At 34.5% G+C, this 140843-nt stretch overlaps 16 protein-coding genes and 1 non-coding gene across 30 annotated transcripts; 5 read left to right on the top strand and 12 right to left on the bottom strand.

Annotated features, from left to right (window-relative positions):
* The first annotated feature begins 34492 nt into the window (after positions 1-34492).
* On the top strand, positions 34493-40560 carry LOC129890675 (probable magnesium transporter NIPA2). The gene is made up of 9 exons (XM_055966178.1): positions 34493-34564; positions 34642-34811; positions 37105-37161; positions 37819-37909; positions 37991-38151; positions 38365-38492; positions 38596-38733; positions 39296-39388; positions 40065-40560. Exons 2-9 carry the CDS (start codon positions 34682-34684, stop codon positions 40260-40262), a joined length of 996 nt encoding a protein of 331 aa, XP_055822153.1. The 5' UTR covers positions 34493-34564; positions 34642-34681; the 3' UTR covers positions 40263-40560.
* A 787-nt stretch (positions 40561-41347) lies between these two features.
* Positions 41348-47946, bottom strand: LOC129883031 (RPM1-interacting protein 4-like). Of its 2 annotated transcripts, none has more exons than XM_055957577.1 (4): positions 47691-47946; positions 42562-43272; positions 41879-42070; positions 41348-41604 (listed from the first exon to the last, which is right to left on the bottom strand). In XM_055957577.1, exons 1-4 carry the CDS (start codon positions 47694-47696, stop codon positions 41572-41574), a joined length of 942 nt encoding a protein of 313 aa, XP_055813552.1. In that variant the 5' UTR covers positions 47697-47946; the 3' UTR covers positions 41348-41571. The 2 variants fall into 2 exon arrangements, with proteins under 2 accessions (XP_055813552.1, XP_055813560.1); XM_055957585.1 differs by lacking the exon at positions 47691-47946 and adding an exon at positions 46498-46584.
* A 1287-nt stretch (positions 47947-49233) lies between these two features.
* LOC129883023 (actin-related protein 2/3 complex subunit 4) lies at positions 49234-55508 on the bottom strand. The gene is made up of 8 exons (XM_055957564.1): positions 55388-55508; positions 54446-54511; positions 53512-53564; positions 52439-52466; positions 51468-51542; positions 50798-50902; positions 50018-50107; positions 49234-49507 (listed from the first exon to the last, which is right to left on the bottom strand). Exons 1-8 carry the CDS (start codon positions 55388-55390, stop codon positions 49418-49420), a joined length of 510 nt encoding a protein of 169 aa, XP_055813539.1. The 5' UTR covers positions 55391-55508; the 3' UTR covers positions 49234-49417.
* Positions 55509-55560: 52 nt separating this feature from the next.
* On the bottom strand, positions 55561-55658 carry TRNAY-GUA (transfer RNA tyrosine (anticodon GUA)). Its single transcript has 2 exons — positions 55622-55658; positions 55561-55596 (listed from the first exon to the last, which is right to left on the bottom strand). It is a non-coding gene; the product is annotated as a tRNA-Tyr (tRNA).
* A 1788-nt stretch (positions 55659-57446) lies between these two features.
* LOC129883013 (uncharacterized) lies at positions 57447-64206 on the bottom strand. The gene is made up of 12 exons (XM_055957553.1): positions 63851-64206; positions 62284-62443; positions 61500-61595; positions 60999-61075; positions 60764-60846; positions 60491-60551; positions 60236-60303; positions 60066-60147; positions 59234-59317; positions 59062-59142; positions 58476-58595; positions 57447-57827 (listed from the first exon to the last, which is right to left on the bottom strand). Exons 1-12 carry the CDS (start codon positions 64016-64018, stop codon positions 57651-57653), a joined length of 1257 nt encoding a protein of 418 aa, XP_055813528.1. The 5' UTR covers positions 64019-64206; the 3' UTR covers positions 57447-57650.
* A 596-nt stretch (positions 64207-64802) lies between these two features.
* Positions 64803-68846, bottom strand: LOC129882999 (histidine biosynthesis bifunctional protein hisIE, chloroplastic). 2 transcript variants are annotated; one of them, XM_055957542.1, is made up of 6 exons: positions 68547-68846; positions 67078-67323; positions 66889-66984; positions 66572-66723; positions 66209-66420; positions 64803-65106 (listed from the first exon to the last, which is right to left on the bottom strand). In XM_055957542.1, the coding sequence occupies exons 1-5, from the start codon at positions 68829-68831 to the stop codon at positions 66222-66224; spliced, it is 978 nt and encodes a 325-aa protein (XP_055813517.1). In that variant the 5' UTR covers positions 68832-68846; the 3' UTR covers positions 64803-65106; positions 66209-66221. The 2 variants fall into 2 exon arrangements, with proteins under 2 accessions (XP_055813517.1, XP_055813510.1); XM_055957535.1 differs by having other exon boundaries at positions 66214-66420.
* A 710-nt stretch (positions 68847-69556) lies between these two features.
* LOC129890670 (PLASMODESMATA CALLOSE-BINDING PROTEIN 3-like) lies at positions 69557-71957 on the bottom strand. The gene is made up of 3 exons (XM_055966173.1): positions 71413-71957; positions 70785-70818; positions 69557-69939 (listed from the first exon to the last, which is right to left on the bottom strand). The coding sequence occupies exons 1-3, from the start codon at positions 71708-71710 to the stop codon at positions 69678-69680; spliced, it is 594 nt and encodes a 197-aa protein (XP_055822148.1). The 5' UTR covers positions 71711-71957; the 3' UTR covers positions 69557-69677.
* Positions 71958-73419: 1462 nt separating this feature from the next.
* LOC129890665 (O-fucosyltransferase 6-like) lies at positions 73420-78902 on the bottom strand. The gene is made up of 10 exons (XM_055966170.1): positions 78717-78902; positions 78376-78420; positions 78191-78281; positions 77993-78069; positions 76914-77002; positions 76636-76819; positions 76269-76450; positions 75288-75390; positions 74376-74707; positions 73420-74053 (listed from the first exon to the last, which is right to left on the bottom strand). The coding sequence occupies exons 1-10, from the start codon at positions 78870-78872 to the stop codon at positions 73720-73722; spliced, it is 1593 nt and encodes a 530-aa protein (XP_055822145.1). The 5' UTR covers positions 78873-78902; the 3' UTR covers positions 73420-73719.
* A 1604-nt stretch (positions 78903-80506) lies between these two features.
* On the bottom strand, positions 80507-94524 carry LOC129882971 (uncharacterized). Of its 9 annotated transcripts, none has more exons than XR_008765851.1 (7): positions 93353-94524; positions 90390-91936; positions 89292-89352; positions 88864-89199; positions 84637-84736; positions 80952-81020; positions 80507-80768 (listed from the first exon to the last, which is right to left on the bottom strand). XR_008765851.1 is itself a non-coding variant. In XM_055957497.1 (4 exons), exons 1-3 carry the CDS (start codon positions 93978-93980, stop codon positions 89293-89295), a joined length of 2235 nt encoding a protein of 744 aa, XP_055813472.1. In that variant the 5' UTR covers positions 93981-94524; the 3' UTR covers positions 88728-89199; position 89292. The 9 variants fall into 9 exon arrangements, 1 of the variants encoding a protein (XP_055813472.1); XR_008765859.1 differs by having other exon boundaries at positions 88915-89199; XR_008765850.1 differs by lacking the exon at positions 84637-84736 and having other exon boundaries at positions 80952-81027.
* On the top strand, positions 81867-87651 carry LOC129895429 (uncharacterized). Its single transcript, XM_055971150.1, has 11 exons — positions 81867-82500; positions 82623-82772; positions 82918-83067; positions 83323-83370; positions 83550-83594; positions 83739-83786; positions 84078-84122; positions 85160-85261; positions 85990-86274; positions 86505-86830; positions 86922-87651. The coding sequence occupies exons 1-11, from the start codon at positions 81867-81869 to the stop codon at positions 87585-87587; spliced, it is 2499 nt and encodes an 832-aa protein (XP_055827125.1). The 3' UTR covers positions 87588-87651.
* Positions 94525-95008: 484 nt separating the features above from the next.
* Positions 95009-100884, bottom strand: LOC129882956 (protein PHR1-LIKE 3-like). 2 transcript variants are annotated; one of them, XM_055957485.1, is made up of 6 exons: positions 100434-100884; positions 98968-99044; positions 97946-97997; positions 96003-96066; positions 95847-95919; positions 95009-95568 (listed from the first exon to the last, which is right to left on the bottom strand). In XM_055957485.1, exons 1-6 carry the CDS (start codon positions 100651-100653, stop codon positions 95200-95202), a joined length of 855 nt encoding a protein of 284 aa, XP_055813460.1. In that variant the 5' UTR covers positions 100654-100884; the 3' UTR covers positions 95009-95199. The 2 variants fall into 2 exon arrangements, with proteins under 2 accessions (XP_055813460.1, XP_055813452.1); XM_055957477.1 differs by having other exon boundaries at positions 96003-96081; positions 100434-100883.
* A 1920-nt stretch (positions 100885-102804) lies between these two features.
* LOC129882942 (uncharacterized) lies at positions 102805-114424 on the top strand. Of its 2 annotated transcripts, none has more exons than XM_055957465.1 (14): positions 102805-103046; positions 103122-103198; positions 103729-103840; positions 104548-104630; positions 108559-108624; positions 108795-108895; positions 110226-110344; positions 110581-110621; positions 111398-111483; positions 112128-112305; positions 112409-112525; positions 113193-113237; positions 113640-113723; positions 113814-114424. In XM_055957465.1, the coding sequence occupies exons 1-14, from the start codon at positions 102989-102991 to the stop codon at positions 113946-113948; spliced, it is 1302 nt and encodes a 433-aa protein (XP_055813440.1). In that variant the 5' UTR covers positions 102805-102988; the 3' UTR covers positions 113949-114424. The 2 variants fall into 2 exon arrangements, with proteins under 2 accessions (XP_055813440.1, XP_055813431.1); XM_055957456.1 differs by having other exon boundaries at positions 102809-103046; positions 113592-113723.
* A 964-nt stretch (positions 114425-115388) lies between these two features.
* On the top strand, positions 115389-118237 carry LOC129882933 (translation initiation factor IF-1, chloroplastic). Its single transcript, XM_055957444.1, has 2 exons — positions 115389-115632; positions 117460-118237. The coding sequence occupies exon 2, from the start codon at positions 117512-117514 to the stop codon at positions 117977-117979; it is 468 nt and encodes a 155-aa protein (XP_055813419.1). The 5' UTR covers positions 115389-115632; positions 117460-117511; the 3' UTR covers positions 117980-118237.
* Positions 118238-118562: 325 nt separating this feature from the next.
* On the bottom strand, positions 118563-122221 carry LOC129890659 (probable pectinesterase 29). The gene is made up of 5 exons (XM_055966164.1): positions 121986-122221; positions 120769-120928; positions 119990-120202; positions 118945-119189; positions 118563-118761 (listed from the first exon to the last, which is right to left on the bottom strand). The coding sequence occupies exons 1-5, from the start codon at positions 122219-122221 to the stop codon at positions 118590-118592; spliced, it is 1026 nt and encodes a 341-aa protein (XP_055822139.1). The 3' UTR covers positions 118563-118589.
* Positions 122222-123125: 904 nt separating this feature from the next.
* On the bottom strand, positions 123126-125559 carry LOC129882925 (60S ribosomal protein L13a-4). The gene is made up of 4 exons (XM_055957432.1): positions 125192-125559; positions 123855-123971; positions 123686-123773; positions 123126-123442 (listed from the first exon to the last, which is right to left on the bottom strand). Exons 1-4 carry the CDS (start codon positions 125461-125463, stop codon positions 123299-123301), a joined length of 621 nt encoding a protein of 206 aa, XP_055813407.1. The 5' UTR covers positions 125464-125559; the 3' UTR covers positions 123126-123298.
* Positions 125560-126748: 1189 nt separating this feature from the next.
* On the top strand, positions 126749-128100 carry LOC129890648 (cytochrome b5-like). 2 transcript variants are annotated; one of them, XM_055966159.1, is made up of 3 exons: positions 126749-126882; positions 127370-127436; positions 127755-128100. In XM_055966159.1, the coding sequence occupies exons 1-3, from the start codon at positions 126793-126795 to the stop codon at positions 128021-128023; spliced, it is 426 nt and encodes a 141-aa protein (XP_055822134.1). In that variant the 5' UTR covers positions 126749-126792; the 3' UTR covers positions 128024-128100. The 2 variants fall into 2 exon arrangements, 1 of the variants encoding a protein (XP_055822134.1); XR_008767032.1 differs by having other exon boundaries at positions 126851-126882; positions 127370-127490; positions 127755-127841.
* Positions 128101-132022: 3922 nt separating this feature from the next.
* Positions 132023-135052, bottom strand: LOC129882917 (cyclin-dependent kinase inhibitor 4-like). The gene is made up of 3 exons (XM_055957420.1): positions 134470-135052; positions 132656-132856; positions 132023-132550 (listed from the first exon to the last, which is right to left on the bottom strand). Exons 1-3 carry the CDS (start codon positions 134904-134906, stop codon positions 132481-132483), a joined length of 708 nt encoding a protein of 235 aa, XP_055813395.1. The 5' UTR covers positions 134907-135052; the 3' UTR covers positions 132023-132480.
* Positions 135053-140843: the final 5791 nt, after the last annotated feature.

Below are 140843 nucleotides of genomic sequence, written 5' to 3'. Positions count from 1 at the left end.
GCAACATGAATCAGGAGATTTTGTCAGTTTTTCGTGTGTGTTAGCCCACAAATTTTTTGGTGCCAAGGGTTCGGGTCGAATTTTCTTGGATTCTACTTTATTGGCATTCGTAACGACTTGAGAAATGACCCAGTAGCCCTAATTGGGCTTATACAACGTTTAGGAGCATTTTAGGGGCGACGCAACATGAATTAAGCGATTTTTTTAGTTTTTCGTGTGTGTTAGCCCACAGATTTTTTAGATGTCAGGGGTTTGGGTTGAATTTTCTTGAATTATTCTTTAGTAGCATCCGTAACGACCTATGAAACGACTCCAGTATCCTCGGCGGGGCTTCTACGGCGTTTAGGAGCATTTTAGGGGCGGCACAACAGGAAATATGAGATTTTGCTAATTTTTTTATGTGTTATAGCCCACTGAATTTTTGGGTGCCGGGGGTCTGGTTGAATTTTCTTGGATTCTTCTTTGGTACCGTCCATAATGACGTAGGTAACGACTCCAGTATCCCCGAAGGGGCTTCTATGGCATTTAGAAGTATTTTAGGAGTAACACAATAAGATTTAGGCTATTTTGCCAATTTTTCGTGTGTTAGCACACAGATTGTTTTGGTGTTGTGGTAGAATTTTCTTGGACTTTTCTTCAATACCATGCGTAATGACCTATGAAATGACTTTAGTAGCCACGATGGGGCTTCTATGATTATGATTTTTAGGAGCATTTTAGGGGAGACGCAACAGGAATTAAGTGATTTTACCAGTTTTTTATCTATGTTAGCCATCAGATTTTTTAGGTGCCGGGGGTGCGGATCGAATTTTCATAGATTTTTCTTTAGTAGAGTCCGTAACGACCTGTGGAACGTCTCTAGTAGCCCCGATGGGGCTTCTATGGCGTTTAGGTGCATTTAGGGGTGACGCAACAAGAATTAGGCAATTTTGTCAATTTTTTGTGTGTGTTAGCCCACAGATTTTTTTGGTGTTGGAAGTTCGGGCCAATTTTTTTTGAATTCTTCTTTAGTAGCTTCCATAATGATATTGGAATGACTCAGTAGCCCATGTGGGCCTTCTACAACGTTTAGGAGCATTTTAGGGGCGATGCAACAGAAATTAGGTTATTTTGCCAATTTTTCATTTGTGTTAGCCTACAAATTTTTTAAGTACCGGGGATCTGAGTTGAATTTCTTGGATTCTATTTTAGTAGCGTTCGTAACGACTAGGAAAATGACTCCAGTAGCCCTAGTTGGGCTTCTACAATATTTGTGAGAATTTTAGGGGCGACGAAGTAGAAATTAGGTGATTTTGCCATTTTTTTGTGTGTTAGCCCACAAATCTTTTTAGGTAGCGAAGGTACAGGTCAATTTTTGTTGGATTCTTCTTTTGTAGTATCCGTAACGATTAGGGGAATGACTCCAGTAACCTCGGTGAGGCTTCTACGGTGTTTAGGAGCATTTTAGGGGCGACGCAATAAGAATCAGATGATTTTGCTAAATTTTCGTGTGTTAACTAGATCATGGATTTTTTAGGTGCCGGAAGTTCGGGTCAAATTTTCTCTAATTCTTCTTTAGTACCATCCGTAACAAATTGTGGAACGACTCCAGTAGCCCTGACGGGTCTTCTACGACATTTAGGAGCATTTTAAGAGTGACACAACAGGAATTAAGTTATTTTTCCAGTTTTTGTGTGTGTGTTAACCCACAGATTTTTTTAGATACTGGGATCCGAGTTGAATCTTTTTGGATTCTTCTTTAAAAGCATCCATAATGACCTGGTGAAGCAAAAGAAAACAGGAGATTTTGCTAGTTTTTCGTATGTGTTAACCCATAGATTTTTTAGGTGCCAGAGTTCCGGGTTGATTTTTCCCATATTATTCTTTAGTAGCGTCTGTAACGACTAGGGGAACGACTCCAGTAGCTCCGGCGGGGCTTCTACAATGTTTAGAAGAATTTTAGGGGCGACGCAACAGGAATTAAGCGATTTTACTAGTTTTTTTTTTGTGTTAGCCCATAGATTTTTTAGGTGGCAGGTGCTCGAGTCGAATTTTCTTGGATTCTACTTTATTGGCATTCGTAACGACTTGAGAAATGACCCAGTAGCCCCAATGGGGTTTCTACGGACTTTAGGAGCATGTTAGGGGCGACACAATAGGAATTAAGCGATTTTATCAATTTTTCATATGCGTTAGTTTATGAATTTTTTAGGTGCCAGGGGTCCGAGTCGAATTTTTTTGAATTCTTCTTTAGTAGAGTCCGTAACGACTACTAGAAAGACTTCAGTAGCTCGATGGGGCTTCAATGGTGTTTAGGAGAATTTTAGGAGCGACGCAATAGAAATCAGACGATTTTTGCTAGTTTTTTCGTGTGTGTTAGCCCACAGATTTTTTAGGTGCAGGGGGTCTTGGTCGATTTCCTTGGATTCTTCTTTGACAGCATCCGTAAAGACTTGGATAACGACTCCATTAGCTCCGGCGGGGCTTCTACGACTTTTAAGAGCATTTTAGGGGCAATGCAACAGGAATGAGGCGATTTTGCTAGTTTTTGTGTGTGTTACCCCACAGTTGTTTTAGGTGACGGGGTCCGGGTCTATGTTTCCTGGATTCTCCTTTAGTAGCATCCTAACGACCTGGGAACGACTTCAGTAGTAACGGTGAGGCTTTTATGGAGTTTAGGAGCATTTTAGGGCCAACACAATTGAAATTAGGTAATTTTGTCAGTTTTTCGTATTTGTTAGTCGACAGATTTTTTAGGGGCCGGAGGTCCGAGTTGAATTTTCTTGGATTCCTCTTTAGTAGTGTCCGTAATGACCAAGAGAATGACTTCACTAGCCTCGGCGGGGCTTCTATAGCGTTTAGGAATATTTTAGGGGCGACACAACAGGAATCAAATGATTTTGTCAGTTTTTCGTGTGTGTTAGTGCACAATTTTTTTAGGTGTCAAGGGTCTAGATTGAATTTTTTTGGATTATTCTTTAGTAGGGTCTGTAACTACCACGAAAATGACTATGATAGTCCAGCAGGGCTTCTAGGAGTTTAGGAGCATTTTAGGAGCGATCCAACGTGAATCAGGCGATTTTGCCAGTTTTTCGTATTTTTTAGCCCACAGATTTTTTAGATGCCGGGGGTTTGGATCAATTTTTTTATGATTATTCTTTAGTAACGTTCGTTACAACCTGGATAACGACTTCAGTAGCTCCGACGGGGCTTCTACGACTTTTAGGAACATTTTAGGAGCGACGCAATAGAAATTAAACGATTTTGCTATTTTTTCGTATGTGTTAGCCTACGGATTTGTTGGTGTCCGGGGTTCAGATCAAATTTTGGTAGATTCTTCTTTAGTAACATCTGCAATGATCTAGGGAATGACTCCAGTAGCTCTGGTGGTGTATTCTACAACTTTTCGAAGCATTTTAGGGGCGATGCAATAGGAATTATGCGATTTTGCCAATTTTTCATGTGTGTTAGCCCATAGATATTTTAGATACCGAGGGTCCAATTCAAATTTTCTTGGATTCTTCATTAATTGTGTTTGTAACGATTTGGAGAACGACTCCAGTAGCCTTGACGGGGCTTCTACGGCATTTAAGAGCATTTTTGGGGCGATGCAACATGAATCAAAATATTTTGTCAATTTTTCGTGTGTGTTAGGCTACGAATTTTTAGGTATCGGGATCTGGATTGAAATTTCATGGATTTTTCTTTAGCAGTGTCCGTAACAACCTGGAGAACAACTCCAGTAATTCCAGCGGGGTTTCTACGGCGTTTAGGAGCAATTAAGGGGTTACGTAAAAGGAATTAGGCGATTTTGCCAATTTTTCGAATGTGTAAGCCTACAGATTTTTTAGATGCCGGGAGTTCGGATTGAATTTTTTTGGATTCTTTTTTTGTAGCATTCATAACAACCTGTAGAACGACTGTAGTAACTCCAATGGGGTTGTACGACCTTTAGGAGCATTTTAGAGGTAACACAACAAGAATTAAGCGATTTTATTAGTTTTTCGTGTATATTGCCAACATATATTTAGGTTGCGGCGGTACGAATTGAATTTTGTTGGATTATTATTTAGTAACATCCGTAATGACCTAGGGAAGGACTCTAATATCCCCAATAGGGGCTTTTATGGCATTTAGAAGCATTTTAGGGGCGACGCAAAAGAAATTAGGCAATTTTGTCAGTATTTTGAGTATGTTATCACATATTTTTTAGATGACGGGGTTCGGGACAAAGTTTCTTGGATTTTTATTTTGTACCATCCGTTATGACCTGGGAACGTCTCTAGTAGCCTTAGCAGGGCTTCTACAACATTTAGGAGCATTTTAGGGGCGACGCAACCGAAATCAGACAATTTTGTCATTTTTTCGTGTGTGTTAGCCTACAGATTTTATACATACTAGGGGTCCAAGTCAAATTTTCTTAGTTTCATCTTTAGTAGCATCTGTAACGACTCTAGTGGCTCCGATGGGGCTTCTACGGCGTTTAGGATCATTTTAGGGTAGACGCAAAAGAAATTAGGTGATTTTGCCACTTTTTTATGTGTTAGCCACATATTTTTTAGGTGCCAGGAGTCCCGGTCAAATTTTCCTAGATTCTTATTTTGTAGCGTCCGTTACGATCTGGTGAACGACTCTAGTAGCCCCGACATGGATTCTCTAATGATTAGGTGCATTTTAGGGGAGACACAACATGAAATAGGCTATTTTGTCATTTCTTCATGTGTTTTAGCCCTCAAATTTGTTAGGTGGTGAGGGTACGGGTTGAGTTTTTTCTTGAATTCTTCTTTAGTAGTGTCTATAATAACTGGGGAACAACTCCAGTATCCCCGGTGGGGGCTTCTACGGCATTTAAAAGCATTTTAGGGGCGACGCAAAAGGAATCAAAAGATTTTGTCAGTTTTTCGTGTGTGTTAGCCCGCAAAGGTTTTAAGTGTCCGAGGTCCGAGTTGAATTTTTCTTGGATTCTTCTTTGGTAGCATTCATAACGATCTAGAAAACTACTCCAGTAGCTCCGATGGGGCTTCTACATCTTTTAGCAGCAATTTAGGGGAGATGTAAGAAGAATTAGGCGATTTTCCTAGTTTTTTGTGTGTTAGCCCACAAATATTTTAGGTGTCGGGGTTTGGGTCAAATTTTCTTGGATTTTTCTTAAGTAGAGTCCCTAACGACCTGGGCAATGACTCCTATATCCCCATTGGGGCTTCTACGGCATTTAGGAGCATTTTAGGGCGATGCAACAGGAATTAAGCAATTTTGCGGGTTTTTCGTATGACTTAGACCCCGAATTTTTTAGGTGCCGGAGGTTTGTGTTGAATTTTCTTGAATTTTTCTTTAGTAGTGTCTGTTACGACCTAGGGAACGATTTCAGTAGCTCTGACGGAGCTTCTATGGCGTTTAGGAGCATTTTCGGGGCGACGCAACAGGAATCAAATGAATTTGCCAGTTTTTCGAGTGTGTGAGCCCACAAATTTTTTAGGTGCCAGGGATTTGGGTTAAATTTTCTTAGATTCGTTTTTAGTAGCGTGTGTAAGGACTTAAGGAACGACTCCTGTAGCCATACGAGGCCTCTATGGTGTTAAGAAGCATTTTAGGAGCGACATAATAGAAATCATGCAATTTTGCCAGTATTTCGTGTGTGTTGGCCCATGTTAGCCCACAAATTTTTTAGGTGCCAGGGATTTGGGTTAAATTTTCTTAGATTCTTTTTTAATAGCGTGTGTAAGGACTTAAGGAACGACTTCTGTAGCCATACGAGGCCTCTATGGTGTTAAGAAGCATTTTAGGAGCGATATAATAGAAATCATGCAATTTTGCCAGTATTTCGTGTGTGTTGGCCCATGTTAGCCCACAAATTTTTTAGGTGCCAGGGATTTGGGTTAAATTTTCTTAGATTCTTTTTTAGTAGCGTGTGTAAGGACTTAAGGAACGACTCCTGTAGCCATACGAGGCCTCTATGGTGTTAAGAAGCATTTTAGGAGCGACATAATAGAAATCATGCAATTTTGCCAGTATTTCGTGTGTGTTGGCCCATGGATTTTTTAGATGTGGGGGTGTAGGTCGATTTTCTTGGATTCTTCTTTGGTAGTATTTGTAACGAATTGGGGAATGACTCCAATAGCTCCGACGGGTCTTTTCCAGTTTTTCGCATATGTTAGCCCACAAATTTTTTAGGTGCCGGGGGTTTTGGTCAAAGTTTCTTGGATTTTTTGTAGCATCCGTAACTATCTGGAGAACGACTCTATTAGCCCTGGTGGGTCTTCTTCAATCCTTATGAGCATTTTTAAGGCGATGCAATAGGAATTAGATGATTTTGCCAGTTTTTTTATGTGTTTTAGCCTCCAGATTGTTTTAGGTGGTGGGGATCCGGGTCAAGTTTTCTTGAATTCTTCTTTGGTAGCGTCTATAACGATGTGGTGAATGACTCTAGTTGCCTCAACGGGGCTTCTTCATGTTTAGAAGCATTTTAAGTGCAACGCAACAGGAATTAGGCAATTTACCAGTTTTTCGTGTGTTTTAGCCCACTGATTGTTTAGGTGGTTGGGGTCCGATCGTGTTTTCTTGGATTCTTCTTTATTAGCGTCTATAACGACCTGGGGAACAACTCCAGTATCCCAGTGGGGGCTTCTACGACGTTTAGGAGTATTTTTTGGGAGACACAACAGGAATCAGACGATTTTCCAGTTTTTTGTGTGTTAGCCAACAGATTTTTGGGTGTCCGGGGTTCGGGTTAAATTTTCTTGGATTTTTCTTTGGGAGAATCCGTAACGACCTAGAGAATGACTCCAGTAGCCCTAACGTAGCTTCTACTGCTTTTAGGAATAATTTAAGGGAGATGTAACATTAATTAAGCGATTTTGCCAGTTTTTCGCGTGTTAACCTGTGGATTTTTTAGGTGCCGGGGGTCTAGGTCGAGGTTTCTTGTATTTTTCTTTAGTAGCGTCCCTAACGACCTAGGGAACCACTAATGTAGCCCTGGTGGGGATTCTATGGTGTTTAAGAGCATTTTTGGGGTGATGCAACAGGAATTAAGTAATTTTGCCGATTTTTCGTATGAGTTAGCCCCCGAATCTTTTCAGGTGCCGGAGGTCTGGATCAAATTTTCTTAGATTCTTCTTTAATAGTGTCTGCAATGACCTGAGGAATGACTACAGTATCCCTACGGGGCCTCTACGGTGTTCAGGAGCATTTTATGGGCGACGCAACAAAAATCAAGCGATTTTGCTAATATTTCGTGTGTGTTGGCCCACTGGTTTTTTAGGTGTAGGGATCTAGGTCTATATTCTTGGATTATTGTTTGGTAGTTTCCATAATGACTTGTAGAACAAGTCTAGTAGCTGCGACAGGGCTTCTACAACATTTAAGAGCATTTTAGGGGCAGCGCAATAGGAATCAGGCAATTTTGCTAGTGTTTCGTGTGTGGTTAGCCTTTTTTTGATGCCGAGGGTTCGGATCGAATTTTATTGGATTCTTGTTACTAGCATTCTAAACGATCTAAGAAACGACTCCAGTAGCCCCCATGGGGCTTCTACGACGATTAGGAGCATTTTTGGGCGACTCAGCAAGAATTAAGCGATTTTGCTAATTTTTTTATGTGTGTTAGTCTACAGATTTTTTTAGATGTCGGGGGTCCGAATCGAATTTTATTAGATTATTCCTTTGTAGCATCCGTAACGACTCTAGTAATCCCGGCGGGACTTCTACGGCATTTAGAAGCATGTTAGGAGTGACGCAATAAGAATTAGGCGATTTTGCTATTTTTTTGTATTTTTGGTGTCGGGGGTCCGGGTCAAATTTTCGTGGATTATTCTTGAATAGCATCCGTAATGACCTAGTGGAAGAACTCCAGTAACCCAGTGGGGGCTTCTACAATGATTAAGAGAATTTTAGGGGTGATGCAGTAGAAATTAAGAGATTTTTCCATAGAATTTTTGTGTGCGAGAGGTTTTGGTCATATTTCTTTAAGTAATATCCTAACGACCTGGGGAACGATTACAGTAGCCCCGACGGGGCTTATACGACATTTAAGAGCTTTTTTGGGGCTATGCAACAAGAATCAAGCAATTTTGCTAATTTTTCGTGTGTGTTAACTCACCAATTTTTTAGGTGCCGGGAGTTCGGGTCAAATTTTCTTGGATTCCACTTTAGTGGCGTTCGTAACGATCTGGGGAACGACTCCAATAGACCTAGTTGGGCTTCTACAACATTTAGAAGTATTTTAGGGGCGACGCAATAGGAATTAGGTCATTTTGTCAGTTTTTTGGGTGTGTTATCATGGATTTTTTAGGTGCTGGGGTTTGGGTCAAAGTTTTTTAGATTCTTCTTTAGTACCATCCGTAACCACCAGGAAATGACTCTAGTTGCCTCGGTGTGCGGGTCGAATTTTCTTGTATTATTTTTTATTATCATCCGTAACGACCTAAGGAACGACTCAAGTAGCTCGAGTGGGGTTTCTATGGTGTTTAGGAGCATTTTAGAGGCGACACAAATGGAATTAGGCAATTTTGTTAGTTTTTCGTGTGTGTTAGCCCATGAAGTTTTGAGGTGCCAGATGTCGAGGTCAAATTTTCTTTGAGTCTTCTTTAGTGGTGTCTGTAATGACCAGGAGAAATGACTCTAGAAGCCCCAGTGAGGCTTTTACACCATTTAGGAGTATTTTAGGGGCGGTGAAACTGGAATTAGGCAATTTTTCTAATTTTTCATGTGTATTAGAACATGAATATTTAGGTGCCGGGGGTGTAGGTCGAATTTTATTGGATTCTTGTTTAGTAGCATTCATAAAGACATCTGGAATGACTACAGTAGCCCCAACGGGGCTTCTACGTTGTTTAAGAGCATTTTAGGGCAACGCAAAAGGAATTAGGCGATTTTGCTAGTATTTTTTGTGTGTTAGCATATGGATATTTTAGGTGCTAGAGGTCTAGGTCAATTTACTGAATTCATCTTTAGTTGCGTCCGTAACAATCTGGGTAACGATTCTAGTAGCTCCGACGGGGCTTATACAACTTTTAGGAGCATTTTAGGGATGATGCAATACGAATTTAGTGATTTTGCCAATTTTTCGTGTGTGTTAGCCCCAAAGTTTTTTAGGTGTCGGGGTTCAGGGTTTAATTTTCTTGGATTCTTTATTTTTAGCAACCTAAACGATATGGGGGATGACTCTAGTAGCCTCGGTAGGGGCTTTTATTTCATTTAGGAGTATTTTAGCAGCGTTGAATAGAATTAGATGATTTTGCCAATTTTTCATGTGTTAACCCACAAATTTTTTAGGTGCCAGGGGTCCGACTCTAATTGTCTTGGAATCTTTTTTAGTAGAGTCAATAACGATTTGGAGAACGACTTCAGTAGCCTCGACGGGGCTTCTATGACATTTGGGAGCATTTTAGAAGCGACATAAATAGAATTAGACGATTTTGATAGTTTTTCGTGTGTATTAGCCCATAGATTTTGTAGGTGAGAGGGGTATGGGTCTAATTGTCTTGGATTATTCTTTAATAACACCTATAAGGATCTGGTAAACGAATCCAGTAGCCTCGGCGGGCATTCTCTGGCATTTAAGAGCATTTTAGGGGCGGCATAAAAGGAATTAGGTAATTTTGCCAGTTTTTTGTGTGTATTAGCGCATAGATTTTTAGGTGTCGGGGTTCTGGTTGTATTTTTCTAGATTTTTTCTTTAGTAGCATTTGTAACAACCTGGAGAACAACTCTAGTAGACCCACTGCATTTAGTATCATTTTAGGGGCGACGCAACATGAATTATTTGATTTTGCTAGTTTTCCGTGTGTGTTAGCCCATGAATTTTTTAGGTGCTAGCAGTACAAGTCAAATTTTAATGGATTCTTCTTTAGTAGCATCCGTAAAGACTTGGGGAATGACTCTAGTTGCCCAGGTGGAAATTCTACATCGTTTAGGAGAATTTTAGGGTCGACACAAAAGAAATTAGGCGATTTTGCAGTTTTTCGTCTATGTTATTCCCTGAATTTATTTCGTGCCAGAGGTTCGGGTCAAATTTTTCTAAGATTCTTATTTAGTAGCATTCATAACGACATGGGGAACGAGTCTAGTAGCCCTAGCGGGGATTGAACGGCGTTTAGGAGCATTTTAAGGGCAATGCAACAGGAATTAGACGATTTTGCTACTTTTTTATGTATATTAGCCCATTAATTTTGTAGGTATGAGGGGTCTGGGTTCAATTTTTATAGATTCTTGTTTATTAGCATCTGTAATGACTTTGGGAATTATTGAAGTAGCACCAGCGGAGCTTCTATATCGTTTATGAGCATTTTAGGAGCGACGTAAAAGGAATTAGGCGATTTGGCTAGTTTTTTCATGTGTGTTAGCCCACAAATTTTTTAGGTGCCGGGGGTTTGGGTCGGATTATCCTGGATTCTTCTTTAATAGTGTTTATAACGACCTGGGGAACGACTTCAGTAGGAGCGACGGGGTTTTTACAACATTTAGGAGCACTTTAAGGGCGACGCAATAGGAGTCAAGCGATTTTGCCAGTTTTTCGTGTATGTTAGCCCATGGATTATTTAGGTGCCAGGGGTCTGGGTCGAATTTTTATAGATTATTCTTTAGTAGCATCCATAATGACCTAGGGTATGAGTCTAGTAGCCCCAACAAAACTTTTACATCATTTATGAGCATTTTAGGGGCGATTATTTAGGTGATTTTTCAGTTTTTCATGTGTGTTAGCCCACAAATTTTTTAGGTGCCGGGGGTACGGGTGGAATTATCTTGGATTCTTCTTTAGTAGCCTCTATAACGACCTGGAGAACGACTTCGGTAGGCACGATTGGGCTTTTACAACATTTAGGAGCACTTTAGAGGCGACTCAACAAGAATCAGGCGATTTTGCCACTTTTTTCGTATGTGTTAGCCTACTGATTTTTTAGGTGCCGGTGTTTCGTATAAATTTTTTTTGGATTTTTCTTTATTGAGTCCATAACGATATGGGGAATGAATATAGTAGCCTCAACGAGATTTCTACGGCATTCACAAGCTCTTTAGGGGCGATGCAACAAGAATTAAGCGATTTTATCAGTTTTTCGTGTATGTTAGCCTACGAATTTTTTAGGTGTCGGGGGTCTGGATTGAATTTTATTGCGTTATTATTTAGTAGCATCCGTAATGATCTGGGGACGACTCCAGTAGTTCCAGCGGAGGCTTCTACGATGTTTAAGAGCATTTTAGGGGGGACGCTATAGGAATTAAGTGATTTTACAAGGTTTTCGTGTGTGTTAACCCATAAATATTTTAGGTGCCAGAGGTCCAAGTCGAATTTTCTTGGATTATTATTTAGTAGCGTTAGTAATAACCTGGAGAAAGACTCTAAAAGCCCTCGGGTATAGGTCAAATTTTCTTGGATTCTTCTTTAGTAGCATCCGTAATGACCTAGGAAACGATTCCAGTTTCCCTAACTAGGCTTCTACAACATTTAGGAGTATTATAGGGGCAACACAATATGAATTAGGTGATTTTTCTAGTTTTTCGTATGTGTTAGCCTACATATTTTTAAGGTGTCGTGCGTTTGGGTAAATTATTTCTTGTATTATTCTTTAGTAGCATACGTAACGACTTAGGAAGTGACTTTAGTAACCCGATGGAGCTTCTACAATGTTTACGGGCATTTTAGGGATGACACAATATGATTAGATGATTTTGCAGTTTTTCGTGTGTGTTAGCCTACGAAATTTTCATGGACTGTTCTTCATTAGTATCCGTAAGTACCTGAATAATGACTCCAGCAATCCCGATGGGGGCTTCTACGGTGTCTTGGAGCATTTTAAGGGTGATGCAATACGAATTAGGCGATTTTGCTAATTTTTCGTGTGTATTTTAGGTACCGGGGTCTGGGTCAAAGTTTATTAGATTTTTCTTTAGTAATCTCCATAACGACCTGTGGAACAACTCTAGTAGCCTCGACGGGGCTTCTACGACGTTTAGAAGTATTTTAGGTGCGACACAACAGGAATTAAGCGATTTTGCCAGTTTTTCATCTGTGTTAGCCCAAAGATCTTTTAGTTGTTGGGGGTTCGGGTCAAACTTGCTTGGATTATTATTTAGTAGTGTCTATAATGACCTGGGGAACGACTCCAATAGCTCAGGCGGGCGCTTCAACGACATTTAGGATCATTATAGAGGTGACGTTATAAAAATTAGGCAATTTTGTAAGTTTTTCATGTGTGTTAGCCCATAAATTTTTTAGGCGCTGTAACGACCTGGGGAACGACTCTAGTTTCCCCGGTCGGGCTTCTATGGTGTCTAGGATCATTTTAGAGGCGACACAACAGGACTTTGGCGATTTTATCTTTTTATGTGTTAGCGCATAGATTTTTTAGGTGCCGGGGGTCTAGATCGAAATTTCTCAAAATCATCTTTTATAGAGTCCGTAAAGACTTGAAAAATGACTCTAGTAGCCTCGACGGGGCTTCTACAATGTTTAAGAGCATTTTAGGGGCGACGCTATAGAAATTAGGCGATTTTGCTAGTTTTTCGTGTGTGTTAGCCCACGATATTTTAGGTGCTGGGTGTTCGGATAGAATTTTCCACAATTCTTCTTTAGTAGCGTCCGCAAAGATCAGGGGAATGACTCCAGTAGCTTCGATGAGACTTCGATGGCGTTTAGGAGCATTTTAGGTGCGACGCAACATGAATTAGACAATTTTATTAGTTTTTTGTGTGTTAGCCCATGGATTTTTTAGGTGCCAGGGGTTCGGATAGAATTTTCTTGGATTATTCTTAAACAACATCCGTAAATACTTGAGAAATGACTGCAGTAGCCCCGACGGGGCTTCTACGACTTTTGGAAGCATTTTAGGAGTGATGCAACAACAATTATGTGATTTTGCCAGTTTTTCGTACGTGTTAGCCCATAATTTTTTTAGGTGTCGGAGGTTTGGGTTGAATTACATTATATTCTTCTTTAGTAGCTTCCATAATGACCTCGTAAACACAACAGAAATTAGATGATTTTGCTAGTTTTTCGTGTGTTAGCCCACAAATTTTTTAGGGGCCGAAGGTTCAGGTCGAATATTCTTAGATTCTTCTTTAGTAGCATCCGTAACGATCTAGAAAATGACTCAAGTTGCCCTAATAGGGCTTCTACAATTTTTAGGAGCATTTTAGGGGCAACGCAACAGTAATTAAGCGATTTTGCTAGTTTTTCGTGTGTGTTAGCCAAATAATTTTTTAGGAGCCGCGGGTCAGGATCGAAATTTCTTGGATTATTCTTTAGTAGAGACAGTAATGACATGGGAAAGACTCCAGCAGTTCCGTCGGAGGCTTCTATGGCATTTAGGAGAATTTTAGGAGCGACGCTATAGTAATTAGGTGATTTTGCAAGTTTTTCGTGTGTGTTAGTCCACAGATTTTTTAGGTGCTGGGGTTTTGGATTGAATTTTCTTGGATTATTCTTTAGTATTATCCTTAACGACCTAGGGAACGAATCTAGTAGCCCCGGTGGGGCTTCTACGATATTTTGGAATATTTTAGGGGTGACACAACAAGAATTGAACGATTTTGCTAGTTTTTCGTATGTGTTAGCCTACGTATTTTTTAGGTGTTGGGGTTCGAGTCAAATTTTCTTGGATTCTTCTTTAGTAGTGTCGGTAACGACTGAAAATGACTCTAGTAGCCTGGGTGGACCTTCTATGGCGTTTAGTAGCATTTTAGGGGCGACGCAATAGATTTTAGCCAATTTTGCCAGTTTTTAATGTATGTTATTCACGGATTATTTGGGTGTCGAGGGTTTGAGTCGATTGTTTGTTGGATTCTTCTTTAGTTGCGTTCGTAACGACTTGGGAAACACCTCCACTAGCCCGACGAGGCTTCTACGATGTTAAGGAGCACTTTAACGGCGACACAACAGGAATTTGGCTATTTTGCAAGTTTTTTCGTGTGTGTTAGCCCATAATTTTTTTAGGTGATGGTGGTTGGGGTCGAAATTTATGGGATTCGTTTTTGGTAGAATCCATACCGACCTAGGGAATGACTTCAGCAGCCCTGGTGGGGCTTTTATAGTATTTAGGAATATTTTAAGGGCGATGCAACAGGAATTAGGTAACATTTTAAGGGCGACACAACTCTAGTATCCGTAACGACTTGCCAATTTTCATGTATGTTAGCATAGACTTTTTAGGTGTCGAGGGTCCAGGTCGAGTTTTATTGGATTTTTTTAGTAGCATCCGTAACGATCTGGGAAAGACTCCAATAGCCTCAGCGGGGCTTCTACAATATTTAGGAGTATTTTAGAGGTGAGCAATAGACATTAGGTGATTTTGCCAATTTTTCGTATTTGATAGCCACAGATTTTTCAGGTGTCTCTAATGTTCCTTGATTATTTTTTATTAGGATCCATAACGACCTAGGGAAAGACTCCAATTGGCCCATGGGGTTTCTATGGCATTTAAAAGAATTTTAGGGGGGACGCAACAGGAATTAGGCCATTTTGCCAATTTTTCGTGATTGTTAGCCCATAGATTTTTTAGGTGCCAGGGGTTCAAGTCGAATTTTCTTGAATTCTTCTTTATTAGCGTCAGTAAGAACATGGGTAACGACTGCAATATCCACGACGGGGATTCTATGATATTTAGGAGCATTTTAGGGGCGATGCAACATGAATTAGACAATTTTTCCTGTTTTTTGTTTGTGTCTTTTCCCACGGTTTTTTAGGTGCTAGGGGTATGGATCGAATTTTCTTAGAGTCTTCTTTAGAAGCATCCGTAACGACCTAGGGAATGACTTTAGTAGCTCCGGCGACGCTTCTACGATATTTAGGAGCCTTTTAGAAGCAATACAATAGGAATTAGGTGATTTTGCAAGTTTTTTGTGTGTTAGCCCACTAATTTTTAAGATGCCAGGGGTCTAGATCAAAATTTCTTGGTTACTTCTTTAGTAGCATTTGTAATTATCTGAAAAACGAATGCAGTAGCCCCGGTGGGACTTCTACGGTGCTTAGGAGTATTTCAGGGACGACTTAACAAGAATTAGGAAATTTTGCTAATTTTTTGTGTGTGTTAGCCTATAAATTGTTTATGTGCCTAGGGTACGGGTCGAATATTTCTCGAATTCTTCTTTAGTAGAGTCTGTGACCACTTGGAGAATGATACAGTAGCCCCAACGGGGCCTCTACAACGTTTAGGAGTATTTTAGAGGCGACAAAATAGGAATTAGGCAATTTTATCAATTTTTCGTGTGTTAGCTCGCATATTTTTTAGATACCGGGGGTCTGGGTAGAATTTTCTTGGATTCATTTTTAGTAGCGTCTATAATGACCTGAGAAAAGACTCCAATAGCTCTGATGGGATTTCAATGGTGTTTAGGAGTATTTTGACGGACACACAACAGAATTAGACAATGTTTTTCATTTTTTGTGTGTATTAGCCCAAAATTTTTTAGGTATCGAGGGTCCTGGTAGAATTTTCTTGGATTCTTATTTAATAGCGTCCATAATGTTCTGAGGAATGACTCCAGTAGCCCCAGCGGCATTTTATAGGGGTTTAGAAGTATTTTAGGGCGACGCTACAGGAATTTGGTGATTTTGCAAGTTTTTCGTGTGTGTTTGCCCACGAATTTTTTAGGTCCGGGAGAAGGGTTGAATTTTCTTGTATTCTTCCTTAGTAGCATCCATATCGGCCTGAGAATGACTCCAGGGCCTCGACAGGGCTTCTACAGTGTTTAGGAGCATTTTATAAATGACACAACAGAGATTAGATGATTTTGCCAATTTATCGTATGTATTAGCTCACAAATTTTTTAGGTATTGGGAGTCCGGGTAGAATTTTCATGGATTTTTCTTTATAGATTCTGTACCAAATTGCAAAATGACTCAAGTAGCCCCAACGGGTTTCTACGACATATAGGAGCATTTTAGAGGTGATGAAACAGAAATTACGTGATTTTTCAGTTTTTTGTGTTTGTTAACCCACTAATTTTTTAGGTGCTGGGGTTTCAGGTCAAATTTTCCTGGATTCTTCTTTAAAGCATCTGTAACGACCTCAAAAAATGAGTCTAGTTGCCCCGGTGGGGCTTCTACATCATTTTGTAGCATTTTAGGAGCGACACGATAGGAATTAAGCAATTTTGCCAATTTTTTGTGTGTGTTAGGCAACAAATTTTTTAGGTGTCGGGGCTACGGCTCGATGTTTCCTGGATTCTTCTTTAGTAGCATCCCTAATGATCTTGGTAACGACTCAAGTAACCCCGATAGGGCTTATACGGTGTTTAGAAGCATTTTAGGGGCGACACAACAAGAATTTGACAATTTTTCTAGTTTTTTTTGTATGTTAGACCACAAAATTTTTAGGTGCCGACGATTGGGGTTGAACATTTCTGGATTCTTCTTTATTATTGTCCGTAATGATCTACGCTACGACTCCAGTATCCCAAGTGGGGCTTCAACAGTGCTTAGGAGTATTTTAAGGGCGACGCAAAAGAAATTAGGCGATTTTGCCAATTTTTCGTGTGTGTTAGCCCACATATTTTTTAGGTGCCGGGGGTTCGGGTTAAATTTTTGTGGATTCTTCTTTAATAGCATCCGTAAAGACCTGGAGAACGACTTCAGTAGCCTCGGCGGGGCTTCTATGGCGTTGAAGAACATTTTAAGAGCGACACAACTAAAATTACACTATTTTACTAGTTTTTCGTGTGTGTATAACACAGATTTTTTAGGTGCTGGGGGTTCGGGTCATATTTTTATTGATTCTTATTTTGTAGCGCTCATAAAACTGGGTGAATGACTCCTATCAGCAGGGCTTCTACGGCGTTTAGGAGCATTTTAGATGCATACAATAGGAATTAGGCGATTTTGCTAGTTTTTCGTGTGTGTTAGCCCATAGATTTTTTCGGTGGCAAGGGTCTGAGTTAAATTTTCTTGAATTCTTCTTTTGTAGTATCCGTAACGAGTGGAGAAATAACTCAAGTAGCCCTGACGGAGCTTCTACGATATTTAGGAGCATTTTAGTGGCAACACAACATAAATTAGGCGATTTTGCCAGTTTTTTGTGTATGTTAGCCCACATATATTTTATGTGTCGGAGGTCTGATTCAAACTTTTCTTGGAATACTCTTTAATAGCATTCGTAACGACCTAGGAACGACTCCAATAGCCTCGACAGGGCTTCTACAAAATTTAGGAGCATTTTAGAAGCGACGCAACAGGAATTGGATGATTTTGCCAATTTTTTGTGTGTGTTAGCCCCCTGACTGTTTTGTTGCCAGAGTCGGGGTCGAATTTTCTTAGTTTTTTCTTTAGCAACATCCGTAATGACCTGGAGAACGATTCCAGTAGCCCCAATGGGAATTTTATGATATTTAGGACTATTTTAGGGGCGACACAACAGAATTAAGCGATTTTGCTAGTTTTTTATGTGTGTTAGCACACAGATTTTTTAAGTGCTGGGGTCTGGGTCAAATTTTTAGATGCCAGGAGTACGAGTCAAATTTTCTTGGATTCTTCTTTAATAGCGTCCATAACGACCTAGGGACGACTCTAGTAGCCCTGGCGTGGCATCTACGACGTTTAGGAACATTTTAGAGGCGATGCAATAGAAATTAAGTAATTTTATCAGTTTTTCATGTATGTTAGCCACGTTTTATTAGGTGCCGAGGTTTCGGGTCGAATATTTTTGGATTATTCTTTAATAGCATCCGTAAGGACCTGGAGAATAACTCCAGTAGCCCCGATGGGGCTTCTACAGCGTTTAAGAGCATTTTAGAGGCTACATTACAGAAATTTTGTGATTTTTCCAGTTTTTCATTGTGTTTGCCAACGTATTATTTAAGTGTCGGGGGTCCTGGTTTAATTTTCTTGGATTCTTCTTTAGTAGCGTTCATAACGATCTGGGAAACGACTCTAGTTGCCTCAATGGGGCTTCTACGATAATTAGGAGCATTTTAGGAGCGACACAACAAGAATTAGATGATTTTGCTAGTTTTTCATGTGTGTTCGCCCACAGATTTTTTAGGTACCGGGGGTCTGAGTCGAATTTTCTTAGATTATTCTATAGTAGCGTCAGTAATGACCTGTGAACGACTACAGTAGCCCCTATGAGGCCTCTATGATGTTTAGGAGCATTTTAGGGGCGATGTATCAGGAATTAAACGAATTTTGCCAGTTTTTCGTGTGTTAGCCCACAAACTTTTTAGATGCTGGGTGTCTGGGTCGAGTTTTCTTGTATTCTTATTTAGTAGCATCCGTAATGACCTAGGGAACGACTCTAGTATCCCCAGCGGGGCTTCTATGGCTCTTACAAGCATTTTAAGGGCAATGCAACATAAATTAGGTGATTTTGCCTGTTTTTCGTTTGTGTTAGCCTACAGATTTTTAGGTGCTAGGGGTTCGGGTTAAATGTTCTTGGATTCTTCTTTAGTAGCATCTATAAATACCTAGGAACGACTCCAGTAAACCCAATAGGGCTTCAACGACATTTAGTAGCATTTTAAGGGTGACGCAACAGGAATTAGACGATTTTGCCATCTTTTCGTGTATGTTAGCCTATGAATTTTTAGGTTCAGGGATCCAGGTCAAATTTTCTTGGATTCTTATTTAGTAGCATCCATAATGACCTGGGGAACAACTCCAGTTTTTCTTGGATTCTTATGCGATTTTACCAGTTTTTTTGTGTGTAAAGCCCATGGAGTTTTCTGGTGCCTGGTGTTCAGGTCAAATTTTCTTGGATTCTTCTTTAATAGCGTCCGTAACGACCTAGAGAACGACTCCAATAGCTTCGACATGGCTTATAATGCATTTTGGAGCATTTTAAGGGCGACACAACATGGTTTAGGCGATTTCGTCAATTTTTCATGTGTGTTAGCCTTTGAATTTTTTGGAGATATGATTTTTGATCAATTTTTTTGTAAAATCTTTACAGGACCCTAGGTAACAATCTGGGGGGATAATATGTGTAGTTTCGGCATGATTTTCTTTCCAAGCATTTTGGGCCACTCAATAAGAATTAAGTGATAGTCTTAGTCTTTCATGCGTGCTAGCTCATAATTTTTTTTAGTGATATGAATTTCAATTAATTTATTTGCCAAGTCTTTACAGGATCCTCTGTAGTAACCTGAAAGAACTGTACGTTGAGCCTCGGCATGATACATGACATGTTCTTAGCATTTAAGGTTAATACAAAAGGAATTTGATGATTTTCTCAGTTTCCGTGTGTGTTAGCCTATCAATTTTTTATATGACATTCGGTCAATTTTTTTGTAAAACCTTTACGTGACCCTCCGTAACAATTTGGGGGAATAATATGTGTAGGATTTAAGCCATTAACCAATGAATTTTTTGGTGATATGACTTTCGATTATTTTTTTAAGATAAACCTACACAAGACCATTTGAAATGACCTAGGGGAGTAGTACTTGTAGCCTCGGTACTTGTTTTTTCCAGTTATTTTTGAAAATCCTTTATAGGACCCTCCATAACGACCTGGTGGAATAATACATGTAGCCTCGACATTATCCATGATATTTTCTTAGCATTTAGTGGCCACTCAACAGGAATTAGGCAATTTTCTCAATATTTCGTACATGGTAGCCCATAGTTTTTTTTGATGATATGACTTTCAATAAAAAAAAATCAAAACTTTTATTGGACCCTCCATAACGATATGAGGGAACTCTAACTGTAGAATCAACATAATCCCCGATATTTTCTTAGCATTTAGGGGGTACTCAACAGTGATTAGATAATTTTCTCAAATATTTATTATTGTTAGCCTATGAATTTTTTGGTAATATGATTTTTGGTCAATTTTTTACAAAATCTTTATAAGACTCTCGGTAATGACCTGGGTGGAATAATACGTATAGCGTTGGCATAATCCACTACATTTTTTAGTGTTAAGAGTCCACTCAACAGGAATTAGGTAATTTTTTAATTTTTTCGTGTATTAGTCCACGAATATTTTGGTGCTATGACTTTGGGACTATTTTTTTCCAAAAACTTTTTAGGTCCCTCTGTAAAAACGTAGGGGAGAAGTATGCGTAGCATCGATATAATCCATGACATATTCATAGCATTTGCGGTCTGCATAAGTAAAATTAGACGATTTTCTCATTTTTCGTGTGTTAGCCCATGACTATTTTGTTATATGACTTTTGGTCAATTTTTTCCGAAACCGTTATGAGACCCTTTGTAAGTATTTGAGAGAGTAGTATGTGTAGACTCAACATGATCCATTGTGTATTCATAACATTTAGGAGCCGCATACGCGAAATTAAATGATTTTTTAATTTTTCATGTGTATTAACCCATGAATATTTTTGTGATATGACTTTCGGTCAATTATTTTAAAAAATCTTTATGGTACCCTCTGTAAGTACCTAAGAAAACATTATGTGTATCATCGATACGATCTATGGCATATTCATAACATTTGGGGGGCTGCACAAGCGAAATTAAGAGATTTTCTCATTTTTCATTTATAAAGCCTATGAATATTTTGGTGATATGGATTTCAGTTAATTATTTTTAAAACCTTTATGCGACCCTTCGTTAGTACCCGAGTGAGCAGTACGTGTATCCTTGGCACAATTCATTGCATATTTATAGTATTTAGATGCTGCACAAGTGAAATTAGGCAATGTTATAATTTTTCGTATGTGTTAGCCTATTAATATTTTGGGTGATATGGCTTTCGATCAACTTTTTTCTGAAACCTTTATGGAACCCTCCTTAAGGACCCTGGGAAGCAGTAAGTGTAGCTTCGGCATGATCTACGATGTATTCATAACATTTATGGATCGCTCAAGCGAAATTAAGCAATTTTCTCACTTTTTGTGTGTTAGCTCATGAATATTTTGAGGATATGACTTTCGGTTAATTTTTGCTGAAACTTTTATGGGACCCTTAGTAAGTAATCGGGGGGAATTCCATGTAGCATCATCATGATTCACGATGTATTCACAGCATTTAGGAATCACACAAGCGTAATTTGACGATTTTCTAATTTTTCGTATGTGTTAGCCCATGAATATTTTAGCGAGATGACTTTCGGTCAATTTTTCAAAATCTTTATGGGACCCTGCGTAAGTACTCTGGAGTAGTACATATAGCCTCAGCACGATCTACATCATATTCATAGCATTTAGGGGTCACACAAACATAATTAGGTGATTTTCTCATTTTTCATGTGTTTTAGCCAATGAATAGTTTGGTGATATGACTTTCGGTTAATTTTTTTCTGAAACCTTAAGAGAACCCTACGTTAGTATCCGAGAAAGCAATAGGTGTAGCCTTGACACGATATACGGCACATCCATAGCATTTAGGAGTCGTACAAGTGAAATTAGATAATTTTTTCATTTTTATGTGTTAAGCCCACAAATTTTTTAATGATATGGGTTTCAGTCAATTTTTTCCTAAAACCTTTATGGAACCTTATGTAAGTATCTTGGGAAGCAGAACGTGTAGCATTGTTATGATCAACGTCGTAGTCATAGCATTTAGGAGTCGCACAAGTGGAATTAAGTGATTTTCTTATTTTTCGTGTATGTTAGCCCATTAATATTTTGATCTTATGACTTTTTGTTAATTTTTTTCTGAAACCTTTATGAGATATTCCGTAAGTATCTGGGGGATTAGTACGTATAGCCTCGACATGATTAATGACATATTCATAGCATTTAGGGGTCGCACAAGCAAAATTAGACAATTTTCTTATTTTTTGTGTATGTTAGCCCATGAATATTTGGTGATATGACTTTCGTTTAATTTTTTCCAAAAACCTTTATGAAAACCTTTGTATGTACCAGGGGAGAATTACTTATAGTTTATCCACAATCCTAACATATTCAAAATATTTAGGGGCCGCAAAAGCAGAATTAGATAATTTTATCATTTTTGTATGTGTTAGCCCATGAATATTTTGGTGATATGCCTTTTGGACAATTATTTGAACCTTTATGGGACCCTCTGTAAGTTTTCAGGTGAGCAGTATGTGTAGCCTAGGCACAATCCACAGCTTATTCATCGCATTTAGGAGTCGCACGAGCAGAATTAGACATTTTTCTCATTTTCGTGTGTGTTGGCCCATGAATAGTATAGTGATATGACTTTTGGTTATTTTTTTGAAATGTTTATGCGACCCTGTATAAGTACCTGAGAAAAAATTACGTGTATCATTGGCATGATCCATGCACACTCATAGAATTTTGGAGCCACACAAGCGGAATTTGGCGATTTTCTCATTTTTCATGTGTGTTAGCTCATAAATTTTTCAGTGATATGACTTTCAGTCAAGTTTTTCTGGATTTTTTGTGGGATTTTTTGTAAGTATCCAGGGGAGAAGTACGTGCGTCCTCAACCCGATCCACTACATATTCATAGCATTTAAGGGCCGCACGAGCTTAATTAGGCAATTTTCTCATTTTTCGTATGTTAGCCCATGAATATTTTAGTGATATGACTCTGGGTTAATTTTTTTAAAAACCTTTATAGTACCCTCCATAAGTACCGGCGGGAGAGGTACTAGTAATCTCAGCACAATCCACGACAATATTAATAGCATTTAAGGGCCGCACAAGAGAAATTAGGTAATTTTTTCATTTCTCATTTTTTCATGTGTGTTAGCCAATTAATATTTTAGTGAACTGGCTTCCGATCAATTAATTTCAAAATCCTTATGGTATCCTCTATAAGTAACCTAGGGATTATTGTGTGTTGCCTCGACACGATCCACGGTGCATTCATAAAATTAAGGGTTGCACAAAAAAAATTAGACATTTTTCTTATTTTTCGTGTATGTCAGCCTATTAATATTTTGGTGAATTGACTTCTGATAATTTTTTTTTGAAACCCTTGTGGGATCCTCCGTAAGTATCTGAGGGACCAGTATGTGTAGCCTACGTATGATCCATGACGTATTCATAGCATTAAGGAGCTGAACAAGTGGAATTAGGGAATTTTCTAATTTTTTATGTGTGTTAGAGCATGAATATTTTGGTAAACTAACTTTCAGTCAATTTTTTTGAAACCCCTATGGGACCCTCTGTAAGTACCTGGGGGATCATTATGTGTAGCCTCGACATAATTCATGGTGCATTCATAGCATTCTACGAGTCATAGAAGCGAAATTAGACGATTTTCTCATTTTTTATATGTGTTAGCCTATGAATATTTTGGTGAATTGACTTTCGATCAATTTTTTCCTGAAAACCCTATGGTACCCTCTGGATGTATCTAGTAGATTAGTATGTGCAGCCTCGGCTTGATCCACGGTACATTCATAGCATTATGAGTTGCAAAAACGGAATTAAGGGATTTTCTCATTTTTCGTGTATGTTAGTCCATTAATATTTTTATGAACTAACTTTTGGTCAATTTTTTTGAAACCCTTATGGGACCATATGAAATTACCCGAATGATCAGTACGTGTAGCCTCGGCATGGTCAACAACGTATTCAATGCATTTAGGGAATGCATAAGTGGAATTAGATGATTTTCTCATTTTTTGTGTATGTTAGCAAATGAATATTTTGGTTAACTGACTTCCGATAATTTTTTCCTGAAACCCCTATGAGACCCTCCGCAAGTACCTAGGGGATCTTTACATGTAGCATCGACATGATCCACGGTGCATTCATAGCATTGAGGGACAAACGGAATTAGGCGATTTTTTTTATTTTTCTTGTGTGTTAGCCCATGATTATTTTGGTGATATGACTTTATTTCTATTATTTTTGAAACCTTTATGGGATACTTATTAAGTACCTAGGGGAGTAGTACGTGTATCCTTGACATGATCCATGACATATTCATAGCAGAATTAAGCGATTTTCTCATATTTCGTGTGTGTTAGCATTAATATTTTGGTGATATGGTTTTCGGTCAATATTTTTCTGGCACCTTTACGGTACCTCCATAAGTACCCGGGAAGCAGTACGTATAGCCTTAACAAGTCCTTGGTGTATTCATAGCATTTAGGAGCCGCACAAACGAAATTGAGTGATTTTCTCATTTTTCGTGTGTGAGCCCATGAATATTTTGGTAAAATGACTTTCGGTTCATTTTTTCTAAAACCTTTTTGGGACCCTTTTTAAGCATTGGATGGAGCAGTATGTGTATCCTAGACACGATTCACGGCGTATTCATAATATTTTGGGGCCGCACAAGTGAAACTAGGTAATTTTCTCATTTTTTCGTTTGTGTTATCCCATGAATATTTTGGTGATATGTGTTTCAGTCAATTTTTCTCAAAACTTCTATGGGACACTACATAAGTACCCGAGGGAGAAGTAGGTATAACCTCAGCACGATCCACGATGTATTCATAGCATTTAGGAGCCACACAAGCGGAATTAAGTAATTTTTTATTTTTCGTGTGTGTTTGCCCATGCATATTTTGGTGATATTACTTTTGATTAATTTTTTCCAAAACCTCTTTTACCCCAATTATTGTGGGATCATCCTTAATAACCTTGTGAATGATTTTCATATTCGGAGGATACCACTTATGTCATTCTTGCTTTGAGTTTAGTCTTTTTATTTTGAATTGAGGTAGTCATGAACCTGTCATTGACACCATTTAGATAGTAGTGATAGAGGCTTCATAGACTAAATAGAGATGAGTTGATTGAGTATTTCTATTCCTTGAATTGTTCTTGTCAAACTATTCTCATGACATAGATTGGAGTTTGATTTGTTGGCCTATGACTTTTCTTCATTGTTGATTAGATTTGCCCACCTATTTTTCTCTTTATTTTAAGTCTTCCGCTGATTGAATGAATGAAAGGACGTGTGACAAGGCCAAGTGGTTCGCTTGGAAGACAGTAATGGTTTTTGAGTGCCGGTCACGTCTAGAGTACCCTCTCGGGGCGTAACTCTCTCTCTCTCTCTATATATATATATATCCTTAACTTCTACGCCATTTAGCTTCTTTTTATTTTGACACTCCTTAGTCGAAATTCTGGTTCTGCCAGTACTTATACAATCTAAAAGCACATGCATGAGGTTATATCGAAAGGAGAAATATGTTATTTGTCTTGCATAACAAGTAAACGAAACCTATTTTCACAAAAAATTTAAACAACAACAACAACAATAAATTTCCATAGGTGGGGAAACAAAATATATTAAAAATTATTGAGAACATTGTTTAAATACCAACTACAGGTAAATATTTATCTGCACCGACTATTTATACTAAACTAATGGATACATGACATGCATTTGAATATATATAACTATCACATAATTAAAGTTAATTAATGTTTATAGTTACTTCATTAAATCACTTAATTATAATAAGTTGCATTGATTTGATATAAACACCAGATTCGAATAAGTATTTACCCTATAAAAATTGGATAGGTTCGATCATTATATAGTCACTAGACTTCCTAAAATGATGTACTTAATTCACCGAGTTGTTCCAAAGCATCAAAGGATCTTTACATAATAGTCGAACATATTTACTTTTTCTAGTCGGTATACATAGATTATATATTGATTATATACGATCTTACACATTTTGTATATGGATTGCTCATATATTATACAGTCATTGACTGTTTTAGGTTTAATCAGTGTGTGAACGACTACTTAGGTTAATTCTTTAAGGATTTCAAAGAGACAAATTATTACTGGAATTCCTTTTCGATTTTCAGTAAAATACTCATTTGGTCGAGGACTTCCAATCACATCATAAGCTAAATCGATGCAACCAACCCAGAATAAATAGAGAAGGTGTAGGTTGTATGGTTCGTGAAAAACTTCAAGGATCGTAAAGTCAGTCATGAAAATGCGACTGCCACCCCCATCCCCCACACACCCCAAAAAAGAACATTAAAGTTCTAATAGTTGAATTGTTAAAGAGTTTAACTTATATACATCGATAATATTAAATAAATTTCTCACTATGAGATTAATTTTTATCATCTAGCGATAATGGCCTCCATAAAAGAGTGAGATTTGTAATATTAAAACTAAAAAAGGTACATAATACAATAAGAAAACAATAATTGATAATATAAAAGTTCTTTACGCTATCAATGGATATTAATTAACCTTCATTTGCCTTTTTTGTCTCGGACCAACCTATTTGCCTTCCAAAAAGCAAAATTGGTGTCAAAGTAGCAGCAGCAACAGCATGATCAATTGGTTGTGCCCTCGTGATTTCTTTTGGCTCCTCTTCATGGTCATCAACCATTTCTTCTTGTTGCTGCTGATTAAGTGCTAACTCCATTGGTAAAACTTCAATATTCTTCACCACATCAATCACAAAGGTGTTGCTATTCTCTTTTGTTCCATTCTTGGATTCACACAAATTGAAAACAATTGTATCTTTTGCTCTTAAACCGTTATCTTTCACAAATTTACGCCAACCCTTTGTGAAGGAATATTTTTGACTACTTTTGCAATAAAAATACCTAAACTTCCATAATCTCCCTGATGTATCATAAAAGCTCATCTCCTCATTATTCTTGATTTGAGGGAAATGCTTTGTTGCATATTTCATAGGGATCACAAGCCTATTAACATCACTTGGAGTTAGCTCTTTTTGAAAAAGTTGTTGGTATGAGAATTCAGCGTTATCCTGTAAGTAACATTGAAATCATGAATTTTAACAAGAGGATTAAAAAAACTAAATCATGAGTTTTAACAAGAGGATTTAAAAAACTAACATAAAATGCTATAGGGTTTTGATACCTAAGTAATGCCAGAATCTCATATTTTAATAAGGCTTACATGTAGTCTGTAGATACCCTTATAGGTGACCTGATAGCATACAAAAGTCTTTACATTGATGGTGTATATAATTTAAATTCTTATGAATTTGAACTTCTTGTGGACCGTTATCTAAAAATATTTGTAGTGTGACATGCAACAACAACAAGACCACAAGTGGGGTCCGATGAGAGGAGTGCGTACACATACCTTAACACAATGACCATTATGTTCGCCCACAACACCTTTGAACCTTGAATCAGAAATACAATCTTTTTCCTCATGTGCATGAATCTTGTGTTTTTTGGGTCTGCTTGAGCTTGAATCACAATCATCAGCCGTTAGGTATGTGGTCGTGCTTGATTTTATATTCCTTTTGTCTTCCATGTTGAATTCTACGAAAATTCGAAAAAAATATTTTAAGAAAATATAAAAGATTTATAAGTACAAGATCAAATGTTTAAATTTATTGTTCGGACACAAAGACCCAAAAATGAAAGTACTTATATTAACCAAGAACAACAACAACATAGTTGGTCTAACTCAATCAACATTTATTATCTCAGAAAATCACTCTTCTTGTTGATTTCAATTTTTTTTTTCAACAAAAAAAGTTACTTTATTAGACAGTAATTATTAGTTGAGTGACACTATCTGAGAGATCAATTCAACTTTTTTCTAAATCCTACTTTTTTTCTTTTCAGATTTCTTAAATTTTATGTCCAAACTCCCACAAAAATAAAAGGCTTTTTCATCAGATCTTCTAAGGCTCTCATTCTTTTACAAGCCCCCCAAAAAAGAGCTTTCATATAAAGATATAAACAAGAATAATTTTTCTAGGGGGCGGGTGTTATTCATCTACATCTATTCGGAAGAGATTTTTTTAATCAATATTTATTATCTCAGATTGTCACTCTTCTTGTTGATTTTATTTTTTTTCAATAAAGAAAATAACTTTTATGAGACAGTAACTATTAGTTGAGTGAGACCACCTGAGAGATCAATTCAACTTTTTCTAATGCTTCTTTTTTTTATTTTTCAGATTTCATAAATTTTATGTCCAAACGCTCACAGAAACAAAAGCTTTTTTCATTATATCTTCTAAGGCTCTCATTCTTTTACAAATCAAAATAAATAAATAAGAGTTTTCATATAAAGATATAAACAAGAATATTTTTTCCAGATGTTCGATCCTGGAGAGAATTTTTTTCAAAAAAAACAACAACAAAAATTCATGTGAAAAATTATCAAGAGAATGAACAAAAAAACATACCTGATTATCTCAAGTATTAACGACAGAAGCTAAAAAATTATCATTACTATGATAGACCAAAAATACTAGCACATATAAGTCCTTTTATATACTTGTACCATCGTAGATTGTATTTAATTATAGATGATTATAATTAATACAAAAGATTAGTTCTAATTAATACAAAAGATTAGTTCAAATTAATGGAACTTTCAAACTTGTTGATAAATAGTTTGACTTGACACATCTTTTATGGAACAATAATTAATAAAATGACAATTTTACTATATCATCATTTGAATATAATAAATTAAATATTTTGAAAATGCATTATGAAATGACAATAATTGATAATAAAGACAAATTAAAAACTAAATGATAAATTATTTCTTGATTTATTAAATTAGCCAAGTAAAAGTAGACGAAGGAAGTACAGAGTTCAAGAAGTAAAACTCAACAAAAGACAAGAAAAGCCAATATATGTGTTTATATATTATCAAAATCCAATTTGAAATAGTTCTAAGTAAACAAAAAAATTCAAATTTTAAGGCTTAACATTTTGTTTTTTTATTTTGCAAAAACTAAAATAAAAATTGAGAGGCAAAATAATGTAGACAATTGTATTCTCGAAATTGCACGGGGTGGTCACATTAAATCAATATGGTATGATAATTGGTTGTTCACACATAAAATTCATAATGAATAAATAGGAGCCAATATCATTTCAATTAAAAATTAATAAAAGAAGTTTATTTTTAAGGATATTTTATCAAGTTCTTTCCTTTTGTATTTGTTGAAAAATTCAATTAAATTCAAAGTTTTAAATATATTTAATGATTATTATAATTTTATCTAATAAGACTCCTATTTTTAAAAGGTAAAAATTGATATTTCACTTTGGAATATTTGTATTTTGCAGAATCATAGTACTTTTACCAATCATATATTCATATATATATATATATATATATCTGCTATTTTTGAATGTATAGTTTTTAGTCATTTGTTCTAATTATTGAGTGTAGTTATAAACACTAAACAAAAAACTCGATGAATAGAAAATTATGGTTTAAGTAGAAAATTAGTTTAAATAAAATTTTGAAAATATTATGTATATATATATATATATTGAAAAGTAATATAGAAAGCACTATAGTTTTGTTACATTTTTTTGAGATAAAAAATTATTTATATAACATAATTAAAATTATAAATGATTTTAAAGTCCTGAATATTAACACATCCTACATAGTTTAAGAATAGATATTTAATAACAAAATTTTTCGTTGATTTCAAGACATTAAGTTCCTATTTGGCCAAAAAATTTGAATTTTAAAACTTGTAGTATTGTTTGGACATACATTTTAATTGAAAAAAAAATTGTGCGTGGAAGTGAATTTCTCCTAAAAACTAATCTAGACCGTTTTTGAAGTGAATTTTTCCTAAAAACTAATCTAGACCATTTTTTGGAACTTGAAAATTTTTTGAAGACAAATTTTCAAAATCTGACCCATGATCAATCAAATATTTAATGATATATTTACAAAATTTGATTTAAAAGATATGGTCAAACAGATATTTAATGGTATATTTTCAAAATTTAATCCAAAATATGTGGCCAAAGCAAGCTAAATATTTAGAAAAATTAGCATGGAAGGTATATAGTTATATCACGTAGTTCCGATAAGAAAAATAAATTATATAATAAAAAATCTTAATCGATTTTTAAACTGTTGATAAAATGACTTTCTCCATAATTCAAATTACAAAAAATTACAAACCAAAGTCATAGTTAATTTGAAAATTTTATATATTAAAAAAATAATTAAATTATAATCTCGTTTAATTTTTTTTTTTAAAAAAACATAAAAAATCGATCAACATATTTTATGTTGAAAAACGCATTCTTTTTAATCATAGGAGGGAGTACATGTCTCTAAATTGGGAAATCTTTCAAGGTTATGACCTAATTAGGTTTTAATCAATCATTAGTCAAATATATACACAACACCTAATTAGGTTTTAATCAATCATTAGTCAAATATATACACAACTAAGGGTGTTCACGATTTGGATAAAAATTGATTCAAATAAAAAAATTGAACTAAACTGATTTTTATTTGGTTTTGTTTTTACATTTGTAATTAAAACTAATAATATTTTATTAGGTTTTGATTTTGTTAAAAAAATCCTGAAGAAATAATCAAATCGAGCCAACCCGATAAATTATATACATATTTTTTTATAATTATATATATATATAATATAATATTTTTTATGCGAAAAATGTCTCACTCTAATGAAAAAACAAAGGTATATATATGATGCATCTTCTATTTGTCAAGCGATATCAAAACCTTATGCTTTGTTTAGTATGTTTATGTTATTTAGTACATTGAATTAGCTAATAATATAAGTAAGAAGTTAAATATAATTTGAGTTCTTATATAAGAATTATAAGATCCAAAATGGCACAATGACAATTCATTTTCTTTTGAATGAATTGTTGTTGTTTTTTAATTTTCTTTTGAATGAATCATTTTTTTAATTTTCGTGTATGATTAATAACCAAACAACTGAATCAAATCGAACCAAAATAAGAAGCTTCATTCATCAACAAGTTCCTTATGATAAGCTTCTATGTCATCAGATTACATGAAGATAGAGAACTTTGTAACACGTTATCATGAATAGCACATAGACATGAACTTATATTGGAAGAACAAATATGTCATTTACCTTGCATAATAAACAAACGAGGCCTATTTTTGCAACAAATTTAAAAACGAGGACATTATTTAAAGATCAACTACACATATATAGTTTTACGTAGCAGATGTTTAAGCTAAATCAATAAATGTATGACATGTGTTTGAAATTATATAATTATCATTGAACCATGATTGATTAATGTATGTAATTATTTTATTAAATCACTTAATTATGATAAGTAGCTGTGATTTAGTGTAAATACCCGATTCAAGTAAGTATTTACCTTGTTACAATTGGATAGGTTTGATCTATAATCACTGAGACTCCTAAATTATTCTACTAAATTCATTGAATTGTTTCAAAAGAAGGATCTTACACATATTGTACATAGATTATACATGTATTATACATACGGTAACTATTTTTAGTTTAAGCATTGGATGGAGAGTTATTTAGGTTTATTCTTTAAGGATTCTCAAAGCATTCAATATTAATGAAATTCCTTGTTGGCTCCCTGTAAAATACTCGTTTGGTCTAGGTCTTCCAAACACATCATAAGTTGGTGATGATAAATAACCAACCTGCAATGAATACAGAAAATATAATAATAAAAACCGCATCCCTTTCTTTTCTTTTTTTTGCGCTACATTGCCACACCAAGTAAGATAGGGACGTTAAAAAAAAGGTTAAGGTTGGGGTGGGGGCGAGGGGGAAGTCCTATCAACTTGTTTCGACCTAGAATAATAAAAATGATTTAATATTGAAAATTAGAATTAATATAAAATAATATATTTCTTTTAATGACAAAAGACAAATAATTGAGTCCTTGAATTAATTAATAGAAAAAAATAACATTCCATTCTTTTCCAAATTCATCACATAACTTCATTTGTTGAAAATTTTAAATTTTCTTATACTTTCCCAATAATTTTTTTCTTTAATTGTTATACCCAATGTTTTGTTATCATATTCATGCAATCCATGTGATTATAATTTTACCTTTTAAAACAAGTATATACATCCCTCCATTTCTTCTCTTACCTATATATGTTAGCAAAATATATATCCACCCTTTTTTCTCACTTTTCTTGATGTTCCAAATTGATTAACAGTTTGATTTTATTTTTTTTGTGTGTTTTTATGTCATTTTGGAGAGGCAAAATTAAATTTTATGTAGGTGAAGCTGTTTCAGATTTGTGCTAAGGTATGCTTTCTGCTTTATGTTTATCCTTTTTCATGTTCATTATTTTTTCTTTTTCAATAAACAAATTCCATTAGATCTAAGAGCTTTGACCTTTGAAATGTGTATTGCTGCTGCCACCACCAAGCAAAAAAAAAACAGGAAGAGAGAAGGGATTAGAGTTCAATTTTGTCATCATAAAAGAAAAATATATGATTTTTTAATAGATTCAAGTTATAACACCATCAATTTATGGATTTGTTTGCACTATATAATTACGATTTTGTATTGTATTTGGTTAGAAAGATAAGTTCTATTGAGTGGTGGTGGTTAGACCGATTTTATTATATGGGATGGAGTGTTGTCTAGTCGAGAATTTTCATGTGCAGAAGGTGTAAGTTGTGGAAATAAGCATGTCGAGGTGGATGTATGTGAATACTAGAAGTGATAAGATTAGGAATGAAGATATCTGTGATAATATGGGAGAGGCATCCACGGTGGACAAGATGAGGGAAGTGAAATTGAGATAGGTTGGACATGTGAAGAGCAGATGCACAAATCCCCTAGTGAGGAGGTGCGAGAGGTTGGATATAGTGGATACAAGGAGAGGGAGAAAGTATTGGGAAGAGTAAGTAGACGGGACATGGCACAACTTTAATTTACTAAGGACATGATCTTAGATAGGAAGGTGTGGAGATCGCGGATTACGATAGAAAGTTAGTAGGTAGTGGGATGTTTTCTTGCCTTTCGACGGATTTAGGTTTGGTGGTGCATGTTTGTCATAGTATTAACCTTATTCTTGTAGTTTCTTCTATCTATCACCAGTTATTTATTGTCTTTTAGTTATCGTATTATTGTGTTGTTGCTATTGTTTCCTTATTAGTTGTTATGTTTTATTTATTATTTTTTTCTTTTTCATACCTATTTTAATTTATTATACTTGAACTGAGGATACTTCGAAAATAACTTTTTCGGTTCTACCTCCCTGAGGTAATGATAAGATCTACGTACATTTACCATCTCCAGACATCACACTTACAAAATTTCACCAAATGTGTTAATTTGTTGTTGTTGTTGTTGTTGTTATTGTAATTGGTTAGAACTTATGTTATTGAATTGTTGAGTATCCACGGGGGAGTAAGTGTAATAGAATGATGGAGAACTATTCACCTTTAAATTAGAGGTTTCAGGTTCGAATTTTTGAAATAAAGAATTTTAAAAAAAAAGAACGCAAAAATGTTTCTGTCATAAACTAGCCATGTATATAACTCAATCATGTTTGTAATCAACTACCAACTTAAATTACTAATGCTTATATTTTTATTAATCTGTAAAGATCAAAAAGTTTTTTAAGCTCAAATTCAAAATATTTGATTAAGAATAAAAGGCTTCGAGAGAGAGAAAAAAAACTTTCATTGAAAAGGTGGCAAAAGGGTAAAAGAGAAAAATAGAGGGACCACCAACCAAACAAAATAAAACCTTAATAATTACAAAAAATTAAACAATAAATTAAGTACGGTAACAAGTTCGATTGAATCCGACTCGACTTAATGGTGTAACAGACTCAATTAAGTTTTGTTCGCTAAGCTCAACCCCAGACCTTGCTAGCTAAGGATATGGAGTAAAGTGTTATATATCAAGAAGTTCTCTGAGCTCAAATCCAAATATCTAGCTAAAGATAGAAGGTATCGAAATTAAAAAGATGGCAAAAAGGTATTAGAAAGAAGTAAAGGGACAACAAACAAAACAAAACGTTAATAACTACAAAAGATTATAACAACGTGGAATTCAGAAAATAAACAATAAATTAAGTATTGTAACAAGCTCAGTTGAGCCCGACCCGACTTAATGGTATAACAGACTCAATTGAGTTTTGTTTACTCAGCTCGACCCTAGACTTGCTAGCTAAAGATATTTAGTAAAGTGTTATCTACCAAAAAGTTTTCTGAGATCAAATCCAAATATCTAGCTAAAAATAGAAGATATCAAAATTGAAAAGATGGCAAAAAGGTATAAGAGAAAAGTAGAGGGACCATCAACTAAACAAAACAAAACCTTAATAATTACAAAAGATTATAACAACGTGGAATTCAGAAAATAAACAATAAATTAAGTACTGTAACAAGCTCAGTTGAGCCCGACTCGACTTAATGGTGTAACAGACTCAATTGATTTTTGTTTACTCAGCTCGACCCTAGACTTGCTAGCTAAAGATATTTAGTAAAGTGTTATCTACCAAAAAGTTTTCTGAGATCAAATCCAAATATCTAACTAAAAATAGAAAATATCAAAATTAAAAAGGTGGCAAAAAGGTATAAGAGAAAAGTAGAGGGACCATCAACTAAACAAAACAAAACCTTAATAATTACAAAAGATTATAACAACGTGGTATTCGGAAAACAAACAATAAATTAAGTGGTTTTTGTGTATCTTTGTTTATCAATCGTAAGTGTAACGGACTTCTCGTGAGATGAATTAGAATTATGCAAATTCAACAAAACACAAAGAAAGAGAGAGTAAAAAAAATTGAAGAAAGAAAGAAAGAAAAAAAGAGTATTTCTTTTTCTGCAGATTAAAAAAAAATTATGCTCTATATAGAAGTTGGCTGAAGAAATTTTGACAAAATATTGAAAAAAATCAAACAATATTTCTCATAATTTTTTATTAATTTCATCGACCCTTTATCTAAAAACTCCACAATTGTTTTTGATAAAGGGCGATGTTATATATATCTTTAGCCATTTTATCAAATTCAAGAAAAAACAAAAAGGTTTGATTTTTATCTTTTTTGGGGTAAAGATATGATTTTTAATTTGCTGTGACAATAATTTTTTTTTGTGATTGCAGGGTTGAATTTCTGAAATTTAATTTGTTATCCTAAAAAAAAATGAGAGGAATATCTGATAATGTTCATGGAGTTATATTAGCTATATCATCGAGTATTTTTATTGGAGCAAGTTTTATTATTAAGAAAAAAGGCCTTAAAAAAGCAGGTGCTACTGGAGGAACGAGGGCAGGTAAACTTTTTTTTCTCCTCATTAATTATTTGCTTAAATTACCTTTTTTTTAAAAGTAAACCCTATCCACTTTTTTTTTAATTGTATAAGTTGATGTATAAATGTTGACTTTATTTTTTGCTTATGTTGATACCGGGTCGGGTTACCGGTAGTCTATGTGTATCAAGTTTAGATAGTGGTGTATGAAACATTTTGTGCTAGTAGTGTTGGCTTATTATCACAAGTCTTAACTTGTATGTAGGTTTAGTTGTGGACTCGTACGTAGAAGTTTTAAGGTTTTAATGATGTTTATTTTGCATTATTTCAAGCAATTTCGATCTATTAGACGTATGTGCGTGTGAATTAATTGCAAAGTGTCATATGACACCCCTTGTTTACAAGATAAAGTGGTGTTATATGACACCTCTTGTATAAATGGTTCAAAAAAGATATGACCGCCAGAATAGCTGATGTTGACTTTATTTTTTGTTGATATCGGATTGTGTAGTTTATGTGTATCAAGTTTAGATAGTGGTGTATGCAACATTTTGTGCTAGTAGTGTTGGCTTATTATCACAAGTCTTAACTTGTATGTAGGTTTAGTTGTGGACTCGTACGTAGAAGTTTTAAGGTTTTAATTATGTTTATTTTGCATTATTTCAAGCAATTTCGGTCTATTAGACGTATGTGCGTGTGAATTAATTGCAAAGTGTCATATGACACCCCTTGTTTACAAGATAAAGTGGTGTTATATGACACCTCTTGTATAAATGGTTCAAAAAAGATATGACCGCCAAAACAGCTGATGTTAACTTTATTTTATGTTGATATCGGATCGTGTAGTCTATGTGTATCAAGTTTAGATAGTGATGTATGCAACATTTTGTGCAAGTAATGTCGGCTTATAATCACAATTCTTAACTTGTATGTAGGTTTAGTCGTGGGCCCATACTTAGATGTTCTAAGGTTTTTAATGATGTTTACTATGCATTATTTCAAGCAATTTTGGTCTATTAGGCGAGCATGGGTATTAATGGCAAAGTGGTGTCATATGACACCCCTTGTTTATAAGGTGTTTATAAGGTGAAGTGGTGTTACATGACACCCCTTGTATAAGGTGAAGTAGCGTTATGTGACACTTCTTGTATAAATATTGACTTTGGTGTTACATGACACCCCTTGTATAAGGTGAAGTAGTGTTATGTGACACCCCTTGTATAAATATTGACTTTATTTTGCTTATGTAGTTTTTTTGATATCGGATCGTGTAATCTATGTATGCAAGCAGTGTCGGCTTATTGTCACAACCCAAGTTGTATGTAGGTTTAGTTGTGGTCCCGTATGGAGAAGTTCTAAGGTTTTAATGAAGTTTATTTTGCATTATTTCAAGCAATTTCAGTCTGTTAGACGTGGATGCATGTGTGAATTAATGGCAAAGTGGCGTTATATGACACCCCTTGTATAAGGTGTGGTGTTATATGATACCCCTTGTATAAATGTTGACTTTATTTTGCTTATGTTGATACCAGATCGTGTTGTCTATGTATATCAAGTTTAGATAGTGGTGTATGCAACATTTTGTGCAAGCAGAGTCGGCTTATTATCACAACTCGACTTGTATGTAGGTTTCGCAGTGGGCCCATAGAAGTTCTAAGGTTTTTAATGATGTCTACGTTGCATTATTTTAAGCAATTTTGGTCTATTAGATGTGTGTGCGTGTGTGTAAATTAATGACGAAGTGGTGTCATATGACACCCCTTGTATAAGTTGAAGTGGTGTTACATGACACCCCTTCAAGGACATGTCATTTTTCCTTGGAGGCTCGGAACTGGTTCTTTTTCTTTTGTTCTTCACTTGTACATGCAACATGTTAACATGTCTTTTTTTCCTATTGCTTTATAACCGTCTAAATACTTATATGTAGAGTTCGTTCTATGTACGTAGAATACACACAAAAACCAAGGGGATTCAACATATAAAGTAGTATATATACATAAAGAAACAAATATAACCTATCTACACTGTGTAATTTTCGGGTGTAAGGGGTGTCAATTGACTCCCCTTGGACAAGGGTAGCTCCATCCCTGGTTGAATATATTCTACTTGAAGACCTCTAAAGTCTTTTGGTATTCAAATGTCTGAATTGGGAAGAAATGACTTCAGTTTCTGTTTATATAGGAAGTTTGAACACATGTCAATATGGTTGTATAGGATTCAACATATTGCTTGTTATGTTTTTCTATTGTTTCTGATCGATGCTAGGATAAACAAGTTCTGTTATAAAGATTTATAAGTGTGGTTAATTTTTGAACAGGTTCAGGAGGGCACTCGTATCTGCTGGAACCAATGTGGTGGGCTGGGATGCTAACTAGTAAGAGTCATAACTCAAACTTAAACGTATGTTATTGTTATGTGATTCTCTTTCACTTTAAGAAGACATCCCTATCCGTAACAATGATCAAATGATGTGTATGTAAAAGACATTAGTATCTTTTTTAGCTATGCTCCTGGAAAGTATGCATATTCTTGAACATAGATTGATGGAGGTGCTAGAATTCTTATGATGCTTGTCACTTGACAGATTAACTAATATCTTTACCTCTGTTATAACGACGACGTGCTTTAAGATTTGAATGATGGAAAAGCTGCTACTGAGAAAATTTGAGAAATTTATAGTGATGAAAATTAACAAAACTTAGTTGAGGGAAGAGCATTCTTCATAACTTGCACAGCCAACGGTAGGTTATCCGTATTAAGGTAATTCAAAATTATCAAGTTAAACTTGAATGGATAGCCTATTGTCCATGGTTTGCTTTCCGATGCATAGTTAGGTCGCTTGCTTTCCCATCATAGGTCGTATTAACCGTATGAATAAGTCTAAGCCAGTTCAAGTCCCCAGGTAACGCCTAGTTTAGTGTAGCACCTTGGTTCTGCCTTCTCATTGCCGAATCTTGCTTCTGATCTCTCTGAGTCTCTAGTTCATTAGTGTTACAGTTTTATGTAATCCTAAACTAACGTATGCTTGCAGTGATTGTTGGAGAGGGAGCTAACTTTGCTGCTTATGCATATGCCCCGGCAATTCTTGTGACTCCTCTAGGGGCTTTAAGTATAATTGTGAGGTATGTAATCATGTAGCATTATTAGGGTAAAATATGACTCGGTTTTTCGTTTCAAAGAACTCATATAATTTTCCTTTGCAGCGCAGTGTTAGCCCATTTTATTTTAAAGGAGAGATTGCATATGTTTGGTATTGTTGGTTGTGTCCTCTGCTTGGTTGGCTCTATTAGTATTGTCTTACATGCTCCTCTGGAAAGGAAAATTGAATCTGTCATGGACGTTTGGCACCTAGCATCAGAAGCAGGTATTTCCATAACGCAATCTCAGTTACATTCTTTCATTTTCAGTGAAAGTTCATATTACCGACCCCAACTTGCTTAGGATAGAAGTACATTTGTTGTTGTTGTAGAGAAGTAGGGGCGGTAAATGTTGCCTTTACAAGCGTTGGCGTTTCTCTTTATGGTGAAATCCTTCAAGTTGGAACATTGCTTAACACATGTGTTTTTGAGAAGAACAGGATTCATTATATACACTTGTGTAGTCGTGGTGACTGTGCTTGTCCTTATTTTCCGGTTTGTGCCTAAATACGGGCAGAGGTATATGGTCATTTACATCGGAATCTGTTCTCTCACGGGGTCTCTCACGGTCAGTATGTTCTCCCTTTTTATGTATTTGCACCTGCAGTAGTTCATGCTTCTTTACGTACATTTCATATGCTTATCTCGTGTTTTCTGTTATGATTATTCAGGTCATGGGCGTGAAAGCAGTCGGAATCGCTCTTAAGCTCACATTTGAAGGAAAGAATCAATTCAAACATTACCAGACATGGTTATTTACAGTGTTTGTTATTATCTTTTGCCTTTTGCAACTGAACTATTTGAACAAGGTAATTTGCTCAATTCTCTAAGAGAGCTCCATGTTAGCATCTATGTTGCTCAAACTCTTGAAAAATATCGATGGTTGTGTGTCTGATCCTTCAATGGGGCACGACAACAATTTTGGAGAGTCCAAGCAACATAGGTTAGTATTGTCTAAGTTGGTCTCTTGTTATGTATAAAAATGAGAAATTAAATTAAAAAAAAGTCTAGTGGAGTTTAAGCGCGATTTTAGAAGCTTGAATCTTAAGCCATTATCTACTACTGAACTTCATTTTTCGTTTGAATGAGCAATAAATTATCCAGTCCAATTAACTCCTGAAGCGTTCCATCTGAGATGTATACGAGCTACCCATTCATAGGGAAACAGAGTTAATAGTTTGTAGTTTCAAGCTATGTTGCTATGGCTCTCCAAAGATGCTGTCACCCATGTCAGATCCTCCAAAAAAACTATAGTTTTGGAGGATATGACACTCACCAGACGATATTTTTGAAGAGTCTAGGAAACATAGGTTTCAAGTGTGTTATCTTCAAGATTATTAACTACTACTACTCAACTATTGTGTTTTGTAGGCACTTGACACATTTAACACTGCAGTGGTTTCTCCAGTATACTATGTCATGTTTACAACACTCACCATACTTGCCAGCATGATAATGTTTAAGGTGATTCAACAGTTTCTTGATTCTCTTTTCAGCATTCTTTACTTTTATCAACTCCCACATCTTACAAATGCGCGACATGAATCATTTGTTACTACAATCATGTCCATTTTCTGTAAAATTGGAAGCAAAAATACTCTATAGCGTTTGAACGTGAATCATTTGTTACTATAATCATGTCCATTGTCTGTAATATCGAATGCCTTCTCCTTCGTTATAATTGCATAGATAATGATAATCATTTGTTATTACAATCATGTCTTGTTTATGTAAAATTGGACGCTGTCTCATTCGTTATAGTTGCAATGATATTGAAAATAATGTGTTATTACAATCATGTCCATTATATACACTGTTAACGTGTTGTAGCAGGTAACTTGCATTTTTCTTCAAGTTACTAATCCCACCTTCTATGGATAGTTACTTGTATTTATCTTTTATGTAATCTGGTAATGTAGAAGTTCGATTACACTGTTAACGTATAGAAGGTTCTGCTTTTCTTGGTTGTGATTATTTCATCTTCAAAAAGCTATGTTTCTCAGACTCTTGCATGTCGGATCCTCCAAAAGTAGTACATTTTTGAAGGATCTGACACGGGAGCAACAATATTTTCAGAGAGTCCGAGCATGATAGACAAAAAGTTCCAAACTTAACAATTGTTTTTTTTTTGGGAATGCAGGACTGGGATCATCAAACTGCAACACAGATAATTACAGAACTATGTGGCTTTGTAACTATCCTCTCTGGTACTTTTCTCCTTCACAAAACCAAGGACATGGGAAATAGTCAATCAACAAATGCCATTCTCCTTCCAAAAAACAAGGACATAGAAAGTAGACAAACGAACGAAAACTCGAAAGAACTTGTTGAGGTTTGAAGAAACTTCACAAGGGTTGTGTGATATGTACTTTGCATTTTGGAAGATAGAAGCATTTCTTGTTGGAGAAAAACAATAGAATTCTATTTGAAGCTGTGGCCAAAAAGGGCAATGATTTTTGACAGTTTATTGGATGCTTCCTCCTTTATGTTATTTTGACTTCAGTAAATCATTTAAAGTTTGGATCATAATTTGACGTGCTTCTTTTGAATGATGTATACTGATGTTGTGAGAAGAAAAATGGATGTGAAAATCTTATAGGACATGAGTACAATATGTATTGAAATATTATTAGTTATATTGTCTAGTAGTTGTTATTTTCTTTGGTTTTGGGGGGGGTGGGGTTAAAGTCTTGGTATATAGGTGTATGGATTATAAACACATACTATTTTATGTTGGAAATTTTAGTACGAGTTCATAAGCACATCTTAGATTCGAGTGTTGAGAATAGAGAACCTTTCAGTAGGAAGAACATTATCCCTCTCTCCCATTAATTGGCTTATACAACACATATCCTTACTAGTCGGATTAATGGGCTTCAGATACCGGATGGTTGAACAAAAAATTCTTATTGTTTTTGTTATGGCTAGATATATTTCCTAGGATTTAGATAGTGTAATTTTTTTTTGTTTCACTCTATTTAACATGTTATAGTAGGTAAATTCACCATTCCCCCCCCCCCCCCCAAGTAAACCAATCAATATAGTTATAGAGGATTACTCATAAAAACATTTCAAGTAATCTAATTGTGTAAAAAATCTTTTGCATCATCACTCAACTAAATTTCCACCACAATTTCATTTAATGCTGATGCCTAGATTACAAAATCATGTGAAGCTTAAACTTATTCATATGGAAGTAAATGAAACTACATTCACAAATATGCTCAACAGATAGAAATGCTGCAAAATATAAAGGACTAGAGGTTGCTCAGATGATAAGCACCCTCCACCTTCAACCTTAAGGTTGTTGGTTCGAGTCACCAAGGGAGAAATGAAATGGGAGCTCGGGATTTTTAAAAAATTGCAAAATATAAAGATAACTTAGATAAGTCTCCATGAAAAAGGAAACCAACAACAAATGGATGGCAGAAAAAGAAGAATGTCATTTAGTCCACATATCATTTCCTCTTTTTTCTTTCCCCGTTCTCAAATCTTTTTCTGGTTTGTAAATGAAAGAATTCCAGTCTAAAGCACACAATGAACAACATATATACTTAAGACCTAAATCTATACATAACCAATGTTCCATGTTTTGAAAATAGGGTACATGCCCATTTGCATTTTCGTTAATCCCATTCTCAGCACTGTCAACTCCGACCCCATGGAAAGCACAAACATCCCTGCGAAGAACAGCAAAGGGGAGATGTTAGAAAACGTTTATGAACGAACGTTTACTAGAATGATCAGAAAGAGATCATTCATTATCTTCTTGTTGCAACAATTTCCCTATGACAAATCTTTTGGGATTTCAAAAATAATTATACTGCTGCCTACATCACACCCCCTTGGGATGCAGCCCTTCCCAAGACCCTGCATGAACATGGCCACTGGAGTGGGGGGGGGGGGGGGGGAGGGAGGGGGTTACTATATCAAAAATCCAAATGAGTTGCGTACCTTTCCACTGTCATTTCCATATCGCTTTTGACCGTTGGAGTAAGATGTATCAGTTGACGTGGAAGGTACTTTTGCTGAACCAGTCTGCTTCTCCTCTCGCACTTTATTAAATATTTGTGTGTAACCTTCTGCTGATGCAGGATCATTCTCATCCCAGTCACCAAATTTAGGAACAGCAGGGCTGTCATCAGGCTGAAAATGCACTTCTATTATATAACTAAGGAAAACAGTCTGTAACTATTTATTGTTGCCATATATATTGAAAATCAAAGAAGATAATAAGATAGAAACGTTGGCTAGTACGATAGTCTAATATGTCCCAGTAGCAACCCTTTTCACCATGATTACTTAACTTTTTTTCCTTTTTGTTTCCTTTCTTTTTATTTTGAAGTAAACTTACACATTCTTGCTACAGTCGACGGAAAAGTAAACAGGAAAGTAGTAGAAAATTCTCAATCATGAAGGTTCGAAAACAATCTACCATCAGAAGGTTTGGGAAGGAAATCATTTTATTTGTTCTCACTACAAGTTCTCTCAGACTAATTTAGAAAAGAGAAAAGGAAGTTACTTCATCTTTTTTAAATTCTTGCATGTTTGGTAAGGCTCCTACTTATATTGCTGCACAAGTGTAAAATCGTACTTGTTCTGGAAGTAGACGGAAAGAAAATGACAAAAAGACATACCGTGTCATCACCTTTTGCAACTGATCTCAAACGGGATCTTCCAGGTGTAGAGGGAGCCAGACCATGACTACCTTCAGATGAAGCCTTTCTTTCCCATGAGGGAGAGGAGACAACACCACCTTTGCCTCCAGGCCTTCCATGGGAGTGTGGATGCAGCGGGGAATGCTCAATGCTGCGATCAGGTCCCACACTTTGCTGAGAGGCCCTCTTAGGTGTAGCACCACCACTTAAGCCACCATACCGATGATGAGGTGATTCCATAGGAGTTCTTCTCCCTATGTTCTCATTGCGCAATGGGGAATCAGTAGGTTTCCTCAGGTAACCCTCTTCTCGGCTTGGCCGACGTTCATGCCTTAGTGTTGGGATTTCAGGGCCCTTCATTGTTTCTGATTCTGACTTGTTGCCTCCATATTTCTCACCATGTCGTTGTGGAGATGGATAAGTTGGACCTTTGTGACCCATGGTCTCTGGATGCATTGGGGAGTCAGTTGATTTCCTCAATTCTACATCATCTCTGCTGGCAAAACGTTCCGGCTTCTGTTGTACAGTGTCTGTTCCATTTTGAACTTTCACTTTTGCCTTGAGATTTTGAGGATCATTTGGATTCATTTTACTTCCCTTCTTACCCTTAGCAGCATTCTCAAAAAAGGTAGTATATTGAACATCTTCATCGCTCTCCCAGTCGCCAAATTTTGGTACTTGAGAGTGCTTCTGCAAGAATATGCACCCACATTCATGTCACAAACATTGCTTAGACACTGCTCACTCCTTTCAATTAGATATACAAGTAAAAAAGAATGAAAACCTGAGAAAGTGTAACGCAAAACAAATCTCTACGACCTGGTAAAATAAGCTCAAGTAAATACTATTTTCCTTCATAAAAAAGACTGCATCTCTTGGCTTCTGTGCATTCCATTATGTGTGAACCTGATCTGATCTTATTCTAGAATTCACATGGACCAATTTCCTAATTTATTGTTTATAATAAGCTCCCTAAGGAAACCTCCAATGTTGAAAATAAAAAAACACTATCACCATCGACAAACTCACTACAACAAAGATGTTATAGATCATATACATGCCAAGTGGAGCACTTGTTATCTTGGACAATGAAGTGCTTATTAGACTATCTATTGCATCATCCATCAGTAATCAGACATATTTATTTATTTAACATCTTTTTCCAACTGAACAAGAAGGCATAGGTACATCGATCATTTGTGGCCATCTCCAGCCAAAATTATACAACAGGCCCTATAGAGCACCGTATACTAATAACTCAACATAGTTTTAGGATTCTCTGTGTCAGGTTGAAGATTCATCACTTGACACTGGGATTCTGTTAGCATTGAGCTGAACCCATTCAAGACTGCAATAGCATCTTGGTCATTTAACACTACAAGAGAGTTGTGAAAAGATATTGCACGGAGAAGTAGGAAATTAATTGTAAACATCACTCCTAGAGAAAAGCAGACAATTGTTAAGAAAATGGATCTCGACCCAAAATCAACCCTAAAAATTAGCTCATATAGTGAGAACTGTCTGAGATCTTGTAGGAGAAAACAGTACATATTTTCAACCAATATGACACTCTAACAATCTTGCACATCCAAAACTGGACCTCTGGAGCGTAAATACCATAACATAGGGGTCCAACATTTGGTAACATAACAATAGTCCATTGTACCCCTTTTATGCCTATAAAAGGAATTGTAACTTGGATGGAAAACACACACAAGGAATTGTAACTTGGATGGAAAACACACACACGTTATCAGCACAATTTTTAGACCCAGTAGGTCGATTCTCGTAATTTTTCATTAACAAATCATTATTTTGTTCAGCCACGAGAAGATGAGAAATCAGTTCAGAATACTTCTTGAAACCTTTCTCTCAATCTCGCTATTGAAGGAGCACTTCGAGGCATGAAATGTGAAAAATGTTTTTTCCAACATATTAGCATCAATAATTGTATCTCCACTGTTTCTTGAGAAGTAATTCTGAACATGGCAGAATTGTACTCATGAGTAGACTTAAAGTCTTGCAGTCTTAAATGCATCCAATCATATTGTACCTTTGAATGTATGACCATTTGAATGGTCATATCTTTCTTTCAAATGATTCCACCGAACGAGTGGATCCTTGACTGCGAGATATTTAATTTTCAAAATTTCGTCAATATGATGACGCAAGAATATCATTGTTTTAGCACAGTCTTGTTTTGATGCTTTATTTTCAATTTTAATGGTGTCTCCGAGACCCATTGCATCTAAATGAATTTCAGCATCTAGTACTCATGAAATATAGTTCTTTCCCGAACTATGTAGGGCAACGAACCCAAATTTAGTAAGATTAGCCATAATAAATAGAAGGAAAATAATAATACCTTAGCCTTCAAACTTTGAGATGATAGAGTCTCGTGCTACAACAACAACAACAACCCAGTGAAATCCCACAACGTGGGGTCTGGGGAGGATAGAGTGTACGCAGACCTTACTCCTACCAAGGTAGGACGGCTGTAGTCTCGTGCTAATAACGTATTATAAAATAAAGACCAAATACTAAAAACAAATTAGTATCACAAAAGGAAAGCCAAGAAAGAGGGAAAATGGTAGAGAGAAATGAAAATATGAAACTTTGTCTTCCTTATTTGTGTGTGTTTTCCATCCAAGTTAAAATTCCTTTTATAGGTATAAAAGGGGTACAATGGACATTCATTAATTATTTACGTAAGGGAAGAGAATGCATGCATGGCACTGCATAGTAGGAACGTAAAGTTGAATGGTTAGTTGGAGAGACCAAGCAGAAGCAATCAAATAAAACGGACTGATTCAAAAGCATCAAACCTCTCTTGTTCGAAAGAATTGAAACACATCGAAATGGTACCAGGTCGTTGTGGTCGGACTCTATTATGGATTTATGACCACATTCTCCATAGGGACCTCTTATCTCTTCCTTCTCCGAGCGGAAGTGATGTGTGGATTCAGCGATATGAAAGACTGCTAATTTTAACACCCTACCGCCTCTCAACTTTCAGTATCACTTTTACTATCAATCATCCAGCACTATATATAACAATAGCTCAGTGGTATCACCTAGTGCCAATCTTCTTAAAAGATAGCAGTACTTCAGAGACTTGAAGAAAGTGCATAAATTGCACTTAATTCTACAACTTGTAAATTTCAAATAATTGCAGCCCAGTAAAAAATCTAATGATATATCATTCCTCTATCCATTATTATTAGATTCGGTCTTTTCCTCTACCTTCACAAGGTAGGGGTACGGCTGTGTACACACCACCCTCCCCAGACCCCACTTGTGGGATTACATCGGGTATGATTTTGTTGAGTTTATCATTTCCTCCATCCATGTATATTATCTTCTAAATGATTAACAGATCTTTCCTAGTCCCAACTATCTAGCTTCAGAAGTACTAATCCGCAAAATCCCAAAACTGAAATGCCCTTCTATAGTCACATTTCCTTAGGAAAGATCCAGCGATTTTGCACTTCCAATTATCCAACAAACATTAACCACAGACCAACACTGACAGTTTCCTGATTGCAGCTGGAAATATGTATAGTTCAGCTTTAACTTTCAGCTAAGCCAAAGTTTTAAAACTAGTATATACTTGGGATTTCACTAGAATTCAGTGAAATATACGTAAGCACTTAATTGTACACACTCATTTACAAAATCAAGTTACACCCTCAGTCCCAAACTAATTATTATCAGGCTATATAAATCCCCAATATCCATTCTTCCCTGTTCATAAACAGAAACTCATAAAGTTATTAAATCAAGATTATCCTTCAACCCTCAAAACTTCCACAAAATTTACAAGAAACCATTCAATCATAGCAAACATTCCACAGATTACAGAACCCCTTTCAGCTCAAAAAATTATCAACAAGATAAATTAGATCAAGAACTCACTGCCATTTCAAAAGGGTCTGCAGTTAACACCAGCTTAGAGAAAATTCAGCTGAGATGTAAGATGGTGGAAAGAACCTCAGAACCTGACATTATTTCGTTGGATTTCACTAGAAATCCACAAAATGCACATAACCATTCAAAAACACCCCACCCCCACCACCCCATTTGACAAAATCAAGTTAATTTCAACACCAAGAATCAAATCAAGTTAAGTTCCAATATGAATAAGCTCAATCAATCAACTAAACCTCATTATGCTATTAAATCAAGATTATCCTTCAACTCCAAAAAATTTCACAAACTTTACAAAGGACCCATTCAATCATAATAAACATTCCACAGAATACAGAACCCAAATTCAGCTAAAAAAATCATTAAAACACAAGGGAATAGATCAAGAATTCACTGCCATAAGGGTCTGCAGTTAACACCAGCTTAGAGAAAATTCAGCTGAGATGTAAGATGGGGGAAAGAACCTCAGACCCTATTATTATTTAGTTGGATTTCACTAGAATTCCACAAAATGCACATAACCATTCAGTTTCACCCCCACCCCACCACCCCATTTGACAAAATCAAGTTAATTTCAACACCATGAATCAACAAATCAAATCAAGTTCAGTTCCACCATAAATAAGTTCAATCAATCAACTAAACCTCATTAAGCTATTAAATCAAGATTATCCTTCCAACTCCCAAAACTTCCACAAACTTTACAAAGAACCCATTCAATCATAACCAACATTCCACAGCATACAGAATTCAGAACCCAGTTCAGCTCAAAAATTTATCAAAACACAATAAAAATAGATCAAGAACTCACTGCCATTTCAAAAAGGTCTGCAAGTTAATAGCAGCTTAAAGAAAAGACCCTGCTATTATTTAGTTGGATTTCACTAGAATTCCACAAAATGCACATAACCATTCAATTACACCCCATCCCCACCACCCCATTTGACAAAATCAAGTTAATTTCAACACCATGAATCAAATCAAGTTCAGTTCCACCATAAATAAGCTCAATCAATCAATAGCTATTAAATCAAGACCATCCTTCAACTCCCAAAACTTCCACAAACTTTACAAAGAACCCCATTTAATCATAACCAACATTCCACAGAATACAGAATACGGAACCAATTTCAGCTCAAAATTTTATCAAAACACAAGATAAAATTAGATCAAGAACTCACTGCCATTTCAAAGGGGTCTGCAAGTTAACACCAGCTTAGATAAATTTCAACAGAGAGATGAAAAGAGGGAGCTTTCCAAGATATTTTTTTTCCTCCTCCTTCTTCTTCTTGTTGTGCACAGTGTGTGGAGCCAACTCAGAAAGAGAGAGAAGAGAGAGAAGATTGGGGGTAGGATGACCGGATGACTAGCGCCACCAGTGACGTTTCATATCCAACATACTATTCTCCATTACAAAGATTTCTTTTTCTTTAGCTAAGTAAAAATTAGATAATAATCTCTAGATAAAATATATTCTCTCTTACTATCTTGTAATAGTCATGATTAGTTTGGAGATTATTTATTTATATTGAAATGATGGAATTGGTTATTCAATATCATGCATACTTTAATTATTATTTCAATACACATTCTTCTATTATACACTTCTCTATTTTAACTGTTTCGATTTTAATTTTATAAATAATGTAATTTTATTTAATTTCATCTCAACTTTATTATTTGCATTTTGACTAAACTTACTTGGTAATTTAACTTTATCTTCTCCAAAATTTAAGCTTATAGTTGGCATTCTGAATTATGTCACCACCATTAAACTATTAATTTGAGACAGTGGGAGTAATTTTTGCTAAAAGGGACATCTTCTGTGAAGCACATGTAGTTGTCCGGTTTTGAATTATTTGTCGGCATTCGACAGTGTAATATGTAACCAACATGCTACTCTACACAACTGTCACATCTTCATCTGTTTTTATTTATTTTAAAAGCATTGTTGCACCACTAATAAATTATGATTTAATTTTTTAAAAAAAATATTTTATTAGCATACACTAAACAAAAAAAAAATAGGAATAAAAGAAAATCTAGAAGCATAAGAATAGAATTGTTAATGTCAGAAGGGTAGTATCAGTTAAATCTAGTTATTTTATAATCATTAAATACTATTAATGCCTGTAAGCAGCAGTTATCTTTGCCTTTTCTGTCAGAACCTAATGTTTTTCTTAATAATTTCCCACATCTAAATTAATTCAGGACTTGCTATCTACCATCCATACAGATATTAAATAATTGTCTATCAAAATTTGAACAAATGAAAAAAAATCATTTTAAGTGCGAACCTGATTTTGAAATAACAGATATCAGTCTTTAGTAACTTTGATTTCATACAAGAAATCGATAAATTCATGAGTTAAAAGGTCAAAAACACACCCAAAGTATTCTTATTTTTCGAGTTTCCTAGTTGAACTATCAACAAATATTTATCGAAACACACTTCAACTATTAATTGTTCACTTTTCATACCTGAACAATGGTAATATTTCAGATAGGAAAAGTGAAGAATGGATAGTTTAAGTGTATTTCGATAAACATTTGGTGATAGAACGGGTAGAAAACTCACAAACCTCGTAGTTAAAGTATGAAAACTCAAAAAAAAAAAGAATATTCTAGGTCTATTTTTGACCGTCAACTCAAAGTATTTAGACCATCATAAGCAAAAGCAACTTATGACTACAATGGATAATAAAACTCATTCGCAAAGTATAATAAACTGAGAATTCACTCTGCCATAGCCAGCTCCTCACTTAAGTGAAGAAAAAGAGAGATCTCATTGATACAATACAATAGAGAATTTCAGTAATATGTAGCTTCAAGCAGAGGACCAAAAAAATGAATATATATTCTAGTTGCCACAAGAATAGAACAGAGAATAAACAACATAAACGAAGCATCAGATGAATTGCTTTAGAAACTCAGTAGCAACAAGCCTCCCTCGCGTATTCACTGACAGTTTCAGTTCACTGATCTCCTTATCAATATCCTGCAATTTCACAAAAGAAGCAGATGGTTCACAGTTCTATATTGCTTCTCTTTAAAAATAAAAAGGGCAGCAAACCGTGCCCTCATTTCCATCGGGAACTATACATATTTTTTTCTAGGAGAGTATCTTTTGTGCTAGATTTTTTCCTCCCTTTTAGATTGGAAGATTGAAGTATATGAAGCATATCAATCCATCTCACTGGATTTTGTGCAAAGGGGTGTAATATAGGCATCCTCTCCTAACGCAAGTGTTAGTGGCTGATTCCACAGCTTGAACTCGTGAACTATAGGGGACAGAGACACCCTTGTATCTGATAATAGAGGCAAATACCCTTTGGCAAAGCATTTTTACTAACTTCGACAATCTTTTTCATCTAGAAGAAAAGGTTTGGTCCAATTACATTAACTTCTGTTCAGACAACTCTTGCTCATTCACGGAATCCAGAGACTCATAAAGTTTCAAAGAGTTCATAAGTGACTGAGGGTGGGAGTGGGAGGTTTATAAGTGTACCTCCATGAATTGCACTATGAAATCAATAAGCTTCTGCTTTTGCATGTCTTCACAATGATAATTTGTAATGAGAAAACTAATGTCGTAGCCCTGAAATATAACGCCCACAAAATTCAGATGATTAAAAGTAGGTTAAGAAACAAACAAGTTATTCAACAAGTAATTTATGTTTAGAAACAAGTCATTTACCTAAGACCTGACGGCAATCAACCATTTGTGAAGCATGTTGAATATTCTCAAGTTATGTCTAACACACACACATATGTGATTCAGTGTCAGCTAATAAACTCGCAGGCTTTAGGCTTAGGTTGCTACTTTATTTTATCAAGGAAAAACTTGAGTACAATCCAAAGGTGATTCTTCCCCAAACAATTGCTACTCTCCATCTAGGGCTAATACCTAAATACACATCAAAACTAAAAAAAAAAAAATATATGTTCTCAACCAAGCCTGGGAGGCAATCACATGGAGGTTGCAAACAAATCCGATTATGAACAAATGGTAGGGGAAATGTTTGTGTACACTCTACCCTCCCCAGGGCCCAGACCCCACTTATGGGATTACACTGTTTATGTTGTTGCTGTTGTTGGTAAGTAAAAGCAGAGAGAGTGAGAGCGAGAAAGGCAAAAAACGATGGGAAGTAAATTGATCGTTCAAGTTCTGTCAAACATGACTGCATAATTTAGAACACGGAATTGTAGAATATGCCAAAGTATGGAATCAGTTACAAGGAGTTGGAAGGAAATCTAATCCAGCATTTAAGAGGAAGGAAATACAAACCTGAACTGGCTTTCTCCTCAACACCTGAAATGCTTCTGCTCTCATAGACAAAAATCTAAGAAACTTCTTTGTTAGTATATTTTCAAGTTCATCTGACTGTTTCACCTGCACAGCAATAATCACATATGAAGAGCTTAAGCTTCTTTTTTTTCCAAGTGATTTTCAAAATCCAGAATCCTATAGTTCCATGTAAATTCTATTTTTCCGAGACAATATTAGTTTCTACCCATTCCGAGCATAATCAGTAGTTTAAATCAGAATTTCAAAAAGTTGGCAGGATATATTTTAAACTGCTTTATCAGAGGCTCCTGGAGGGACATGGTCTGGCAATCAACTTATCAGCAAATCCCAAGTTTTGTTTTACCATTTCTAGATACAACACACTAATGATTTGATCCATTTACCAGTTGGTAGCATATGATACTACAATTGGACTGCTAATGAATACTTAGCCAATGGCCTTTAGCATAGAGAAGCAGATGTATAACTAGAGAAATAGTTTAAGGTACCATAATCCACATTCTACTCTACCCTATGAGAAGGAAAGCAGAAATGGGAAAAAATTATGCATGTATTGTAAGACAACATGCACCATCATTTGTATCTGAGTTGCTCTTTATATAGGAATAAATATAAGAATCAATGTATGGGAATAGCAAAGCAAACCTACCTTTAGACTTATTCTTAGGGAATTAATAGATGTTTCAATCAAGCACTTTTCAGCCTCATTTCTACAAATCGTAACCTGTGAAATTGGTACATGGGAAAGATTGAATAGATCGACATAAGACATGCAGCTAATAAAAATTAGTTGGCACGTGAATTCCAAGTACAGTACCAATAAGAGCATTAGAGGCTTAATTCAGAACTTTTACATCCTGGGTACAAGTCACACTAAATCTAAAATTATCATGGCAGAAACTGGCAATATATTATAAAGAAGCACAAAGACCAACTATTGAGGGTGTGCAAGCAGAAAACAAAAATAAAAACTCATCCTTATACACCTAAAGCAGGACAGATAACTAAGTTCTTTGGCACCTTAAATTATCGATTATTTCTTCCTACCTAGTCATGGAGAACATGTTTACATCAAGATAAAAAAGAAACATAACTTCTTCTAATGAAAAGTATCATCAACTAAAGTTGCATCAGTGACACTAGATGACCTAAATATAAGACTAGCTAGAGTTACCAACTAGGACAACTTGTTACATCTTTCAAGAAACTCATAGTGACGTTAGCTGGCCTAATCTGATACTAGCTAGCGTTCCCAACCAATTTGGACAACTTGTTACTATGTTACACCATTAAAGCAACTCATCGACAACGTGTTGGCAGCTAAAAACAACTCGTGAGCAGGTTATTAACAAATAGCTAATCAAGAGAGAGAGAGAGAGAAATTATATTATTATAAAAGCAAGAACTCTCTTAAACACTTTCAAAAATATTATGAACAGAATAACACCCAATCACTACTTTAAGAAACCTTAACTGCATTAGTGAGTCATAGTAACATTAAATTTAGACTTGCGATGATTGTACTGAGAGCAGATGAGCAAACCATGGGAACATGAAAGTCTGCGGATCAGAGATCTTCAAAAACAAAGCTCAAAGTAAAGAATATAAAACAGTTCTTACAGGATTAAGAAGAAGTTCTGGGCTTGTCCTGAAGAACATATAAAATAAGAAAAACATTACTATTCTAATATACATACTTTGCAGTTAAAATAACATTTAAAAGAGAGAAGAAATATCACATTGTCTTCGCAGTTCATATCGAAACAGCAGTTCAGAAAATGCGAGTTGCTACTAAGAGTATGATCACATCCGCTAGATAAGCTTTAATGACATTTGGCTCAAATTTAGCAGCTTCAAATATCTATTTTCGCAATGACATCCAAATTATAAATTGTTAACAGCACATTTTTCCTTGTGATGAGGTAAACTGCATATCTTATGAAAGACAAGCTCTTGAATCTTACAGATTTGTCTCAAAAATTTTGTTTTAAAGTGTAATTAGGAAGCAGGAACTCTCAGGGAGAGATTTATAAGATAAATTACCAAGGTATTTAAAATTTTGCATCTTTGCTAATGGAACACAATTCTTACTATAAATTAGTCCTAAGCTAATGAGACCTACACAGAGTTTCAGGTATTAATTTTTAAACTAAGACCGCAGCTTTATATGTAAAAGTTTTGGAGTTTTTACAGATAGTACATGTCAGTAAAATACACCAAAATATTGATTTGATAGGACTAGAAATTAAGTCAATGGATTTGGTCTTGACTACAGTGGCATCCTGCATACCCAGAAAAGGAGGTGGCAACATATCTAAGGGTCAAAAGGGAGCAGTGAGTCAACATGCGTTTTAACACAGCTTTTTCTCATTGTATTAATATCGCACATTGATTCCTCTAGCCCATATAAGGGATTCAATATAAGTTTTTATCCCGAAAGACCTAAGAACTCAACAACTGCATTTTAGTAAAATATTAAATTCTGCTACGAAAGTGATATGTGCATGCAAGTCAAAGTTTTTGTTTTAGAATCCAATCATACTATATGTGAAAAGAATACACATGAAATTCTCCTGGATTATAGGAATCCACATACTGTAACGCCATTTGATGAACTACAGAAGAGAAAACTTATGAATTTTAACCAGCATCATTAACTTTGAGTAAAATAAGACTGCAGCATGAAGTCATACTTTAGTTCAACCTCTGGTTTGTTATGCCTCTCTACTTCTTGGCATGGGAAATTCTGCAAGCAGGAAACCACCATGACAAAAGGAGAGATTAAGACAGGCATAGAGTAACTAAGACATCATATTTACTGAATAAATGGTTGAAGGAGCTTAAAAGTTAAAGCTAACTTCATCACATGACCAACAACTTTGCAATTTTATGTTAAAACCATGAACACAAACCGAATAACTTTTTCAGAAACATCAAGATATGTCAAATGCAACAAATTAATTGGCCGAACACATAACATATGGTGCCTGAAATAACATACAACAACTACTCATCAATTCCAAGCTAGTTGACTGAACAAATAACCTATGTTTAAGGAATCATAACAATATGCAGAGAAGGAAATGAGAAAAATCATTATAATAATAGTATAACGCGGATGTAGAATTCAGACTACTTCCTTTTTTTGTTAGAGAGTGGAATGGGGTGGGAAGGAGTGGTGGTAGCATGCTGCATATGGACCTCTCTACTACAACCATATATAACTGCCGAGAAATTAAAACTCATCACTGTAATCGGAATGTCCTAGAAATGTGGGAACTCAACTTGGCTCAAATCATCCAAAATGTCATAGCATTATGCTTGTAAATGTCTCAAACTACCAACTTTCGTTCATGTCTCAGTGTACAAACCTCAAACATTATATCTCAGGCCAACGACAATGCAAGTCAAACACAACAACTAAAAGGACTCAACTAAGTACTTAGTATTCTTACTTGGAACTTTTTTGAAAAAAAATCTATTCCATAACTGCAGAAATCTCTAATGATATTCTTACTTGGACTCAACTAAGTATTTAGTATTCCAAATTGGAACTTTTTTGAAAAAAAATCTATTCCATAACTGCAGAAATCTCTAATGATATTTAACATGTAGAATGCTACATACCTGAAGACACATTGCTGCCTCGAGCGTATTTCTTATGCATGTCAGATACAATCGCAATGGATTTGCCTAGAAATATATCAAAACAAAAACTGCTCAGCATTTTGCAGTATGTATACCCCCCACCACCCCCACCCCCACCCACCCACCCCACCCCACACACACTCAGAAAAGATAACATTTTTAAACAACCAAACCCACACATTGCTGCCTCGAGCATGTTTCTTATGCACGTCAGATACAATCATAAGGAATTTACCTAGAAATTTATCAAAACAATAACTACTCAGCGTTTTGTAGTATGCAACACTCCTCCCAACACACACACACACAAAACAACAACAACATACCCAGTGTAGTCCCATAAAGTGGAGTCTGGGAGTGTAAAGTGTACACAGACCTTACACACACATAAAAAAAGATTACATTTTTAAACAGCCAAACCCATACATTGCTGGCTCAAGCTTGTATCTTATTCATGTCAGATACAATCATAATGAATTGACCTAAAAGTTCATACAAAACAATAACTTCTCAGCATTTTTGCAGCATGTAACACCACCATTTCCACCCTCCCAACACATAAAAGCAACAACATACCTATTGTAGTCACACAAAAAGGGTCGGGTCCGGAAGGATAAAGTATATGCAGACCTTACACACACATTAAAAAAGATCACATTTTTAACCAACCAAACCCCTTTCAGAAATCATTCCATCAAAAATTTCATTCATTTCATAATTCTTAAGACCACCACTGTCCAGACTTGAACCATATACATAGTAATAATTGCACTAATACATTCTGAAACTAGTGAATCTATTGAACTCGTAAACAACATGAATTAATGCAGCTCAACTTTCTCTCTACATTTATAATCAAATCCCTGAAATAAAATTAAAAAGCCCTTTTTTTTACTCGAAATTCAAATGATAAATACTTACCATCACGAAATATTTTGCTTGATTTCTCTTTGAATTGAATACACTATTAATCCGATCGACGATTTAGCTGAGTTTTGCCAAGTCTTAAAGCTTTTGGGCTTTGAGTGCACGTTAAGTTAAGGAGTGCTAAAATGCGCCCGGGGAAAAAATGAAAATTAAATTAAAAAAGTGGATCCGACCTACCGGATTCGAACCAGTGACCTAAGGATTAGCTGTGGGCTTTATTTGACCCGACTACAGTCCTCCGCTCTACCAACTGAGCTAAGGTCGGTTTGATGAGAAAAGATCATAAATATATATATATATATATATATATATATATATAAAAAAAATAGAGAATGTGTTTGGAAGTGAACTAGTATTAATAGGTAAAATAAATTAAATGAATGAGTTTATAGACACATTTAACTTTGAGTGATCGTTTAAAGTTTAATTGGATCATTATTGGCACAGAAGGAGGAAAGGAATACGCGATCATGTATGTTATATCTAGTGAAAAGACGTGATTATATTTTAGGAAAATTATCTTTACACATATTCTAATACCATATTTACCTGTATTCCCTATTATACCAAAAAATATCCAAAATCCCTCTTTTTCCTTTTAACTCTCTCTCCCTCACTAATACATCACTTTTCCTCCCAAATCCTCGCCTAAATTCTCTCCTCTTCAACAGATTTTGAGATTTTGAATTTCTGAGTACATCTGTTACACAATTTCAAGGTTCTAACTAAGGTATATTTAAGTTTTTCCTTATCTGGAATCTCACTTCATCCTCATTTAATCTGATTTCTCCTAAAATTTGTATCATTTGATTTCTTCTGTAAATCTTTGAAAAATCTTCTAAAATTGGTATCCTTTGCTTTCTTCTGTAAATTTGAGACCTTCATGTCTACCATCTTTAGTGAGGTACATGCATTGAAGATTATTCGTTTATGCACCGATTCATTATACATAACATCTAAGATACATTCTATATTCGTGACCTTGATACATTATAATTTGATTCATAAAGTAGATGTATCAGGTGCTATATTTATGTGTTATAAATGTATTAAGATATAATGCCCCTGATACATCTACTTTATGTATCAAATGAAAATGTATCAAGCTATAACCTTTCTGATACATATAAATGTATGTATCAGAAACTCATTTATCAGTCTTTACAGATCCTAAAAACTCTACCTTATGTATCAAATTATAATGTATCAAGAATTACATCTCATGATACATCTGTATTTATGTATCAGATTCTACAGTTTCAGATAATGTTATTTTTCTATTAGTTTCTCATGTATCAGGGATTAATGTTTCTGATATATCATGTTTATGTACCAGAATTATAAATAGCTGATATGCATTAACTATTCTACAGCTAAAGATGATGTATCAGATACATAATTGATGCTCTGTTTTTTGGCTTGAATCTTCATGTACACAACCGTTGCTTTTTTTAACCAATTAATCACATTAATTAGATCAGTAATTGATTTAAAGAACCAATCATACCTTATATTAAGAGACTATCCATAAATAGATGATCTGTATTAACTATTCTACAACTAAAGTTGATGTATCAGATACATAATTAATGTATTAGCAAAATTGGAAAAAAAAGGAAATCAGGTAATTTTGGTACGATGAGGGATGTATAGTAATTAGACTTTTCCATTATGAAATTTAGGTAAAGTTTACTATATTTTATGATGATCAAAATTTAGTGCAAATATCAAATAGTGTTGGTAATTGATATTTTTGAAGTGAATTGGTAAAAGTTAATTTACGAAAATTTTAGACAAATTTAGAAAGTCTTACGAATAAAAAAAATATTTTCAAAAGTAGAATGAATAAGATCCCTCATCTTTAACTAAACGTCTCAAGTTCAAACTTTAGGTATGGGAAAAACCCTGGTGGGGAGCATTTCCCCCTTTAAAAGGGCCTTACATGGCACGACTACATATTAGCCAGGCTCCAATCCGGATGGGAAATAACAACATACACAATATAATCCCATAAATGAGGTCTGAGAAGGGTAGGATATACACAGTAGAGAGATTGTTTTCGGTAGACTCCAGGTGGAGGAAAAAAGCTTTGTAGATAAAAAAAATGGTTCAAAAGGGACATGACTCAACCAAACCTTAGTAGCTTTTGCAGTTTCAGTTATATAGCTCAAGTAACCTTCAATCAACAAAGGGGAAAATGTTGGACATAAAAAACATCCGTCACTATTCATCTTAACTAATGTATGAGAATTAGAATTTAGAGGACTCCAAAGAAGGGATTTTTAATAGCATTGTTCAACTCTGCTCCAGCAGTATTAAGCACTGCCATGTCCACCTTTTCTCTTGGCAGGTACAAGAATTCACCTCCTTCAATTTTCTCAAATCCACAGTGCTCAAGAAACTCAATGCCTCCTTGCAGCTTGCCAATTCTATCCTGTAAAAATATGTCAAAAGAGGCAGGTGTGTTAGTTCACTGAGTTTATGAATCTACTTGCTCGAGATGATCTACTGTATCAGATTAACGAATTCTGAATATATGTTACAAGAATCACAAGTTTAATATGAATCAACTTGGCTGAGATAATCTATTGTATCTGACTAATAAATATCTGAATATTGGCGATTGCTGCTACCGTCACAAGTTTTACAAGCTCTAGACCACCTTCTTCAGCTAGGGACTAAGAACTAGGTAGGGTGGCAAAAGGTATACAATCTTACCACCCACCGCCACACAGAAACTAAAAAATGAAAGAAATAGGGGGATAACGTTTATTTTTATTTTTTGACAAGTAGGGGAGCAAAAGAAATTAGAGATGGGTATACTCTTGGCACAAAGAATTGGAGGTAAGGGTCCTAAATCATACTGCATTGCAAAAAAAATCGACTAAGCAAATAATCAAGTACATAAACCTCACTCCACCCCCTATTTTTCAGAAATTGAATGAAGGTAACCAGCAAACAAGGTTATAAAAGCAAAGGATTAAAAGAGCTTTCTCTTGTAGAATTTCAAAAAGTGGAGTCAATTCAGAAGTAACTAAAGAACAAGAATAGAGGTATAATAATTTCCTTTATGACATTTCACCTGAAAAGCAGCATTACTAAGTCTAATCTTGCGAAATTTCTCCTCATTGGGATTTGTAGCGACATTCTTTGCGTAAGTTAGCAGCGTGTTGAAAGCGGTCTTGACTTTAGCCTCGTCGTCCTGGTCCATAAGAGGAAAATGAACAAAGAATCAGTTCACCAACAATGAAGTTAAAATGACATCTCATTCATATCAAAACCCATCGAAGGAATGTAGAATGTCAATCATAGGCTACTCAGTTTCTTGGGATTATTTGTCGATTATTTTTCCAAAGAAAAAGCTTCCTATTGTAATACACTGAAGAAACAGAAAAAAAAGGAAAAGAAGCATACGTTCTATCCTTGTATTTAAAATTCATTATCTAATGTCTGGATGAAAAGAACAATACGACGTGAATGGCTAATTATGACTCTGATGTCCTTTGCTTTCTACTCTTTTGAGTTCGGAAACTAAGACAGAAGAAAAGGTAAGCTTCACCTAGTTTATAAATAAAGGTAAGCTGGTGCACCTTGAACCACCTCTCAGTTCCAAAGCTCAAACTTACAAGAAAGTACTCTAAAGATCTGAAAAACAACTGAATGATTACCTTGTGGGTCTGTTTAAGAGTTCGTAGGCACTCTCTCATTCGCTCTGCCTTTGTAGCTGGTCTGACAGGCAAAAATGAGCTCTACCAAAAAATACATACAAAAAGTTTGAGTTGGACAAGATATGTCCAAATTGGACAAAACTATAAACAGTGTTTTTGAATAAATAAACACCTTTTTTTCCTCCACAACAGGTGTAGAAGGTTTGGGGGAAGCAGGATCTTCTGGTGGCAAACCGAGCTTCCTTCTTCTTTCTGCCTGTGAAAGTAAACACAATTGTTTCAACATGACAAAAAGTAGAAGCAGGTAACTATGTTGTGAGAATTGCACTTGAGTGATCCAGATCATGAGTTATAATTTGGTGTGGAAATTTAAAAATCATTTGAATTAGTGATATTGATGAGACGTCGACTGCTGAAAGAAACTCTGTTATGCATTATGTAGGCGCATATTCTGGAATATATTTTTATGTGTGCCAGATTCTTGTTACTTTTTTTGAGAAGGAGATTCTTGTTACTTCCAAAAGCAGAAAAACTCAGGAATCAAAAGGAAAAGAAATTTTAGCATCAACCCAGAAGAACCCAATAAGGTCACCAGAGTCCCAATAGGCGTACATCTTTTAGATATTCCAAATCTTGTGTGTGCCAGGAATTTCATCAGTCTCTTTTAGTTCAAAAACTTAGAATGAGAACATCTTCCTAGATGTTTCTCCACATGATCCCCTAAATGCAACGGCAGCTCAATACAATCGGTGGCCTAAAGCCAAAACATTACAACATTTTATAGATATTTTAAATAAAATTCATGTATTTTTTCGAAATTCACTCTTTTAAACTTTTTTAGATGCATAACTATAAATTAGCTAGTAACAAATAGTACTGTTTTTAAGTGAAATCAAATGTATTGAAAAAGGGTGGGTTATACATTAGTAAATTGACAAGTTCCATCAAGCACAAAAGATATAGAAGAACTGACGAAATTTCATGATACGTTGGGAGTTTCTGACCTTATCTTCTTCCAGCTTCTGACGAATTTTCTCCCTAGCTCTTTGTTCTTCCTCTTTTTCAGCCTTGCGCAATGCTATTATACTATACAGCAAAGCGGGAAAAATTTCAATTGTATTACCAGAAATTGTTGAGAGTGAAAACATAAAGAGTAGCAGAGTTCAAGGCTTACCGTTTTCTTTCATTATCTTCCTCAATCCGTTTTGCTTCCAGGAGTTCCTTACCAATTCTAATTCTTTCCTGAAGCAGAAGGCAAAATGACTTTACTAACATATTCAACTAGATTGATTACAAGTCAAGATATAAAATGCAGTTAACTTATAATACTACCAATCAACCATCACCGGTTTCAGAATGTAATTCAACAATAATATTCAATTGACTTCCATTAATGCAAACTAACATCAAAATCTAAATCAATAGTTACCTTTTCTCTCTCTCTTTCCCTTTGTCTCTCTTCCTCTTCCTTCTTTTTACGAGCACGCTCCCTAGAAGTCATTGAAACTTAAAATAATGAGCAATCATACTGTAAGCTAAAAGATGCATTTGTCAGAAACTATTTTGATACACAATGAACAAAACAAATGAAATTATTCAAGAGATTAAACTACAAATCTGTGAAATTAAACCACATTCTAGTCCCAAAACTATGTTCGGCTACTCAGAAATCATAGAGAACAATTTAGCAGCAAGAATTTACCTCAACTCTAGTTGTTTCATCTTTATTTCCTCTGGAGTAAGAGAAGGCTTTGGAGCCTCAGCTTTCTTGGCACTGGCAGGCACCTAGGTAAATTTTAATAATCATTGCATTATTGAAGCAAATCATAAATGCAACATTTAAACATTTTGACAATTCTCATAAGGAAATAGCAACCACAACATATAATTAGTTAGTGAACTAAAGCAATTAAATGCAGGATCTAAAATTTCCATACCATTGGTGTTTCATCTATGTCTGGGTCACTTTCATGCTCTACAACCCAATTTACAGCAGCCTCCAAGCTGGCATTGCCTGTATTAAAAATTCACAGGCATGAACAATTAGATGCCTTGGTTTTTATAAATGAAACAGAGAGGAACCTTGCCCATACAACAAGGTTATCAACAGTAACATACAGAATTGGGAGATTGGCATCATACTAGAATTGGCATTCAGCTCCCTCCCTCCCCGTTCCCCCCTTCTTGAGTATTAACAGGCTAAGCTTTCTCAGCTCAGTCCAGTACTACAAAATAGTAGTTGATTTGGCTGAGAATGGACCATTTGGGAGCTCTATAGATCTATTTCTATATGTATCCAAGAGTCTTGATTAAAACAAGATCACATCGGTCACCTGAATGCATCACACATGGATTTATTTTTTTTGGATATTTTCTCATCTCCAATAGATGTAAGAACAATCATAACGATGAAGATTCTCATCAACAAAAATACTCACCAGAAAAGTGGAGTGCCCGGATACCCCTAGCTTTGGGAAATCCCATTGTCTCGAGTTCCGATAGCAGGTTTTGGTCAACTTCAGGAACAACCATTTCTGGCAAAAAAAAAGAAGGTATATTAGTACCAATGTATCCATGTATAAACAATAAAAGTAAGGACTGCTCAGATGTTTATGCCTCATTTGACCAAATATTTAGCTGTAAATTTTGGGTGTCATAGTTCTTCCCTATTAGATTTGGATTAAGCACCTTACATTTGCAAATTCTAGATCTACATAAGGAGCTTGTTTGAGGAATAAAAGCAGTAAACAAATGAAAACACAACTCCATCCCAACTTGTCTAGATGTTGTAATTTCTCTCAATGTTCATGGTACTTCTATTTCTATCTCCTCCCCCCCCCCCCCTGCCTGTTGGTTCTCAATATTGACAGTCCAAGAGTATTCTATCCATCTAAACTAACTCATAAGATAAAACTACTGAAAAAAGGAACATTATTTCCAAAGGGCAGTGGAATTTTCAGTAAATAATCTTTATTTCGTCATATGTATTTCACGGAAAAGAATTAACACTCTCCTAAATCCTCCATGAACTATTTGAAGTACATCATTTAAGTCCCACTACAAATAGCTTTCCCCAAAAACAATTAAAGAGGAAAAAAAAACACCTTTCCTGTTCTCATAAGCCTCACCCAACTGGCAAATCTCATAAGTAATAAATAAGATTATCTAACAACTATATTGTAACATAAAAGACCAAAATCTGTAACAACAATGAATTACTACCTTCATGCTGGCCTGTACCACTGTAATCACCACCCTCTGCCATGTCTTCATCATCGTTGGCCTTTACCTTTGGCACCTCCAGGCTGATTGGCTTCACTCCCTCTGCTGTCTTGTCCGTAAATTCTGTGTGCCCAGTTCTCTTGGTGTGCAAATCACTCTCCTTCATACATCAAAATACCCCGAATTCATATAAAGCTACATTGTCAAGCTATATCAACAGTTAAATCATCATTACAGCAGAAATAAACTGTTCATATTCCGATCAGAAGTTTTTACTGTATTAGTCCTGAGTATTTCAACTTCAGGCAAACTATCTCCACCCAAATTCACACAAATAGCAATATAATATAATACAGTAAGCATCTGAGTGGATCCAACCTTCTATTCGTCTTTTTATAACTGGGAATTCCTGTTTTCAGCTTCAAAACTTGGTGGATAATGAATCTGACCTCTACCTTTCTCATTTAACTACCAGACTTGGTTCACCGATGTTGTACTACCCAGAGGAGGATGTAGTGCTTAAGTTATAGGTTCAACCAAACCCAGTTAGCTTGGCTTAGACCCTATGTGTTAAAAGTTTTGCTAACTAATTACATATAATTAATAGGTTTCGAACTCGGTAAATCAAATGGGATGTGATAGAATGCCGAACTCGAACCCATAATATTCAATTCCTGAATCCACCTCTGGTACAACCTTTATCGTTGGATCAAAGAACTAGGTACCATGGGCGTATCCAATCTTACCACAGCTAAATTATATTAAGCATGCACCCATGTCACAATGGAGGAGTGTTACTTCTATAGGTAGATGTAAAAGGTAAGATATGAGCTCGGCCCAATTCAGTAGTTTTAGTTCAAACCCGTGTTAAAAATCTTCTTTTTATTTTATGATTGTTAAGTCCAGGTCATCTTTCACACACCTCGGTTAATTCCACTGGATACCTACCACCTCCAACAAGCTCTGGTACCTTTATGGCTTTATCCACCAAGGACCTCCAAGGTTAAGACAGTTTGAAAGAAATCACCTAGTATTTTTATTAAAAATTTATTCCAGGATTGAAACTGGACTCTCATAGTTAAAACTCTATTCACAAACATCAAATTTCAAACCCAATTACTCAAATAGTCAGTAGTTCCCTAAAACTCATCATGAAGTTCAAATCTTTACTTCACACCTACAACAACTTCTTTCAATCTCAAACTCATGTTAAAATCTATTCACAGATATCAAATTTCAAACCCAATTACTCAAATACTCGGTAGTTTCCTAAAACTCATAACTTCAAATCTTGGACCCACCTATGCGTACTTCACACCTACAACAACTACTCATCAATCACAAACCCATGTTAAAAATCTATCACAAACATCAAATTTCAAACCCAACTACTCAAATAATCAGTAGTTCCCTAAAACTCATAATAAAAGTTCAAATCTTGGATCCACCTCTAAGTACTTCACAGTTACAACAACTACTCCTTAGGATCCAGCAATTGTCTATACAAATCATTAAAACCCTAATCGTAGCTACATATAATCAATAAAAGGGGCAAATTATTTTTTACCGTTTTGGAGCGGCAAGGCTTGCCGCAAGCAGTACAGACGAGGTTAAGAACAGCTTCAGTAGATTCAGAGAAGTTAGCATGAGAGGTAACTTCAGCATGTTCTTGTGCTTCTGCTACGGATTTGAAAAGAGTTCCACAATCACCACACTGAAGTGATACACCTGACATTGCTTCAAAACTTATAATTCAATTGAGAACTGAACTGAATTGCAATTTGATAAACAAAAAGACCAGATCTGTATTTTTTTTTTCTGATTGTTTTCCTTGAATCGTCGTCAATGGGATTTGGTGTCCATTTTGTTTGTAGAAAAGGAAAAGATTTTTCTATTTATTTTGGTTTTATATGTGCGGTGAAGAATTGTAGAAACGCCGCTTTGTTAACTAGTACTAGTAGTATTTTTTTTTTTGTTTTTGTCGCCTAGCCAGTCTTTATCCGCATTGAACTTCGATTATATTCAAATTTATGTTGCATAAGACCCCAATTTAAGAAAAACAATTTTTTCATATTCAAGATTCAAAACTAAAACCTCGAGTTAATTAAGCAAGGAGCAGTTTCATCTAATGCACCATTTTCTTTGGTGGTAGTACTAGTAGTAGTTGAGCAAAAGGTAATAAGATAAGTCATTAACTTATTATTTTTGATTAATTTTAGCTTGGTTGGAGAACCACTAGGCAAAACACATGATAAAAGGCTGGTCTTGGGAAACTCTAAGAAGATGTTGCATGTAATTGTTTAGGCCATCTATCATGGGGTGATATTAAATGGAACGAATTGAAACAAGTTGTCTCAACTAGTTTAGACTTGGATCAGGGTGTGTTGTGACTTGTGAGGAACCATCATGAAATAAGTTAATTTTACGTTGACCGACAACCTAAAGCCACCCTCATCGCAAAAAAATAAAGAGAATTGAACAATAGGAAGACCATTTGTCTCAGGTCCAGCGAAAAAATGTTAAAGAGTATCAAATCTTTTATTATCATGAGAGATTAACACACTAAAGAGACAAATTAACAATGGGTGAGCCCAATTCCTGTCTGTACTGACAACTAGTTCATATATGTTTCCATAGTTCAGCAAAAGTACATCAATAAGGATATCGACATAGGAGACTTCAAATATCTCCTCCTTTTAATCATATCATCACACCATAAACTCACTTAACAACATTAGAGAGCTGGAGTATGCCCCTCTCTCTCTCTTGTAGAAAACAAAGAACCATCGTTGATTGTAATGAGACCTTCTTCAACTGTATACCCTGCACAGACGTGTTGAAAAACAAGTTATTACTCGTGAATAAGAATGAAGAGAACGCAAAAGCTACACCAAGTTAGGATAACCTTTCAATGCTTGTTATAGGAACTACAACAGAAATGCCAGCATATCAGGGAAGGTTTGCTATTAGGCACAGATGAGGAAAGTGATAATCAAAGAAATGAAAGTAAAGAAGATAATGACAAGTTGAAGGGGTGCTTAGTGCTATTAGAGGTCTTGTACGCATTGATTTTTTTGAAAGAGAAGGAGAAATAACATTTTAATGTATGAAAAAATTGGCCCAAACAAGGAATAACGTCAAGCCTTCCATAAAAAAAATCAAGAATCCAAAATAGGAACTGAAAAACTGAAACATATCAGAATCCATCCCAAGTCTGTGATCAGCGTGCCTATTCAAAACAAATACTGAACCAAACTAGCTCAAACGAACCAAACCGACTCAACCCAAAACACTCTCATACTCCTGGCACAGTCAATGTAGGAAATAACAATTACAACTATGAGGAAAAATATCCAATATGAAACATGGCTAAGGAGCAGAACTGTGACTCTACGGAAACAAAAAGAACATGGGATCACTGTAGGCACCCCATATGAAGGAAAGGAAGAAGGTAGAGCAAGGTTGCAAAAGAAGCCATGTAACTGAGTTTCAAAGTAACTGAGGTTGATAGAGAAGTTAAAAGAATACAACCCCGGAAAGGAAGTGATTTTAAAGTGTAATAAAAAAGGAATATAGAAGACTTACGGTAAAATCAGGGGGGAAAAGAGAGTTTGTAGGCACAACATAGAAAGAAACATTTGGGAAAGGTACTGAAAGAGAGTTTGTAGGTATAACAAATAAAGAAAAGAGGTAGCTAGTTACCTAAGACAGTAAATTAACTATACCTAACCAAAGTCACATGTTACAAAAGGTGGGACATCGGCATCATTTCCACCAAAGGCAGAAGAGAAACATTGAACTTCTGTTTTACACTATACTCTCATATGATGTTAAAGCCAGATGAACCTATTTTGGCATACTTCAAAAAGGTAATTCATTTGAATTGAGGTAAATTTAATAAGGTAATAGAGGAAGAGGTTTTTACTATACCATATGTCCTAGGATTTCCGACTATTCTTTTCTTCAATGCCTGACTTTGAAAACCTTTGTCTAAGGACCTGCATAACTTCCTCGAGTTGTACTCCTCTAAGAGAAAGTAAAACCATGGCATGATACAAGACATCTGCCATCTCTGAGGCTGTCCGCCCATTAGCCTCATTTTGCTCCAGAGTTCGGCATAACTCGTCAGCCTCCTCTCTGCAAGATGTGAAGAATAAAATTCAGAAGAAAACTATAATACCCATCTAGCCCAATTTAATACCCAGATATTCATGTGCTATAAGGGAATAGGGAAAACTATTTTTCTGAAGATCAGCCAATTATAAGATAAGTATGCCAAGCAACATACCGAATTTTGGAGCAAAGCAATTTGTCATCAAGCAACAATCGTTTTGTCCACGAGGGTTTTCCATTTGAAGAGCTAGATGTTTCTGCCTTCCTTTGGTTGATTGTAGATTCTAATGCATATAAAGTCGTCAAAGCCAGCTCATTTTTCTCAACCTAAAACAGCTACTAAATCTTAGGCAGGTTCGTATAGACCATTTTCCAACAGAAAAGCGAGCTATTTTTCATTGAACTCATGAGATGATTAAAAACTTCTTTTTTGAAAGGTAATATTAAGATGATGAAAAAAAACCTTAAAACACATGATAGAATGCGACTAACCTCTGGATTTTTCAGGAGTTCATCAACTGGTGTGTAATAACATGTCTCTGACCCTGTGTGGCATGTTGGGCCATCAGGCTTCCCAAGATATATTATCTGATAGGTAGTTTTGATTATCTTTTCAGTAAAAAAGCACATGGAATCAAAGGTAGCCCAATTTAATTATCGAAAGGGATTCTAAAAACTTACAGAATCACGATCACAATCAAGAAAGACATCAAAAACATTGATAAAATTATTGGAGGTCTCTCCCTTTGTCCATAAAGATGACCGTGACCGGCTATAAAATGTTGCTTTATGTGATGAGATTGTTGTTGACAAAGCCTCTCTGTTTGCAAACCCTTGCATTAAGACTGCTCCTGTATCAACATTTTGGGCTATTGCAACCGCAAGGCCTTTGTCGTCCCATTTGACATGATCTAGTAAGAAATCAACCTGAACTACTGTTATCAGAAAAGAGAAAACAAGAGGTAAAGGAAAGGTGATACAATATGTTCATCCTTCCAGGTCAGTAAAGACATTTCAACTAGCTTTTGCAGGGAAGGTGTTGTTGTATAGACCACAGAGCAAGGCATTGCATGTCACCAGAAGTGCAGCAACAAACCATCAGTTGCAAAGTGCAACAGAGAAAAACAACACACTTCAAGAGAGATCAAAATGACAGATGAGAAACCCCTCACTTTTTCCACTTTGCTAGCTTTTCTTTTCCATTCATGTAAAATACTGGCACAGTGCACATCGTAGACACTTAACTGAGTCAATATCTAATAACTTGTCATGTTCTCTAAAGAAGAATGGATTGTCTAATGTTCTAGCTAAATCAAGTCTCGTTATTATAAATAAATTTGGAGCAACTTAAACCATGAAATCTTGAGTTTTCATAGTCTAAATCCGGGAAATTACACCTAGGTTTAAAGTAGGGAAAATCGAGCAATTGGACTAGAGATATAAGTCAAAGTTTAATTTCAATTATTGCTTTAGATTCCTTAGCTAATGTGTAACCCGATAATGATGATGTGGCGATTAGCATCCGAACGCAACTCAACAATGAACAAATTATTATTCCTCTATGAAGACTTAAAAGAGAGATCAAAATGATATACGAGGAACTCAACTATCATTTTTACTACCTTAGCGTTTGTTTCCTGGACATTTAACAAATATCCACCATAATGGACACAGTATGCGCTCCTGATTATATCTGATGTATTAATAAAACTAAAAATTCATTCATCGACAAGCTAAACATAATTGACAGGTATCCCAGGGAATTTGTCAAGGTGCACGAAAGCTAGCTCGAACGCCATGTTTATCAATATATCTACCATAACTGACACAGGATGCACCTGATTATGTATGATGAATTAAATAAACTACAAATTCATTCATAGACAAACTAAACATAATTGTCAGGTAATCCCCTGGAATTAGTCAAGGTGCACGAAAGCTGACCCAAACAAACAACACAGTTATCAATACATATACCATAATTGACACAGGATTCACCTGATTGTGGCTAATGAATCAAAATAAACTACAAATTCATTCATAAACAAGCTAACCATAGATAATCCTAAACCCAAAAACAAAAAATTGTGGCTTCTATATCAATTAAGGAACTTCTATAAACAACATTAATGCGCCATTTGAGGCCATACCTTTGCTTCGAGAGAGGTATCTTCATATGATTTCTTCATACATGTCACTACATTACATCGCTTCAAAGTCAAAGCTCCGGTTGAACGAACAAGATTACTTCTAGAGAACACTTTCAACGGTTGAAAGCAAGGAGAGTAAGAAATTGACATCTTAGGGTCTGATTCAACAAGACGGAACTTACGGCGGCGACGGCGGAGCAGTGGAGCACTAGAGTGTAGTGGGAAATTAGGAAATGAACTTGGATTTGGGACACTAAACCAAATGGGCTTGGGCTTATGAGTCATATATTTGGGCTGCAACATTATTTGTAGGAAAAATTACTTAATTGAGTGCTTTTTAAAAAATTAATTACTGTTTTTAGCGATATTTTTTATTTATTATAATTTATAGCAATACATAGCAATATTATGATAAATATATATTTGTATTAAAAGTGAATTATCCATATAATATAAATGTATTATAAGTGTTTTAAAATATATATTATGTTTGTATAGTAAGAAACTAACATAATGTATTATAAGTTTATTAAAGTATGTGAAAAATATATTATCCATCTATAAAACTTGTATTATATATGTTTTATAAATAGTTCTCTGCAATATGTATTAAAACTGTATTATAAGTGTTCAGTGAAAAAAAAAATTATTGCAATAGATGGTAAATATTTTCTTAATATTGTATATTTATGTAAGTTTCCCTTATTTGTAATTTTAGCCGCCCATCGAAATAATAGCCGTTAAATGTATAATTTTGTACATAATACATAAAGGGAAACTTACCTAAATATACTATATTAAAAAAATATTTATCATTTATAGCAATAATATTTTTTCACTAAACACTTATAATACAATTTTAATATATATTAGCGAAAATAATTTATAAAACTCATATAATACAAGTTTTATTCATGGATAATATATTTATCACATATTTTAATACACTTATAATACATTGTGTCAATTTCGTACCAAACAAGTATAATATATTTTAAGACATTTATAATACACGAGAGCAATACATTGCATGACTATTTGAAGCAATATTTTGATAACACTTGTCATCATAATATTCAAATAAAGTTTAAATGCATTATTTGTTTCAAAATTGCACTAAATCAAGTACTCCTACAAAAGTTGAAAATTATGAATGATGAGAAACATCAAATATGTTGGAATTAAGCTTGCCATTGTCCAAAACTTGGGACAAGTTGCTTTTGAATCCAGAGAGTTGGGATCATCCGATCCCACGGTAATCGGTGTCGTTCTGTTACCATACACAGGGTTTATAATTACTTGTGGTGGTGAATTTAAAATTGGGGTAGTCGTAATTCCTCCACTTGTGTTTTTACGGCCTCCAACTCCGGGAGGAAGCGGCCCTCCAGCAGATCTAATCAAAATTCAAAAATTCAAATATCAACAAGATATTAAATAGTTTAATTATAACATGTTAAAATACACTTACTATACATAAAAGCTTTTTACACTAGTGATATTTAGTGACTTAATTGGTAATTAGTATAAGACCCAAAGTTTTTTTAAAAACAAATAAATTACCTATGAACAACAAGGTTAAATTGAAACCGTCAACGGCTAAGTCGGCAACCTTTAATTAATCTTTTAATATTTAAGAGATTCAAAATCTATATATAATATATATCGTATTATATTTTTATCGAGAAAAAATTCAGATAAACCCCTTACTATTCTCTAGATCCACTACAAAACATCATCAACACATTTCCACGTAATAAGGCACTATGGACACCATTATACACAAGAGCAAACACTCCACAATGTTTTCGAACCCCAAAAACCATTATCTCCCTCCAACACTCCAAAAAGAAAAAAAAAGGTTTCGTGAATTTTTCTACTTTACAGCCAAGTGCTAATAAAGTATTCCTTTCAAAAAGAATGTATTTTATTAACTTTTCATCTGATATATTTAAAATTACGAGATTATTTTAGTATATTCTATCTATTTTTAATATATTGAAAAAAAAATTACTTTCTTAAATTATATATCAAATCGTCATAATAAAAGAAAACAAATTGAAACAGAAAAAATAACATTATCTCGATAACCGTGCTAAAGTGGAAGAAAACATTAATTCGAAGAATAACAAGTTTTAACGTGAAGAAAAGCTATAGAAAATCAAGAGTAAAAAAATCAACACAGATAAAAGATGGGAAACAAATAAGCAATAGAACAACTTGAAGTTTTAAAGAACATACCTTGGAGAAGCTGGATAAACACAAGATCCATAACCTAAGACAATACAAAAAAAAAGAAGGTAAAGATAAGATAAATAATTAATCAACTATACATATCAAACTACACTCAAAAATCAAAAAAAGTTATTAATTATATGTGTTGTGTCAGTGTATTTAAATTACACACATCGTCAGTATAAATAATTTTTACATTATCAAGTCAATTCTACATGTTGCAGCAAGTACATAACCTGTTTTATTTTCAACCCTGTTTTATTTTCAACACTTTAAATCTTAAATTATAAAAAGATTTATGTATAAATATTTTTTGAGTGACCTGACAATATAAAAAATCATTGACATTAACATTGACCCTATATATATATAACTTAATGCATAACACATGGAGAAAAAAGTAATACAAGATTGTGGTGGAGCAATAATTAAGTAATACTCCTTAATTATTTTCATCTTTATAATCAAAAAAGTTTTGAATTCAAAATCTAGGTATATAGAATCGCCTTTGTTATTAGGAAATACTTTATACCCTAATATAAGACTTTTTGATGCAAATATGAATTTAATCCGTATCAAATACTGAATGAAAAATAAAAAAAACAGAAGGTTGAGTAGTAAAAAAATTACATACTTGGGTCAGTTTTGGCAAAAGTAGCAGTGCCAGAAAATTGGCAAGAGCCAGGAGCCATGTTGTTTCTTTGATAGAAACTATTGAAGGCATAAGAGGCATGATTTTGAATAGTATTAGGAAGATAACAAAGGCCATTAGATTGAATTGGTGCACAATCAGCACCATTGCTACAAGCATAATCCAAACCTCTTTGCAATGCTTGATTGCTTGCATCACTTCTTACTATACACCATGTAGCCTTTGTTCTAACAATAATAGTTAACATCATGACTAAAATTATCAACACTTCCATGAACATATATATATATATATATGGAGAGACGAATTCAAAAATAGACGTCTATGTAAAATAGTAAAATTAGGTATGTGGGAGCTAATGTGTATGTGTATTGTTGGAAAGTCAAGAAAGTTGATGACTTGAGTTTGTGGACGGAGTTGGTAAAATTAAATCAGTATAGTTGACGATATTTAAATTTTGAATATGTTGCTATAGTTGTGTGAGAGTTGGGAACAAGAGAGGGAAAAAAAGAAGAGGAATATAAAGTGGAAATGTGGAATGATTGATATATGTAATGCTTTTTTTCTCTTTGGCTTTTATGGGTGTGTGTGCTCATGTTAATTTTCTCTCTTTTTTATTTATCTTTTTTTAAAAAAAAAATGCTTTGGGAGCTTGTTTCTGACCTATGCTTTCATATTTTAGAATCAATTGGTATATTTGCCTTTCCACCTTTTATCATATGATGATGTGGGTGTATATTAATATGTGTAACACAATATTTGAGTATTTATGATGGTGACTACTTCTGATGACATATGATGTTTGAATATAAAATTGATTTTTTTTTAAATAAATAAAGCTAGGTATTCTTATTTTAAGATGGTAGAGATAATTAATTCTTTCATTACTAATCAGAAAGACATTAAATTTCTTCTAAGTGCTTCAACTGAGGTATAGGTACAAAAACCTTTTGTATAAGATTCAAAATGGTGAATTGAGGTAGAGATAGACCGATGATGTTATAATTATTTACCTGGTTATTAAAAGAAAAAAATTGCATCTGCTTTCCCTATTTTATAATTGGTCTCACACTCTTCAAATCTAATGTGGTAGTTTCCCTTCAGAGAAATTTTCTTCTATAGATTATTAAGCAATTATCGAAATTCAAGGAGCTTATTCGTTCAAAATTCAATTGATTACTACTTCTATAGAGAAGGCCGAGAGCATTTTGCTTATTATTTCATGATCAAATTTTAATTTTTCGATTTCTTATTATTTTTTTCTTTATTATGTATTGTTAAGTAGGTAATACGATTAATTAACCAATACATTCTTCATAATGGTAGAGTTACCTAAGTTTTGTGCGGGCAAATATCAAATAAAATATGTTAGGACATTTCTTTTTATATATCTAAGTTTTAATGGTAAAGTTATTTAATATTTGTATTGAAAAAAAACATATTATATACATAATAAAATAATTAATATACATATAAATTTATTCAAACACATCATTATAATTTTAAAAAAAAGAAAAAGAAAAGCAGAGACGGATTCAAGTGGAATAAGGATATTGCGTTCTTTATTTGTTTTCCTTTTCCTTTTTGGGGTTTGTGCTGTATTATCTTTCTCTTTTTAGCTTTTTAGATTTGCTTTTATTGGGAGTTTGAACTTTATTAAGGTTTTTTTAGTTTCCGATCAAATTATACATATTTTATACTCCCCATTTCTATTTATTAATTTGTTCGATAATTTAAACTTGACATAAAATTTAAAAAATAAAGAAAAAAATTTTTATTTATAATTTTAAATTAAAGATATGAAACTGAATGAGACAATCACGTGAGATCATATTGGTAATATTTCATGAAAAAAATCAACACTTCGTAATATCAGAGAAAATAATATTTTTAGTTTCCAAATTTAATTCTAATAACCATGAAAAAATTGACAAACAAAAAGTCATGCATGTCAATTAATAATTACATAGCATGTAATGTGTAACATCTGTGTATGAACTCTGATATATAGTTTTGCTGGAATAAGTCGAGTAGCTGAACAAAAGATTGTTGGATCTTTCGAGGAATTTTAGTAGCTCAGTTAATTGGCTATTTAAATTTTTACTTTGTTGATGATGGTTCGATTATCCATCTTGTAATCCCTCTCAAAAATAACGAAAACTCTAATAGTCCTTTGTTGCAAGGGCTTCAAAATTGCACTTGTTGAAGGTTCAACAAATATCATCATGGGTCGAAAAATGGTGTATGTACAAGCAAAACTTTTTTCAAAAGCTCTCATCGATACTTTTCTTAATCTGAGAGCAACACATTCACCTCAGGATCCTCAGGTGTGTCAGGGTCATAGTCAGTATTTGTTACCCTAGTGAAAGTTTCAACTTGAGAGGTACTACGCGAAATCTCTCCTCCTGTATAGTTATCTACTTTCTCACATATGCATGAATATGGGTTTTCATGAAACACACCCCAGGTTGGACTTACCTCCTTGGGCTCTCCCATGAAGCCTTTCTGATATTTATTGACTCTATACACAAATTCCTTGTGTGACATGTAATTTTTGTTTAAAAACAATCGATACAGTTTCCTACCGTTTGGGCGAATGGTTGGCTTATGACCAAAATATCTCCTGCATCGAAAAGGAAAAAGTATATTAATCCACCTCCGCAATACCTATTTTGCAGAAAGACATAATACAGAAACGTGTCATTTAACTTGGTCTCATCTGATATCTATGCCCTCCAACTTTTGATGTGCACAAATAGACACTTAAACTTGTATAGAGTTGCACAAATATTATGTCACGTAGGATGTGTGTGTTTACTTATTCAACTTTAAGTGTCTACTTGTGCACACTTGAAAAACATAGATGTCAGCTAAGATCAAGTTAAAGAGCATATTTATGTATTATACTTGCAAAAAAAGTGAAATAGGAGTGGGCAGTAGCAGACCTTCGCCCTGCTAGAATTTTCACCATGTTTCCATGGTTGTTAGCGACAAATACATCGCTTTCATCACAAACTATGAAGTCAAGAGCAGCCATTCTAGAAGAAAATGCAGAAAATGGTGCTAACTCATCTTTGCTAGCAAGGGTGTCTTTTGTGTAGAAGTTTGGAAAGAGGGCTTTTAACGGAGCCCATGTCTCTTCCCCGCCATATATTTCACCGGATGCTACATATATATGAACATCTTCGCCATATCCAAGCGATCTCAGCATCAAGCCGACTTCTTCAGGAGTCATAGGGCATCTTCCATGCCTCCTTGCCTTATCCGGGTGACTCTCCTGAAAGTATATCGTAAATAGAGTTAACACATCACATTGTACGAAAGCAGGGTAAAAATTAACTCATAACCTAATAGGTCCATTCAGAAAGAACATTATTTCGCGGATTATAGAGGAAAATGTATGTATGTGTGGTGTGTTGATGACCGAAATCTTGTTTACTACCTCAGACTATCCACTGTGTCGGACTCGATTCTCTTCCTGATTGGTGGTGTGTACGAAGAAGCCTTACCCCCTACCATGAAAATCTGAAACAGAAGTGTGTGTTTTCTTTCTTTTTTATAGAGAAAAGTATGAACGTAAAATTACATCCCTTGGCATTGGTTCCAACAGTAAAAGTAGTAGAGTCCAGGATGTGTGGTAAGTGCACATCACAAGTTTGAAACCAGCCGGTATTTAAGTGGAAGGAGGGTAGAGGGCAGGCACATAACCTCTGAGTTTCTAACTTGTGTACAAACCAGAGATGGGATAACTACAGGGGATTTCAACTATCATAAAGAAAAAGAAACAATCTTTGAAGCTCACAGTTACAATGATTCATTATGAGGATATGATTGGAAGCAGATACTCAAGTACTTACACGTAAAGTTTTCCACTTCTTACGTATCTTCCCGAGTTCTTCCCTCTCCTTATCGCCTCCTCCATAGTAACATCCTGAGAATGCAAGCATATCGGGTTCAAACCTGTACCATATGCACCATCAGCATACAATCTCTTTTTGAATTTTAGTTAGAACATTCATCAAACTTCAGGAACCAAAATCCTCCCAGCATCAAAGTAAGCATCCCAGTAATATACGAGTATAAAACAAGGAACAAGAAAAAATTGTCATAATCAAAATGATACCCACGCAAGGTAGAATAAGATCTGCGTACACCCCACACTCTCTGGACCCCACTTGTGTTGGGATTTCACTTGGTATGTTGTTGTGATCAAAATGATAAGGTTTTTGTTATCAACATTCCTAGACACAATTCTTATGTTTGATAAACTGTTCATACAATATCGATCTTAACTTATACCCAAGAACCTTTATGCTATAATCATGGCTGTGTAAACTATTTAACTTCCTGAAGGGGCAATAGACAAATTAAATAGCAGAAGTCTGAGGACAACAGTTAAGTAAACATCAGGAAATATGACCTTTAATTTGGCCTCAGTTAGCATTTATGCACTCCAACTGTGTGGGTGTGCACAAGTAGACAATTAAACTTGTTAAAACTGAATAAGTAGACACACGCATCCTATATGACATAATACACATAGGATGCCGCATAGGACACGAATTGCCAAGTAGGACACCAAGTAGGATGCGTGTGTCTACTTGTTCAACTTTATACAAGTTTAAGTGTCTACTTGTGTATTAGGATGCCGCGTAGGACACGAATTGCCAAGTATGCACACTCAATATTGGAGGGCATAGATGTCAGATGAGGCCAAGTTAAAGGGCATGTTAATGTATTATACCAAAACTATAACACTACCAAGGATCAAATACTAACTGTAAGTGATCATAAATCATAAATGAGAAAATAATAAATAAACAAAATAGAAGACGAACCTTAGGTGAAGAGCAATGAAATGCTTGCTTTTCATCCTCATTCGCTGGACCAATTTCTCACCCATTCTAAGTATAGGGTCAGCAAACTTCAATGCATGATAATTAACTCTGCATCTAAGCTTTTGCAAATCTGTATCCAGACTATTTGCAAGTCGATAGTCAAACTTGGTGATCTGTACAGCCTGTTACGAGAAGCAGACACTATACAGGTCTATAAATATCAACATTCAAACATCTTATATAGGGGATAGACATATCTGTATCCACAACTTGTCTTTATAGTTTCTGGTAATGCATTTGAAGAAAAGTATGGTTTTGTCCTCATGCATATATGTTGGTGGAAATTCAAGAGACCTGATATACTCACATGTTTCTTTTCAAGTACAGGCAATACACGATGTATATAGCAACGGTCACTGCACTTTCTAGGAACTCGCATTCTATAAGGTAGCCATATCTGCCCTTTTCTGAGTGGAAGTTCCTTTACGACTGAAATATCTTTGGCAAGATATTTTATAAACCAATCAACATCAAAAATATCAGAAAAGACACTGCAAGGAAAAGGCATAGTTCACTTTGCAGAGATATTAGAGTGTAACCAATATGCAAGGAAAAAGCAAAATATAATTTTTTTCAGCTACTCACCTTGTGTCTTTCCAGTAAGAACTCTTGTCCAGCTTTGGAACAACAAGAGTAGCATTTAAAATGCGAGCAGCAACAACAGCATCCGTTATCTGCCATAGAAGTGAGAGATTATACTGTTAAATACAGAATCATTCTGCATTCAATGTAATCATTGTAGTTCGATGTCAGCAGAAGTTAAACTATGCAGCAGTTAAAAGAAGGAATGTTATGCGAAATGTTACACATCACAAAGGCATACACATACACCACGATCCTTTTCAGTGACCTTTTGCCTTTTTTGGTGATTGTTCTTTCAATAGTACCGACTCTTTCTATTTCTCACTATCCTAGCATTGTTTCAGTCATTTATGCAAATCAGCGATGTTTCATCACAACAACCAGTCAAATCTCATCCTTTAGTCAACCAAGCACAACATAGCTGACACATTATTATCACCATAAGCTGCATCAGCATTGGTTTCCAGCAAAATATAATTCTCCAGTCAGTATCGTGTTGTCATTTAGATACACATTTGTAGTCAACACATCATCAACACCATGTTGTCATCCAAAAACACACCTCTCCTGCCATATGGCAAAATGTTTCGCCAGTGAATGTCACACCTAGCGTACTTTTCAGTTAGCGCTTCCAGAGACACTATATTTTCCAATCAACTCCATGTTACTTTCCAGCTACATGTCACTAAACTACTCAATCAGTGGCACCAAATACTACCAGTTGATCACACTTGATCTTTCCACTTTGAATTTTCAAATTCAATTGTTTCACCGCCTTTGCTAAGGAATATAGGAGATCATACAAAAGCTAAAAATCGACAAAAGAACACAATGAAACATCACAAATAGCAACACGATTCAGCAACATGGAAACAATCCTTTCTCATTTATAGCTACTAGCTAAAGTTTCTATGAGGCTCCAGCCACCAGTTTGGAGCACACGATTTGCTTTGGCTTAATCGTTGATTACTAAAAACAATTACCTTCTTGTCTACTAGCTAGTGTTCGATAACCACAACCAAGTACCTCATTTAAAATAGTTAAGCCAACAAATTAGTAATCACAACCGCAACTTTGCTTACCCCAGTTCTTTGTTGGTTAAGTCCTCCACTTGTTACAATCGACAAGTAACGATTTGGATGAGTGATATCCTCTGCTTCTGCAAATTTTACAAAGACTCTAATTAAGAAATGTCAAGAGTAAATTGACATTTCCCAAAAATGCAGAACCAATAACTTAAATCTCCGTAAATTGCAAAGAGGAATGAAGGTTTCACTCACTTCGAAATTTGTTACTAGAATTACTGCATCCATAAAAAAGCTTGGAATTTCTCGAACTCCACATATCGCGATGATTCACTACCTCTTTAGCCTTGAACAAAAGAACAAGCCATACAAAATTTAGAAAGGTAAAATCCAACGAAAAATAAAAACTTCATATAGAAAACATCAGGACAGAGATTAACCGGAACAGGTAATTGAGAATCTTCAATTGCATCATCATTTTCTCCCTACAAATACAAAATTACAATCAAAATGGATACTCTAAAACATACCAAATGTATCTCAAAAATGAATGTGCATTAACTCAGGACCCGGATCTAGGCGTGATTAACTCAGTTGGTTGATTACAGAAACTTTCATAGGTTCAATTAACCACATTGTAATCCCCTACCTTTATTTCCCTTTAACATATTCCAATTATTTTTTATATAACTATTTGACTGTGAATCCAGTTATTATTGTATTATTATTATTATCAACGTGAAACTTTAATCGTAGCATTAATTTAGCGTGAATGAGGTACCGAAGAATCGCGAAGGAAGATCCGATTGCCATTGGGAGAAGGTGCGAGAATCGAGAGGAAAAAGAAAAGGACAAGAAAAGCGGAGGCGACGGTGATGGCCGGGATTAGCCACCGTCCACGGGTGAAAAAGTGGCGGAGACGCCGAGAGGAGGCCATCGGAGCGGTGGTGGAAGGAATTTTTGATTTTCCGCCAGTTTGGCGATGAAGATGAAAGGGAATTACGCTGTGTTGATATGGGCATACGCATGACATGCATAATAATACAATATAATATAATATAATTAATAATAGCCTATGCTTAATATTTCTAGGGAGGATTGTTTCATGTTACTTTGACTCACAAAACGTTTAAAAAGCTTTTATAAGTAATCTAAATTTAATTGTTACTATAAAATCAGTGTGAAGTTTTATAAACTAATTACTCCCTCGTTGCTATTTATATATCGTCTTTACTAAAAATAGATGGTCCTTAATATTGTCATTTCACAAAATCAATGTATAAAAAATATTATTCTTTCTATTTTATTCTTGTAAGTTATTAGTCTTAAAAATATACATTTGACCAACATAGAAAAACTAGGTAAATAATTCATGTCAATTGATCAAATTAATTAATCAAAATAAATTGATTCATATTCATTGATCGAAAACTTAACTACAAAAAAATATTAAATAACTGTAAAATAGTAAACTTACTTAGTTTCTTAATACACGTGAAATCTAAAATTGTGACATATAAATAGAAACGGAGGGAGTATTATTTTTAAAATTTTTTGACCTTATACTAGAGAACGTATCAGAATATACCTAAATGTCATTTAATCTTGTGGTATTAAACATGTCACGTAAAAAAATTGCGTAGGTCAAAACTCTTCGAATAATCTTCAAAGCGTTTGGCCATAAAATTTGAAAATTTAATTTCTAGTTGAAATTTTATATTGATTTCATAAACAGATGTTAATTTGGAATCAAAATTTAAAATGAAAACTCTCTAATCCTATGACTAAACGCCTGTTTAAAGTTTGAATTGTGGTAATCAAGACTATAAAAAAAATTGTTGATTTTCTTCACTACGAAAGTTCAAAACTCAGATGAAACATTCTTGAATTTGAATGACACAACGTAGAATTTGAGCTTTTACCCGCTATTAAAATTTAAAACTATATTCAACTTTTTACGTAAACTCCACTTGTAAAATTTCACTGAATATGTTGTTGTCAACTTTTTACGTAACTAACTTTAGACCAAATGTGTTTCGACCAAACTCCACTTGATTAATGAACAATAATGTGTTTCGAATCTATTGTACGACATATGAACTATAATATTTATCAAAGCCTATCAATTATTTTTTTTAAGTTTCCCACGGGGTGTCCGAAATCCATGAAGCCTCGACTAAATTCGAATCACACACTATAGAGCTCATTCGGAGATGGCGCCTTCAACAAAATTTTTCAAATCATCGTTACAAGCTTGTAAAAGTGAATTTTGAATTTCAAATACGAAAAAATAAATTCAAATCAAGTAGATAATATTGAAAAAGCTTTAAAATTTATTTTTTTCTAAACAAATTTATTCCGAAAAAGTGTTTGAACATAAAACCATTATAATACTTGTTTCAGAAAGTTCAAGTTTCGATCAATATATGCAGAGTTGATTATCCTCTTGAAAACAAAGATTTGAAGTGGTCTATAATTTATTGAGTATTCGATATAACTCACGCATTCATGTATACGCGTATGTCTGAAGTTTAAACAAAAATTTATTACCGTTTTCTTGCTCAAGTAATATGTCATGCTTCAAATAAAAATTTATAATACGAGTCACGTATGTCAAAAGTTGATTATAAAATGACGAAACTTGATGATCTCTAATTAGGCTATTTATGCATTAGCCCCGATATAAGCTGACAAACATGATATTTCAATATTATACATGTGTGATATTGAAATATTGCGTTTTTCACCTATGATGTTTCTCGAATAATATAAGTTATCTCTGATGTATGGTTGCATTTTGCTTTGCCACCACCATCACCACCAACGATGGAGTCTGAAAAGAATAGAACGTACATAAACCTTTTTTCTTACGCACAAACTCTAAAAGTAAAAAAAGTATAAGTTACAAAAAGACGAGGGTGCATCCAAAGAGTTCAAAGTTCAAAATTTTAATATTTGAGGAATTACTTCAAAGTAAAGGAATAGAGATGGCATAACATTTGAGCAAAGAATATACCAAATAAAGTGCATGCCTTTTTTAGTATGAAGTCCAATTTTGGCTCTCTGTCCTGTCCCTGTTATGAATCTACAAACTTGAAAGATAAAACAGTACTAAAAAAATAGCCGGCAAATGTATAATATTATATATAACCGCATATAATCAGTGTATAATCCGTGTATATTGACAAAAAATAAATATTTTCTACTGGTAACAATTCTTGTTGTAGAATAAAGACTAAAAGCAAAAAAGAGATGCTTGGTGACAGCAGCAAGAAGGGGACAAATGACTAAAGAGGTGTTGCCCTTGTGTTTTGCATGACATAAGTGTGAAAGAAAATGTGTCTTCCGTCTAACTCGACCCCAAGCTTAGCTCATGAAGCGAGGATTGACCAAACATCGTATAACGAGATAACAACTAATGAGGAACACATAGCCTTGCCCCCTCGCCCCATGCCTAGAACTGGACATTTGGTGCATTGACAACATAACATAGAAGCCTTAACATTAGGTAAACCAAGAAATACGGATGGATCTAGCTCCAACATCATGTGAATTAGCCTATAAACCCGAGAAGCTAGTTCACGATGTGTAGATTGTCGGACACACAACACATTAGAAGACAGCATAAGAAAGTTCAATACCAATAATATGGATTCTTCTTCTACACAGTGTACATAATCTAAACTTAGCTCACTTGTCATGGAAGATTATTAGTAATTATCTTTTAGGTGATGTGATAGTGTAAAAGTCGCAATATAGAAATATTTGATTCTTAAATACTTTGGGTACTAGAAGAGCCATCACACATGCACCAGCATAGAGGCTTGTAAAGAAATATTTCTCAACAATATGCCTCTCGTAGCAGTATATATTAAAGCCATTGGTGACTAGTGAGAGGCATCAACATAATCTGTAGTAACAAGTAGTGAAAATGGACCCTTCAGGTGCCTTTAGCACAAGAGTGACATCAGAAATTCAATCACAGCAATCAGGACTAAGAATGGGAACGCCTTCAAATGAGTCGGGAGAAAAGGCGAAGCAAGCAATTAAAGATCAAATATTTCACGCCGCTATGGAGAATAAGTGGACAAAAGTTAAGCATCTGTACATCAACAACGAGTTCGTCCATGAATCCAAACTCACTCGATCTGAAGATACGGCTCTTCACTTAGCTATCTCTTCTTACCATCCAGATCGAGACGACTCTATACAGCATCCTCATCTTACTTGTATCAAGGGTATGATTGCTAACATACCAGATAAAAATCGACTACGTATCTTAAAGCAGAAGAATGAAAAAGGGAACACACCTCTTCACCTTGCAGCAGAACTCGGGAGTGTCTTGATTATTGAGTTTATGGTAAACTCAAAAGACCCTCTCATCTGGGAGACCAATTCAAAAGGGGAAACCCCCTTATTCGTAGCTGCTTATCGTGGAAAGCTACAAGCTTTTCTCTACCTACTTAAGTGTTGTCAAAATGAAAAAGGAGAAGGTCCAATTGAACTTTGTAGGAGGGAAGATGGGGATAACATTCTACACGCCGCCATCTCTGGCGAGTACTTCGGTGAGCCAATCCCCTACAAAGACTTTTCTATTGATTATCAGATATTTCGACTTTACATATGTTTATAATTTCTTCTTTGTTGTAGAATGGAACAGTAATATTAACAACTTATCTTGTAACAGAGCTGGCTTTTCAGATAATACATTACTATGGGCGACTTGTCAACCGTTACAACGTAGAAGGCATGTCTCCTCTACACTTCCTTTCCAGGATGCCTCAAGTATTCAAAAGTGGCAGCCATTTTCGGTTCATAGATAGCATCATCTACTACTGTAAGTCCGTGGGTCTTTTTATCCTTTGTGTCAGTCCAACACATTTACTCTTCTCGTTAGCCATAAACAACCAATACTTTTGCATGATGATTCATGTTCATCGTTTGTAAAGGTTATATAGCTAATATTGGGTTTTTTTTTCCAGGCATAAATATCGAAGAGCTAGAGCTAATGACATATGAAGCCGAAGACAAAGAAGACTCATATCATAAACTCGAGTGGAATGTCCCAGAGAACTACCAAACAATGGTGGAGTTCTTGGAACTACTTAGGAATGGAACATTGAAAACTCTAAGTGGGTAGATTTACCGCACGTCTTATCTAATCTGTTTAGTACATTATACTAGTACAAAAACTTGTTAGGTAGGAAATGCCAACAGATACTCCTATCAAAACAAGAAAGTTGCTCACTTCCCTTTGGGGTTTATTGATAAGCGCTAGACCAATCTCCTTTTGAAAATGCACTAATAGACTGTTTGAGAGACTGTCGTTGGAACTTTCTACCTAAGAGTTTTACATTACCAAGACTGATTTTCTATTTTCTATCCAGATTATCTTAAGCGAACATATTTTTGGAATCAAGAAGGCAAGTCTAAAGGTGCGTGATTACATAGAAACATTCTAGTTTATCAACTCATCCAGCTGAGTTAACCAATAGTACCAATCTCTTTTTCAAAATGAACTAACCAAATGATTTGACTACCCCGGGGAACTCTTGTTGGAACTCAGTATCTAAGAATTTTACATGCTCAAAGACTGATTCTCTTTTCTATCCAGAGACTACTGGAGTAACTAATGAGAAAAAAGAGAAGAAGTCTCAAGGTACGTGATTATGTAATAAACCTCTGATGTTATGTGGACTTAACAGGTTTCTTAAGAGGCAAGAAACTATATATGTATATATATTTTTTTATGAGGATAACTCTTACTATTACTAACTTATTTTTCCTTTTTCTTCACACCAAGGCCAACAAAGTTATCGTCAAAATGACCTCGAGAATCCCCCAATTCAAGGTGAATGCATACACATGCATATATACCACAGTTGAAACTAAATATTACCTCAAACTATGATGATTAGATATAATTCATCAAAAAATGCACACAAAATATCAAGAAGAGGTGCATCTGATTACGCAGGAACATTCCAGTTTATTAACTCATTCATGCCGAGTTAAGAAGTAGACCAATTTCTTTTTGAAGATGAACTAACCAAATGATTTGAGCATCTCATCAGGAGAGTGTAGGCACTTTGTACCTAAGAATTTTGCAGATTCAAAGACTGATTCTTTTTTCTTTATCCAGCTACTATTGGAGTTACCAACAAGATTCAAGATAATAAGTCTCCAGGTATGTGATTACATGTAAGCCTTTCAGGTTATGTCGACTTAAGCAGGTTACTTAAGGAGGCAAGAAAACTATAATATACGATTCTTATCCCGAGGATAACTCTTATTTAATACTTTTCTCCACACCAAGGCCATCAAAATCATACCAAGAATCCCCCAACTGAAGGTGAATACATATACCTGTATATGTAGCACAGTTGAAACTAGAAATTGCCGATGATTAAACATAATTCCACCAAGTATACACACATTCAAGACTGATGCTCTTTTCTATCTAGATACAACTCGTAAATTATTCTGTGTCATAAGGAAACTTAAAGAGTCTTATAAATAGCTGCTTTTTACGAACACCAATGTGTGTAGTAACTAGTTAGGTACTCATCCTAAAAGGTGAAATCTCAAGCACATTCTGAATAAGTCATCACTTAAAGCACACTAACTAGAACTAGAAGAGTATATATACTAATACTTCTTAAGTCTCTTCATTTGTTTATAGCAAGAATTCTTTATCTGACCTTTTTCCGAAGCATATTTCCTTCACGTTCTTTTTGGAGGGCCTCTTCATACTTGTTCTGTTTTAGATTATTCTGTAGCTTCCAATTATGAAAACAATCACTGGACAAAAAGAAACCTAGTAATCAAGAATCTGCAAATCATGTAAAGTTACTTTGGTGCTATTAAATATAAATTATCTTATAGCAGTAAATTCAAACATCTTCTCATTAGATGTTTGTATGAGGATTTACTAGTTAGAGAATTAAAAATGTAAATATAGACTTTACTACGGTTTTGGATGACAGTTCTAACCAAGTTCAACCTTCTTTCTACTCTCTGTAAGATTTTTTCTCTGTGTATAAAATATCAGCAAAAAGACACAACATATATCACCATACTGATTCTACATCAAAATCAAAGCTTTGAGCATTAGGGCTCCTTTGTTTCCAAGTTATGGGAACATTTTCTATGTGAAATAAATTGATAAAAGAGTGTGCGATTCTCGAACATATTTCTACTAACAACTGATCTCTGAAATTCCAGCTGAAAGGAAGAGAAACCGCAAGTTGTTTCCAGCCAATTACACCATCTTTATCGAGTTCCTCAAATGTCTAATGAAGATTGTACTAATTGTATTGGGTATTGGTAAGAATTATTCTTAAAACTTTCTAGTTTATCATGAATACATTTCTTGACTATTGAGTGCAGCTATTGTAATTCTAAAGAATCAGACTTATTATTCTTTCGAAGAATATAGTTCCCACCCCTTTCTGATATATTTTCTGCTTCATCCCTTGTTTGGAAATTAAACTAGGAACTAATGATTACATTTGGATACTTCTTTACCCCTGATTGTTGTTAAGAACGGGAAGAGAAAGTGGAAAAGGACTAAAAACTCTCTTCTTCTTTTTCTTGTTGAAATAGAAAACTAAGAAGGGAAGTTATCTTTTTGTTGTTGGCATAGTACATAAATACGCCATTTAACTTGACCTTAGCTAGCATCTACGGCCTTCAACTTTGGGTGTGCACAAGTAGGCACTTAACCTTGTATAAAGTTGAGCAAGTACACACACACGTCCTATGTGGCATAATACACGTAGGATGCCGCATAGGACATGTGTGTCTACTTGCTCTTCTATACAAGTTTAAGTAACTACTTGTGCACACTAAAAGTTGGAGGACATAAATGTCAGATGAGACCAAGTAAAGGGCACGTTTATGTATTATGTCTTTGTTGTTTGACATGTAGGCAAGTCCCATCTTTTTTCACATTTTAAATTTGAACTAATTTCTGAAGCATAGTTTGCCTCTTCTTTTATGTTTTTCTTTCTTTCCACATCATGTCATCAGGATTCAAATCTTGTTGCATGCAGGACTCCAAAGGATTAAAAAATTAGAGGAAAGGAAACGGCAACATACATGGGGAGTTCAAATTATGAAGTTGATGATTGAGAAAGAAAAACGTTACGAATTCTATGAAAGTACTGGAGAGAAGCCAGAAGTAAAGGACCTCTATAGACAAATTGGAGCACCTCCTACAGCACCCCCCGTAACAGTTGATGATATTAAAAAGGAAGACGGCTCTAGTAACATTACACAGATCGAGCAATCACCAACTTCAAGCACAGATAAGAAAACGATAGATGATCCCAAGTCCGGTAAAGAATCTCTTTTCTTCGGGTCATACTTCTGTGGCACGGAAAACTTTGTTCCGCGTCATCAAGACTTTGCAATTTTAATAACTCAAGATCTATCACATCAACATGCTAAAAATTTATTTTACTATTCCAAATCAGGATCAGTTTCTTCTTTTTTATACCAGTTATAACTTAATCAGAAGCTATATGTTCGCTAAAAACAACTAGAATAACTATAGTTCTAAATACAGAAACGTCCAAGACCAAGGAGACACCCCTATTAGTGGCATCAAAGATGGGTATTGTAGAGATGGTACAGAGGATCCTCAAAAAGTTCCCAATAGCCATTCAAGATACGGACTCTGACGAGAAGAACATACTGCTTTTGGCTGTAGAGCATAGGCAAACAGCCGTCTATGATTGGTTAATAGGAGAAAAGTATCCAGAGTACGTGTTTTATCAGGTGGACAAACATGGAAACAATGCAGTGCACCTAGCTGCAATGTATCAGAAGCTTGAGGTGTGGCGCATCCCTGGTAGTGCTCTACAGTTGCAAGGTGAAAGGAAGTGGTACAAGGTAAGAGATCTTTAACAACAACCATCTTTAAAATCACAAGGGATTAACTTAAATACACTAACATGTAAAGAATTTTCCTATCATAATGCAGTACATCAAGCACACTCTGCCACCACAATCATATGTTCGTCATAACAAAAAAGGTCAGACACCAAGACAGATCTTCGGAGAGACACATGCAAAGTTACTCAATGATGGAACTCAATGGCTCGTCACAACTGCCAATTCATTCTCTGTTGTAGCAGCACTGATTGCTACAGTTGCATTTGCTACATCTGCCACAATCCCAGGCGGAGCCGATGATAAAGGCCATCCACACTTGGCAAATCAACCTGCTTTTGACGTGTTTTCTATATCATCACTTGTTTCTCTTTGCTTCTCTGTCACGGCCCTGGTGTTTTTCTTAGCTATCCTCACATCTCGATGCCAACACAATGATTTCGAGAAAGACTTGCCAAGAAAGTTGCTCCTTGGATTAACTTCTCTTTTTGCCTCAATAACTGCTATCTTGGTCTCATTCTGTGCTGCACATTTCTTTGTCCTCAGGGATAAATTCAGGAATGCGGCATTTCCAGTATATGGGGCAACATGCATACCTGTGGTGTTTTTTGCATTTAATCAATTCCCTCTCTATGTTGATCTTATAAGGTCATACATCCAAAAGCTACCACTTCGTAGCTATAAGGTGTTTTATACCGATTCCTCAGAAGCAACTAGCTCAGATCAGATGAAAGATGGTAAAGAAAAGGATGATTGAAACAGGGAGAAATATGACAAGAGCAGAGCATTGAACGGTTTCCTACTTCAGTTTCCAAATAAGATTGGGTTGTTTTGTGTCAAAAAATGACGAATTCCAAGAAAGGTTTCCCTTTGTCAAGAGGAGGCGAGGTGGAGATATCATTTTTCTATGTATTCTTGAATACACTCTCACTTTTGTTAAGAGTTCAATGATATCATATACCTTTTTTCTAGACTAAAGCTAGTTAAATAGAGTGCTAAATGTTGTTTGATCCCATAATTCATGTGAACTTAAGGGAGTCTTAGGGAACTTATCATATCTAGATAGCACAAAAAAGGTATCATCCTATTTGTAATCTTATTGAACAAGGATAAAAGTTTAGCTTTTCAAGGATAACTTTTTATCCAAATATGACTTAAATCCAAATAAAAAGATTACTCCTCGGCATACCTCACTCAAGCTCTATCTAATTTGGATTTTAGCTGGTCCATTTAAAGAGTGATAGAATGTATATTTAAGGGCACTACAAGAGTGACGGAGAACCAAATTGGATTTATGCCGGTAAATTCACAACAAAGGCTATATTTTTGTTAAGGAGATCGATGGGAGTTTATAGCGAGACGATAAAAGATTGATGTTCATTGACGTAGAGAAAGTCATATAGCTAGAAAGGTCCTTTGGTGGGTGTTGGGGAAGCAAGGAATTTATATTAAATATATAAATGACAAAACAGACATGTATTTAGGAGTCATCACTAGCATAAAAACAGAAGTAAGAGATACACAGGAATTTCTCATAACAGTGAGTTTACACCTAGGGGCAGCATTGAGCATGTACTTGTTTACCCTTGTGATGCATGAGCTAATACCTACAATACAAGATGAAGTTCCATGTTGTATGCTATTTGTTAAGATAGTGTGCTAAATGACGAAACCACCGATGGTACATGGTAACTCTGCGCACAAAAGTTCAGACAGATGGGAAGAAATCACACCTAGTGTCTTGTGCCTCCACTGAGATTTGAACCTGAGACCTCATGGTTCTATTCACAATTCCCTGACCACGTCTAGGCCACACTTTCTGAAGGCTATAGCTTTTTGGCTTCTTATTTGATCTTAAATAGGTAAGACATATCCTCAATAAGTATTTTACTTACTCAACGTGTTCACTAATATATTATTAGAAAGAAAATGTGAAACTTTTTGTACAAGTAGCTAAGATTCAGTGTTTTACCATCTAATGATTGACAAAAAGATGGAAGATACAACAGAGGTTTAATCCACAGGGATCTTACATTTGAACACTGGATAGAGGTCAACAAAATAGCAGAGTGATAAGTTGTTACCAGCCGTGAAACAACAAAATTTGTGTGCCTTCTTAGTCATAACTTTTCTTCTTATCCAGAAGAGGATTAACCCCAGTTTGTCCTCAGAAGTTGTACTTTAATACCATCAGCTGCATGCTTTAGAGAGGCTGTTCCCAGCAGAACTTATTCTCAAATAACTGCACAACATCTCTTCGAAAAATAATACGGGGTATTATTTGGACCGTCTTCCCCAGATCCGAGTAAATATGATGGCAGTTGTGAGGCTCAGTATTAGGAACTCCAAGCTCCGAACCATTTGAACCCCTGAATTTTGTTTATAGGTAAATTCACAGTACAACGCTTTATGAAGTCACAAGGGAGAAAATTCTAGTAATCATCATGTAGATTTACCATACCTCAAGAGCTTTGTTGCATTCCTACAGAAACACTTCGAGAACGCCTTTTCTTTGACATGCCCTGAAACACAATTGCATACCATTACTTCTGTGCTCAAGGAACAAATGAAGCAGGAACAACATGGCAACTAGACTACACTCTGAATGTGAAAAAGAGCAACATAAATAAGGTCAAAAAAGAACTCTATAAGGTACTAAATGTTACTGGGAAAAAATGTAATTTGAAATGAGCACCAAACTTTTGGAAGTACCATTAAAATTCCACAAATATCAAATTCAAAAAAAGATGAACTAGTCAACTCATTCACAATCTATCATTACGCAGTCTACTCCAGATTATATGTAAAATAGTTACAGTAGATAGTCACACCCTGCAACTTATATGAGTGTCACCTATGATGGGAAAAAATATATTTTTCCTTGATATTTCATTTAACATATACGATTGATCTCAAATGACAAACAAACAAAAGAAATTGGTTGTGTCGAACACAACAGCGCTTGAGAGCACAAATCTTAGATTCGATACTCCAAAATAAAATGAGTAAATGATGAATAATTTATAGATCGGACAGGGCCCAAAAGACGTGACTCATAGTAATAATCACTCGTCACCCAAATACTTCCTACTACTTTATTCTTAACTAATGATAACCAGATTCCAAATGCATTCCAATTTCCAATGATGCTTAAGTCCAGTGAATACTAGTAATACTAGTTCTGTTTATTGCTTATTTAAGAAAGGAGAAGCAAATGAGCTCAGAGTGTCTAGGAAATCATTCTCAAATAACTATCTGTTTCTCCAAGCTAAATGAAACACATGCCAATGGCATTACGAGACTCAATTCTGGAGCAGCTTTAAAAAGTTCCATCTTTTCATATAAATGATCACATGATGACTTGTTGACATTCATTTATATATCACATTCCGACGACAATGGAAAGACAATATTAATATGAAGAGCAAGCTTAAAAATGATCTGAACATTTCTATGCTCATCATGCTCTTGGCACAATAAGAGTAACCTCAAAGTTGAAAAAAATGTATAAATTTATTAACCATACAAGGCAATAGATATGAACTTGCTAGTCTCGTACCTTAGAGAATGGCAGGGGCAAGGAAGCCTGTCGTACAGCCTTCTCAGGTTCAGCAAGCTGCCGAATCTCTTGAAGTTGGTGTGCTATATCCTCCAAAATCTTTAACTGCATCTTTTCTCTTTCTCTATGCTCTGCAGTCAAGTCAAGTTTTTCTCTTCCCTCTTGCACAATCTTTAACCTCTCTCGAAGCCGCTCCACTTCCATTTCAATTTTCAGCCTTTCATTTTCTACCGAGGACATGGAATTTCCCCCCAAATCACAGAGCGAAGGTTTACCATGTGAGCCCACAGGTGGAAGCCCACAAGTAGTGTCTGCACTGATCTTAAGATCCACTTGAGTATACGACATACTTGTACTTGGATGATCTCTAATAACATCCTGTGTAGGAGAAACTTCAATAGGGAGACTAGTTATTCCAGAAAATTCTAATGCACTATTCCTAGATTCACCACTATTGACATCATTGCAAAAGTTGGACCCATCGACAATGACATGAACATCGTGAACATGAGGTTCTTTATCTGAGGTCAAGTTACATGGACATTTTGATCCCTGATATCCAACTGTCTCATGATACTTCAAACACTTGTCTTTTCCAGAAACATCAATACAAGCTCTGTCACATGTTTCCATATCTGAATTTTCTTTTAGCACTTCCCCTTCAAGGGAAATGGCATGATCAGGAAGCTTCTGTTTCGAAAGACCTGTCTCACGGGGTTTCAAGGATGTGTCCAGTATTTTCCCATTCCCTGGTGGTACATCGGAGTGGTTAACCATAAACACCATCTCTTTCTCCTGAAATTCTAGACTGCAAGAATGCTCTGCTAAGTCAACTTGCTTCTGGGAGTTGACATCTTTACTCTGTCTTTGGATCGGTGCTCCGCCCAAAGCAATATAGTTTTGATTGTCAAGAGAAATGACCTCCTCAGAATTTCTATATTCTGCCACGGACCTCTTATCGAAAGATGCACTAATCTGATGAAGCATAAGAAGTGGATCCTCATTAAGATCAGATGAAGCATCAGGACGTCTTAGCGCATCCGCTACATTCCCACTATCAACTATTGATTCTTCATTTCCAAGATAATTCATCTGCCTATATACTTCAAGTTCCTTCTCTAAAAAGTGTTTCTCCCGCTCTGTCCTCATCAGGATCTCTGTTAGAATGTTCATTTCCTCTTCTTCAAAAGCAGATTTCTCTTCAATTAATCTCTGATATTGCCGGGCGTCCATTTCAATAGATGCCTTCTCCTCTTGTAGACGTAAGATCATAGCCATAGCCTCATCTGCAGCACTCGCAGCAGCATTTCTTTCCTTCTCCAGCTCAATGCAAAGAGCATCTCGAGCTTCTCGTTCGTGTTTTAAGGCTCGTTCCAAGAGTCTTATTCTGTTTTCCTCATGGAAGCTAGAAACCGGTTCACCATTTTGTCTCAGCTCTTCAATGGATGCAACGTTCTTTTCAATGTGCTCAACTTCATCAGAACATCCATTCAATTCAAAGCTGTCTCTCGGGCCTAATCTCATAACCAGTGGAGGGTGGCCACCATCTATATTCACCACAAAGAAAAGAATTAAATTGATACATATTGGAACCCCAAGGCTTTAAAATTAGGTAAAATAAGGGACGCTACAAATCGTAGAAATTAAAAAATTGAAAATACTTAATTTGATGTATCTTCATTTTTGCCCCAATTAGTCTGAGTTGAAGCTTAAATTGTTGTTGCTGTTGTATTCTCTTTTGGCTACGGTTATTAGACTGAAAAGTAATTGATTCTGCTCAACATATTAAATACAACAACTACTATGCCTTAAACCCAAACAAGTTGGGGTCGACTCTAATGAATCCTCATTGACCATGTTTCTCCATTTAAGCTCTAACTCATCTCATTATCATACCAAATAAAAAAAACAAAAATAAAAAGTAAGTTTTACATATATGAATAATAATAATATTAAAAGTTTTGTATATTTTTACCGGCATTTAAATCTAATACTCTAAGAAAAGCAGTAGGTTCAAAATCAATATACTAACAAGACGAAAATATATATCCAAGTAAATATCACCTATATGGATCTTTTTCTTCTAATGTATTCAGCCAATCTTTACTTCCACTTCTCCTAAAACCGTTGCTTAACAAATTGAATGTTACCAAAAGTTTCTTCCTTTTTTTTCCCATAAACAAATTATACCAAAAAAATCTTAGGCATAAGAGGTAAAATATTCACTTGAAAGCATTTGATGGATAGAAAATAACTATTTTTGCTTATGATTTGCACCAATTAAGAATGGTTTAAGTTTAACATAATTATATGGAAATGTGAAAAGATGACATAATACATTTAGTTTGCGTAATACGAAGGAGATGCATCACTTACATCAACATTTTGTTTTGGAATTAAAGATGCAGACACATGTCTCCGGATTTTCTTCCCTTTTATCAGTGGAACAAGGGCTCCTAGCAACATTCATGAACATTAGCATGCATCATAACAACTATGACACCTCAATCCCAAGCTGGTCTGCAGCAGCTTAGCATGTGTAAAGATATGACAATTCGGCCTAACTCGACCCCAAAAGCAAGCGCTAGAGGGGAGGATTACTGAAGCAGAACACTAGTCCATTCCCCAACCAATGTGAAACTCTAACCCACTCTAACTAACCCTTTACGCCCAGGTCCAACTGGAGCATGGACCGGGAGACAAACTGTTTGGACCTGGCACTGATACCCATGTAAAGATATGGCACCTAGGCCTAACTCAACCCCAAAAGCTAGCTCAAAAGGGAAGGATATAAGCAGACCAATGTAGCACTCTAACCCACTCTAACATGATGCAATAATAAGCTGAAAAAGTACTTCCCAGATAAACAACTTCACAGACGACTAAACATCAAACATAGAAAAGAGACCATTAGCATTTATAAAATCAAAATGGTAACGTGTCATTTTCAATAATTCAATTACCTTCTTTATTAGTACTAGGAGGAGATGGAGGGCCTACTGGAAGCTCTTCATAAGGAGGATCATATGATGAAACAGATGAAGATCTCCCATAATAAATAGCTGCTTTACGCCTTCTTCGACGAATCCCTCCTCTTTGTCTCTGATTCATCACCCCTTTCCCCTTTATCCCAAATTCATTTCTTGGGCTTAACTCAATCATAGCAATCTTATGTGACTTTCCTGCATCTGATACTGAACTACATGAAGCCTCATCACCCATTTCAAGATACCCATGAGAACTATTCTCCTTTTCATTACCAATTAATCTCCAATTCAAATCACAATTCTGGTCTTTCCCCAAAATAGTATCATTAAAAGGGAAGTTTGCTTTTATAGAGAGTTGGACATTAGACACTTTCTCAGCTGGGAAATCAATCAAGAGTCTATGAAAACATAAATTCCCATTTGGAACAGTACCAAAATAAAGTCCATCACAAGGACATGGCAATCTCAAACCAAAAAAAACAAGAAATTTTGATGCTAAAAAAGCTACTGTAGCTGCACAAAGCAAGAAATATGCTATAGCAAGATCAACAAAAGCTCCCACAATACCACTCAAACTCCACACAAACCTACCTTCACAAGCCATTTTCACCCCAAAATACAAGTAAAAGTTCCAACTTTACTATTAATCAAAGCAAAAAAGTTCACCTTTTCCCTGATAAACTTTCACAAACCCAAAATTGTAACTTTACTAGTAAACAGAGTAAAGATTCCACCTTTTTCCTTTTAAACTTGCAAAGCTTTGAACTTTATCCCATTAACTCCACATATAGCTACCTTCACAACTCACAAGCCATTTTCACCTCAAAATACTAGTAAAAATTCTTTACTACTAAACAAAGTATAAACTTGCACAAAAAATTGTAACTTTACTAGTAAACAAAGTAAAGATTCCACCTTTTTCCTTGAACCAACTTGCAAAAGATTTGAACTTTATCCCCTTAAAGATCATCAATTGATTCCTCCAAGAAAACCCAATAACAAACTGCCCAGAAAAAATATCCCATCAAATTTCAAACCTTTAATCAATGAAAAAACTGTTCTTTCTTGATTTGGGTACCCTAATAATGAATGTTTTAAGTGGGGCTGATGATGATGAAACTTTGTGTTGGATTGATTATAGGACTTTTCTCACATGTTAAGTTTTCTTGAAGGATTAATACGACGTCGTTTGGTGGCCTTTACATGCTTGATTATTCATTGGTTTGTGATGATTAAGGTCGTTTATTGTCAGCTCATTGAAGCTTCTAGAGACACCACGTGCATTTATCTACATTACATTCAATATCATTCAACTTTTATCCATTTAGAGCCTTTTTAGTTTCTTTTCATTATGAAAAAAAATAATCTTTCTATTGACTTCAAATTTTGGGGGCTAATTCCTTCTTTTGCACTTATAATTAAGTCTTAACAACTCCTTTCTGGTTGTACAAATGTTAATTTAATGGTGTGTTTTCCTACAAGAAGTGTTGGAGAAACTCTTTTTTCACTACATCCATAATAGTGTATTTATAGACAATTAGTTAGTCTATAAGTTGAATATTAACTAATGGCTAATGGGCTAACTAGCACCCTTTATGAGTGAACCCGATCGAATAGTATTTTCCAACAAAGTGCAGAAGAATGCTTGAAATGATTAAAACTTAGAGAATGTACAAACAAGTAAACTCAAATAATGTACAAGCTAAGTTGCATGTGGAATTCAACATGTCTCATCTTTCTAGATCATCAAACAGATAGAGGAGGAACATAATGAGCTTAAATGGAACAACATGGATAGTGAAGATTCATACAACCGACTTTACTCAGGAATTAGTCATCCATTGCACTTGTGTCATGTTGTTATCCACAGGCAAGACATCCCCATTAGCTAAAGCTCGTGGTCTCTTCTTTAAAGCACCGATGCTCGATGGCAAGCAGTCATCAATGCTAGCAGGCATATTGGAAGCATTTTTGTTCTCAAAACTTGTAACAACTTCAGGTAATGAAGAAACTGGGACAATCCCATCACAGTTGTTCGCGCCTTTGATTGCTAATTCAGAAAGCTGTTCCCTGGCAGTGACTAGATCAGACGATTCCACTGACGTGTAGTTAAGAACTTTACATGCTTTCTCGAGTATCGTTTGCAAGTACTTGCCCTGTGCTTCAATACGAAGCTGGACATGGCGTTGTACCTGCTTCAACAAACCACGAAAACTTTCGTTTGATTATGAAAACATACCATAAACTAACCTTCATTTAAGAACTTAATAAAGAGATGATGTTACATTTGGTCCTACACTTAATAGTGCGAGGCTTTTTGGGAAAAAACATGACGAGCTTGAGAGACCGAAAGAGGACAGTACCACACCATGTTAAGAGTGTTTCCGGGTTGGTTAGCCCAACAAGAAGTTGACACTCTAGTTACACAAACATTAGAATATGAGCAAAAAAAAAAGGGGGAAGGGACGACCTCTAGCTGCTCATGTAGTCTTCGCTGAACTTCCATCTGTACTCGAAAAGCCTCCGTAACTTGGTACCCACAGCTGTAAAAGATTTAAGGGCATATAAAAAATTTGATGCAAAGCACAACACTTTCTTCTAGAAGAATTCGGAAGACACTACATACTCATTTATATCTTGGGCAACTACTTTTGATGAACCCGACACAGAGGAAGTTGTATCTTGACTCTCTGCCACACATGATTCTGTTAACACACATAGCTAGTAACAATGTAAGAATTAGGATTCAACTGCTCGAAAGGGTAAAATATAACAACCACCATCTTTTCTTCCGTATGGTAGTAATCTGCGTACTCACATGTCCATCATATACTCCCATCTTGTCCATATATATCCTCCCCTAATCAACGTATACTCTCATACCCATCATAAACTCCTCGTAGAGAAGTCAATAGTAACATATCAACCGACCCAATTATATTTAAAGCAAATGGCCAAAAAAAATTACTACTAGTTAAAGTTAACAAAAAAGTTTACTCTATAAATAGCTTAGCAAATGGAAAGAGAGCAATAAAAGAACGGCAATCAGACAGAATCTGAACAACATTCTTATAGTATTGTTATTGTTGATGTTATTAGAGGCTTTCAACAGTTTTTATTCTTTTAGAAATTAGAGAGGACGTGAAAAGATTAATGTTAGTGTGGGCATTTTAACATTTTATTAAATTGCAATTTTAGCAATTGTCCATTGATGACATTTAATGTCATCTTTATTCTATTTTTATTAGTGCATAAAAATGTCATTCATTATCATCTTTAGTTAATGAAAGATTATGCATTCCATTATGTATTTTTAATTTAATTATCACTAATAAGTGGTGCACTAAATCATAATGGTGCACTAAATGATGATAATGATGGCATTCCATTATTTTTTCATCTTTGTATGATTTTCTCTCCTATAAATAGAAAGGTCTTCTTTGTTTTGAAATGTAAGATAAGATAAGAAAGAGTGAGTGTATTAAGTTTGTCAAAAAAGAAAGAGAGTTCTTATTAGTCGAAGGGAGGTGTTCTTTTTTGTGGAGCTTTAAACTCAACTCTTGTCCAGAGTTTGTTGAGTTACAATTTGTGATAAGGCTGTTGTATCCTGGAGGGGACAAGTCAAGAGAACTACTACTGGACCGGTGAAAAGATTTGCTGCAGTGGGCTTGAATCTCCTTAAAGAGAGTGAAATATCCGCGCCTCAGCCAAGAAGAGAATTTATTTTCTTCATTTTATTTTTCAATTGTAATTTGTAATCTTGTAATTTCACCAAAAAATAATAAAGAGAAGAAATTGGAGAAGCACTTCCGGATTACTTAAGCAGTACAACTGCAGCGTGTTTCAAAATTAAGGCAGGTGAAAGAAATGGAATATCCAAATTACAACAACAACATACCCAGTTTAGTCCCACAAAGTGGAGTTTAGGGAGGGTAGAGTATACACAAACCTTACCCCTACCTCAGAAGTAGAGAGGTTGTGTCTGATAGACCCTCGAAGTAGTCCCGAAAAAGAAGTAATGGTAACAAAAACAACAGATAGTAACATCAAAAGTAAAACCAATTTAACCACAAAATATCAAATATCCACTTATGCAGCACACTCAAAAATCAAAATCGCATGTTACTTCTCCGTTTGGCCAAAAATAATATCTTAATATTTGCAAATACTGGTTTGTCGGACAGCGTTTGAAAATATTGAGATTCAATATTGGAAATAATGCTCAAAATATTGGGAAACTTGCCCAAGTAGAATTTCAATTAAAATAATGGGTTTCATTCATCTTCATATCTTTTTTCCAAGAGTATTATATGCTCAAAAACAGCTTCACCTTTCAAATGCTTTTTCTTCACCTCAATTTTAAATACTCTAAAAAAAAAAACTGCAACCAAATAGTGTCCAATAGCCTATAAATCTTAGTCTAGCACAAGAATGATTGCAAGAAGTGCATTGAATTGTAAGTGCATAGTCATTAACGCGTCGTTTAAGGTTTTTAAGTTAATGGAGAAGTTGCAAGAAAGCTGAAATAATTAGGATAATTAGCGGGCATTGGTCGGAGTGTTCAAATACCATCTTTATAGTTCTCAGCTGCCTCCTTAGATTGCTTCCCGAGGCGATATTTCTGCAAGGAAATGTAAAACATAAAGAGTTCAAGATCTGCTTATTCTTTGGCTAAAACTGTTAACGAAAAAAAAAGAAATACTTATTCTTGATCTCTTTCTATTTCGACCCGAATCCTTTCGTTTTCTTCTTTGGCTAAAACTGAGAATGAAACCAACTGTGTGAAGTAGTTATTCTTGATTCTATTTCGATCTGAAACTTCTTTCCTTTAACCAAAACTGAGAGTTAAACTGAAATGTATTTAGTACCTATTTGGCTAAAATCATATGCAAGAACACGTCTTCAATTCTACAACAACAACAACTATGCCTTAGTTCCAAACAAGTTGGGGTCGACTATATGGAATTCAAATCCATCATCAATCCATCATTATAACCATTTTGTCAAAGTGAAAATCAATTAAACCTAGAACCATTTCAATCCTCACGACTCGCATTGAACTACGATTTAAGGCCGATCAGCTTCTTATTTTGTCTTCAATCACTATTACTATCTGTTGTTTCTTGTAATTCGATTATAGTATTATTTTGTTGTAGTAATTGTTCTGCTTTGTCATGTTGTCTTTAGAATTTTGTCGCTGCTTTTCCACTTTCATTATTTACTTTCCCGATTTGCTTTGATATGCTTCCTCTTGAGCCAAAGGTCTGTCGAAAACAGACTCTTTACCTTTCAAGGTAGGGTAAGCTCTGGGTACACACTACCCTCCCTAGACCTCACTTGTATTACGTTAGGCATGTTGTTGTTGTCTTCTTATCTAAGTAAATTCCAATTTAAGAAGTAAAATTCTGAAATTGGCACAGAACTACCCCTAGTTCAATGTGATACACTAGATTAAGGTTGTAATTAAGCTAAACTCTTCACACCTAGTGTAGAGATGGATCTTGTGGTGGATTCTTGATTGTATACAGGGAAGAGCGTCTTGGCAACTAATCACAGATTCTGTTTCAGAAAATATGAGACGAGAAAAAAACCTGGAGGTGTGACTTCAAATGATATAGGGTGAGTCCTTTCACCCCCATTGCCTTCATAATTGTTTTCGGCGTTGCCTCTGAAAGTGAAACAATAATTCCACAGTTAATATTGTGCCACTTCCTTAACTTACTTCAAGCAGGACAAGTAAAGAGAAGGTAAGATTCAAGAGGAATCAGGAAGTGTTCTGAAGATTTAATTATAAACAAAGTTCCTTCAATAAACATAGGACTATTAGCCGAGAGAGAGATGAACGAGGAGAAGTAAAGGTCAAATGATCAGGAGAGAGTTCTTAACTTTAAGAAACTAGAATCGCAGGACGTACACAGATGATGAACGTTAAGATGTGTAGTTATTGAAGCAGCAAATGTGAACATCATCTAAAATAAAAATAAAACAAAAACATGCAAGGAAGAAATGAAAACTTCAAAGTGTATGCAACCTAAGTCGTTTTCTAGGGAAAAAAATTCCCACGAGAAAGTCTCTAGTGTAAGTCATTTAATTTCATATCATTTGCTCCAACCAATATTAGACATCATTATCAATCTTTAATTCTCGAAAACTTCATCCAAACACTATCCAAAATTGTTTTTCACTCACCAACCAAACAACATTATTTTCTCGAAAAATATTTGCGACTATGAAAAATGATTATTCCAAAAGTAGAAAAAAGAGTAAATAGTAATACTAGTAAAAAAGAAAGTAAGACACATAAATTGAAACAGAGAGTAAAATATAAATGTTACTAATGTATATAATTGTATAAATTATAACACACTTGCAACTAAAAAAATGAAAACTTTACAACACAAGTCGTTTTCTAGGAAAATAGTTTTCCCAAGAAAGTCTCTAGTGTAAGTCAATTTAATTTCATGCTATCATTGACTTCAACAAACATTACACATCATTATCAATCTTTAATTCTCAAAAATTTCATGCAAACGCTATCCAAAATTCCAAATTGTTTTTCTCAGGTAATCTTAATAGCTTAGCTGGTTGGGTTCCCGAACTTTCACGGTGAAAGTTTGATTCCCCACCTTATAATCTCTCCCCCATTTCCACTTCCCTTCCCCTATCCCCAAGTTTGAAAATAAAATGGTTTTTCACTCACCAATCACACAACATTATTTTCCTAGAAATTACTTTCCACTATGGAAAATGATCCTACCAAAGGTAGTACTACAATAACAACAACAACAAACCCGGTATAATCCAATAATTACGCACATCTTACCACTATTGATGTAAATAACATAAGAAGGCAGTCATGGCAAACTACTACCGACAACCAAACCATAAGTAGTAAAATAAAAGAAAGATACATACATAGAAAGAGAGAGAAAAAGAGGAAAACAAATACAAGCTACAAATATTTATGCAACTATAAATCAATCTCATTAAAGGTACTAATCTTTTTTGAGACGTATTAAAAAGAAAGAGTGTCACATAAATTGAGACGATGACATACTATCAGGGCCACCGAGTTGTGTGACGGCGTCAACAAATCGTTCATGTAGCTCCGCCGTCCACCGGAGCCTAGGCCTATGATCCGCCGTTAAAACCAAACAAGCATCCCCTGGCAAATTTGCCATTTCCCCAGAAAATGAATTCTGTAGATTATGAAGATAATGATGATATTCACTAACTCCTCCATCTCCTTCAATGCCCAAAGCAGAGTACATTTTCATCACAAAAATCTTGAGTTTTTTCAAGAAAATGAGAGTGACCCAGAACACTAATTTCCACTAAAATGAGCTCCAGTGGCAAAGAGATTGAATCTTGATTAATGTTTTGGACATTGAAGAACAAATTGTTGTTACCCAAATGTGTAAATGTGTGGGGGTGGGGTGGAGGAATTGGAAGGACAAGACAGCGATGTCCTGTTGTGTACTGTCGTTTTCTTGTCTCTATTTGCTGTCTCTATTCTCTATAGTATACATGACAGGTAATTACAATATCCGTGTTAATTCAAATTTAATCGGACTTTAACGCGGATAATAGGGAGTTGGTAAAAAAAAGCTATTTATATGTGTTTACGTCAAATTATATTAATTAATGATGATTTTAATTACTCCCTCCGTCTCAATTTATGTGGTGCATTTCAAATTTCGAAACTCAAACAAGTTTATCTTTAATCGTAAATTTTCAGAAATCTATTAAATATTTTGAATTATTCATTATTGTGACTTATAGTACTTTTTACGTAGTTTATAAATATATAAATTTCATTTCAAAAAAATTGAAGTTTTCATGCGCAAATTTCAGGTCAAACTTAAACTGTTTGACTCTAAAAAAAGTGTGTCATATAAATTGAGACAAAAGGCGTATAATATTTAAAAGGTTAAGTGAATTTTTCTTTTATTGTGATATTTTAATATGCCTTTTGAATTATATTAAATCATAAGTTATTGTTTTTTGGGGTCAAATAAGACATTGAGTATGTGGAGACGAATAGTTTTTATTTGTGAAGTATACCTCTCGTGATCTAGTTCGGCCAAAATCCTTTCAAAAACGTTTTTTTATCTTTCTCTTTCAAGTCTGCCTGTGAGGCGTATACACTAATAATGTTCAAAGTGTGCTTTTTGGCGATTAACTTAATTGACATCGTTCGATCATTAACGTTTCTAACCTTTATAACATGCTCTCTCGACTCCTCCTTTATCAAAATTCCTACTCCATTCATATTTCTTACGCTTTCAGAGTATTATAATTTATACATGTCAATATTCTGAATCTTAACTCCTACCAACTAAATTTATTGAACACAAGTTATATTAATTATCGTACAAGAAAATATGTGTCAATTATTGTGTATTCATTAAATAAGTGTAAGCATTGAGTACGAGTACACATTTTACCATGAGTTGGGAGTGTATTTCTAACATCTCTACTTGACATAATAATCAATAAATTCTTGTAAGGCTTTCTTATAATTATTCTTTTTTAACCCAATTATTTATTATCAAATTCTTTTATGAGAAATATTGGAAAACTAAACGCAAAGATGATTTTGGACTCAAAATTGGAAGGCCTGCAACCATATCCAATTTTGACGTTATCATTTAACTCAGTATTTATTTTTAAAATTTTTTTACATATAGATTTACTTCGAAATAACTTTCGAAATAACTTTAGACCTAATATGTCTGAAGTTCATATATATATATATATATATATATATATATATATATGCTTGAAGTTTAATTATTTTTGTTCAACTTTATTTATTTTTATTCTAAATTCATGCACATATGATTGACATTCAAATATATATAAAAAATGAATTTCAATCATATATAATTCAAATTTATCACTGAAGTTCGTGCATTTTTTGCATGAGTTTCGAAAACTTCACTCATATATAACTCCAAACATCTTATATCTGAAGTAGGTTGTAATTTTTTAGAATCATATAAAGGTGATGTTTAGGTCAACTTAAATGAATTTATAAATAATTCTTTCTTATTATTGTACTCATTTTTCTTAAACCTATTTCTAAGAGCTTTCATCCTTCTATTTCTTTTCTTTGATAACTTGAACTCACAATCTTAAATAATTAGAGGTGAGGAGTACTTAAACGAGCAATTTTCTTTTATTATTTTAACACACTTTATTCACCACTAAATGACTATAGAAGTTGAAGGGGAGCCTTGGAGTAACTGGTAAAGTTGCTGTCATCCCTTTTAAATGACTATAGAAGTTGTGTCTTGAAAATGATTTTTTGACTTTTTCTTCTTAAAAGTATGGCTTAAAAAGTGCATGCTTCTTTAGTAAAGTTATATATTTGATTATTTGAAAAGAGTTTCATTAAATTTTTGTATGGACTTTAGGACAATTTCATTATCCTTAAGAAAATCAAAATATAAAAAAGAAATCAGAACAACAAAACAAAAATTTCCCCCAAAAGAAAAGAAAAAACCCCAAATAAATAAATAATCCTTAAACCCTTTTCAAGAACAAAAACCTCAATTGACAAAAACCCTTCAAATCTGAAACTCAAAATCGACAAAATTAAATCTTGTTATGGCCCCTCTATCCTTTTCTTCTCGAAATCTCTTCTCCCTTTTCCACAAACCCAGAGGTTGGTTTTTTCTCTTTTGCTCTGTACACTAATTTTCTTGAAATTTTTCTGAAATTTTAATGATTTTGTGTTCAGTGATTCCTTTTGAGTTCTTGGATCAGCCATCTTCAGCTTTGTTTTCTACTCACATTGTTGGGGACACCCCAATTCTTGTAAGTTGTTTAATTCTCTTTTTATAATATATGTTCATTTGGTATGCTGGAAAAAAGATTCAATTTTGGATAATGCTTTCATTTTCTTCATAGATGTTTGATAAAAGAAATTAACTTTGCTCAAAATTTGTGAAAAATGTGTTCTTGGTGAAAACACTTTTCACTATTTAAGTTAACAAACAGTGGAAAATGATTTTGTCAAAGAAACATTTGAAGATTTTTTTTTTATGCCATACCAAACACACCCTTTTATTTTTTCCTTGATTTAATGGCTTATATTCTTGTTCCTTGGTAATGAGAAGGTTAGATATTTTATTCACAAGGCATTATATGATCCAAGACTTTATTTTCAACTGTTAGTGAAAAAATTGTTGTTGGTGAAAGCACTTTTTGCTATTCAAGTTAACAAATAGTGAAAAAAGATTTCGTCGAGGAATTATTTCAAGAAAACTTTTTTATGGCATACCAAACACACCTTTTAGTCTTTCCTTGATTTATTGGCTTATTTCTTGTTCCTTGACAATGTGAAGGTTAGAGATTTTATTCACAAGGCATTGTATGATCCAAATGTTGGGTATTTCTCCCAGAAATCGGCATCAGTTGGAGTGCTTGATAGTAGCATTAAGTTCAATCGGTTTGAAGGTAATGGGGGCCTATTTTACTTTACTGTTTCTTTTTCTATTCGATGACTTAATTGGGATTTGTTGAATTGTAATGCTACATTAGTTCGTAGTAACACACTTCAATCCTGAATTAGTTGGAGAGTAATCAATCAATGAGAGTTTAATATGAAGCGGACTCAATCAAAAACTAAGTCTAAATTTGCTCGAGTCTGATATATAATCGTTGTATCAATTTAGCTCTATATAGATAGCATTAGTCATAGTTTATAAGAGCTTAGGACTACTGAGTATGCTATTATGAAGCTCACACAAGCAGATTGCTCTTTAATATGAAGTGCAATGCTTCAAATTTCGGTCTTTCAAGATTGAACTGCTGGACTTAATAATCAAGTAATTGTATCAATGAAATTTTGAATTTTAATCAAATAAAATGATTCATCTAAATCTGTCCAATCTTTGCGGCAAATGGTTCCTATTGGAAAAAAAACAAACTTTCAAGAGCATGTGTGTGACAAGCCCGAACAACTATTCCCAAACTGCTCTAACAATTTCCTCAGTTAAAACAGTAATTACATGGAGTTTATAAAACTAAGGAAGCAGGAGATATGAAATGTTATGATGCTTTCAGTCGCATGATTGTACAATCTAAAAGTAGATGCCATTTTTTAAATCAGTAAATCTAAAATATATTGTCCTTACAAGAGAGAAAATATGACAATGTTTTAGGTAGGAAAGCATACATGAGGCATTTGGATAAGATTTACAAGCAGGGTGATGTTTCATGGTTTACTCCAGTGGAGCTTTTTAAGGTAATATTATTGTTTTTTATCCTTCTAAATGTAATTGCTTAATATTTGTGAGAAAATTATGTAGACTATTAGTATCTCCTAGGATATTCTTGGGAAAATTATTTATCTTATTATGAGTAGAGAATAATTACTTATCTTATGGTAGGCTACTGTTCCTATAGTCCTATTTGAGAAGTCCCTCTTGTATATTATCAACTACCGAGGAGTCCTCTCTCTATTTTTCTTGCTTCATATTGTATTGGAGCCTAGCTTGGGAAGGACTTAAGTAGTTTTCTGTCACGCCCCGGGAGGGTACCCTAGACGTAACCGGCACCCGAAGGCCATTTCTGACCTCCGAGAGAACCACCTGGTCCAGTCACTCATTCATTCAATCACATTCTCTTAGCGGGAACTCAATTAATGAAATACTATTCGCAATATGAGGGCCGAAGGCCAAGCATTCATCAACTCAACAACAAAAATAATAAGACTCCTCGAATTAACCGCTCAACCTCCCCACACTCCAGTCTATGAAGCCTCTATCCAAGTCTAAAAGGTGCCAATGACAAGTCCATGGCTACCAACAATCAAAATAAAAGAAATGACAACAAAACTGTACAAGAAGGCTCAATATCCTCCGGGAACTAGGAGGACTCACCAACTAGCTGGGAGTGTAAATGGATCTTCAACGGAGCGCCGGTTGATGATCTCTGGTACCTGTCGCTGCATCATAAAACGATGCAGGCCAAATGGCGTCAGTACATGGAATGTACGAGTATGTAAAATGGCCGGAGGAAACAACATCAAGAAAGCATCAACATCAACTCAGGATCTTAACTCATATATATATACATAACAACTCACTCAAATGTCCTAAGTCCAACAAGAATAGTTTAGACAGGACTAACTCATAAGTCACTTAATTCAACTGACTCGGAGCACTATCAAGGCCTAAATGGGAGTTTCTCTTAACTGACAACCATCACCTATGAGCCGGTGATAGTACAACAATCAGACGTTGTTGCCACGTCCGTCCATACCTTGCCAGGGCATGAACGCCTCCCTAATCATGGATACCATCGATTAGTCAAGTCCTATCATTTCAGGACAGTAAAATGGGAAACATCCGACTTTAACGGTTCCATCCCTACCTACGTTGGCGGCGTAGTTTCTGGGGTTCGAGTATGGACTATACTCTTACCCGCTTCGGTGCTCGATACTCCTCCCATTACTCTATGCTCATAAGACTCCCTCCAATCATCTCAAACAAGCCCTCACGGCTAGTCTCATGTGGAACATTTCTCACTCATCAACTCTATCCTCATTCTTAACTCAATTTGAGTCATAATGGCAAGTCTCATTTAGGACCTTGTCCACTCGTCAATTCTATCCTCCAATTAACTCAATCAACTCATATCGACAAGTCTCATTACAACCTTGTCAACTCATCCCTCTACCATGATCAAATCTCTCTCAATCATACTATCCGACCAATCTCAATCATATCTTTCAAGAGAAATTTAAAAGCACATTCATAACAACATATAGATATAACAAATCATTTACTCTATCCGTTTGAGAAATCTTTGAGACTCATCACAACTCAAGACTTTAAAATCAACACTTTATAATAAGCAACACTTCTTAAGAAATTAACATCTTTTATCATGATCCACATAATTAGAACGATCAATAACACATATTTAACAACTCATCTTCATCAACTCATACTCACATAAAGGCTCATTTTAGGAACTTCTTAGCTCAACAACATCGACACACATAGAATCAAATAAGTAGGGGACGAAGTTCATACAAGCATAAACCATACCAAGAAGCTCTATTTTCATGAACATCTAACCTCAAAGCAAGAGTAGGGCACATGGGTGGACTCAACCCATATTTTAGATAGCCTTACATACCTTAGTGAAGACTTGAAGAAAACCTTGTGGTTGAGTCTTCAATGGAAAACTCAAACCTTGAAGCTCTTGGAACTCTTCTTGTTGGAGAAGGATTTGGAGAGGAAGAAGAAGAGAGGGAGAGAGAAGAGGTTTCTAGGGCTTTTAGAGAGAGAGTGGGGGCTGAAGAAATGATCCCAAAATAGTCTAGGGTGATACACATATAATTTGGGGCAATTCCCAAATTGCCCCTTCTCAAAAGTTCTGAAAATAGGCTAAAAATGCACCTAGCGCGATAGTGGCGCGTCGCGCCACTGCAGCGCCAGGCTGAATACGCCTAAAACCTACACACCTCATAGTGGCGCGCCGCGCCAGAGACCAAACTACTGAGGCATGTTTCTGGCGCGATAGTGGCGCGTCGCGCCCTTACAGCGCCAAGGCCAAATTTTCTGGGTTCTGGAAATTTGGCCTGAAAAACCCTGCACAACTTTTAGTGGCGCGTCGCGCCAAGGACCAAACTACTGAGGCATGTTTCTGGCGCGGTAGTGGCGCGTCGCGCCCTTACAGCGCCAAGGCCATTTCCTCAGCAGATGCAACCCAGGCCAAAATGAAATTCCTGCCGTGCTAGCTCGTCCTAGGATCGTCATATCTTTTGACTCCGAACTCCAAAATTTACGTTCTTGGTGGCGTTGGAAAGAAGACTCGACGACATTTAATTTGATAGGTCGTGGGCCACCCAGATTGACGTCCTTCAAAAGATAGGGTCGTTAAAAGTCGACCCTTATACGAACTCATCCTAAACTTAGCCACGACGGATCTTTTGGACTTAGCTCGGTCCTAGGGGTCCATGGTGACCCCACATCACCTCTAACACTGCTCAGTCCCTCAGAGACTCATCTTAACTCACGAATATATTTCAAGATACTCGGGTTCGACCCCTCCCGAACACAAGAAGGGTCCGAATCTTTGGAAAAATTTTGAGGGGTGTTACATTTTCTGTCTACCGAGGTGTCTGCTGGCCAAAGTTCACCAAAGAGTTTTCTCTCTTTTTTTTCTTGCTTCATATTGTATTGGAGCCTAGCTTGGTAGGGACTTAAGTAGTTTCTGCCTACCAAGGTGTCTGCAGGACCAAGTTTTCCTGTATTTCATTATTTTATTAGTCTTGTCTCTTTATGGTGACTGGTCTAGCAGCACGACTCTTTTTTTTTTTCAATGACCTTTTGGCATCAGTGTCCACTATTGCATTCTCTTTCTGTCACTCTTGGGGCCATTATTTCAGCAGTACATACCACGTTTATCTAGGACTGATATATCATTCTATGTCAACTGACCTGTCAAGTCAGCTCTGGACAACTAAATGTCTAGTTAAGAGTCTCTGGCTGTTGACCTATTAAGTCAACCTTCCCTGTTTGTTCAAGGAGGACCACATTAGAGGTTACACAGCTATGTCTGTGCCATGTTATGAAACAATAAATACTTTCGGCATACTCGAGTTGATTATTCAGTTTCACTTAGAAACTCAACTTTTATCGTCACCTTGAATTTGAGGCACGTCGAAAGTCAACAGAATTAATGAAGTTATATCTTAAAATGTGTGTAGATTTAATGAACTTGATCATAGAATATTATGCAGGGTATTTCATAGGATATAAGAGAATTAGTATTAATTAAGTAGATAAATAATTTGAAATATTTAGATAAGCAATTTGAAACATTTATTACGAGTGACCTTAATAAAGTTGTTCAGTCTCATTTAATAAGTGTAAACACTATAATCACTAGATAGGGAACATATTTGTGAGACTTTGGTCATGTATGTGTAGTGAGCAATGCATGAGGTTAACATTTGTCCATGTTATTTGGATAGTTTGGTTAATATAAATTTATGCTGAGGGTATTTTTCTGCTGAAAAAGGTACATTTTTATTTTTAAGACAGTTTAGTTGAGGAAACCAAAATTGTCATTTATATGAATCTTTCCTCTTCACAACCTTTTTGTTGTTTACTATTCTACCTATTAGATCCATTCATGTCATATGAAATTTTATGCAGCCCTGGTATGCTCATGGGATAGCTGAATCCATTTTGCGTACTACAAACCTATCTGTTCCACTTAAAGTAAGTTCCTTAATATTGAAAGAACGTAGCTTTTTAGCTGCGTTACGATCTTTTCATTGTCCACTGAAGCTTATAGTATACATGCTCTCTACTTGTTCATCTTAAAATTTTACTTTATTGATAAATTCTTCACTTGCTTTACATGTTGACTGTCAGTTTTTTGGGTGTAGATATATGAAATAGGTGGTGGATCAGGAACCTGTGCGAAAGGCATCCTGGATTATATAAAGTTAAATGCACCTACAAGAGTTTATGATAATATCAGTTACACGTATGTGATAATGCTCCTAATTCCTTTCCTGATTGAGAATGTTGCACATGATGAACTTGTTGTGGCATGGCTTTGTGTAAAAAGTTCTTTCAAATTATGCATGAAATAAAGAGAAATACAAATTTGTTCAAGTACCTTAGGGCATCCAAAAGGGCTTAAAAAGGTTCTGTGCTACTCCATTCCCAGTCTTAGGGTTTAGGGTTAAATACTTAGATTCTCTCGTACGGTCTTCAGAGCCAACCTTTGGTAAGCACTTTAGACTCTCGTCACATTAAGGTCTGCCGGTGAATCTTAGAACTGGATTATACGTGAGGAAGGGTGTTAAGGTTTTTTCTTTTGATCAAGTAAAAGTATATAATGCCCCACATCAGATGATGGGTAATTATGGTATTCGACCACTCCATGCGATGGCCTTAAGATTTTAGAGTAGATGCTCAGGTTGTCCTAAATTTCTTAGCCAAAGGGAAACTTAGGAATTCCACTTCAAAAAAATAAATAAAAGGAAACTTAGGAAGAAAAGAACTGATTGATCTCAGTTTTGCTTTTCTAATGCAGAAAATGTTTTCTTAGATTAGGTATACATGCTTTATTTTCCTGGGCAATTAAAATCATTCTGTTTATGAGAGTACGACTTTACTCCCTCTTTCTTCAAATATATTTCATTTTTAAAAGCTATGGCAGTTTTTCAGATATAATGTATGTGCTGTAATTATGATTAAAATCATGTAATCTGTGACCTAGCTGCTTAGAGGGTCTAAAATAATAACAGTTTAGAAGGGTAAGTCCTTAGATTTTGAGTAGACAATAGTGGATGCATGCTTGGTTGATATCAGTCCATATGATCTGTTAAAACATATTGCAGTCACCTTTACAGTGGAACAATAAATGGTGCCTCTCAAGTTCTCTAATATCATATTAAATTGTAAGGTTAAAGTGATTCTTCTATTTCCCTGTTACCAACATGACACCAAAGAAAAGTATGTGGCATATATGCTTTTCGTAGATTAAGAAAGTTCAAGAAGCCGAAAAAGATTATCAAGTAATGTTAGATACAAGTCAAAAGTGTGTAACCATGAAGTGGCTATATCTTCTTATGATTGCAACAAGAAATGATTTATAAAAAAATTGTAGTAATTTTTAAATCAATATTAACCTTACAGTTGAAGCATCTAAAGTTTCAAAAGGGTATCCAGTAAGTTTAAAAGACATCTTGAGCAGAATATCAGTGCAACATATTATATGCTCCTCCTTTTATCATTCTTTTCTGCACATGTGCTTCATTCAATCAATCCTTAAAGAAATACTAAAGCCCATCTTCTCTTGAGTACAGTTCAGTTGAAATCAGTTCCTCACTTGCAGAAAAACAGATTCAAACTGTTGGAGAAGTTGATAGCCACTTATCAAAGTTTAGAGTTGAGCGTCGTGATGCTACTGACAGGAATGGATGGGGTATGATGCTGTTATTTTATCTGATCCTGTTCTTTATTTTGCACTATTGCTTAACGGCTTCTTGATAAAAAAACCAAATAAACTATTGCTTAACAGCTTAAGCTGCATTGTCATAGATGCTATACATGTAAGTACATCCTGGCTCACTGATCCTATTATGGTGGATTGAAATTCAGTTTGTTTGGTTTCTAAATGTTGACTTCTGCACACTTAAAGAAGTTTTTTTGATGAAGCAGGGGATGTGAATGAACAACCTTGTTGGGTTATCACGCTAGAGGTATGGCTATTTTCTTAATTAATTCCTCTTTTTTTGTAATAAGGTAACTAGTTTTGTAATTGTGGGATAAACTCCCGTATACAAGCCATGTACCAAAGAGTAGAGGACTTCACATTATATGGTTCACTACAAATGTCACCAAATCTTTTATACGGACAAGGACTACATGGGTGAACCAAAAATTAAGAATAAGAGGCTATTCCTCAGATGTACAAAATCATTGTGTAGCCCTCAAAAGCTCCCCTATGGGTGAACCAAAAATTAAGAATAAGAGGTTATTCCTCAGATGTACAAAATCATTGTCTAGCCCTCAAAAGCTCCCCTACTTTGTCTATTCTTCTTCTTCTTTTTTTATTTTTTTTTTAAAAATGTTTTTAGGAAAATATGGTAAATTACTTGTGTATTAAAATTGACTCGCATGCTTTCTTACTTGGTGGTTTATGAAGCTCAATATGATGAAAGAAATTAACTAGACCCTGCGCATAGCGGGAGCTTAAGTGCACCGGGCTGCCCTTTTTTTAAAAAGTTGACTCCTCTCTTACAATGCTGATTACAAAGATATTACATGTTCATAATGAGCACTTTGCAAACCATACAAGAATGTTATCTCAATTCATGTATTTTGGATTTTGCAATACTCCATTAAACTGTGAGCCTGAAAGGTTGTCCTCTGAAAGAGTAATTATCTGGCCTAAACTAAGTAGTTTATCCGTAAAGTAGATATTGAACCGTCAACTTTATCCATTGAGCTTATTAACTATTGAGTAATCTTTTAGGTGCTTGACAATCTTCCTCATGATCTCATTTACTCTGAGAATCAAACGTCTCCCTGGATGGAAGTGTGGGTTGAAAGAAAACAAGGGTAATTCACTTTGTACTGTTTAAATGACATATTGATGCTTTGTGCTCTGGATTAATTTTTTTTTGACATTTTGACTTAGATGTTTCTTCAATAGTATATAGGTGGATAGCCTCAAGAATGTTGATAAAAAAGTAGTATTTGCACAAGCATAGTCATCTACAATATTTGCTCTGTGAGATCATCCATGCATGTATGTCATCCGGAATTTTGTTTACCTTGAGTGCTATTAATGAAATTAGTTGGTAACTATGCCTTGAGATGTCTTACATGTCCCTTTTTTCTTCTCCTTCTCTTTGGGTGGTTGGTCTTTCTTTTGTAGAGTTTTATCTCCTCTCTGCAGAAAAGGGATTATTGAGGGAAAATATTGAGATGGACTTTCTAGATACATATTTATGGAATGATTCCTTGCCCTTTGATTGATAAATCCTGAGAACTAATAGAAGTAGCAGTAAGTATTGTTTTTTTGTCACAAGGATCTCTTGTGCCACACAAAGAAGAAGAGAAGATAAGAGAGATAAGTTTGCTTTTATAGCTGGATTTAGCTTGATGCTGAATTATTTTGGATTGGCAATTTTGTGCATTAGTAGGTTTTATGGCTGAGCAAGATTGCCACGCTAAAACGCATATTTATCTTTTTTTAACAGGGAAAAACTCTCAGAGTTGTATAGGCCAATTGAAGACTCCTTAATCAAATCTTGCATGGAAATCATAGATATGCCTGATGCTACAACGGGCAAGAGCAGGGTTAGTTCAGCCATGAAAAATGTTTGGGCAAAAGTCTTTCCTAAGCCAAGATGGTGTTGGCTTCCCACTGGTTGCTTGGTATGTTGATTTAGCTCTTTCCTCAGTTTGGTTAACATATTTAATGCTCATGCTTGGTAAAAAAATATCATATACTCATGCAGTACTACTTCCTAAAATTCAGAAACTTCTAGAAGTTTTACATGGAGCTTTACCGAAGATGTCTTTAATCGCTTCCGATTTCAGTTATCTACCTGATGTTAAAATTCCTGGTGAAAGAGCTCCACTGGTTTCAACCAAGGTACATTCCATTTTTTCTCTTTTTCCCATTGATTTTCTGTGCTTCTTTGTAGCCTCTTTCAATCTTTCATTATACTCGTACAACTAAAACATCTTAGTCAAATTAGTTTGTCAAATGAGACAATGTGTGCCCCCACACATCACAAGCTACACTCTTACCATTAGACCAAAGCCTTGGGAGCAAACTTGCTTTTATGAATACATTTATATCAATTAGCTGGTCCGGTCTACAGATGTCCTTGTGCAGAACATGAATTTTCTTAAAGATTTGAACTGACAGAAAAGTCACACCCTTAATTTAAAGTGTCTAATGGTTAAATTTAGTGTGCTCAAGTTTAGTTGGGTGGTGCTGTTGTGTTAGAACTGTTTCATTACTCTTTAGACCTTTTGCAAGCATATAGGTTACAAATTTACCCGTTAAAGATTGGTATTGAAAAAAAAAAGGTATGAAAGAACCAATGTGAGTGGTGGTTGCAATAGTTTTCCTTGACGCATATTTCACTTGATAATTTTTTCTGGCACTTACCTTTTTTCGTGCAAAATGTCTTGTGGGATAATCCTTTGTCATCTTTTAGCTTCTTTTTTTTTCCTTTTATTAGTTTTTGCATTTTTATAATAAGTTAATCGGCATCTTAAAAATTCATTTACCCTTTTCATATCAAATGCAGAAAGATGGCAGCAGCTCTGATTACAACAGTTATTTGGATGCAAAGGTGATCTGATCCTTATCTTTTGTAATCCTCCCTGGATTTTATCATGCAATGTTGTTTATACGAGGTATTTGCTTGATGGACTTCCACTCCAGCAGAGAGAATACTTTGTTTTTCGTTTCACCCTCACCTACTATGGTCACAATTCATGGACTGATGGGTAAACATGTTAGAAACTCTTTTGCTTGCGAAAGTGATTTTGATCGGCTTAATCTTTCTGTCCTATGGAAGTATGACCTTTTCCAGATAGAGTTGTTCGGTTGAGCCAAATACACCATGCCGCTGTGAAACTTTGAGTATCTCTAGTATAATAACATCTGTAGCCACAATGTTTTATATATATATTGTTATTTGCAGGGGGACGCCGACATATTCTTTCCAACAGATTTTTTGCTCTTGGAACAGATGGATCATTACTGCTCTGGGTGGATGAAGCAGCAAAAAGATGGCCAGTCATTGAAGCGGGGAAAGAAAAGACGTACTCTTTCGGTAATTCCTATCCTTCAGCTGTTAGAAACCAAAGTTCTCCTTTTGTATTTTTCATCAGTTTATATTCATTCATGTAAATATTTGTTATAGCTCGACACAGCAGCATTTATGGAAGAATTTGGTCTTCCAACAAAGACGAGAACTAAAGATGGATATAACCCTCTCCTGGACGACTTCAAAAACACCAAATTTTACTTGAGTGTTCCCACACACAACGTCAAATAGACCATTTCCTTTTCTTCCTCTTCTATAGCAAGGGCGTTCAAGGAGGCACGTAACACAAGTGTAGAGAGGACACTTCTCAGTGTAACTTGAATTGATGAAACATATTGTTCAACCTTCAGTTCAGCATCTGGAAAACAATTTTTGAAGATGCTGGAGATAACAGAGTTCTCGATGTCCTTCTATAGCAATGATATCGAGGTAGCAGTATCGTTTGTTTGATTAGATTAAGAATGTTTGTGATTCTTGGTTACGAGTGTTAATGATAGTATCAAGAGCTGAGAGTGGTAGAAGAGATTCATAGTGATATTTATTTTTCAGACTCTTTAGAGTTCAACAAGAGTCAAAATGGATTTGGGGAGAGCATGTTAAACTTATTACAAGTTTTTTCTGATTTTTTTTCTATTCTGTACACTTCCTCAAATGGCAATATGTACAGGAAATAATGAGTATCTATTGGGGTTCGAATTTTTGTGTTTTGTTCTTTTCTTCTTCTTCCTATCAAATTTTTGTAGTCATCTTTTCAACTAGTTCTGTTGGGTTCGAGTCGTGGAAACAATCACTAATAATTGTATTTGGGTAGCTGTCTACATCACATCCTTTGGATGCGGTCCTTTCTCGAATCCTGCGTAAATATGGAATGCTTTGTGCATTTGGCTGTTTTCTTTTCTTTTCAAGATGGTCCTATCATGTTTGTTTTTAAAATTTGTGGTCTATTAAACAAGTATAATTCATGTAAGCTCTGTGGAAAGTATGCTTAATAATGCATTGTCATATAGCATTTTTTCATCTATCAATAAAGGATATAAAACTATTTCCTTAAAAATCAAGCAGAATGAACTATTAAATTCCGCTCTAGTGTAATAGCCTACAAATCAAATAGAAGAGGTAAATAACACTAAGCAAACTTTTTGCGATAAACTCAATTGTGAAAGCATGCAGGGGTTTTGAATCGAACATGAAACCTCCGTTTGAGAGATCACCTGCTCAACCAATTTGACCATCCTTGCGGGTAAAATGTAACACTAGTTTTAAAGAAAAGAAAGATGACATACATCGAAAACCTCTTATCTAAGTCAATAATTTCATTTAAACTCAAACTACGATCCGTTTCAATTGAGCACATAAATACATGATAAAATATTCATATTAAATATTTTTAACTTACATACTAAAAAAAATAATTCAGCACGTATTCTTAAATATCCAAAATATGTTATTTTCCACCAAACACATTATTAAGCATTCCGATTACATCAAATCAATATTAACCTACACTTCTTAATAAGCTAACATTAAAAAAAAATCAACTTTCTAGCCAAAAAAATACTTAATCTAATTATGATAAATCCAAATTTTGCTTCTTGAAATTAAAATAAAGTTTTTTAAATAGAGTTTAAAACCCATTATTTATTTATTTTTAATTGTTTTTTTAGGGATAAAGAGAATCCTCTTTTCTAGTCCCTCCCCCTCTTATCCAAATATAAAGGCGCTACTAATTTTAGTGTAAATTCACTCTCACCGGCGCCGGAAAAGTATATTCGACGGCGAATTTGTGGTGGTTTCGTTGAGTCCATTTTTGCAGATAAGGACTTCAACTTTCTACGCTCGTCTTCTCCGGCAAAAGTTGAAAATACTATCCTGTTTATCATCGGCAGATTTTTTTTTTCTCCGGCGAAATTGAGTTGTAAGTTCTCTCTTTCGATTACATAATGGCTCTGAGGATCTTCGTTTTACTAATTTTTCCGTTCTGAAATTAATTTTTGGATTATTAGAGAGTTTATCATCATTTTGTGAGTTCTCTTACTTCTCAGCAATTGGAATTAAGGTCTTAAGTTTCATTTGAACAATCAATTTCAATTATTAACCATCTCAATGTTGAGTATTTGAAGTTTTTGAGTTTGGATTAGTATGTTGGAGAACTTGATAGTTACAACTTGTTTGGATTGCTAGGAGCTGGCAACAACTATTTATTTTTTGGTAACTATGTTCGGCCAGCTTGCGTGCACCTCCACTAAATTCGACGGAACAACTTTTGCAGAAAAAAGAAGTAAATGTCAATACTTACAAAGTTTTGGACTTTAGGAGGAGTCAAAACTCAAAAGTATACTTTCTAGGCTTCCAAATCTTTTAGAAATTTGGAAGGTGAAGAATTTAAACATGTAAAGCTAAGGAGCTGCCACTTTTTAACCTTCTTTGCAAGTTCTGGAGGTAGTCCAGGCTGAGCTGATAATGTTTACACTAGATATGGTGCAGGGGAGAAAGAAGAATGTTATTGCAATATGTAATAAGGGTGAAAAGGCGAACAACAGTGATACCTTTGTATTTCGGTTGTGATTTCTATAGTGGTATGTTTGATGTGTTAAACGGGAAGCTTAAAATTTTAGCTTTGTGACACTATTTTGTGGTGTCTTTGGTCTCAAGCTTCACACTTTTGTTATCTTTTAACGTGACATCATTTGAATTAAGGTAAAATACCATTTAATACTGAAGTGTGTTTTCGTTTCCTTTATTGATTTTGTTTCTTCATTCCAGCCCTTTCTTTTTGTCTGTGTTTTACTTTTACTTTTTTCCTCCATCTCTCAAGTCGGCACCCATCAAATGTGTGTTTGGGGTAGAGATTTGACAAAGGAAGACAGGGACAGAAAAGGAGGAGGGAGATTAGCAAACCACTAGTATGTTTGGGGGTTGGACTTTTGGGTTACAATGGTGATTGGAGGTTGGACTGTACTAGCTGAATTGAAGCTGTCGGAGTGGGATGACACAATGGGCTGAATGCTGATAGATCTAGAGGAGGGAAAAGAGAAGTAGCAGCAACAGAAGGAAAAGAGAACATAGAAACACGAGCAAGAAACCAAAAGAAAACGTATATATGACTTTTTAGTTTGTTTGTGAGGTGGTAGATTGCCAGTTGTAGTGGCAGTTGGGAGTTGATGGGAATACCTGAAGGTACTTGAAGAAGGACAAGAAGAAGAGGAGAAAAGGAGATGACTTGAGTCAGAAATAAAAGAGGAAAAAGAAGAAGAGCAAAATTTGACTTCCGCTTTTATCCTTGGCTTTAATAGAATGTTAGTAACAAGGAATAGAAGGGTGAATCGGCATATTATTTTTGTTATTACAGTTCTGTTGATAATTTATTCAATTTTTGTTTCAGAAAATGCCAAAGTGGTGAAAGTTTAAGGTTTTCAGTTCACTTTGATGTTTGAAAGGCTAGAGAAGTTCAGCGTTTGTCTAATTTGTGATTTGCATTCATATTGTCGTCCTATTTTAACTTAGTCTCTCAGGGAAAATGCTAAAGTAGTGTTGGTCTAAGTTTCTTTATCACTCTAAAAGACTAGAGAAGTTCAGTGTTTGTCTGATTTGTGATTTGCATTCATATTGTGTCCTATTTTAACTTAGTTTCTCAGGGAAAATGCTAAAGTAGTGTTGGTCTAAGTTTCTTTATCACTCTAAAAGACTAAAGAAAGTTACTCGTTTGTCTAATGTAACTGTGTTGTCGTTTGGCTATTTTTAGATAGCTGTGTTGCTGAGTCGTGATCGTGCACCATATACTAGCTCTCATTACAATGGCATCTCTGTCATGGTGGAATCCTGCTCCTGCCACTGCTGCAATGGCAGCTTGTTCTCCAACTCCAACATCCTGTAAAACCTCTAACTCATTAGCACTGCCGCGCTCTGTGTTTGTCAGCAAGCAGGAAGAGTTAATCAAACAAGCCAAGGGACTTTTGGTGAAAAGACAGCAACAGTCGAAGAATAATAATAATTCCACCAATTCCAGACGTACTACCAGCATTCAGTGTCTCTCACAGGAACAGAAATGGACTCATGAAGGTTCCATTACCGAGTCTCTCCCCAATGGCATGTTTAGGGTCAAATTGGATAATGCAGATGTGGTACTGGGATACATTTCTGGAAAGATACGAAAGAATTTCATACGGTTGTTGCCAGGAGACAGAGTCAAAATTGAAGTAAGTCGTTATGATTCCAGTAAAGGACGTATCATTTATAGACTCCGTGGTGGTAGAGAAGGGTAGGAGTCAGTGATGGTGGAAGGCTATTTTGTACGCGACTGGCGACCGTCTTTGCTGATGAACCACCATTCACTTCTTCCTATCCTTGCTAATGAGAAGAGAACCTAGAATGTATATTCTTATATTTGGGTTTTTAATAGGCATTTACTTTTGCTCTTTACATTTATGTTGTGATAGTAAAACCAAGACTGGAAAAGCAAAACTTGTGCATCTTTTTGGCTATTTTCTTAATTGTTTTATTCCAATTTGAATTTACCTGCAGACCCTTTGTTACCCATTTTGAGTTCATCCTATCAATCAAGTCGCGTTTTAATATAATGTGAAATGATAAACATGTTTGGGAGTCTTGGGCTCAGAGGTAGACACATGATTTTCACCAAGGACATTCATCATCTACTATATATATGTAAAAATAAATTTTGACCTTCATGAACAAAGTAAAAACCTATTCGATCATTTAATACGTCCATAAGAATAACGACATCACACCAAATGTCCTGCTAATTCATAGGACATACAGCTCAAAGAACAAATAATATTATATGGGTACATAAAATATATCTAGGCTAAGCTAGTCATTTTTTTGTTTAAAGTAAAATAATGTCTAATTAAACTATTGAAGTACTTTCAAGGGTTGTTTGGTCATCCAACCCTCATTATCAATGAATGAGATACTTGTTAATTGTTGTAACTCTTGTTGGCTCAATTTTGCTACCCATGACACTCTTTTTGAAATGCTTGATCCTATTCCTTTGCAACTTCCCTCAGCAAATGTTAATTGTTTCCTACATCATAACCAAAAAAAAGAAGAACATAATTAAATCTCTTTGGTCAGATGTCTCAAATTCGAGTTCTGGAAATATAAGTTTTTATAGTATGTCTAGTAGCCCTAACCCATGGCACAAATGTAAATTAGTCAAGTAAGTGAATTTCGAATATCAGATGATTAAATCGGAAAAAGAACTTACTCTTTGCCAACAAAGAGTCCAGCATCCCAACCTTGAGGAGTGATGACATTAGCCATGGAGGAATCATAGAATAAAACTCTTGCATAGTCTCTCCATGGCCTACCCAAGAAAATTTGTCCATTTCCAGTCACATTACAATTCTTGAACACAAATCCACTTGTATCATTAGGGTTTGATCTTCCTTGTGCTGTTATGTACCCTATTAATCCATCTAAAGCTCCTGCATTTACTGATATTGTACAATTCTGCATATAAAATAATTAAAATATTAAGAAGATTTTAAAATGATTTACTATATATTAATCTATTGAGGAGATTCTTAAAGCAATGGTAAAGTTGTTTATGTACTATAAGGCATATTGATTTAGGGAGAAATCAGTAATTTTTGTTTTAGATCCTATGTTATATTAAGAAATGCCTACAATATATTTAGAACTATAAGATTGTGAACTAGTTATTGGTTTATATTAACTTGAGATCGTTGAACTCATAAACTTCAAATCTTGAATCTGCTTCTGTCTATATGACTTATGATCATGGATTAATTGAGCCATGGAAAAAATCATTGATGCTTGTATCGAGATAGACATGCTAACATTACACAGCTTGGGCGCGGCCTTTTTCGCAGATCCTGCATGAATGTAAAATACCACGTACATAGCTGGTGGAAGAAGGATTTGAAGTTTATAAATTCTAAATTCGCCATCAGATCCATAGATCATTTTAGTTACTAGGTCCACAATTAAATATATATATATATATATATATATAATGGATTTCTTAACACAAATTTAGGGATATAAACAAAAGTTGTTGGATTTGTCCGAATCCGTACCTAATATTATAGCTTTGTCCATTGACTTGATGCACTAAGGTGTCTTTTATTTTTTATTGATTTGTATATGTTTGAACTTTTTATAATTGATTTTTAAAAAAATTATTATTACATTATAATATTAAAATTTATCGGAACAAACAACGATATTATAGAAAGATTTAGTCCATATGATAGTACTTGAAGAAGATGTGGAGAGTAGTGTTTTACCTCATAAATAGATTGACCATTACCAAAGATGAAATCAACAGCTCCTTCAATGGTACAAAGTTTGAAATAATGTCTTCCTTCAACATCCCATAATGTGTCTTGAAATCCAAGAAATTCACACTTGTAAAATATAGATTTGTCACCAGCAATCATGGCTGCCACTGCCATCACCCTTGGATTATTGTTGCTTTTTGGAGGATAATTATAAGAATTCTGATAATAAACAAAAATAATAATAATCAAACCTACTTTTGTAATTAATTGCTAGAATAAAGATAAGAAAAACATATTAGAAAATTAGTACAATAGTCTGTTTCAAAAAGAATGAATGAGTTTGGTCCAAGATAAAAAGTAGAAGTTTAAGTTTATACAATCCAGATTTTTTAAAAGTATTATTGGGTGTCTGTTAGTTCCTACAAAAGTAATGAGTACATCAATAATAATTTTGTGAGAGTCCGCGCAACATATATAGCTACAAAACTGAATAATATCTTTTTTTTCTTTACTTGTTGATGTAAAATAATCTTTTCTTCAATTCAACGAATAAAGTTATTATATTTCCACAATTTAAGTAAATGCGAGATATAATAATTCTCTTTTAATACTTGTAGAAGGAGTTTTGTTGTTGGACAAAACATAACTTTTACGTGTTCAAATAACACGACAAATCTTTTTTGAATAAACAAATCTACTTTACAAATTCATTATTATAAGAATCAGACTAATGACATATACAAAATTATTTTAAAAATCAATAAAAAATTGTGATTTTCACTTACTATGAATGTGATATTTTCCACAATTGTATTGTTAGCTTCAGTAGTGAAAGTAGCATCAGTAGCAATTGAGTCATGGGCATCCCAAGTTACAATGATTTTTCCATTTTCTTCTCCTTTTAGATAAATATATGGCTTCTCTCTAGGGATTTTCACTTGTTCCCTACATGCAATATCACAAAATCATATTATTAAAATAATATAACATATCATACACATGTAAAAAAAAAGAGTTTAAGTTTTACGAACGGATTAGGACTTGAACTAATTATCGCGATCGTGTTGAATCCTTTAAAAATAAAGTATTTTTGAGAATTAATCGACTGAAAAATAATAATATTTTTGAAAAGTCGAAATAATATAACAGTTTATCATGTAACATGAAAGATAGGTTGAATTGGATTGATATTATAATCATTCTATTTCACTACTAAGGAAGGGGAGCCTTGGAGTAACTGGTAAAGTTGCTGCCATGTGACCAGGAGGTCACGGGTTCAAGCCTTGGAAACAGCCTCTGGCAGAAATGCAAGGCAAGGCTGCGTACAATAGACCCTTGTGGTCAGGCCCTTCCCCGGACCCCGCGCATAGCGGGAGCTTTAGTGCACCGGGCTGCCCTTTGCCTCTATTTCACTACTAAAAACTGAAATTAGATGGAACAAATTCTATAGTTAAAATTAAAAGTAAAATTCCTCCCTAATTCAATTTAGCAATATATGAATTATAAATAAAAAATTATTAGGTTCAAGCTATTTAACGACGAAGTTCATAGTACTAACTCCATTTTTTTTTGTAATGTTTACTTATTAGTGTATATAACTTAAATCAGACAAAGTATATATAAAGCAAAATACTAAATTGATACCTATAATGTTATTTAGCGACAAAGTTTAAGGTAAATTTAAACTTTTTTTTGTTTTGTAATGTTTACCGTCAGTGTATATAATTTAAATACAAAAAATATACATAAAGCAAGATACTAAATTGATACCTACATTGTTATTTAGTGACAAATTTCACAGCTAATTTCAGTCATTCTGTAATTTTATTGTCAGTGTGCATAACTTAAATCTGTACAAGAAAATATAAACCAACACCAAGATACTAAACTAACACTTATTTCACGACAAAGTTCATAGCTAATCAGTTTTTTCTGTAATGTTTACTATTAGCGTATATAACTTAAATCTAAAAAAAAGAATTATATAAAGTAGTCAAGATACCTATATTGTCCAGGTTTGATGATAATACATATCCATTTTTGATTATCTTGAGGGACAGAATCAATGGCTGATTGAATAGTTGGAAAATTGCCATGTCCATATGGATCAACATACACTGTTGGATTATTCAATTTTTGCTCTTTAAAATGAAAATCACTAAGAAATTTTGCATTTCCAAGTTCAATAATTCCTATGAAGAAGAAGAAAACAAGAGATATAAAGAAAAAAGAAGCCATATTTTCAAGAAAAGATGAGTATACAAGATTAAAAGTTACAACTTTATATAAAGAGTTGTATAGAAAAAATATAAAACTATATATAGAGAACCCCCTACTTTAATATAACTCTATATTTAGGAGTGACAGAAAGAATAAAATACAACTGTATATAGAGAGACATAAATGGAAAGGAAAACAAATAAATATGGACAAATAAAGAATTTTTCTGGAAAAATAGGATTGATATGAGTTGCAAAATCTTTTTTGAATTGTTAACTTCCATTTTTATTTAATTTTCTTATTTATTGAAAAAAATAATTCTCAAGTACTATTAATTAGAAACATTTTAGAATCTTGGAATTTCCACTGATTGATAATTTAGTTGGAAATATAAAAGGAAAATGGAGAAACATTAATGTTTAGAAACAACTAATTAAAAAAAAAGAAAAAGATAACCCTAAAAGTGTAATCGTTATAATCAACAATTTAAACTAATAAAACTGTTAATATATGTTGTAAAAAAGGATAATCTCACCTTACCCCTCTTACATTATTATGACTATGATATTTTTAAATAACTCTTAGATACTATAATATTTTCTCATATCAGAATTTAATCAAAGTCAATCTTGAATTAAACTTTCCCTTATTAGTCGGAGTATAGGTATATTCTTTTTTCTGCGAGTCGCATAGCTTGATCTTGACCGGTCGGAGGCAAGTACTTGAAAGTGAATCACAGAATATAAGGTCTCACTCAAGGAGTGGCAAATTTAGTTGAAGTTTCGGTTAATGCCATTTTAAAGTAACACTTGATACTATGGAGATTGATATCCACCATGGATCAACAGAGTCGAAGGTTGCAGTTAGTCCAAAGAATAGACTACAGGGAACATAAAAGGTACTAGAGGAGATATAACATCTGTATCACTAAAAGCATGACATTCAATTTCATTACCAAAAACAATGAAAGATAAAGAGTTAGCTGGTAAACTGAAAATAAACCACTCAGGAGGACAACGTAACTAGAAAAAGGTCGAGATTAAGATGAATTATCGATCTTCAACAAAATTGTACTTCAAATAACTATGTCCCAATTCAATATTTGATTGGAGCAATAACAACGAGTTGAGGTCCAAGCTTCTCCTCGGCAGCTTTCTCAGCCTTAACTCTAAGTTTCGCCAACTGCTTTCTCCTCTCGTATGCTACCTGAGCTCTCTCCTTCCTCTTGTTCTCGAGATCCTGTTGTAATCATGATTTCAACAGAGAAGTAAGCAACTATTTGACTGTCATGGGAATGACCACTGAAGAATAAGATGCTATACATAAACAGGGAATGTCAAATGATGCTGAGCACAGGGAAATAATTCTTACTGATTAAAAACACTAAGATGGTCTCATTGTAAATTCTAACTAAAAATGTAGTAATTACCACATGTTGCTTCACTGGATGAGTATGTAAAAGGTAAAGATGAAGAAACTTGCCTTGATAGTATCATAATGGTTCCATCCGACTTCTGATGAAAGCTTGCCCAAGAGACAGTACTTGTGTCCTGCTTGGAGCCTCAATACCCTAAATAACAAAATACAAAAGTGTGAGTGTTACAAGAACGATGATACTAAGAATTTAATTATATCTGTAGCTTCAACTCACTTTAGAGCATCGGGAATGACCATCCTCTTAATCTTGTCATATGGGGGTGGGACACCCTCATAAACTTTCAAGCGGGCAAGTGCAGCAGCCCCACGCTTGGTCTTGTGGGGAATCATCCTAAGGTGAAGACATAATCAGGCAAAAACAGTTACATGGCAAGGATATGAAATAACTACCACAGCCATTAAATCTTTTGAACGCAGAAACAATTCATAATAGAAAATCAACTATAACACTCATTAATCAAACAGGAAAACATAAATAGAATATGAGAGTGAGCAAGTAGCTTGTGGATATGAAACAAACATTGCACCACCTAGACATGCGTGCATGCTAAATGCAACACACCTTTCAGTAAATGCTCGCCCAGGTTCAATCCACAAGTTAAAAATCTTTATCAACATTCAAACAAATATGTAACGCCCTATCTACAATTTGAAGATTTTTGAAACTCCGCAACATATCCACTAAAATCCATGGACATTGAGGCAAATGCTTGTAAATTCGGTAAAAGATAGTAAGCATCCTACACACTCTCTTTTTTTGGGTTGGAAATGGTAATAGCATATTCATTAGCATTAAGTAAATGCTGGAAACCACATTTACAATCACCCTAAACAAAACTTGTTCTTCTTACAATATAACCAAAACTACTTGCACTGATTCCAAAAATACTAATAGAGATACAGCAACATCCTTCATACTACCAAAAGATGGCCCTTTTAGATAAGTCAAACACCTACTACACTATTCATGCAACAAATATATCTACAGCTACAACAGCTATGCCTTAACTCAAAACTAGTTTGCATCAGTAAGGCCAGTCTTCAACATCTATTATGCTTCTTTTGGCACCTGCTCCATTTCGATTATATTGACATGATCTAGCTCAGTAGCTATTGTCAAGGCAGTATTATATACAACTGCAACAGCTATGCCTTTATTCCAAATAAGCTGGATGAATGCACAATATCTATTATGTTTCTTTTAAGCACCAGCTTCATACTAATAATCAAAATCAAACCTTTTAACATAAATTCAAGGTTCTCAGACACGAGAAATACTTAAACATTGCCCCCGAAATGATCGTTGGTAACAGTCTATTATGCTTCAGTTTGGCACCAGCTTCATACTAATAATCAAAATCAAACCTATTAACATAAATTCAATGTTCTCGAACACAAGAGATACTTAAACATTGCCCCAAAATGATATTTCCTACAAATCACTTTAAAACGGAAAAATCATATAATTCAACTTATACATTAAATCCACCAGCAGAAATTGGTTATTTTAAACAATGTAATCAACAAAAAGGGGAGATTAATAAGGCATACCCACGGATTGTACGCCAAAGGATCTTAGAAGGAGCACGGAAATGGATTGGACCATGAGAGGGCTTTGTATTCATTCTCTTACGAAGGAATCTAAGATACTTCATTTTCTGGCGAACAAGTCCACCGGAAAGGCAAATCTCTTCACACCTAACAACAACAACTCTCTGTCCATTGAGAAGCTCTTTCGCCAAAATTGAAGATAGCCTTCCAAGCATATGGTGGCGAGCATCCACCACTATCCTCCTTGCACTGATCCCTGAACCTGATACCATTTTCTCTCTCCTCTTTCTCTCTCTAACACACACACACACACACTGCTAACCCTAGGTTGCTGCTTGTGAAGAAATGGAGGAGGAAGCTAGGGTTTTTGAGGGGAGTTAAATGGGCCGTGAATGAGTTTTACGTGGTTTGGTTTTTTTTGTTGTTTATGGCCCATTAGATATCTGATTTAGATTGAGATCCACATGACTCATATAATTCCTTTGATTTTTCATTCGATGTCTGATATTCTATATTTTGAAGCCCAATTAAAATTTGAATTTACATTAAAAAGTCTCACATTGAAAGAGAAAATACTTTATAATAAGGACGACTCCATAACCGAGGGTTCGAATCAATGATTCATAACAATTTTTATTTTATTTCTCATTACATGGTTATTATCTTCTCCGGAGCCGCGTTATATTTAAATTCATATCGAAAAGTCTTGTATTGAAAGGCAAATTTCTCTCTAACAATGATTTTGTAGTCAGGGTTCGAATCAATGATTCACAACAATTTAATTCTTTTTTGATTTCTCATCCAATGTCTGTCACCTGTTTTAGAGTTTGATTTTAATTAAATTCATGTCGGAAAGCTTCATGTTGAAATATAAACTGCTTTCTAACAAATACGATTCCATATTCGAGGTTTGAATCAATGACTCATAACAAATTATTTTTCATTCGATGTCCGTTACCTGATTTAGAGTCCGACTACATTTAAATTGATCACGTTGAAAAGTCTCACATTGAAATGTTATAAATTGCTTCTAACAAAGATGAGTCAGTAGCCGAGGTTCGAACCAATGACTCATAACATTTTTTTTGATTTTTCATCTGGTGTCCGTTATCCACTTTGGAGCAACTATATTTAAATTCATGTCTGGAAAAAATCATATGAAACTTCATATTATATATTAACGAGATAATGATATACAAACTACCCAATAATGTACCACAAAAAAAATATATATACATATATACCAACCACCAAATAGCATCTAAGTTTGCAGATACCAATTATAATTTAGCTAAATACAGAGAGGATAAAATTTATATTCAAAATTTGTTTTTTCATTTAATTGACCCCTTTCAACATCACCTTTTTTATTTTTTTAAACATCACCTTTTTCTGGTCCATGCATTATGACAAAATAATAATCATCACTTGAATATAATTGAACATTAAAATAAATGGATATATCACTTTCATGGTACACAAGAAAAATACTTGTTTATTTGAACAATAATTATGCCATAGCTTGAGTGGTTGTGTCTATATATGGATTGATGAAATAACACTTAGAAGCATAGGGGGGAAAAGAAAAAAGAAAAGGAGTTATGGGAGTTGATAATAAAGTTTTGAAAACATATTATGAAGTTTCTTTGCATAATAGTCCTAAAGATTGTTGGGTTATCATAAATGCTAAGGTATGTAATTAAAATTTTCACTATCATTTCGTGCACAAAATATTTCGTATTTATAAAGGTGATAGATAAGAATTGTATTATCCTCATAACATAAGCATTAATAGCTAGTTTGATGGTCTAAACTCATGACTTGTAGATCAGATAAATTCTCTCTTCGATCTAATGAAAAACATCGTTTTGTTGCAAAAAAAAATAAATACTAGCTAGGTTTAATTTAATTATGATATTTTATGATCTCAAACTACATGTCTTATTGTATTTATGCAAGGTAAGACTGCGTATAATAGACTCTTGTGGTCGGAACCTTCCCCGAACCCTACACATAACGAGATTTTTAGTGCATCGGACTGCCTTTTTTTAAAATTGTATTTATGGAAGTCAACCCTGATGATGTCATAGAGCAAAATTATGATATGATCATAGAGTTTATTTTTGATATATACACATTTGTATCAGAAATTACATAAAAGTATTTTAATACATGCAGGCATACAATGTGACAAACTTCCTAAATGATCATCCTGGTGGTGAAGAAGTCTTGTTGGCAGCAGCAGGTACACCCAAGCAAGCTTATACTATTACGCTTACGATCAGAATCTTATAATTAGGTTGGACCTACCTTTGCATACCTCCGTTACTCTTTGTATTTAGTAAAAGGGTAACCTGCCCCCAAATTAGTTTTTCATACAAGGCGGATCCACAATATGACATGTGTGTTTACGAAAATTCAATAACTTTTGTCTATATACTGTATATGTATTAAGAAATTTATTAAATATATGAATATGAATTAGTTATTATTATACATATAAACTCATAAACTTCAAATTCTATGTCCGTCTCTGATTTCATATGGAAATTTAATTTTATAGGTAAGGATGCAAGTGAAGAGTTTGAAGAAGCAGGACATGGGAGTGCAGCAAGATTGATGCTAGATGAATTCTATGTGGGAGAAATTGATCCTTCTACAAAAAATAATGCCACTTTGGGCACAACTTCATCAACAAATTTTGTTCAAAAGCAGAATAAAATTGATTATTATCAAGGCAAGTCATCTAGGCAATATGTAAAGCTTCTTCAATTTTTGGTGCCAATTGTAATCTTGGGATTGGGAAGTACTCTACTTAACTTTTGGTATTGAAAGGAAGAAAAAAAACACTTTAGTGTTTGGCTTTTCATTTTCACATTTGTGTCATTTACTGATGGTTCATCGAAAATAATCTCTATTTAAATTTTATATATTTTGAATAATCTTTATGTTATGAGGTTAGTTTTTAGGGTTGAATCATATTCAAGATTCATTTTTTTTTATCGTAATATCTGAATTAACTTTAATCTCAAATCTTAATTTGTTTGATGTTAAAGTTAAAGTTGATTTGAAATTAAAATTTATTGGTGAGAAAACCCTTTCCAAGTGGCCCCAAAACTCAAAGTATGACCACAAGAGACTCAAGAAATAATCAACATGATCATCACATGTGTAGAATGACCAGTAACATTCTATGTGAAGAGGGCCCAAATTAAAGGCCATTTCAGAAGCAATCATTTTTTTTCTTAGAAAACTACTTAAATTATCTGTTATAGGAGAAAATATTAATTAGGAGAAGATTTTGATTATTTTACCCTCAATATTATTTATTCTATTAATTTATTTGTAATTTTCAAGAATAATTACTACTGTTAAGGATGAAATAAAAAAATAATTAATCTTGTTTAAAACTTCTAAAAACATAAATAATTTAAAATAATTTTAGAAATTACAACAGATAATTTGAGGAGGAGTATTGAGAAAAATTGAAAGATTGTTATTCTCAATGAGGAAACAAAAACATTATCTGGTTATGAGTTACGACCAAATGCACACCTCACAACACAATCTCAACTAGTATATACTCACTATATATATGCATGGCAGCTCTTGTAAGAAGGCACAAGCAATTAATTTGTGCATCATATTGGCATGTGTTACTACAATTGCAAACTTCAAGAAAGTTACATGTGTCTATAAATGGAATGAAATGGATGTCTGAAATTAAGACTCGCTTCTGGGATACTTTGTGATATGAATGTGTCGTCAAGGTTTAAAGGTAAATTCTACAGAATGTTGTGATTAGACCTAATTTGTTGTATGGGGCATAGTGTTGGTCAGTCAAGAATATCCACGTACAAAATATGAACATAGCGAGATGATGATGCTCAAATGGGTGTGTTGATTTACGGAAAAGATATGATTAGAAACGAAATTATACAAAGTAAGGTGGGAGTGACCTTCATCAGAGAAGATGAGGAAAGCGAGACTGAGATGATTCGAACATGTGAATAGGATAGCGAGCATACGACTATAAGGAAGCATGAGAGGGTGCGTGGTTGTAGTAGGGGTTAGGAAAGGTAGAGGTAGACCGAAGAAGAACTAAGGGAGAAAGAGGTGATTAGATGACATGCCACAACTTAAGAATATGATCTTAGATAGAAAAATATGAAGATCAAGAATCAACGTAGAAGATTAGTAGACATAATTGAATGTTGTCACACTTTATGTGGAAGAGGCAGGATCTAGCCCCCTCGCCTCTTCTCCTTTTTAGTGTAGTATTCTTTAGTTATATCACATATATAGTTTCTCACTCTTTGATGTACTATTACTATTTGTGGTTGTGCGTTTGTTTTGTATCTTGCTATTTGTTATGTTATTTTTCTTATAATTTTGCGTTGAATATATAATTTTTGATTGAGAGTTTATCAAAAATAATTTTTCTACTCTAGAAAAATAAAAATAAGATATATGTACACCACTTTCTTCAAATTTCATATACAAAATTATATTAAATATATTATTATTATGGTATATAATTATTATACATGATAACAAATAATTAGGATTAGACAGGTGAGATTTTTCTAATTTTCTATTTTAAGTGGAACAAGACATTGTCTGACCTTAGTACTGTTCATGATGCACAAATCTCCACATTATGACTTCATCTACAGTTGGCTTCCAAAGTCTTCTGTAGAAGTGGGCCTTTTACATAAAAACAACAAACTAGTTCTGAAATGTGAATTAATATTTAAAGGGTGAAAATGTTTTCACCTTATATTATTGAGTTTTAGCCTCAATAAATATTTTATTAGGGTTGTTTTGAGGATTAAGAATAAAATTTTGACCTATTCATCATACTTTAGTTGCATGTTGGAACTTATTAAGAATAAAATTATGTATCACAGGCAATTTCATCTATAAAATTTAAATTCGAGACTTTAATTAACAATGAAAGACATGCGATAGGAAAGGGTATCATACTTTAGTTGCATGGTAGAACTTATTAAGAATAAAATTATGTATCACAGATAATTTTATTTATAAAATTTAAATTTAAAATTTTTAATTAAAAATGAAAGACATGCGATAGAAAGGGATGAAACAGTAAAAAAAAAAAAAATATCGTGGGAGGCAATATTTTTTAACAAGAAAGAATAATTGGTTAACAATGCCCACTTAAGTAATGAGATAAAACACTTTTCAAGTGTTATTTCCCAAATTTGTAATCTAGCAAAAGAGTGTTATTGGGAATTGGAAATTCTTAATTTCACAAAATTGATGATGCCATTAAAGAATTATTTCACATAATTGATGATGCCATTAAAAAAATAACATAAATCCACTATAACCTCCAACTAAAAGCCTCATTTTTTCCCCTCAAGATATTATTCAAATGCATGTGCAATTTACTCACTCCATTTCATTTTACTTAGCATATGTTGATCTGATATGTTTTTTAAGAAAAGTTTAATTAAAGGTACATATTATCAAACTAGTCTCATTAATAATATTTTAATTAAAGGTAAAGTTTAATTAAAGGTACATATTATCAAACTAGTCTCATTAATAATATTTTGAAATTTTAAATTTACTATTACTACTATAAATAGTTATTTAATACTATGATTATTATATAGTAAAATGAAATGGAGGGAGAACTTTACTTAAAAATGTTTTAGAATTTAGACAATTTGTAATTGAAAGGAAAGTTACTTTTTTGGATTATTTTTCAACAATGGTGAAGGGACAAGATGCTGCCTAACTTTTTGACCTTATTTTATTGGGATTAATGAAGAAAGCAAATTAGGTGTCATTTGCTTATGAGGTCTATTGCTTTTTAAAATCTACAAGTCAATTCCTTTAGCATTATTATCTATAAAGAACAAGTTCAAATGGTGAAAATTGTCATTCATGCTTGTAATAAAATAAATTATCTACATTATATCTCTTTTAAGTTTTAACTCTTTTCAAATTGCAAAATGCTACATCACAAAGCCTACGTAAACATGAAATACTATGTAAACATGAAATATTATGTGCACAGAGCTATCTTTTTTTTAATATTACTTTTGAGACCTTTAATAACCTTTTCTTAGTTTCAAATGAACTATACTTTTTCATAGTCTGAGAGAAATTTTCTTACAGGAAGGAGTGGGGGCAAGAAACAGTATAAAGTCCAACTATCATCAGTTTCCACAAAACACAATTCTTCATACACCACTCCACTAATTTTCATAAATTCTTCCAGTCTTTTTCTTTTAATTATTATTTTTGGTTTGTGAACAAGATTTGCAAATCAATCATATAGAGCTGTTGTACCATTAATATAGAAAAAGGTAAACCAGATAGACATGATAAGCAGGCAAAGAAAGAATCTTCCAACACATATCCACCAAACATAGAAACAACCCCACCACATTCTCACTAGCAGCTGAAAAGGGCCAAGGCTTCATTTAAGAGCAACAAGGACCTTATTAGCCCCACAATATTAATCGTGATGTCCAGGTCAATTTTTATGCACAGAATATATTTCAATTCCACCAACAATTACAGACACCAGATAACTCTATCCACAAAGACTAGGACAACATGAGACTTCATGATTTTCATCTCACTTCATTGACCATGCTTTTGTGCACCTCGACTAGTTCCACCTGTCACCTCCCACCAACAATAAATATCGAATAACTCTGTCCACTCAGATTAAGATAACTTGAGACCTCATGATTCTCAACTCAACTCACCCCATTTATCAACCGCCATATACCCTTGGGTGACCAACCATACATTTTCTAAGAACAGGATAGAGGAAAAGACAGTAATGAATAAGGTAAACTTTGAAGCTCAATATTTTATTCATCACTGGAACGGACAACAAAGGTTGGGTTGGGGGTTGGGGGAGGGGGGGATTACATGATAATGGAAACAAAGATTACTAGACTGAACTCATGTACTACAACACTATGACTAACATAACCATTATGACTACAACAACCACCCTTTGACGTTCTGTTAGACAAAGGATCTCCTTATATTTGTTGAATAAATTCACACACTGTTATGCTACAGATCACTAGTCTACAGTTTAGAACTTGCTGTCCTAAATTCTTTACAAGGGTGACTGGAAACAAAATATGACCATCACCAAGTAGGGACTAACTAACAATCCTTGTTGTTTTCCTACCATTATCTAGACCTAAAGATCAAACAAGAAAATGCTGGACAAGTCCTCCTGGGATGCCGATACCATATGTCCATATCTACCGATCTAGTTCAAACCATTTCTAACCATCTACTTTCACCCATTCGTAACGTCCAGGGAGGGGCTTGTCATTCACTGGATCAAAGTTGTACCTGCATACCATTTCAAAACAGGATCAATAAGAAGAAGAGGGTGTATCTGTAACTTGAGCAATTGAGAATCAACACTTAAAACATGAGAGCCATGAAAATCCATACTTCTCAATGAATTCTCTCTGCTGCTTCTTTTCTGCAGCAAAGAAGCCCTTCATTTCATGAGCTGTTGGGATAATTAGTTGCGGTGAATTTGGCTCTCCGTCGTTAGCTTCACTAGCATTGTTAGGTCTTGTACTGGAACCAGGGGTTTGTATGTTATTTGGGTCCCTGATCAAACTGCAAGGTGTGCTCTCCCTAGTGGTCCTATAAGAAAGTGTAAAACCTTTTATATTAGTGCTAATCATATCCACTGGTTCACCTGAACTACAGAGATAGGCTTCGTAAGCCTATGGCAAAAAAGAGACAGCACGGTGCACTAATTTCCCGTTTTGCGAGACCACAAGAGTCTATAGTACGCAGCCTTACCCTGCACTCAATTAAAAGAAAGAAACAAAAGCAATAAAAGGAATTCACTTAGTGGCTCTTCTTTCCTCTTATCTATCCAAGTTCCAATCATATAGGGTACCCCACATTCATTTTCAATGGCAAATGCTCCCAACAATGATTGCAACTATTTAAATTTAAACAGAAAGATACCAATATACATGTAGACAATACACATTTTTTTCACCATGGAATTTTCAATGACATAGATGTAATTTAAAATGGGACTGCAAATATATAGCAGTAGTAGTAGTACAGCTATCTTGTCTTTTTGTTAGGTAGAACAATCAAGAAATGAATTCATTTATGTACCTTATATTATATATATATATACTCACCATATCAAATCAAATGCCATTTGCTGTTTGATTGTTCATAAAAGCCATAATGAAGAACAAATGATCAGCACCATCAAATGAAAATGTGCTGATGACAAGGGTGTTATGGTCAAGAATCGTACAAACGAAGATGGTATAAGGAATGACTTCTCGAACTTTTTATAGTTAATTTTGGAAGAGTAATTTGCAAATTTTGATAAAACCACCAATTCTGTCTCTTACATAAAGCAGAGAATACAGATACTTCATTTACTATGCAATTTCGGACACGTTGAGAAAAAAATTACAACAGAACAAAAGAACACAATGGGAATTCTAGCAGCTCGGGGAATCAGGGACGGCGCCGATTCACTGATTTTATTCCCTTTTAACAGACCACATAAAAATAACGGCGTAAAAGATAGAATTAACATTTTAACTTTGATCAAACAAAGACCAGCGCGATAACTATAGAGGCAGCACATAAGAAATTGCCCCTCCTCTTCTAACACAATCTAATTGTGATACAGTTAACAAATGCAACACATAAGCAATTCCTTTAAAGCAATAGAAAAAAGTTTTCTTTGAAAACTGACATTACTTCTAAAAATTCCCTGTGAACTAATATGGCTACAAGACAATAATCTATCTTACGCATTTACCAACTTTATACAGGTAAGCAAGTCATTAAAAAACACAACTTTCTATCAAATTTTATGAGAAAGTTCTGATTTCATGACAAAATGGAAAAATCACTCTCTAAAACCAGAAATCAGGCCATAAAAAGTTTTGATTTTTCCAAAACATTAAAAAATGGATTATCTAATTAACCCATGAACATTTAATCAGAGGATAAAACTAGATAATAATGGAAATAAGAAAAAGATTCTTTGGAAATTAACCCAAAAAAGGAGAAAAATGTATAAAGGGAAATTCTTTTAGTATTCCAGGAATCTCATTAGCTCAGTTGATTGACTATGCAAACTTCGATTTCTGACTTACCAGTAAACAGAGCATCAACCCTAATCATCAATTGTGACATGCATGCTGAAAAATCTAACAGCTACATAGAGAGAATTTAACAAAAATTGAAGGTAAAAGAAGCCGAAAACTCACCTCTCTCTACCATCGAATTCCAGCAAGTTTTCTCCTTCACAGCTTCCATTTTTGTTAATTTCCTTCTGGGTTTCCTGAATTTCTTCCTTTTCCTCCATTTCACCCTCAACCGACCCAGAATTCCAAGATTTCCCCTTCATCTCCTTCACGCTCAAACTCCTATTCTGTCTTTTCGATTCCTTCAAAGGGTGTTTCTGTCTTTTCCCTTCAAAACCCACCAAGGGTTTCTCAAGCCGCCTGCTCCTCAGCTGCAGATAACACCCATCACCACCGCCGGCGGCGGCGGCGGCGGCAATAGCCGTATCAGAGCTCGATTTCTTCAATCGCTGAAGAGCTAGGGTTTTAGCTCTTGTACGAACACCAAGAGGACTCACATCCAAAACAGCAACAACTTCCCCAGTAGTTTTTGTATTCCTCTTCCTCATATACTTCCCCATTTCCCCCCTCTCAAATCTTGATTTTTTTTCTTCTTTGCTCTGTTTTTTTAAGCTCTTCTTCTTATGGAGCTTAAAGGGTAGAAAAAAGAACTATTTCAGTTGTTGGTTAAGAGAAGAAGGGGATTTTGCAGTTGTTGGTTGAAGAGAGATTGATAGAGAGAGAAGAGGATATATATATATACATACGGAGTATATTTTTTTTTGATTTTTTGATCCAATTAAATTCGGATTGCGCACTATAAAATTTATTAAAGGATGATATTTTCAACTGAATTTTTTTCATTTTTAGAACTCAAATACTGAAACAAGTGTTGATTGGGGGGCTTTGATGTACTTTTGATTATTTCATGATTATTTTAATTTTATTATTTTAAAAAAATAAAAATAAAATAGTTTTATGAAATTTTTTATATTAAAAGTTGTTTTTCTTGACGATAATCGCATATTAATATAAAATTAATAAGTAGATTATATTTTTTTAGCGAGTATTATTTTTTTTATTTTAATTTTTCAATTTAAATGTGAATTTACGCTTATTAATTATTGAAATGTTTTGTTCATGAATTTTTTGTGTGTTAAATTTTCTTTTGTTGATTATAATCGATTATTTACTATAAAATTAGTGAGCAGATTTTAATTTATACAGAATATTGTCCTTTAATTTTAATTCAATTTTGACTATAAATTTATGCTCAGTAATTACTGAAATTTATTTCATGATTATTAAAATGTCGTTTTGTTGATGACATCTTTGACAATAAGCGTTTATTTAATATAAAATTAATAAGTAAATTTGTTTTACAGAGTATATCCTTAATTTTAATTCAACTTTGGATGCAAATTTACGCTTAGTATTTACTGAAATCTGCTTCACGACTATTAAAATGTCGTTTTGTTGATGTTAACTTTGACAATATCTGTTTATTTTAATATAAAATTAATGAGTAGATTTTAATTTTTACACAGTATTATCCTTAATTTTAATTCAATTTTGACTATAAATTTATGCTTAGTAATTACTGAAATTTATTTCAGGACTATTAAAATGTCGTTTTGTTGATGACATCTTTGACAATAAGCGTTTATTTAATATAAAATTAATGAGTAGATTTGTTTTATAGAGTATATCCTTAATTTTAATTCAACTTTGGATGTAAATTTACGCTTAGTATTTACTGAAATCTGCTTCACGACTATTAAAATGTCGTTTTGTTGATGTTAACTTTGACAATATCTGTTTATTTTAATATAAAATTAATGAGTAGATTTTAATTTTTACACAGTATTATCCTTAATTTTAATTCAATTTTGACTATAAATTTATGCTTAGTAATTACTGAAATTTATTTCATGACTATTAAAATGTCGTTTTGTTGATGACATCTTTGACAATAAGTGTTTATTTAATATAAAATTAATGAGTAGATTTTTTTTTACAGAGTATATCCTTAATTTCAATTCAATTTTGGATGTAAATTTACGCTTAGTATTTACTGAAATCTGCTTCACGACTATTAAAATGTCATTTTGTTGATGTTAACTTTGACAATATCTGTTTATTTTAATATAAAATTAATGAGTAGATTTTAATTTTCACAGAGTATTATCCTTAATTTTAATTCAATTTTGAATGTAAATTTACGCTTAGTAATTAATGAAATTTATTTCATGACTATTAAAATGTCGCTTTGTTGATGATATCTTTGACAATAAGCACTTTTTAATATTAAATTAATGACTAGATTTTTTTTACAGAGTATATCCTTAATTTTAATTCAATTTTGAATTTAAATTTGCGCTTAGTAATTACTGAAATTATTTCACGACTATTAAAATATCGTTTTGTTGATGATAACTTTGACAATAACTGCTTATTTTAATATAACACTAATAAGTAGATTTCAATTTTTATAAAATATTAGATTTACGCTTAGCAATTACTGAAATTTATTTCATGACTATTAAAATGTCATTTTATTGATGATAATTTTGACAATAATCATTTATATTTAATATAAACCTAATGATTTTTTTACAGAGTACTATCCTTAATTTTAATTCTATTTTGAATGTAAATTTACGATTAGTAATTAGTGAATTTTTTTCAGGACTATTAAAATATTGTTTTGTTGATGATATCTTTGAAAATAAGTGATTATTTTAGTATAAAATTAATCAGTAGATTTTAATTTTTACAAAGTATTATCCTTATTTTAAATTCAATTTTGGATGTAAATTTACGCTTAGTAATTACTTAAATGTATTTCATGATAATTAAAATGTCATTTTGTTGATGATAATTTTGACAATAATCACTTATTTAATGTAAAATCAATGATGAATTTTTTTACAGAGTACTATCCGTAATTTTAATTTAATTTTGGATGCAAATTTACGCTTAGTAATTACTGAAATTTGTTCCATGCTATTAAAATGTTGTTTTGTTGATGATAACTTTGACAATAACAACTTATTTTAATAAAAAAATCAATGGGTTGATTTTATTTTTTTACAGAATAGTACCCTTAATTTTAATTCAATTTAAATACAAATTTACACTTAGTAATTACTTTAGTTTGTTTAATGAATATTAAAATGTCATATTGTTGATGATAACCTTGAATAACCGCTTATTTAGTATATAATATGAAATCAATAAAGGGCAGTTCGTTGTACTAAATCTTCCGCTATGCGCAGGATCCGGGGAAGGGCCCGACCACAAGGGTCTATTGTACGCAGCCTTACCTTGCATTTTTGCCAGAGGCTGTTTCCAAGGCTTGAACCCGTAACCTCCTGATCACATGGCAGCAACTTTACCAGTTACTCCAAGGCTCCCCTTCTATATAATATAAAATCAATGAGTAAATTTTATTTTTCTTACATGAGTACTATCTTTAATTTTAATTCAGTTTAGTGTAGATTTATGATTAGTAATTATTGAATTTATTTTATATTAAAATATTATTTTATTGATGATAATTTTGAAGCTGACGACATTTAATATAAAATCAATGAGTAAATTTTCTTTGACAGAGCACCTAATCACGTCACCTTGAAATGAAGAGCTAATTGATATATAGATTTAAATAGAAATCTTTCTATTCCTAGTTCGATCCTGTTAATCAAGCATAATAATTTTTTAATATGCTCAGTTTATTATTACTTGTTTAATATCCAATCCAAATTTGACTTTTTCAAGCAAGAAATTAAATAGATGTGAAGGACATGATGTAGTGATTACAATCACTATATTGACATATAAAAATAAAATTAAGATAATCACAACCCATTATCATATAAATAACGTAAGAGTCTACAATCCAGACTAATTTACGTAAGAGTCTATAATCCAGGCAAGTAAAAAATATTATTTTTATCTTCGTATCATTTTATTACTTTGTCTTTTTTATTGGATATTTGCCTTTAGACTTTGCTTGCCTTTATTACGAAAAAACAAATTACTTTGGCTCATGATTAGCTTGATCGAGAAAACATTTCTTACATGTGTGGTGTCTAAAGATCCAAATAATTAAGTTGATACTTTTGGTGAAAGACAATTAGGAAAAGATTCAAATTTAATCACACTAATCATGCAGTTGCACTTAAGGACTTGGCTAATAACGTGACACAAAAAGTTTTGTTATGCAAAATAAGTAAAAAGTTGGCGTCACTAATGCAATGATATTCCTAAACCTTAACTGAAAAAAAGGGAAAAGAACACTTATACCCTCATATTATATTTTAGAAATTACCAAAATATTCCTAGAGGATAGTGCGCTTGTATAACGTATCACTCCTAATTTTTTTAGCTAATTCGAGACCGGAATATCGATCAGGGGGAAATCGTGTGAAAAAGTGGTCTCGATTGAATTTTAGGCCAATCGAGTCAAAAGATAATTTTTCGGAGCAAAAGCAGTCTAACTAGAAGAGTGTGCGACAGGTCCGCATCGTGGACCTTCCCCCACCTAGTTCATTTTCTCACTTTGTGCGTTTTATGTGTTGCGTGACTTTTGTACATAAATCGCATTTGACAAATGCGATTTATGTGTATTTTTTCGCACGTTTTTCAGTTTTAGTGAGGGACATTTCAGTCTTTTTTCCCCAGCCCTCCTATACTTAACCCACATCGTTTTGCGGCCATTTTTGATCCCATATCATTTCCTAAGCATAATTTTCCTATCATTTACGCTCTTAAACTTTGAGAACTAGGGTTGAGGAGAAAAGAGAAGGCTAGGGTTCAAAGGATTCAAGCCAAATCTTCACAGTTTGATTATCCAATCTTTTATCCAGGTATGTAAGGCTAGTCACAACGTTGAATTGAGTTAGTCTGCATGCCCTACATCAAATTCCATCGATTGTTGAGCATGAGTTGAGTCTAACCTAGTTTCTTGAATTTCGAATGAATTAATTCTTTTTCTATTGAGTTTCGTATAATTATGTATTGAGTATTTCTATTCCTTGAATTGTTATTGTCAGACTATTCTCATGACATAGATTGGAGTTTGATTTGTTGGCCTATGACCTTTCTTCCTTGAGTTAGATTGTTGATTGGATTTGCCCACCTATTTGTCTCTTTATTTTAAGTCTTCCGCTGATTGAAGAATGAACGGATATGTGATCAGGTCAAGTGGTTCGCTTGAGAGCCAATAATGATTTTTGAGTGCCGGTCACGTATAGGGTACTCTTCCGGGGTGTGACACCCCATGATTTTCATAATCACTTTTTATTTTAAAACTCACGTGCTGAAGTTATGCTGACGTTAGCCCACTCTATGATACCGATAGATATCAATATACCGAAGAAATTTTACAGAGGATTAAGCTAAGACCTATATGATACCGATATGGTATCAATATACTAACGGAGTATCACAAAGAATATAATTTCTACTAATTTAGAGTTTAATAAATAAGATTGCGATTTTAATAATTTTCTCTTAATTGTGTCGTTTTTATTTTTTAAAAAAAGAGTCCAATCCTATATGATATTGATAAGGTATCAATATACCGACGGAGTATCACATGACAATTTAATATTTTTTTTGTTGATAAGATCGCTCATCTAATATAAACTCAATGAGTATATCTTAAAACTCAACTAATATCTCGAGTCATGAATATTCTTTCATTTATGAAATCGATCTATATATAAAAGAAAAAGTGCAAGACACGAGAGTTGATCCGCTCATTTAGACATAGCCCTACGTCTAATTTTTTTTAGGAAAAATTTCTAGGAACAATACTTTTTAATAAATAATTACTGATTTTAGCGATATTTTTTATTTATTATTATTTATAGCAATATATAACAATTTATGATATATCTGTCATGTATTAAAAGTGAATTATGCATGCAATATAAATGTATTATAAGTGTTTTAAAATATATTATACTTGTTTGGTAAGAAATTGACACAATGTATTATAAGTGTATTAAAATATGTGATAAATATATTATCCATGAATAAAATTTGTATTACATGATTTCTATAAATTATTCTCGCTAATATGTATTAAAATTGTATTATAATTGTATTACAAGTGTTTAGTGAAAAAAATATATTATTGCTATAAATAGTAAATATTTTCTTAATGTAGTACATTTATGTAAATTTTCCTTTTTTGGGGGGATTCTTATGCTATATATTAGCTCAACAAAGTAAACAATAAAAACTATTTAAATATTTTTTTATAAATTTACCTAGCATATAGTGCACAATTAACATAAAATTACTGCATATTTGTGTATAATCAATATATACACTCTAATACCACACCTCTTTATTTTTGATTGTTTAGATATTTTTATCACTTTTTATTTATTAAAGAGAACACACTTTCATTAAATAAATTTAAGAAAGATTATATAGCGATGATTAAATAAATTAAATAAGGGTATCATGATAAAGATACATATATAGTTTTAAAATTTTTAAGA

This window comes from Solanum dulcamara, chromosome 1 (genome assembly GCF_947179165.1).
Source record: "Solanum dulcamara chromosome 1, daSolDulc1.2, whole genome shotgun sequence".
NCBI lineage: Eukaryota > Viridiplantae > Streptophyta > Magnoliopsida > Solanales > Solanaceae > Solanum > Solanum dulcamara.
Note: the sequence above shows the minus strand (reverse complement) of the source record. Positions and strands in the feature narration are given on the sequence as shown.

Bases quoted from the DNA above. Each gene is read 5' to 3' on its own strand.
- LOC129890675 (XM_055966178.1), top strand. From the start codon at position 34,682: ATGAGAGGAATATCTGATAATGTTCATGGAGTTATATTAGCTATATCA. The intron at 38,734-39,295 runs GTAATTTGCTCA...TGTGTTTTGTAG, and splicing joins AACTGAACTATTTGAACAAG to GCACTTGACACATTTAACAC. The intron at 39,389-40,064 runs GTGATTCAACAG...TTGGGAATGCAG, and splicing joins CCAGCATGATAATGTTTAAG to GACTGGGATCATCAAACTGC.
- LOC129883031 (XM_055957577.1), bottom strand. The intron at 42,071-42,561 runs GTATGTCTTTTT...GTGCATTTTCAG, and splicing joins TTGCAAAAGGTGATGACACG to CCTGATGACAGCCCTGCTGT. The intron at 41,605-41,878 runs GTACGCAACTCA...TGTTCTTCGCAG, and splicing joins ATGGAAATGACAGTGGAAAG to GGATGTTTGTGCTTTCCATG.
- LOC129883023 (XM_055957564.1), bottom strand. The intron at 52,467-53,511 runs GTATGACTTCAT...TATGTTCTTCAG, and splicing joins AAACCAGAGGTTGAACTAAA to GACAAGCCCAGAACTTCTTC. The intron at 50,903-51,467 runs GTAGGTTTGCTT...ATTGCTGTGCAG, and splicing joins CCCTAAGAATAAGTCTAAAG to GTGAAACAGTCAGATGAACT.
- LOC129883013 (XM_055957553.1), bottom strand. From the start codon at position 64,018: ATGTCAGGTGTATCACTTCAGTGTGGTGATTGTGGAACTCTTTTCAAA. The intron at 61,076-61,499 runs GTGAGTATTTTT...TTTTTAATACAG, and splicing joins CCGGGCACTCCACTTTTCTG to GCAATGCCAGCTTGGAGGCT. The intron at 59,143-59,233 runs GTGTTTATTTAT...ATTTTTTGGTAG, and splicing joins CTGTTGTGGAGGAAAAAAAG to AGCTCATTTTTGCCTGTCAG.
- LOC129882999 (XM_055957542.1), bottom strand. From the start codon at position 68,831: ATGACTCATAAGCCCAAGCCCATTTGGTTTAGTGTCCCAAATCCAAGT. The intron at 66,724-66,888 runs GTTAGTCGCATT...TAGCTGTTTTAG, and splicing joins AACTCCTGAAAAATCCAGAG to GTTGAGAAAAATGAGCTGGC. The intron at 66,421-66,571 runs GTATGTTGCTTG...CACATCTTGCAG, and splicing joins TTGCTTTGCTCCAAAATTCG to AGAGGAGGCTGACGAGTTAT.
- LOC129890670 (XM_055966173.1), bottom strand. From the start codon at position 71,710: ATGTTCATGGAAGTGTTGATAATTTTAGTCATGATGTTAACTATTATT. The intron at 70,819-71,412 runs GTATGTAATTTT...GTATTGTCTTAG, and splicing joins TTTTGCCAAAACTGACCCAA to GTTATGGATCTTGTGTTTAT. The intron at 69,940-70,784 runs GTATGTTCTTTA...AATTTTGATTAG, and splicing joins GTTTATCCAGCTTCTCCAAG to ATCTGCTGGAGGGCCGCTTC.
- LOC129890665 (XM_055966170.1), bottom strand. From the start codon at position 78,872: ATGGCCTCCTCTCGGCGTCTCCGCCACTTTTTCACCCGTGGACGGTGG. The intron at 75,391-76,268 runs GTTCGTCTTCTA...CATATGGTACAG, and splicing joins TTCATTGCTCTTCACCTAAG to GTTTGAACCCGATATGCTTG. The intron at 74,708-75,287 runs GTAAGTACTTGA...ATATACTTTCAG, and splicing joins AGAAGTGGAAAACTTTACGT to GAGAGTCACCCGGATAAGGC.
- LOC129895429 (XM_055971150.1), top strand. From the start codon at position 81,867: ATGGACCCTTCAGGTGCCTTTAGCACAAGAGTGACATCAGAAATTCAA. The intron at 83,787-84,077 runs GTGAATGCATAC...TTCTTTATCCAG, and splicing joins CGAGAATCCCCCAATTCAAG to CTACTATTGGAGTTACCAAC. The intron at 85,262-85,989 runs GTAAGAATTATT...TGTTGCATGCAG, and splicing joins ACTAATTGTATTGGGTATTG to GACTCCAAAGGATTAAAAAA.
- LOC129882971 (XM_055957497.1), bottom strand. From the start codon at position 93,980: ATGGCTTGTGAAGGTAGGTTTGTGTGGAGTTTGAGTGGTATTGTGGGA. The intron at 91,937-93,352 runs GTAATTGAATTA...TGGTGAATATAG, and splicing joins TCCTAGTACTAATAAAGAAG to ATGGTGGCCACCCTCCACTG. The intron at 89,353-90,389 runs GTACGAGACTAG...ATTGTGTTTCAG, and splicing joins TGCCCCTGCCATTCTCTAAG to GGCATGTCAAAGAAAAGGCG.
- LOC129882956 (XM_055957477.1), bottom strand. From the start codon at position 100,653: ATGAAAATGTACTCTGCTTTGGGCATTGAAGGAGATGGAGGAGTTAGT. The intron at 97,998-98,967 runs GTTTTTTTCTCG...ATTTCCTTGCAG, and splicing joins ATTTGAAGTCACACCTCCAG to AAATATCGCCTCGGGAAGCA. The intron at 95,569-95,846 runs GTCGTCCCTTCC...TTGTTGAAGCAG, and splicing joins GACTACATGAGCAGCTAGAG to GTACAACGCCATGTCCAGCT.
- LOC129882942 (XM_055957456.1), top strand. From the start codon at position 102,989: ATGGCCCCTCTATCCTTTTCTTCTCGAAATCTCTTCTCCCTTTTCCAC. The intron at 103,841-104,547 runs GTAATGGGGGCC...ACAATGTTTTAG, and splicing joins TAAGTTCAATCGGTTTGAAG to GTAGGAAAGCATACATGAGG. The intron at 113,238-113,591 runs GTGATCTGATCC...TGTTATTTGCAG, and splicing joins ACAGTTATTTGGATGCAAAG to GGGGACGCCGACATATTCTT.
- LOC129882933 (XM_055957444.1), top strand. From the start codon at position 117,512: ATGGCATCTCTGTCATGGTGGAATCCTGCTCCTGCCACTGCTGCAATG.
- LOC129890659 (XM_055966164.1), bottom strand. From the start codon at position 122,221: ATGGCTTCTTTTTTCTTTATATCTCTTGTTTTCTTCTTCTTCATAGGA. The intron at 120,929-121,985 runs GTATCTTGACTA...TATTGCATGTAG, and splicing joins ATCAAACCTGGACAATATAG to GGAACAAGTGAAAATCCCTA. The intron at 118,762-118,944 runs GTAAGTTCTTTT...GTTATGATGTAG, and splicing joins GGACTCTTTGTTGGCAAAGA to GAAACAATTAACATTTGCTG.
- LOC129882925 (XM_055957432.1), bottom strand. From the start codon at position 125,463: ATGGTATCAGGTTCAGGGATCAGTGCAAGGAGGATAGTGGTGGATGCT. The intron at 123,972-125,191 runs GTATGCCTTATT...TCTTCACCTTAG, and splicing joins CTTTGGCGTACAATCCGTGG to GATGATTCCCCACAAGACCA. The intron at 123,774-123,854 runs GTGAGTTGAAGC...TTTGTTATTTAG, and splicing joins GTCATTCCCGATGCTCTAAA to GGTATTGAGGCTCCAAGCAG.
- LOC129890648 (XM_055966159.1), top strand. From the start codon at position 126,793: ATGGGAGTTGATAATAAAGTTTTGAAAACATATTATGAAGTTTCTTTG. The intron at 126,883-127,369 runs GTATGTAATTAA...TAATACATGCAG, and splicing joins GGGTTATCATAAATGCTAAG to GCATACAATGTGACAAACTT. The intron at 127,437-127,754 runs GTACACCCAAGC...TTAATTTTATAG, and splicing joins AGTCTTGTTGGCAGCAGCAG to GTAAGGATGCAAGTGAAGAG.
- LOC129882917 (XM_055957420.1), bottom strand. From the start codon at position 134,906: ATGGGGAAGTATATGAGGAAGAGGAATACAAAAACTACTGGGGAAGTT. The intron at 132,857-134,469 runs GTGAGTTTTCGG...ACTTTCTTATAG, and splicing joins GAATTCGATGGTAGAGAGAG to GACCACTAGGGAGAGCACAC. The intron at 132,551-132,655 runs GTATGGATTTTC...AATGGTATGCAG, and splicing joins CAGAGAGAATTCATTGAGAA to GTACAACTTTGATCCAGTGA.